The sequence below is a fragment of the Natator depressus genome, chromosome 25 (assembly GCF_965152275.1).
Source record: "Natator depressus isolate rNatDep1 chromosome 25, rNatDep2.hap1, whole genome shotgun sequence".
Classification (NCBI taxonomy): Eukaryota; Metazoa; Chordata; order Testudines; family Cheloniidae; genus Natator; species Natator depressus.
The window spans coordinates 8,477,234-8,618,672 of NC_134258.1; the positions used below are offsets into that span (position 1 = coordinate 8,477,234).

At 57.3% G+C, this 141,439-nt stretch overlaps 2 protein-coding genes across 2 annotated transcripts; both read right to left on the reverse strand.

Moving 5' to 3' along the window:
- Positions 1-9,462: 9,462 nt before the first annotated feature.
- LRG1 (leucine rich alpha-2-glycoprotein 1) lies at positions 9,463-10,710 on the reverse strand. The gene has a single exon (XM_074939387.1). The coding sequence runs from the start codon at positions 10,708-10,710 to the stop codon at positions 9,601-9,603; it is 1,110 nt and encodes a 369-aa protein (XP_074795488.1). The 3' UTR covers positions 9,463-9,600.
- Positions 10,711-32,796: 22,086 nt separating this feature from the next.
- SEMA6B (semaphorin 6B) lies at positions 32,797-114,526 on the reverse strand. The gene is made up of 17 exons (XM_074939371.1): positions 114,285-114,526; positions 63,204-63,337; positions 62,290-62,419; positions 55,037-55,097; positions 54,468-54,530; positions 51,116-51,217; positions 49,414-49,504; positions 48,264-48,383; positions 47,880-47,968; positions 46,381-46,598; positions 43,755-43,886; positions 42,849-42,998; positions 39,361-39,555; positions 37,715-37,855; positions 36,407-36,484; positions 34,990-35,048; positions 32,797-34,668 (listed from the first exon to the last, which is right to left on the reverse strand). The coding sequence occupies exons 2-17, from the start codon at positions 63,304-63,306 to the stop codon at positions 33,659-33,661; spliced, it is 2,742 nt and encodes a 913-aa protein (XP_074795472.1). The 5' UTR covers positions 63,307-63,337; positions 114,285-114,526; the 3' UTR covers positions 32,797-33,658.
- Between the last annotated feature and the right edge of the window lie 26,913 nt (positions 114,527-141,439).

The window sequence follows — 141,439 nt, forward strand, 5'->3', positions numbered from 1 at the left end:
AGGGGTCAGATTCAGGGTGCCTCAGCGTGTACAAATAAACCCACGCCATGAAGTTCAGATCTGAGCTTCCCCATCTGAGTGGGATGGTTTGGGTTCAGTGCTTTGCTTTGGGCCCCGTCTCGGATAGGGAAGTATATTGACACTGATGGGTGCAACAGGGTGTGAGGGGAAGGGTTTGTTGGTGACACATCAGAGGAACTGCACGTAGCACATGCATGGCCCTCCAGCCAGTCACGTGAAACTGAGTGACTACAGGAAAGTGAGGATTTCCTGTTTCACTAGAGAGAGAGAGAGAGAGTGTGTGTGTGTGTGTGTGAAAGAGAGAGTATGATGAAATGCCAGTTTAGATTTTAAAGCTGGAATCTAACAAGCTAAATTTGCCAATTTGATAAGTGCTATAACCAATATTGGGATGGAATTTAATTCGAAGAATCCCTTTTATTGAGTCCAGGGATTGCTAGCCTACTGATTTTAAGGCTGGGTTCTTTTCAGATCTTACCTTGGGGACCGTATTTCTCAGATCAGGACAGTTAGTTTTTCTTAACCAACCAAGAGTGTATTAATTCACCCAGCACCACATCAGTATATAACCCACAGTTCATTGATCCAGTGCAGGTACAACAAATGTTCTAGGCAGGTACTAAGCATAAACGACACATGAAGCCTGTAAGCAGTTACTGTAGACCAGTGTGGGGGCCATGCAGTGATATCAAGGAACTATGCAAACACCAGGATTTCATATTGCCGTTACTCATCACCAATTACCAATTCTTTAGTATCTCTAGCGCATTTATGACACTTCCAGTAATTCTCCGAGGAGTAAAGTTGCACTTTGACTTTCAATCGCTCTTATGCACATGTCGTTTGTAGAGTTTGGTTTGAAAGGGGCTAGTTTGAAACATCAAAGGCAATTGCTTGAAGCTCGAAGTGCTTTTAGGCCAATGTACTTGGACTGACGAAGGAGAAACATTCACATAATCATAAATATATAGCATGGCTTAGTTCAGCGTTTCTCAAAGTAGGGTCCCTGAAAGTACTCCAGGGGGTTCACAGGCCCTACTGATTAACTCCTCCTCCTCCCTCCCTCAACTCCTCCCCCTCCTTCCCAGTGCCTCCTGCATGCTAAAAGGCTGGTGGCGCAGTGGGGCTAAGGCAGGCTTCCTACATGCCCTGGCTCTGCGTTGCTCCTGGAAGCGTCTGGCATGTCCCTGCAGCCCCTGGGGGGGTCTCTGTGTGCTGCCTGTGCCCCGCGCCCTGAGCGCCAGCATTGGCCGGGAACTCCCCCTCGCCTAGGAGCTACGGCCAGAGCGATGTCGGTCACTTTTGGGAGTCGCCAGACGTAAGCACTGCCTGGCTGGAGCCCACATCCCCTCCTGCACCCCAGTCTCCTGCCCGAGCCTTGTGAAAGTGAGTGAAGATGGAGGAGAGGCAACCTAGTGACAGAGGATGTGGAAAAAGCTAATGTACTCAGTGCTTTTTTTGCCTCTGTCTTCACGAACTAGGTCAGCTCCCAGACTGCTGCACTGGGCAGCACAGCATGGGGAGGAGGTGGCCAGCCCTCTGTGGAGAAAGAAGTGGTTTGGGACTATTTAGAAAAGCTGGACGTGCACAAGTTCATGGGGCCGGATGCGTTGCATCCAAGAGTGCTAAAGGAGTTGGCGGATGTGATTGCAGAGCCACTGGCCATTACCTTTGAAAACTCATGGCGATCCGGGGAAGTCCCGGACGACTGGAAAAAGGCTAATGTAGTGCCCATCTTTAAAAAAGGGAAGAAGGAGGATCCTGGGAACTACAGGCCAGTCAGCCTCACCCAGTCCCTGGAAAAATCATGGATGAGGTCCTCAAGGAATCAATTCTGAAGCACTTAGATGAGAGGAAAATTATCAGGAACAGTCAGCATGGATTCACCAAGGGCAAGTCATGCCTGACTAATCTAATTGCCTTCTATGACGAGATAACTGGTTCTGTGGATGAAGGGAAAGCAGTGGACATGGTGTTCCTTGACTTTAGCAAAGCTTTTGACACTGTATCCCACAGTATTCTTGTCAGCAAGTTAAGGAAGTATGGGCTGGATGAATGGACTATAAGGTGGGTAGAAAATTGGCTAGATTGTCGGGCTCAACGGGTAGTGAACAATAGCTCCATGTCTAGTTGGCAGCCGGTATCAAGTGGAGTGCCCCAAGGGTTGGTCCTGGGGCCGGTTTTATTCAATATCTTCATTAATGATCTGGAGGATGGTGTGGATTGCACCCTCAGCAAGTTTGCAGATGACACTAAACTGGGAGGAGTGGTAGATACGCTGGAGGGTAGGGATAGGATACAGAGGGACCTAGACAAATTGGAGGATTGGGCCAAAAGAAATCTGATGAGGTTCAACAAGGACAAGTGCAGAGTCCTGCACTTAGGACGGAAGAATCCAATGCACCGCTACAGACTAGGGACCGAATGGCTAGGCAGCAGTTCTGCAGAAATGGACCTAGGGGTTACAGTGGACGAGAAGCTGGATATGAGTCAACAGTGTGCCCTTGTAGCCAAGAAGGCCAATGGCATTTTGGGATGTATAAGTAGGGGCATTGCCCGCAGATCGAGGGACGTGATCATTCCCCTCTATTCGACACTGGTGAGGCCTCATCTGGAGTACTGTGTCCAGTTTTGGGTCCCACACTACAAGAAGGATGTGGAAAAATTGGAAAGAGTCCAGCGGAGGGCAACAAAAATGATTAGGGGACTGGAACACATGACTTACGAGGAGAGGCTGAGGGAACTGGGATTGTTTAGTCTGTGGAAGAGAAGAACGAGGGGAGATTTGATAGCTGCTTTCAACTACCTGAAAGATGGTTCCAAAGAGGATGGATCTAGACTACTCTCAGTGGTAGCGGATGACAGGACAAGGAGTAATGGTCTCAAGTTGCAGTGGGGGAGATTTAGGTTGGATATTAGGAAAAACTTTTTCACTAGGAGGGTGGTGAAACACTGCAACGGGTTACCTAGGGAGGTGGTGGAATCTCCTTCCTTAGCAGTTTTTAAGGTCAGGCTTGACAAAGCCCTGGCTGGGATGATTTAATTGGGGACTGGTCCTGCTTTGAGCAGGGGGTTGGACTAGATGACCTCCTGAGGTCCCTTCCAACCCTGATATTCTATGATTCTATGATGCATCCGATGAAGTGAGCTGTAGCTCAGGAAAGCTTATGCTCATGTAAGCAGTGTCAGGATGAGCTCCACCCTGACATCTGGTGGTGAGATGTGGCAAGTTGTGGAAAAGAACTTCAGGGGCCGATCTCATTTGCATAGGCACACCCACCCTGCCTAGAATGAGGCCATAGCTGCCCAAATGGTCACTTTGGCTGCTGTAGGATCCCCAGTGTCTCTGTTATTGGGGCAGGAAGAATAAATTGTTATTACCCTGATTATGGGAACTGTGCTTGGAACTGTACTTGGCCTTTTGTTATGATGGAGGGTCTCACCATCAACTAAGTAGCACTCGCTAGGCAAGGGTCATGGGTTCCAAAACTCTGTAAATTGAGAGAGGTTGGGGACAAGTATTAATACTTGGTGGCATGGGCCCCTTGGTGAGGGCCTTACATGATAATTGCATTTCATCCTCTCTCTGCTGTGGAATATCAGAGCTAGTTTTGATTTCATTAGAAGTCTAGTTACAGGCTGCTGAGCTCACTTTGGGCTGATAGTGCACCAGCACTGAGACTCCCCTACAACAAGCTGAATTCACCGAGCATTGTGTTAAGTAGTGGGGGGAGCCTGAAGATATATTGTGGAGCAGTTTGTGGGATGGCTGGAGTGCCTTGTGGACAGGCTGGTGGAGCAATTCATAGGACGGCGGGAGCTGCTGGTGGGAGGTGGAGCAGTTCGTGGGACAGCGGGAGTTGCATGTGGGCCGCAGAGTGGAGCTGAGCGAAGCAGTTTGTGGGGTGGCTGGCGGAGCGGAGCGAAGCGAAGGCCTATGGAGCTGTGGGGCGGTCAGCTTCAGATCATGTAAGGTGCCTTTTACCTCCGCCCCCATCTCCACCCAGGATGGGAGGTAAAGCTCTGTAGATAAACTTTTTAACTCTGGGGCTGCCCTGACCAGGGACAGAGACTTTTGGGTCATTGGAATTTTGGGACTTTGGGTGATTTGGAGTTGCTGGACTCAAGAACCAAAGGGAAAGGGCATGCCCCAATTTGCTTGGGGTGGGTTTTTTGCTCATGGGTTGTGTTATGAATCCTGTTGGTGGTGTTTCCCCAACATTATGCCACATTGTTTCTCTCTGTTATTAAAAGGCTTTTTGCTACACTCAGACTATGTGCTTGCGAGAGGGAAAGTACTGCCTCTTGGAGGCGCCCAGCGGGGGTGGTATATATTTGTCCCAGGTCACTGGGTGGGAGCTCGAGCTGGTTTGCATTGTGTTATTGGAATGGATCCCCTAGATATTGAACCCGGCCCTTGTTGCTGCCAACTCTGACGGGCAGAAGGGTTACATTCAAATAAATGGGTTAGTCTCTAAGGTGCCACAAGTACTCCTGTTCTTTTTATGATTCTATGAGAGCGAGCGATGGGGGGGGTGGGGGGGGGAGTGAGCGGGGGCAGGGTCTTGGAGAAGGGGCGGGGCAGGGGCATGACCTTGGGGAAGGGGGCAGGGCAAGGGCTGAGCAGGGGAACTTGGGGTCCCTGAAAAATTATAAATCAAAATGGGAGTCCTTGCATTGCTAAAGTTTGAGAACCGCTGGCTTAGTTCCAAATTAAAATCCAAAATATGGTTTCTGGTATGTCAGTGGGGAGAGTGCGGACTGAAGGAGGGAACCGTCAGGTACTGATTTTAAAGAACACAAAGAGAAATACAATCGGTGAAATGAAATCACACTGCTTCCGTCCTGGTAACCCAGACAGGGGAGAGCTGTCTAGGAGGCTGGCCCAAGTGTCTGATAGCACTTCTGGACTCTGCAGCTTATTTGTGGATTCAGTCAACTCAGGGGTCCCAGGCGGTGTCCTCTTGGTTTATATGCTGGTTTCAGAACCGATTTGTATTAGACACTTGCCAAACAGCTTGTCTGCTGCTTCCGTCGCTAGCCAATAGACGGCGTTGTTGTATAACACATGACTTTGATCCCTTTCCTGCGGGTTCATATGTTCTATCCATTTGTTTCTCTTTTAGCCCCACTACCAATTGGCATTTCCCCTCTCTTTAAGCAAATTCTTTTAATATTTCAAAGATACACCCTGGTTAGTGCTTGTGTCCTTCAGTGTTGTGTTTCCTTCTTGTGCCAGCCCGTTCCTATTGCTTCTGCAGTTCTACAAACAAAAATCCTTCTAGTTCCTCTAAATTCGCTCGGCATAGTTTGCCCGTTCTTTGATTGCATCTAAGCATTTCATTCTTTAGGGCTTACAATACAAGAGACCTTACTTGGAAGGATATTCACATATGGAAAGACTCTCCCTTGGATTTCAGAGGCATGTACAGCTTCACAGTCGGGGGGAAAGCTGGTGGCTTTGGGTTCTTCTGGGGTATCAGGAAGTTTGGTCTCTGGAGCCTTTGATTTTTCTGGGTCCTGCAGTAAATTATTCCTTAAACAGCTTATGTGATTTATAATGCCTCCACTCCCTTGTGAAACTGAATGTAATTTCCAGGGACACAATGGCCATTTTGCATAGGAAAACAGGCAGTTAGTTTTTCTTGTCTGTCACCTGGTAGCAGTTCTCTTTAGCTAGACCAGGAGCAATGGGAGTTTTGTCCACAGATCAGTTATGGCGTCTTAGCTGGGAAAGACTCCTTGGGCAAGGGTTGAAGTTTTCCTTTCGCCTACGTCAACTTCAGCTTCATTCTGCTCTCCAGACAAGACGTCTCCCATGCTGAGATGGGTGTATAGATCCCATTGTCTGTAGCTGTCAGAGGAAGCTAACAGTTTGGAATATGCATGGGGATGATTAGTTGCCAGGAGAGGGGACAGTCTGCTGATTAAAAGGAGCAGAGAAGTAACTTCTAACCGACATATATCCAAGGCATATTTGACATCTAGACATTAAGCCTGCGTCCCAGGGCCCCATGGTGCTGCTGCTGACACTGGTGGGCGCTCGGTCAATGACTTCCACTACAAGGCCCTGAAATGCAGCTTCCCAGATGCAGCAGGGAGGGTGCCTAGGGCCGATACCAGCGGGGGGAGGGGGGCAGGAGATGGGACAGCTGTATCGCAGAGGAGACGAAGGAGGAGTTGGACCCACCGCAGGACAGTTTGGAGCTCTGCTGGTGTCCCAGCACCCCCTGGAGCAGGGAGCTCTGTGCTGGCGATAGAAGCCCCCCTACTTGAGCCACTGAAAACTGGACTGGCCCAAAGCTCAGAAAAGCGGGGTCAATCCTGCCCTCCTGCCCCACAGGTGGATGATCTAATAGGTCCCCCGTCCACGCCTCATTCCTCATTGTGCTGATGGGCTTGTGGGTGTAACCGACCTGGGACAGCTTTGACGCGGGGCCTAAGGTCCGAGCAGCGCCACGCTCTAGCGGGGACATGCTGCTCCCGGGGCAGAGACGGGGCAGTCACTGCTCTAGGAGACTGTGTATGGCCTGATGAAAGGCCTGATCCAAGACCCACTGAATCAACCCGAGTCTTTCCATTGATTTCAGTGGGCTTTGGGTCAGGCCCCCTAGGGCATCCCCTTCAATGGAGCTAGGAGGGTCTGCTCCTGTGTGCTTTGGGCCATCTCGCTATAGCCCCAGACACCCGCTCCAGTTCTGAGTGGCTCCTGCAGCCGCTCTGGCTGATGGTTGCTCTGTTCCCAACAGAAGCCAGGTGGAGGTGGAAAGAACAACAGAAGGCCAGCTCCCTGTGCGCTAGCCCTTGCCAGACCCTGCAGGCGTGTCACCCGGATGCACTGATGGTCCAGGGACAGAGTAAACCAGCACCTGGGGCTAGCCGGGGGTGGCTGCCTGGTGCTGAGACTTCAGTTTCTCTTATGTGCAGTGGAAATGGTGTGGACATTTCTGGGCTCGGGGGCATTGCTGGGGACTCCGTGAACGTGTGTTTCACTGGCCGGCTGGGTTAGGGAAAGGGCTGGTTTGCCAGTAATAATAACAGCACTAGTGCGTCTGGGGCCTGATCCTGCGAGGGACTGAATGCCCTCAACTCCCATTAGCTTCCCTGTGATGCTAGGGTGCCCGGCACCAGCATCTCTTTCCATGGACAAGCTCAAGCAGGGGTGGAACTCGGTCCAGCCACTGGCCCTGATTTGCCTTTTGCAACCCCCCTGAAGCCAGTGGAGTCACTGGGGTGTAAGAGTGGTGTAAGTGAGAGAGAATCAGGCCCCACGATCTCTACCCTCCCCCACTGCCCGGTGGCACAGGTGCCCAGCTACGGGCCCATTGGAATGTGCTGCCCTGTTGTTCTGTGACGGGCCACCGGCTTTGAAGCCCCTCGCGGGCTGGCTGCTGCACAGCCGGTGGCCCCTGCACGGATGCTGCCCTGTGAACTGTAGGTGGGACTGGGCCAACGGCAAATGCTTTTCACTCTCATTTGCTCCCCCTTCTTCTCTGCTCCCACAGCACCTATTACTGATCTCTAGCTTGGAAAGGGGGCCACGCACTGTGGGATTGTGGGAGGAAACCTGCCCCAAAGCCTGTCACTCGTGGCAATAAGAAGAGATATCAACTTGGCATTATGCAGCTGTAGATTTCTGAGTGTTTATACACATGCACAGACATTATCGCCCCTCATCTTACAGCAAGCCAGCCACCGGCCCTGGACCTGGAGGCTGGGGCAGAGAACCAGGAACAGAACCCAGGAGTTCTGACTCCCTTTTGGCAAGTAAGTGGAGATCTGGAGCTGACCTTGGCCACTGGGTCCATCTCTTTGGAAAGGGCTGAACTGATCCCCTTGAGTCAAGACCCCTGAACTCTGGGGAAGCTGGGGGTCCAGATGCAGGTGCTGAAGTTGCATCTCAGGATCATCTGAAGAACAAACCGGCTTCTAGGAGGCCCCCAGCCTGAGTTTGCAGACGATTAAAGTTCTGAGAAGGGTCCAGACTTTTGGAGGGCTTTCCAAGGCCACCAGTTGAACTTCACCCGCATCAGCCCTTGGCCTCCTCTCCCTTCCCCCATCGAATCAGGGACCCCTTAGTGTCCCCCGTGTTCACCTTGATTATTTTCAAGTTACGCCAACAACCAGCAGCCTCTCTTTATAATACAAAAGCCCAGGCACCCACTCTGGGGTCCAGAGGCACCACTCACTCCCGGTTTTTATTGGCGTGATAAATCAGGACAAATTGTGCAGCAGCTTTAAACAATTCAGTTTAATTTAAACCTTCCTTAGGACCCTAGTTCCGCCATAAATTTGCCAGCGAGACGTTAACGTGTTACATTCAGTGTTTTGTTTCCAATTAAAAAAACATAACGGCTGCAATCAACATATCACGAGGGCCAGAACATTCACAGGGACGGGGTGACATTGACCAGAGCAGCTGGATTTAGTCATGGCTTACGTTTCTCTCTCTAGAGAGCTATGCTTTCCTTTCAATGCCAAACTTCTCTGATCTTTGGGACCAGGATGGGATGCCCAGTCCTAAGACCTTTTAGGGGATAACAGAGGCCTGGGATGGGGGACCCATGTTCTTGGACCTTGTAGGGGGAGCATCTATCCAGCCTACAACTGCTTGCCTTTGCTTCTACAAGGAGATGCATCAAAGGCATGTGGCTGAGGTGAGCTGACTCCCCTTGATAGGCAGATCAGGTCAGTCCTATTAGATTGCACTTGGCAGAAAGGATCTCTTTCTGAAGAGGCCGGCCAAGGGAAAGGGCAGGAAAGGGAAACCCTGGCCATAGCCAGCTCAGAAGGGAGCTATGCGTATGTGTTGCTGATTGCAGAATGGTGGGATGTTTGGGATGGGGTGGGGACCTTACCCAAGGACAGGGACCCTGATCCAAGCCAACCCCTTGCAGAGCTAAACTCCAGCCCATGCTGTTTCCTATAAAACCAACTTCCCAGAGCCCCCCCAACCCCCACAATTTAGGCTCCTGGGTGCCTCCAAGGATACTCAGTGCCAGATTGCAGAGCTGGGCGTGGGATTTGGGTGCCAAGCTCGGAAGCTGGGGCCTGAATAAGGACAAATTCCAGGTGGACGACAGAATCCTAAGAGATGTCTGGGCTTTTTGCTGGGGAGGGGTTTCCTGGCGGGGGAAGAGGGGATCTGTTGGGTGCTGAGTGGAGACCATCCCACCCGAGCGTGTGGCTGCGTGAGAGAACTGGCTGGGGGGAGGCGCGTGGTAGCCCCTGTCTCTGAGGCATTGTAGGGGTGAGGGGCTGAAGGGGTCAAGGAGGAGGGCACGGAGGAGTGTGTGTGTGGGGGGTGGGGGAGGGGTGTTCTCCTCTTGCGGCCATGGTCCTTCCTGCTGCAGCTGGGCAGGTCTTTGATCAGTGACCTGGGGGGAGAGCTGGCTGCGGCAAATGGGGAAAGGCCTGATCTGGAAAGGCCAGTCCTATGGGAAAGGTGGTGGGCCCTGCTGGGATTCCCTGGTAAGGAAGGCACCAACATCATCATCATCATCATGATGCCATGGGGGCCCAGTGGCTGGTGGCGGGGGGGGGAGTTGAAGCTGGGAGTGCCCGCAGCTCTCACCACGTCTAGCTGGCAGGCTGCCCACTTGGAGCTGGGTGCTGCCACCTGGGCCAGCCACTCTCCGCTGGGGAAGCATGGCCCCGAGGGAGGCTGCAGGGGCTTGGGCGCTCTGCGGGTGCAGCCGAGCAGGAAGCAACGAGCGTGTCCTTGGCCGCGGCTGCCACTGTCCGGCCCTTGAGGTTCTCGGGGGTCCCGCAGAGGGTGTGCTGGAGGGTGTACAGGCTGACCGAGCGGCCCGCTGCCCACTGCATGAAGGCGAGCATGGCGCAGTCACACGCCCACGGGTTCCCGGACAGATCCAGCTCCAGCGTCAGGTTCTGCTCTGAAAAGCAGGGGGCCAGCGAGGTCAGGGTGTTGTTGGAGAGATCCAGGAGGGCCAGCTGGCCCAGCTTGCCGAACAGCTGTGCAGGCAGCAAGCTCAGGTTGTTTTGCTGGAGGAAGAGGAACTGGAGGTGCGGCACCAGGTCGAAGGTGTGCTCGACAATGGAGTGGAGCTGGTTGCCTTCCAGGTTTAACCTCTCCAGGCTGGGCAGGCCGGCCAGCAGCTCCGGGGCCAGCCTGTCCAGGTGGTTATGGGACAGGTCAAGGCTTTTCAGGCTGCTCAGATTCTGGAAGCAATTTGGAGGCAGGGCCTGCAGCTGGTTATTGGACACATCTAACCACTCCAGCTCCCGCAGCGTCTGGAACCACGCTGGCTCCAAGGTCCCCAGCCTGTTCCCATTCAGAACCAGGTGCTGCAGAGGGCTATGGGAGTCCACGATCTCTGGGGGCAGGTCTTCCAGGAGGTTGTTGGTGAGATCCAAGACCCGCAGCGCTGGCAGATCCCGGAAGAGGCTGCCGGGGAGGCTCCTCAGCTGATTGCTGGAGAGATGCAGCTCTTGGAGGTTGGGGAGCTTCTGCAGGGCGTCTGGGCCGATGCTGGAGAGGTTGGTGAACTCCACAGAGATCATCAGTGTCTCCTCAGGGAAGCCGGTTGGGAAGCTGCTGAGGGACGGGGAGGTGCAGACAAATTGTGTGATGTTGCTGGAGGTGGGCACGGGTGGGCAGGGGGCGCCCAGCCAGCAGGGAAGGGAGGACATGAGTGCAGCAAACAGGGCGATACCCAAACGGCCCATCCTGCAAGGAAAAACACACACTGGGCCATCACAGCTAGTCAGCGGTAAAGGGACCTGGGAAGCGGAGAGGCTGAGCGGGGAGGCTAGATTCAGGCAGGTGCTGAGCAAACTCCCTACTCCCTCTGCCCGCACAGGGCTCCTCAGTTGTGCCCCACTGCCCTAGGATCCTCCCCCCGCCCCACAATCCTGCCGATGCCCCTCCATCCCCACCCTCTGCCCCCTGCTGTTCCAGCCCTGGGCTCCCAACCATATTCAGAGTCTCACCTTTTTAATCTCTGCCCAAGGCCCACTGCTGAGGTTCCCCTCCTCCCCCAGCCGGGAGGACGCTCCGCTGGAGGGGAAGGGGAGATCCTTGCTGGCAGATCCCTCATGGGGCCAGATTTGGGCCCTGCTCCGGCACGGCAAAGCAGCTGCGAAGCTCCCTTGGTTGGCCACCTGGGGTTTCCCTTACAGTAAGGGAACCCCTGGGGGACACATAGGCTCTAGGCCACCCTTTCCCAGCCCCAGAACCTGGGGACATTACCTGGGGAAAGGGGGCATGGCCAGGGCACCTCTTTGCTTGGTCTATTCCAGAATGGCCCCTGGGGGCAGTGGGCAACTGGCTCTAACCTTACACGGGGGACCAGATCGTCCCCCTAACCCAACCTAACACTGATCCTTGCTGGGAATCGGGGCCTCCTGAATATTATCCTGGCTGGGGTGTGCCCCGACTCCCTCTGCCAGGGCCCTCCCCCCCTCAGCATGCTGCGTAGCTGGATTGCTCCGCAGTTAAAACTCTCCCAGCCGGAATCAATAGCTACGTACTTCGCGCTATCCCGGGGCCAGGCCTGGGGAAAGCCCCGAGTCCGAATCTACCTTTCCCTGATTGCGATTCCGCCTCGCTGAGCCTTGTCTCTGGCTGCTCCTCGCCGCCGGGAAACACTGTCCTGTGTGTGCCAGGGGCTGGCTCTTTATAGCGGTCCCGTTAGCCAGCCCATCAGCCCTGGGGCTGGGAGAGCAGGGAAGGGGCGGGAGCAGGGCGGCCATGGGTCTCCTTCTGGGAACTGCCCCCTCGCTCTGCCTGGTTGAGAAATCACCTCTTTGCGAAACCCGCAAGAGCGCCGGGCCCGCTCCTGAGCTGCTGGACAATGGCATCACTGAATTTGATGGCGCTGGGCCAATTTACACCTGCTGGGGCCAATTTACACCTGCTGAGGATTTGGCCCAACACCTATGATCACTTTTAGCCCTCCCTCCTCCCCCCCCCCACCTAATTTTGTTCCCCTGATGGGTAAGGGCTCCCCAGAGGGGCCGGGGTTTGTGCTGCCCCTTGCTCTGGTTCCCTGGGCCCAATTTCGCAGGGCCCTGGAGTCACCAACCGCAGGGCACAGCAGGGGCTGGGCATGGCCATCCCGAGTGGGCAGCATGCCATGCCCACTGTGCCCTGGGACAAATGACTGCCCTGATGGTAGGGCAGCGATGGAGAGGGCCCTGTATCACCAGGCGCTCTTCCCCCCACCTGGCAATGGCGTACTTAAACCAGTGAGCAAAGTGCAACTTGACAAACACATTCCCGAGCCCCCCCCCGAGCCCCCCTCCAATGCCCTCCCCAGTGTTTACCATGGCAGGGATTTTTGAATATGTTTATCTCTGATTGATGCAATTGCCAGGACAATGACAGCAGCTGTGCGGATTGAAAGGGCTTTTGTGGTTGATTTTCCCTGTGGTTTATTTAGCCAGCTCAGCTCCGCGCCTGGCTCTGGGTCTGGATTTGCTCAGGTTGGAACCTGGGGGGGAGAGGGGGAGGATGTTTTTCTGGGGTTTGCATGATTGTTTGCTCGCCCGTATCCCCATGTACGATTCGTCTGCAAACACAGCTCTGGACCCCTTGTCCTCCAGCTCTGGGGATCGGGCAGTTAAATCATTGAGCAAAGGGCAGCGAACGTCTGCTCTCCCAGTCCCTCCCCCCCACCCCACCCCGATCCCGCATTGTAACTACTGGCCATGTTTGCCAGGCGGCAGCCCCGGAATCTGAACTGTGGGCACAGACTGGCACGATTAACTCGCTGTGTGGCTGCTGGTGCAAAGAGTCAGGTCTGATGCCTGCAATTTATTTGGGGGGAGCAGACATGTGGGTGCTGTTTGCACCCACAAAATGGGAAACTGGGCATCAAGAATATCCCCCCTAAAGCCCCCGGAGGCAGGTGAGTCCAAGGACAGGGGAAGGGCCCTTCTTTCTGTGATAGCGGCACTGTGAGCCAGTGATGTTCCGAGCAGGGGGCCGCCAGTTGGGATCGGCCAGTGTTTGCAGGCGGGGGTGGGAGGGCTAAGTCCGCTCTTGTGGGGAGACCCATGGGGTGAGCGAACTCTGTCCCGGGGAGTGACAGCAGCTGGCCTCAAGCACAGTCCAGAGCCCAGTGCATGGGCTGCTCTGTACCCGGCCGAGCTCCCCGTCCCGTCCGAGCGCCAGCGTCAAATATGTTCTTGGTCATGGAGTTCTTCTCTGCTCTGAGATCGAGTCAGCTGGGCCCGTTTCTCTCTCGCTCTTTGCTGCCTGGTTTCCTCCCTTCCCCTCTCTCCAGGGGATCATTTCTCAGCTAGTCCCTCCCCTAATGGGATTCCCGGGCCAGTCACTCCCACGCCCCAAACCTGGGCCACTTCCAACCGGGCCACAGACGGCAGAAAGAGACAAACATCCTGCCCAGCGACTTTCTGGCAGGTGCCACCTTTGCCGTGACCAGCCGGTGGCAGCCTTGCTGCTCCGTTAAATCCCAGGTCTCTCCCAGCTACAATAAAGATGAAGAACCGGAATTCCTCACCCGGCTTCTTCTGTTCTCCGGGCCCCGTTGGGAGTCTGTGTTCCAGAACTCTTCCCATATGGCTTGCAGGCAGGGCGGCTGAAGGGACCCCTCCCTTAGCCCCCCCCCTGCCCCGCCAAGGGTGCGGGGAAAATGCAAGTTGAAAAACAATCCGTCCTGTTCCTTGTTAATATCAATAATTCACGGCTCTCCCAGAGCCCTGTGCCGACGTGGACAGATGGATCCGACTCCTCAGTGGGCAGGACAGGGGCCGAGAAGGCGTCATACCCATCCTGCGTGGCAGGCGGGAAGGTATTGCGGGTGACCCCTCTAGCCACAGAGCTATACCGCCAGCCACTTCCCTTCTGACCTTGGACGGCAGGATCTGGCCGCTGCTTGCGTTGTGCTGGAAAGGGGCAGCCCGCAGCGGGGACCATGGCTGGCAAGCAGGAGAGGGCTGCCGGTCTCTGCTCTAGGCCAAACCCCCTGGAGCTAGAGAGAGTTCGAGGGGTCTCCGAAGGGGCTTATATGGGGGTTGGCCTGTGGTCGCTGGGGAATGGGCTTGAGCCAGAGAGCCTGTCCTGTGGGGTGCATGGGCCTCTTCCCATGTGCAGTGGGCTGCTGATCCTCCCAGCGCTAGCCGCGGGCAGGAAATGTCTGGGAAGCCAGGCTCTGCCCAGCCCAGCTTGGAGTGAGAGGGGCCGTCCAGCCTACACCGCCATCGCCGTCTGTGCCCGTGAGTGCCAGCCCTTTGTGACGGGGAGGGGCCTCTCTAGTGGGCAGCAGGCTGAGACCCAGCAAACTCATTTCTTCCAGGCCACCACCAAAGTGCTGGCAGCTGGTTGGAGCCCATGGTCCCAACCGGCCCAAGATGGGCGTTGGACCAGTGGCAGGTACAGGTGGCTGGATACCACAGCAATGGTTTCCTTAAAGGAGACCATCTAGGAAGGGCCAGTGCCAGTGGGTCTTCCCCTCGCCTCCTTCTGATTGCCCAGTGGGGACCCCGCTCGCTTTGCGTGCCAGTCTCCTCCTGCCTGCTGGTGCCCTGCTGCAGCTCTTACACAGATGCCCTGAGGCAAAGCTTGGGCCAGGACAGACCGGGGAGGAGGGAGAGGAATGAACCAGTTCTGCCCCTCTCAAGTGTGTATCAATATCTCCATGCCACAGAGGGGGAAACTGAGGCATGGGGCGGCGTGGGCCTGATCTTCAGCCGCCCTGAGCACCCCTCGCTCCCACTGACTTCAGTGAGGGTTGTGGATGCCCCTGGAAACCAGGCCTGGCTGAGACACACCCACACTTGCCCAGCGGGTCGGCGGCACAGCTGGGAAGAGAACTCAGGAGTCCTGATTACCAGTCCTGGGCTCTGACCCAGTGGACCCCACTGCCCGTATCCCTGGAGGTCCTCGGTCCTCTGAAATCAGGGTGCTGAGCTGATTTGTGCCCGTTTCCAGCATCACTGGCATGTGAGCAGCACTAAGGGGGCGCGGGAGGCTGGCAAAGGGGGCATCACGTGCTGACGGCATCAGTGAGCCCTGGCCAAAGGCAGCATTGGTAGGCAAGGCAGCCCCAGCAAGGCGAGCGGCTCTCCCAGGTCCATCCCCCTCCCCCAAATGTCTGTGCCGCACGGCTCCTCTGTGAAGTTTTTCATCGTGTTACCGATATTGTTTTCCCTTTTATTACCTCCTGGGGAGCAATTGGCCTGTGGATTTACAGCAGGGCTAAAATCACCTCCCCGACTAAGTGAGTCATCCATACTTCCCGCTCGGTGGGGCCTGGCTCAGCTACGCACAGTCAATCTCACGCCGTGGGGAGTGAAGCCATGAATAGAGTCAGGTCTCGGCCCCGAGAGCCCCCCAGCTCTGCCCTGGGGTGGGGGCCCTGGCTGGGCCGCAGGGGGCTTGATTAGCAACAGCACAAGATACTTGGCATCTGTGTAGCACCTTCTGTTGTGTGTCATCCAGGCAGCCACCCTCCGCCCCCACCGCCTGCCCCTCCCCAGGGCTCAGGTCCCAATCCCCTGCCTCCCCTCTGCTCCCAATCCCCGACACCTCCCCTCCACCCCCCACGGACCCCCCCAACCTCTGCCACCTCCCCTCCCAACCCCCCACCTACCCCCAACCCCCTCCTATTCCCTGACACCTCCCCTCCCAACCCCCCCAACCCCCCCACCTATCCCTCAACCACCGACACCGCCCCTCCCAACCTCCCACCTATCCCCCAACCCCTGACACCTCCCCTCCCAACCCCCTAACTCTCTCCAGCTCCCCTTCCCATCCTCCAACCTCCCTTATTGTCCAGTCTCCACCATCTCCTCTCCCAGCCCCCCCAACAGGATCCCAGTCCCCCACCTTCCTGTGCTCCCCCTCGCCCCTCGCCTCCCCCAGCCTGCTCTCAGTCTGTCTGCGTGAGAGCCCTCTGAGCACCTCCAGCCCAGCCGAAGCCCCAGAGCCGCAGCTGCTTCAGTGGTGGATGCCCTGATCTCTCTCGTACTGAACTCCAGAGGCCTGAAATGTCTGTTAGCCAAGCTCCTGGAGACTCTCCCCTCCTGGGACCCCCCTGGCAAAGGGGTGCCCTTCGTGCTGGCTAGAAGGGGTGAGAGGCAGGCGGTGTGGGCAGGAGATGCCAGCCTGCTCCAGAGGGGAGGCCGGAGAACCGGGCAGAGGGGCTCAGCCAGCCTGCCGTAAGCCCGCCTGGGCCGGATCCCCGGCGTTGTCCAGGCTGCACCAGGTTTCAGAGTAGCAGCCGTGTTAGTCTATATTCGCAAAAAGAAAAGGAGGACTTGTGGCACCTTAGAGACTAACCAATTTATTTGAGCATAAGCTTTCGTGAGCTATAGCTCACTTCAGCGGATGCATACTGTGGAAAGTACAGAAGATCTTTTATACACACAAAGCATGAAAAAATACCTCCCCCCACCCCACTCTCCTGCTGGCAATAGCTTATCTAAAGTGATCACTCTCCTTACAATGTGTATGATAATCAAGTTGGGCCATTTCCAGCACAAATCCAGGTTTTCTCACCCCCCCCCCCCACACACACACAAACCCACTCTGCTCCCGTGCTCGGCTGAGAGGGTGCAGAGCCACCTTGGCAATTCCCAGCTTCTGCAGCTGCTCAGAGGCTCCAGAAGCAGCAAACGGCTAAGAGCACTTGGCCACCCCGGAGACCCCGGGAGAGGCGACTGGAGTCCAGCCAGGCCCCTGGCCTCTGGATGAGCAGCAGCTGGGGCTGTTCGACCATCCCACGCTTCAGATTCCCTAGGTCAGAGTCATCTTGGCTTCGTGTCCATGCCGGGGCTGGCTTCCCGGGGAGCAACAGCCATCTCCTAGCCAGTGCATCCCCTTCAAATTCCTCCTCTGCCCCAGCTCCTTGCACCCATCCTCTGCCTACGCGCACGGGAGTCACGGACTGGTTGGAGAACTGCAATTGGCACACGTTCAAAAAGTCAAGCCTGGCATGAATTCCATTAGTGCAAAACCAAGGAGGAAGCAGATTCAAAGGACATGCCGGCCCCCGCTGGTTGGCTTTGTTTGCACGCAGTGGGTGTGCGAGTGCGAGAAGGCGTGTCCGTGTGTCTGGCGATGAGGGTGTGTTGGTGTATCTCTGCCTATGGCTGGCCACATATGCGTGTGAGTGGTGAGCACACGTGTAAGCAAGTGTGCATTCTTGTGTGGGGCTGTATCTGAGTGTGTACGCGACTGTTAGTGTAAGTCTGGGCACATGGGTGGGTGTCTATCAGCACACTGGTGAGTGTGAGCGTGCACAACTGGGTGTGTTGACGAGTGTGCCTATGCACCTGAGTGTGCATGTTGGTGTGTCCGCATGTGCGTGTGCATGTGAGCAAGGATCGGAGTGAGCAGGTCTGCCTGGTAGCAGTTGTGAGCGTGTTGGCGAGTGTGTCTGCGTGCAATTGTACGCTAGTGTGTCTGTGCGGGCTAGCGAGTGCCTGGGCGTGCAATTGTGCTGTTAGCCATGGGGTCTGCGTGCACGTTGTGTGTGCGCGGCCCTGCTCTGCTCACACGTCCCCCGAGCTGCTGCTTCCCTTTAGGGTTTTACTCTGGGTTATTTATATCCCAGGTGCCTAAAGAATCCCAAGTACGTGGCTGGCATTATCCCCACCGCAGCGATGCAGGGAGAGTTACCGCTGTTGCGGTGGAATGGAGGGAGGGCTATGGGCACGGTGGGGCTGGGAGAGGGGCGCGGGGGCTTTGCTCTGCTGCAGGGCCATGGGGGAGGCTCAGTCCCCAGCCGGGGTTCGCTGCTGTGTCAGCTCAGCACTGCCCTGAACGGTGCCAGTCTCGCTGGGCTCAACCCCCGCGCTGGGACTGGGCTGGCAGCCCGGGCGCTGGCTAAGAGGGTGACATCGCCTGGAGCGTCTGTTTGCCCGGAAGGTGGCGGGGGAAGCCCGAGAGTGGCTGGCTGGCTCGTCCAGCAAGGCGGGGCCACCCAGCCGGGGCCTGGGCAACCTGGGAGGTGTGTGCGGAGGTGGAGGGACTCCTGGAGGGGACCAAGGCAGCGCCTGGCTGGGAAGTGGTTGGCTACATGCACGGAGAGCAGGCCCAGAGGGTGCTTGGGGGGTCAGGCCCAAATCCTGACGGGGGGAACAAGGACCCTCCCTTTGCTGGACTCAGGCCATTACAGAGAAGCAGGATCTGATCCCCAGGTAGCGTGTGTGGCTCCAGTGACGGCAGGGGACTACCGCAAGCTAGCCACGTTCTGCCTCCAGTCGGAGCTTTTCCATCAGGGGTTAGACCATGGGCGCCGACGCCATGGGTGCTCCGGGGCTGGAGCACCCATGGGGAAAAAACGAGCACCCACCGGCAGCCCCCCTATCAGCTCCTCCCCCTCCTCCCAGCGCCTCCCGCCCACCGCAGTCAGCTCTTTCGAGATGTGCAGGAGGCTCTGGGGAGGAATGAGGACATGGCGTGCTTGGGGGTGGGGGGTGGGGGCGGAACGGGGTGGAAAGAGGCGGGGGTGGGAAGAAGTGGGGCAGGGGTGGGGCATTGGGGGAAGGGGTGGCGGGCGTGGGGCCTGGGACAGAGCTGGGGGTCGAGTACCCCCCCCCCCGGCACATTGGAAAGTCAGCACCTGTGGGTTAGCCCCCATCGCTCCCCACTGCTGGGAGAAGCCTGAGGGGTGCAGCCCAGTCTTGCTTATTGTTATTGCAGCCGGAGCCTGCAGCCGAGGTCAGAGCCAGGAGCCGCACAGACCCATAACGAGATGGCCCCTGCCCCGAAGGGCTTGCCCTCTGAGCAGCCACCGGGGTGGGGGAATAGGAAACTGTATTACTGGGTAAATCACTGGGCGAGCGTCAGTGATCGAGACAGAGGTGGGAATTGAACCGACATCTCCTGTCAAGAGCCTTGGCCGCCGGACCAACCTTCTGCTCTGTCACTGTCCTATCGACCGTGTGCGAAACCCTGCCCTGTGGCCCTGTGCGTTCACCCCCCCACCCCCAGCAGCTGGTGGAAGGCCTCAAGCCTGGCCCCTTTGCCCGGGGCTCGGCTACAGGAGCTGGGCTGCTGGGCCACCCCCCCGCGGGCCCCTCAGCAGGGCCGTCAGCAGCTCCCAGGGCCCCTTTCCCGGAGCAGCGCCCCCGCCCCCAAGCGCGGACAAGCCGGGCACGCTATAAACACTAGCCCCGTGGAACCGGCTGCTTCAATGGAGTCCGTTACACGCAAGCGGCCGGGGTGAGCTGGAACAATGCAGACGTCAAGTTCTTCCTGGAAGCCTTGGCTAATGCACTCACAACAAGCAGCTGGGGCTATTCCAGCTGCTTGGGAACAGGTCATTACGCGGGCGCCCTGTGCACGCAGCATCGCAGGCTCTGAGCGGCTGCCAGTGCCAGGCGGGGCTCCCGGGGGACCTGGGAAAGCCGCAGCCGAGACGTACGGCCGCGCTGTGTGGCTGCTGGGGGAGATCGGCGGGCGGTTCTGGGGAGCGGAGGGTTAGACGAGGGGCCTGGTCTGGGCTGCCAGGTGCCGGCTGGGTCAGTGGCTGGCCCGGCTGCCGCCCAAGGGCAGCGATTCTGGGGCAGCGCAGGGCCCGATCCGGTGCGACATCCATGGACGTCGCCCGGCGCGGCCGAGTGTAACAGCGCCCCCTTGTGGGGAGCAGGAAAGCCAGGCCCAGTCCCAGCACCTTCCCCGTAGCTCAGACTCCCACGTCCCCTTCCCTGGGCGCCAGAAGTGGCTTCGGCAGGGCTTTCCCTGCAGGCCCTGGCCCTGTCCACTGCTTCTGTCCGAGGTGGAGAGGAGCCCAAGGCTGGGTTGCTTGCGGCCTGGAGGCAGTGATGATCTGCCAAAATCTTAACAACCGGTTCCTTCCTCACCCCACGAGGGGGTCATGGCCCACCCCTGCCCCCCGGGACTCCTGCCCCATCCAACCCCTGGCATTCCTTGACGCCCCCCCCGCCCCCTTCACCCCCCTCCCCTGTCCCCTGACTGCCCCTGGAACTGGGCAGGAGGGTCTCGTGGGCCACCGTACTGGGTGCCCACCGCGCCCCACCCCTAAGAGCCAGAGGGACCTTCTGGAGGGGCGAGGTGGGGAGTCCCGGCAGGGCTTACCTGGGCAGCTCCCTGGAAGCATCCAGCAGGTCCCTCTGGCTCCTAGGGACGGAGGAACGAAGCTAGGAGGAGAGCAACCGACTCCGTGGGTGCGCCAGGGCTGGAGCACCATGGGGAAAATTTGGTGGGTGCAGAGCACCCACCGGCAGCTCCCCACCCCGCCCCAGCTAACCTTCGTTCCACCTCCTCCCCTGAAAGCGCCGCCCTGCTCTGCTTCTCCGCCCCCGGCTTCCCGCGAATCAGCTGTTCGCACGGGAAGCAGGGGCAGTTCCTCTCTGCTCCGCCTCCGCGAGGGACAACCGGAGGTGAGCTGGGGCGGAGAACGGTTCCCCTGCGCACCCCCCCCCCCGGTTATCTGCTGCGGTGCGGGCGGCCCTCCTCGCGCTAGCTCCCCTTCGCTCCGCCTCGGCGAGGGACAACCGGTTCTAAACAACCGGCTCCAGGTCACCACTGCCTGGAGGTGGCGACAGAGCCACTGGGCAGCCTGGAGGCTCTGACTCTGTGTGTGTGTGTGTGTGTCGGGGGCTGGCTCCAGGGCCATAAGGGTCACTGACAGGCCTCATTGGAGGGGGCAAGGTGGCAGGCCTGGTGGGGGGGCGGGGGGGCTCTGAGATGCACTGGCATGGGCAGCGGCTCCCTCGGGGGTAACAGACCCAGAGGAAGAACTTACAGGCCCTGGGAACAGGACCACGAAATACCAGGCCCAGGCCCACTGGGAAGCTGGCTCAGGCTCACCCAAAATTTATTGTCAGGCAGCTGCTGCCGCAGGCCTGGCTGGAGCCTGGGGCCCCAGGCGCCTTTCGGGTGGATTCATGCGGCTCCTGCACGACCCCCAGTACTGAGGCACTGTGCCTGACCCCCAGAGCCCTGGTTAAAAGAAACCCAGAGGGTCCGTCCTTAGCACCCCCCCCCCGGCTTCGGAGCCTGCGGTGCATGTTTCTAGGCTGCACGCACATTTCACTCACGTCAAGCCTTGCCCCGGCTTGCTTGCGCCCTCGACGCCTCTTTCCCAGGAGGGGGCCGCGGCCTGTTTGCCAGCACCCAGACGCGTCCCTCTCCCTGGAAACGATCAGCAGGCAGGGCCAGGGCCAGTGGTGCGGCAACCGCTACCCCCGTGCCCCGTGGAGCATCGGGCCAGCCGAGCCAGGGGCGGGCCGAGCGCCTTCCCGCTCCCACCTGGGTTCTGCAGGTGAAGCCGGCTGCTTCCGGGGCCGCTGCTGTTGCAGGCACTAAAACCCGGGCCAGCGTCTCTGTTTTCTAATGAGTCGTGGCAGGCGGCGGCTGCAAATTGGACACTGAAGGAATTCATTACGCGAGCAAGAGGCGGGGAGCAGGCAGATTCCGAGAAGGTTTTTATTAAGCCCCAGCCTGCCGCGATGCATATATTAGGTTGTATTATTTCTCACCATCTGTTAGTGCAAGCTCAAAGCTGCCCTACTGGGTCATTTAGTGTCCCCCCCGCCCGCTCCCCGTTAAAGGAGCATGTGCGTATCTTTCTCCTCGTGCCTCGTTCCGTCTGCAACCCGCTAATTTGTTGCCTAAAAAACTCGAGACGCTTTTCTAATGCAAATGCAATCTGATAGGCTCGCGCTCGCTCCTGCGCTTGCCCTCCATCTATCGTCTCCCGCTCTTGCTAGCTGGTTCGCGTTCTCTGTATCCAGTTTCAGAGGAGCCGCCGTGTTAGTCTGTATCCGCAAAAAGAACAGGAGGACTTGTGGCACCTTAGAGACTAACCAATTTATTTGAGCACTTCATCGGATGCGTTCAGTGTATCCAGTGTCTCTCGCTCGCTCCTTTCGGCGCGCTCTCAGATCTCTTTCCTATCTGTCTGTCTAGCTATCGCTTTTCTGTAGCGCTCATTGCCAGCATGGCAAGTACAAAAATGAAGAGCTGATTACATTTGTCTCTAGAGTACGCTGCTGGCCACCGTTCACCCTAATCTCTTTTCGTCTCCCGCCCGGCATTGTCTGGCCATGGGAAATGGTTACAAGTAATCCTGTCGCCTTCACTGTTGGGGGAAGGGCTTTTCTGCCCCCCCGCCCCCCCCGGTCTCCTGCTGTCTCCCTTCCCACCATGTGTATGACCTTCCCTGTGCATGCCCTTATGTGCGATGTCACAGGGGCATGCAACCATCAGCAAAGACGCTAGCCCAGACACACTCGTACCCACCTACTCTCCTGGTGCTGCCCTGACCTACCTTCACCAGCAAGCACCCACTAAAACAAACACAACCCACTGCCCGTCAGAACAAAGGCAGCCCACTGTGCACGGCAGGCTCCCCCAGGCGGAGTGCCCCACGCATTCGCATGGCCCTCACATCGATCAAGGGAATTAGAAATGCAAAGGAAGCTCAGCTTTCCCTGGCATTCACAAAGGCCAATGGCTTTCAAATAAGCCTGGAGTCAGGCCCTTTCATCCAGTTTTAAGCACCTAAGTGTGCCTGTGAAAGTACCCAACTATGGAGCCAAAGGCCTAGTTTTAAATCTCCAAGCTTGGAAAGTTTAGTCTAAGTTCCGAGCCATTTTCCTTGGGAAGGTAGCCCTGAAAATGTAAACTGATCACTAGGATCGCAGGAGTTGTCAGACCACCAGTGAATTGAGTCCCTGGGTGTGAGGTGCCTCAGAGTCCCCACAAGGAATAATTACAGAGTAACCTACCCACCAGGGAAGTTCCTTCCTGACCCCTATCAGTGAGGGGTTGGGTTTTACCCTGAAGCATGAGGATTTATATCTCTTAATACGCCTTTTTAATCTTCCTTGCTATGACTGTGGATGCTCTCATTGCCCAGAAATACCTAATCCTTGATTGTATCATAATAAGCTCTTGGCCTTAGTGCGCTCTTGTGGCATGGAGTTCCACAGGTTATCTATGATTTGTGTAAAATAAATTGTATTCCCTTCTATCACCTATAAATGTATTGTGGTTCAGTTTAATTCTGTGAATGGATGTGAATGCACATGTGCATGCCCCCAATACAGCCAAAGGTAGCAAGGTGAGCATATGCAGGTTTGCAGTATCATGGTCAATTTCATGTCAATTACATTCAATAAACTTTACTGGCATAACAGGGGGCTACCAAAGCTCAGTCATGTCTGTTTGCAGGCGAGGCCTTTGCGCTTGCCGTGCTTTCCAGGCTATGCCCGTGTGGTATGAGTGTTCACTTCTAATCCGTTGGCTGGCTGCCCCGTCTCAGGAAGCTAATTCTGCCTCCACTTGCACATCTCCCAGACCCGTGCTGCCTCTGTCTTTCCAACTTTGGCATGGGAGAGCCCTTGGTTTGACAAATCATTCCTTACTGGGTTTCTGGTGGATCTTACATCTCCCAGGCTGACTTCCCAGCTTGCCTTCGCTGCCTCTGAGCTGGCTTCTGCCTTGCCTAATTCATGTCAGCAAGCCAATCTGCTGGAGCAAAGTGTCGGTGCAGGGATCTATCGCAATCTAGCCCCTCCCTGGGTTCAATCTGCTCTTCCCAGAGGCTGTGTTCTGGTTGCCGTTTTTAGGGCTCGGGTGGCGCGTTTGAACATTCTCCGTTTCTCCCTGGGACTGTTCGGGTCCTAGTGTCAGTGTTATTTAAGATGGGGAGCTACGTCGCATGCGAGCGAAGTGTGTTTTTCATGAATTTCTGCCTTTGATCTCCTCCTGCTTTGTGGTGGAAGGAGCATGTAGCGCTTATAAGATGAGTCTAGCAGCTCAGCGTCGCTTTGATGATATTGATTAGTAGAGAGAAATGCCCTCGTTCTGCTCTGCAGCCATGGGCAAGAAAGAATTTCTAGCTACTGTATGCATTGTGCTGCATCTGGGGCTTTGTCCCCTGTCTGCATTTAGGGCCTAATCCAGAGTGCCTACTTTTCCACTAATGGATCTCAAAGCACTTCACAAAGGAAGTCAGGGGCATTATACCCATTTTACAGATGGGGAAACTGAAGCACTAAGCAGCGAAATGACTTGCTCACGGTCACCCACAGGCCAGCAACAGAGCCAGGACTAGAACCCAGGTCTTCTGAGTACTAGGCTAGTGCTGTCTCCACTAGGCAATACTGCCAATTGACTTGGCTCAGGGGCCTTTTAATTGTGCCTAGAGTTTGCTCCTGTAAAATAGACTGGCAGAGAGAGAACGTGCCACTAGCACCTCTGTTCAATTCCCTCTGCCACAGGCTCCCTGTGTGACCTTGGGTGAGTCACTTACCTTTGTGAGGGTCAATACAGACTGAGCTACCCAGATGGTACAATGATGGGCTCCATATAAGTACCCAAGATAGGCAGGTGAGCTTGAAGGAGGAGGCTAATATAGATCTTACGGGGTCTGGGGGAGAGTGATCTAGACCACGTTCCCTTTAATTGGGCCTGATTCTGATCTCATTTACACCCCTTTCACCCTAGAGTCCATCCTTAGCCTGCCCTGAGTTACTCCTGGCTCCCAGCTGGAGCAATGGGAGCCAGATCAGATCCATTGGCTCTACAATACCAAGGTGGGCTTGATGGCTTTGCTGAAAAAGCCCCAGTTTTGTCTTTTCCCTGCTGATCCCCACGTCTGGCAGGAGGCCTCTGGCACGTGAGGCTCTTTGTAAGGCTGCCTTGCATGGCCGATCAGGGCGTCAGCCTAGAGAAGGCGTTTGATCATGGAGCCAGCCAGTGGCAAAGCTGACATCTGCCCCCAGGCCCGTGCTGGCGATGCCGGAAAGGCTGGGGCTGTGGTCACATCCCTACAAGCCCAGGTCTCCATTTGCATGTGGCTGGACTGCCCAGGCATTTAGGCTGAAGGGGGGCATATGTTTCCCCACCAGTTCTGTTTTCAGGCTCACCCTGGCTGCCAGATTGACTCAAACGCTTCGCTAAAGCCTCTCACGCAGGCAAATCACTTCCCCGGCTCTGTGCGTTTTACGTGTTTGTTCAGAAGGCAAGTCTGGGGGGGGGGGGGGGGGGAGATGTGGTCGGAAGGTGGAAACTAATGCGGCTTGTGGGTTATGTCGGCACCGGTCAGGTACAGGCTTGTTCTGTGGAGGTGAAATGACCCTGAGGGCCACAAGTACCATCTGCCACGCTGAGCCTTATTGTGTGGGACTGGTTCCTAGGCCTCCTGCCCCAGGGTCACCCTTACGGGGTAGGCTACAGACCCGTTTGCAGCTGCCAGTACAGATCCAGCCAGCGTTGGACTGAGCCACGGGGATCTGTACGTAGCCACACAATCGCACATGCATTCACACACAGGTATGCACGCAACCAAACACAAACACACACGCAAGTCACACATATGCATGCACCCACGTAAACACACATGTGGACACACACACATATGCACACGGACACACACACACACACACAGAGGCATTCATACCCACATATGCACACCCACAAACACCCACACCCACAGACACACACAGCCTCTTTGTCTAAGCTTAGGCTTCATTCAGGAACTACCCTGCTTACCTTCAAATGAGTCAGAACCCCTCTGGCTCTGTGCTCATCAGTCTTTCCCATACTAAGTAGGGTCAGGCCTGGCCAGCATTTAGCAGGCAGACCTCCGAGCATGCTGCAGGAGACGGTGGTGGGAATCTGGTAAGTAGTGTTGTACTCTCTGAATTAGCACTGAGCTAATGAGGCCAGGAGGCACTCTGCCGCTGGAAGTGTTGTCTCAGGGATGAGTCCTGCAAACCCAAGGTCCTGAACACCTGTGGTCATTAAAGATCCTCCAGCACCTCTTGTAACAGCAGGCACGTTAACCCCAATGTCTTGGACAAATTCCAGTGTCGGTAATTACAGCTTGCCTGCTGGTCCAGTTTGATCTCTCCTACCTCGGCTTGGAAGGCTGAGGTTTTTATCCGTAAATGGCAGTAAACATGGATTTCACAGGACACACACGCACCGACGAAAAAACAGCTCCCTGGATGATAATTGCAATGGAGAGCTGGGAAAATGGAGTTTGACACCTTACTGGGGTCCCACCTTTATGTGTATGAACCATGTTGTAATGCGGGCCAGAGGGGCTACTATTTAGGTAGCTTTAACTTTCTGGATCTGAATATCTACCGGCCTTAAAACAATTATTGCCCAACTCCCTCGCCCCTGATTTCCCACAACTGTGGACGTTTAAAGTGACGGAAAAAAAAATGCTTAAAACTCATAATTTTGCACAGCTGTGACCATTTAAATGGATAAAAACCCGCTTAAAAAGAAACGTCAATATTATCTGTCGCAATTAGAAAAAATCAACCACAAATGCTGCCAGGCCTGCACATGCCACCTCGCCTCCTGGGCTACGGCACTGCTGGGAGCTGCGCCAGGGCTGGTGCGCTCCACCGCAGAGGTGGCTGCATTTCAGAGGCAAGAAAAGCAAGGCCGGGGGGCACAGATGTTGAGAAAGCGATGGACAATGCATTTGTTTCATGTCATTGTGACGAAGCAGGTCTGTTCTTAATGTTTCCTCTGAATAGTGTGGGGGTGCCTCAGTTTCCCCTATGCAGTTCTTAAGTATCTAGGTGGTGGGGTAAGGGTGTATGATCATTGCAGAGCCCTAGAGGGCAGGTGTGTGCAGGGGTCTGGACACAGAGGATGGCCGACACCCTGTTTCCTGGCAACTGATGGCCTGGGCCCTTCCCCCCTGCAAGGTGAGAGCTAAAGGGTTGGAGAACAAAGGAATCAGGTGACCTCCTGGCCCGGGAAAGGGACAAAGCCCAGGGGAGGAGGGGCTGGAGGGAGTTTCAGTTTGGGGCTGGCTGGGGACATGGAGTGAAGGGCAGACGTGGTTGTCTGGCTCACTGCCCCCCAAAATGGATCCAGCTGAGGGGGTCTGGTTCTCTGCACCTACAAGCTCTGTGTTAGACCATGTTCCTGTCGTCTAATAAACCTCTGTTTTACTGGCTGGCTGAGAGTCACATCTGACTGCGGAGTTGGGGTGCAGGACCCTCTGGCTTTCCCAGGAGCCCCGCCTGGGCGAACTCGCTGGGGGAAGCGCACGGAGGGGCAGAGGATGCTGAATGCTCCGAGGTCAGACCCAGGAAGGGGTGAGCTGTGTGTCCTGCAGACAGGCTGCTCACAGAAAGGAGACTTCCCCAGATTCCTGACTGGCTTCATGGGGGGCAGTTCCAGAGCAGCGCCCGGGGTCTCTGTGACAGTCATGCCTTAGCAAACACAGCATGAGGCCCATAGTAAGCAAGAAGGGCCAGCTAGGGTGTGTATTCGCCAGCCATTATGTACACACCTCGGGTGTGCTGGCCACTAGCCACGTACTGGAGGCTAGTGTTTGCTATGTGTTGTATGACGGAGCTCCGAGAGGCCCCAGATGAGCTCAAGCCCCTGCTGTGCTAGGCACTGTACAGACCATAGCGAGAGCTGGTTCCTACTCCGAAGAGCTCGCAGTCTCACCAGCCAAGAGAGCCCGAGGGTGAGAAGCAAACGCACAGAGCGAGGAAGGGCCAGGGACAGCAGGTCAATGGCAGAGCCCGGCACCGGTGCCAAGGCTCCTAGCCTGGTGCTCTATCCACTAGCCTTCGCTGCCTCCTAGCGGCACCGCGCACGTGACCGCACGGCCAGAGCGCCTCCCTGTGCTTCTAAAACGGGCTCACTCTTTTTCAAACGAAAGGCTTCACTGGGAAGGGCGAAATAATCAACCTGCAGCCAGGTCTGCAGGTGAGTTAGGCCCGATAAAAAGGGGCTGTCCTTTCATTCAAACGCCTCACTAGCCCTCTCCTCTGCCTGTAGCTTAGCCGGAGCCCTTCCATTAGCAGGGTCTTGGGAAAGGCCGGCTTACCCGACCCGCTGGCCGGAAGGGCTGTGCGCTCCAGGCAGGGCAGCAGGCTGCACAGACTCGGCATCAGAAGCGACAGTGGCAGCCCCATTGTCAAAACTGCCCGGCTGCCACCACGAGGGCATTCGAAACAACCAGCCAAACGTGCGAGCTCAACCGCAAGCTACGGGCTGACTGCAGGGCTCACTAGGGAAGGTGCTCTGGCCTGTGCTCTGCAGGGGATCAGACGGGAGGCTCGTAAGGGTCCCACGGGGCCTGACTGCACTGGCATTACTTGGCAGCATTTGGTGCTTGGAGACTCGGCTCCTTAGCCTTTTGCTTTACCTGCTGCGCTCGTCTCCTGCCCTGCTTACCAACGGCACCAGGCAGGAGCACACAGGGCCTCAAAGCAGCCAGCTCCATTCACACGGCACCATGAGCTGGGCTGAGATTGTCCGTGCAGCCTAAGGGAGTTAGGTGGCACCTTAAAGACCAACAGATTTATTTGGGCATAAGCTTTCACGGGTAAAATGCCCCACTTCTTCAGATGTTGCATGGGAAGAAGTGGGTTTTTTACCCATGAAAGATTATGCCCAAATAAATCTGTTAGTCTTTAAGGTGCCACCGGACTCCTCGTTGTTTTTGTGGACACAGATAACATGGCTACCCCCTGATACTTAAGGGAGTTAGGCACCCAACTCCCACTGAGCTAAGTAAAGCAGGAGTCTTTGTGTCTAGGCTGTGCAGTGCTCAGGCAGCTGGTGAGCGGACGCACACAGACCCCGCTGAACACCATGGGGCTGGGAACACTGCAGCCAGCGAGGGTTGCAGGCTCCAGGCCATAGTTTTCAAGCTAGCTCAGCTGATACGACCGAGGCCATTCTACCCCGAAGGGAGAGGACTATGGTCATTCCTACCACTCAGCTCCAACCCAGACACTTGCCGGCCAGCCATTGCCAAGCCCTTGTGAGAGTCTCTATCCCTCTTTCACAGGCTCAGGGCCGGGATGGCCCAGATCCCCAAAGGGCTTACGCTGCCTAACTTCCGTTGGAGTTCTGGGCAGAAGTGACTTGGCCAAGGACCCGCAGCTGGTATGTGGCAGAGGCAGGACTGAAATCCACATCCTTCCCATGCCCGCAGCAACTGGGCACCTATCTGAAGCCAGTGCTAAGTGCACAGGGCTGGATGGGGCACGTCACCTCCAGGTTGCTGGCTCGCACCCCCTCTGGGCTAATAGCGAGCAAACCACCATCCAATATCGATGCCGTTCAGGGGCTTCCATGGACCGAGCCAGCTGCCCCGAGGCCAGCTGGTCGGGAGATTGTCCACCAGCACGGCTGGCTGCGCCTGGAGTAGCTGAGGCCTGAAGGAGACATGCTGCCCCCAGTGAAGGGGGTAGGGGAAAGCTGGCACTTGCTCTGCCCTGTGGGCGGGATGGTCCGTATGGATGGGGCATCACATCGGGGGTGGGGGGTGCAGGATCTTCCCCTGGCCCTGCATTCAGTGCTTTAGTCGCTGCTCTCAGCTGCTCCGCTGCAAACTCCCTTTAAGTCACGGCAGATCTCAGCCCCACTGGACATGGCAAAGTCAAGCTGGCACAGATGGCAAGGACGGGATACCAGGGGCATTTCCCACTGGATTAATCCCAGAACTGGATAAGCCACAACCTGGTTCTTTGTGGATTCCCCTCCTCCCACCCTTGGGGAACCCCCGGGGCCAACGAAAGCGAGAAAAGAAAGTGGGCGTGGGTGGGGGGCAGAGGGGTCCAGTCTTGTGAACAGAACTTTATTGGCAGGGGGAACTCCAGAGTTATACAGAGAAGAGTTTACTGCTGTAGCATGCATGGGCTGCGCGGGTTCAAAGGAGAAAGGTCACAGGGGGGTACAGGTCACAAGAGAACTTGCATCGTACTGACCACTCGCTTGGCAGTGGGGTGTCTCCTTGAGGGCTGCATGCCTCGCACACCTTATTTACAGTGGTGGGTAGCGGGCGGCCCGGCTTCCCCTGGGGGCAGTAAGAGACGCCCGCCCCTCTCCGCAGAGCCCATCACAGCTGTCTTGCCACCCTCCACGTTGCCACGGTCCCCTCCCCTCTTCCCCCAGGCCTGGTTCTGCTCCCTCGTCAAACTCCCCAGGGCGGGGATCCAGCCCCCCAGCCTCCCTGGGGAAAGCAGGGGCCCGGCTGGCGGGGCCCAGGATCTGCAGTGGGCCGGGGCAGAAGCCCTGCTGAGCAGTCTCCATCTTCCCAGAGCTTTGGCTGCCTTTTTAAGCTGGCCTGGGCAGCGTGTGGGCAGGATCCGTCCAGATGCAGGCTAACCGGGCTGGCAGCCCGGGCGTGGTACATGCCGCACCCACTGGGCTGCAGCCCGGGCGTGGTACATGCCACACCCACGAGGCTGCAGCCGGTGCGTGGTACAGGCCGCACGCACGGGGCTGCAGCCGGTGCGTGGTACACGCCGCACCCACGGGGCTGCAGCCGGTGCGTGGTACACGCCGCACCCACGGGGCTGCAACCCGAGCGTGGTACACGCCGCACCCACGGGGCTGCAGCCGGTGCGTGGTACACGCCGCACCCACGGGGCTGCAACCCGAGCGTGGTACACGCCGCACCCACGGGGCTGCAGCCTGAACGTGGTACACGCCGCACCCACGGGGCTGCAGCCTGAACGCGGTACATGCTGCACCCACGGGGCTGCAGCCGGTGCGTGGTACATGCCGCACGCACGGGGCTGCAGCCGGTGCGTGGTACAGGCCGCACGCACGGGGCTGCAACCCGAGCGTGGTACACGCCGTACCCATGGGGCTGCAGCCTGAACGTGGTACACGCTGCACCCACGGGGCTGCAGGCCCCTTTGGCTTGATTGTCACAAGAGCTCAGCTCCCATTCAGGCACCTAAAGGAAGTGGCTGAATTCGCACAAAGTGCCCAGCCCCCAGCAGCTCCCATTCGCCTGGAGCTCCAGCCCCAAGACGGTGCCAGGCGAGAGCTGTGCTTTGCCATCCCTGGTGGAGAAGGCCAAGTGTGTGTGGGTAGGGGGGCGGGCTGCAGACCAGCTCTAGGGAGGGGGGCAGCTGCTCCCACATTACCTCCCCCAACCCTGCGAGCACCTTTTGCTCCCTCTCCCCACTTCCCATCCAGCACCAAGGCGGTCACCACCTCCTTCAGGTGTCTTTCCTTGCCCTGGCCCCATACTGCCAGTCCTTCCCCTTCACTGGGGTGGGCAGAGGGTCCAGCCCCCAGGCAAAGCCTCTTCATTGGGGACCAGCAAGGCCACCCCCAGCAGCAGGATCTGACCCTGGACCCAATGCTCCAGCTAACAGGCCCGGAGAGGACAAGAACGCCCCTAGCCCAGACCCTGCGGCCCCAAGGGGGCTGGGGACCTCGTTTCAGTGGCTTTTGTGCTTGTGGCTGGACGTGCCAAAATGCAGCAGGGGAAGCCATCCCTGTCACCTCTGTGGTCTGAATGGGGTGCAGGGTACTTGGGGAGCAAGTGAATCCCCCCCCCCACTCTCCCCCTGGACTTTGCACCCCCAGAGAGGCTGGGAGAAGCAGCTGAGCATTGGGGCGACGGTCTGAACCAGCCCCATGCCCCGCAATCTTCACCGGTCCCCACCGCCTGGGGAGCTGCTCCACCGGCTTAGCGGCCACCAGGAGCGAGTGTAGACGAGAGCTGGCCCCACACCCCCAGCTCTGAGCTTCCCGCCAAAACCTTGGGGAAGATGAGAGCTGGAGGCGCCCCGGCAAGCTGCAGCTCAGGCCCCGAGAGGCTGGCTGCGTGCCCGCAGGGGGGGCAGGGCCAGGCACGCATACAGACACGCCGACGCATGCCCGTGTTATGGCCCGCTCCCCGGGCCCGCAAGCACCGCACCGCCTCCGGGATCGGTGCCAGCAGCTAGGCTCCAATCTGTGCTTTGGTGGGGGGAGGGGGGGGGAGGGGGGCAGGAGCCAGACTTCCCGGAGAGCCCCTTCCCTGCCTGGCCGCAGGTGGGCAGAGGTAGGCCCTGGGAGGGGACCAGCAGGGGCAACACCCCACCCGCTGCCCTGCCCCAGCCGGAGACACTCCTGACCCCTGGCCCGAGAGACACCTCCGCGCTGGAGGGATTGTGCAATTTGTGACAGAGGAAAGGAAAGAACAAGAAAGGCCACCTCCTCCCTCCCCCCCAATAAAATAAAAATACAGACAGGCCAAGATCCCACCCTGGAAGCCCTGGCGGAATCCGCGCCAAGCCAGAGCAAGCCACACTCCCGGGGCCCCTTCCCGCCTGGTGGTCAGTAGAAAACCAGCCCCTGAACGGGTTTAAAACAACAACAAAAAATTGTGCTTCCTATTATTCCAGAGACATACGCCCCCCCAGCTCCCCCCCCCAGCCCAGGGGACTCCACCATCCCTAAGGCTACGTTTGTGCCAATCCTCTGCCCCCCGCGCGAAGGGGTCCTGCCGGAATCGGGCGGCGTGTGACCGACTGCATCAAGGCACGGGGCCAAGGAGCCGCGGGGGAGGCAGCCGGGAACCGTTTCGTCAGCCAGTTCAGAGGGGCCTCGTGTGGGCTGCTTGGCCTTGCCTGGCAGCGTATGCCCCGCCTGCCCCGGCCGAGTGAGCTGTGCCCCCCGCCCCGCCAGGGACCAGTGCCCGCCCTGCACTCGGGAGTGCACGAAACGGGCCGTGGGGAGAACAGCCCAGCGGAGGGCCGGGCGGGGGGCAGTATCAGGAAATGCCGTGGGGAAGGAGGATGGGCGGTTCTGGGGAGCGCAGCGGTAACCCTGCTGCAGTGTCAGCCCAACGCCACCCGCTGGCATGAGCCCGGCAGGGCTTCCCGGGGTGACGGGTAAAGTGCTGGTCTCTCTGCAGAGCGGTAGCTGGACGGGCCATCGGGGAGCCAGGACAGATCGGCCCCAGCCAGGCGGAAAGGGAACATCCCCCCCACCCCACCCCCGGCCCCCTCTCTCTGCCGGTCCCCCAGAGGAGCGGCCACTGGCACCACGCCAGATCCCAGTCCTAGCTGGGCTGGCGGGGAAGCCAACAGGCCTGATTCACTGGAGGTCGCAGACCTTCCGGACCACGCAACAGAAGCCCTGTCCTGGGACAGACAGAGGGGGGGTCTTGCCCCCTGCCAGTGCAGGGCAGAGGGGGCACCGCACCCAGTGCCATCCCTGCCAGCAAGGGGCGGAAGGGGCGCTGCCCACCACAAGCATAGGAACGGGCCCAGCCCTTGCCAGGTGAGGCCAGAAGGGAAACCCAGGCCCTGTGCCCTCCCAGCAAGAGGCAGAGGGGGACTTTGGGGACTGGCAGGGACCTGGCAGTGTCAGACGGGGGGGACCAGAGGGGAACTCTGGCTTTGGCCCCTCCCAAAAGGAGAGCGGAGAGCTCTGAGATCCTGGGGAGGCCGCTCTGCGCCAGGGGTGTCAAGGAGCAAGTCACCCACTCATTAAAAGATCTCACACCCCCACCATTTACAGTACAAAAACGAGGAAGTGACGAGCCGGGTGGGGTGGGGGGAACCCCAGGTTCACTGGGGCCTTTTCCAGCCAGCTGCCTTCCATCCCCTCACGCTGCTTTGTTATATCTAGGGTGATGATGAAATCCTGCTTGGAGGGGCCCCAATCCTGCCTAGGTCCCACCGAAAAGAAGGAGCGAGTGGGCAGGTAAGGGGAGAAGAGTCCAGTGAGGAAGCACCAGCTGCCAGAGCAAACGCGGAGACCCCGCCCCGGCCCCACAACCGGCTCCTCTCCGGCGCCCCCTACAGTCATTTGCTGGAGACACCTGGGTCTCGGGCGTGTCTCCCTGGATGGGAGCGAGGCTCCCTATGCTCCGCCCCCTCCACTGAAACCCCGCCCCCAAGAGGAGGCTATAAAACCAAACCACACCCTCTCCCCGGCCGGCTCCTATTTGACGGAGGGAGTCCGCTCGATGCTGTACTTGAGGAGGTGGCTGAGGTCCGTGAGGGTGTGCTGGCTGCCCAGCGTGGGGGCCCGCGGGGGCCCGGCATGCCGGCCGTACACCCCTGGGTTCTCTGCGCTGTTGAACGTGTGGTTCCTCTTGAGGTGGGCGGCCGCCTTGCTGGCCGCATTGTTGCTGTTGAAGTTCAGCTTGTCGGGGTTCCAGTGGCTGCCGTCGGCGTAGTCCCCGGCCTGCCCGCTCGGCGCCGACACCACCCGGCGCCGGTCCGGGCTGCCGTGCGGCGTGACGGGGAACTCGCCGCACGAGCTCCTGCCCAAGCCGGGCCGGTGGGAGGGGGGCGGCTGCTGCTGGGCCCTCGGCCCCTCGCCGTGCTCCCGGCCCCCGCTCACCGGCAGGTAGTGCATGTCCGTGGAGGAGTCGCTCGCCTCGTCCTCCAGCTCTTGGTCCATGAGCCTGGAGTGGCAGATGGGGATGACGCGCCCGGCCCGGAGGTGGTGGGGCACCTGGGCGCGGCTGGAGTGCAGGAGGATGACGGAGGAGCCCGCGCAGGGCGGCTCGCGGATGGAGGCGTTGATGAGATTGTGGCTCTGCTCCCAGCTGCAGTTCTTGAGGTTGCCGGGGCAGCGCTTCTGCTGCAGGGGGGTCTGCTCGGGGGTGGGCAGCACCCCCGAGTCCAGGTCGTGCTGGCTGACCTTGATGAGCCCCTTGGGCCAGCCGTTCTGCATCAGCGGGGCCAGGAGGTTCTCGGGCTGGCCCCCGCGGGCGCGGCGCTCGCCCAGCCGGCTGACGCTCACCACCGACTCGCTGTGCGACAGGATGGTCTCCTTGTCCTTGCGGCGTGCCAGCTCCTTGCGGTCCCGGTGCCCGATGAACCAGCACACGCTGAAGCCGGAGATCACCGCCCCGATGACGAAGGCAGCCACGGAGGAGATCACCAGCAGATTCACGGAGACCAGCCCGTCTGGCTCCTCCATGAAGCTCTCGGTCACCAGCCCTAGGGGGAGGGAAGAGGGGGTGAGCGCATGGGGCGCGGGGCACAGGCCAGAGCCAGGCTGCCTGGCATGTTGGCACCGTGCGCTTGCCCTGTGCTTCCAGCAATCAGAGAGTCCAAAGGGCCACACCCGGACCACAGTGCCAGCTGGGATCTGGCAGCGTGAGCTTCCCCACAGCAGTGCCCTGCCCAGGCCAGCTGCTTGTCCTACCCCGTGAGTTCCCCCCGGCAGTCCCGCACCGATGCCAGCTGGGAGGCCAGCCATGCAGACTTCCCCACGGCAGCTCCACCCAACCCCGGCCCCCCGCGCCAGCGAGCCCTTACCCTCACACTCCCCGAGGTGCGAGATGCTGCCTCCGGCGATGTCCTGTTCGAACACAGCCCTGCGGGACGGCCACAAGGAAGGAAGGGATCAGTCAGAGGGAGGAAATGGGCCAAGGCTGCCGTGCTCCCTGGGACCTGAGCATGACTGCTGCCCGGGGGCGGGATGCCATGCTGAGGGGCCAGCTGCCACCTCATTGCTGGCTGTGTGCTTCCTGCCCCAGGAACCAAACGGGGCCTGGCTGGGGCCGCACTCGGGTGGGAGACAGCAAACCCGGAGCGCTAAGGGGCGGGCACGCTCCCATCTCAGCCAATGCAGGGCACAGTGCTGGGGGCGGGGGCTGGGAATAGGAGGGAGGCTGGCTGAATAGGGGGCACTTCACCCCTGCAGTCAGTGCAGACCCCAGGTTCGTGCCAGGGGGTGCTGTGCCGCAGGGGCCCCTGCAGTCGGTGGTGCTGGGGGCCCCGGGCTGGGCTGCTGGGGGCCTCATGGCAGCTGACACGTGGAACCGAGTCTGGTCATTACAGACCCTGGGGCATTCCTGCGCCAAGGCCAGGTGCCAGCCCTGGCCCGATTCCTGCAGGGGAGGGAATTCCTCCACCCTCCATCCCCCTAACCTGCCCCAGTGACGCCACATGGAAATGACACGCCCCTTGGGGTGGGGGTGCTCAGCACGGGCTGGGCCGGGGAACGCAGCAGCAGACGGTAGGATGGGAGCAAAGGGCTCCCAGGGGAAGGGAGATGCTCGGTGGATGGTCCCCCATCCGTGTTCTGGGTCTCAATAGGCCCCACTGGCAAATCCCTCCCCTCTCCGTAATCTGGGGCTTGGTCCAGCCCTATGTCCGTGGAGCACCCCGGGAGGGAGAGCTACTCCCCAGTACACCCCGAGGAGCTGCTGGCCTCTGAGCATCTCTCCTTTATCCCCAGACGCCTAGCACGGGGCAGGGACACGGGGTCTCCGGCAGGGCGAGGGCTGAGATGCTGCATGAGGAAGAAGATCCCGGGATTCTTTTGGCAGCAGAAGTCTGGGCAAAACCTCTCACCTGGGCACCGAATTCCCGCCCCGCCTGGTGGGGACCACGTGTCGTTACCGTCTGACGGGGCTTGGGTGTGAGATGAGTTTGCTGGTTCTCAGCCCAGCTGTTAGGAGGGTCGCAGCATAAACCCCACCTGCGTAATCAGTGGTGGCCCAGGCTGGCTGGCTCCGCAGAGAGGCCAAAGGCGCAGGGAGGTGGCCCCACCAGATCAGGGCGGAGGCAGAGTAGCAGGGCAGCGAGGCGGAGGCTCATCCCACAGCCTGGGTTGCCCCAGGTCTCCGGTCTTTAGGGCCATTAACCCAGCACCACCTGCAGCAGCCAACTCCCATCCAGACGGCTCCCCACCCCCAGCCCTGGAGGGGTCCTCGCTGGCCAGTATTACCTGGTGTTGGTTTCCAGGAAGATGCAGGAGCCCTCGGGGGTCCAGCCGCAGTAAGGGTCCCGGCTCCCGAGGCAGTTCCTGAAACCCGGCAGGCAAGGGGGCTGGTTAGAGAAGTCCACGTCCCGGCACGGTGGATCGCGGGCGCCTAGTCCATAGTCAGGGTGGGGCAGTTTACTGGGCCAAATCTATCCCTGGTGTAGGCCCCTTGGAGCCGGCAAGGTCACATGGCAAAGAAATTGGCTCATGGGGTCTTTGAGAACCTGGATGCGACTCGTGAAAATGCTGCATCCGGGGCGGCAACGAAGCCGTGTTGACTATTAAATAACGAAGGAACACAGGCTGGCATGTACGCAGGCAGCGTGGGCTGGTGGGTGGGGAGCTGGGCAGGGCCTCAGGACGCCTGGGTTCTCGTCCCAGCTCTGCTACTGGGGGAGCCCGGGGCAAGTCACTTCCTCTGTTTCCCTTCCCATCTTTTGTGTTGTCTGTGAGCAGGGACCGTCTCTCGCTCTATGCACAGCGCCTGGCACAATGGGGCCACATACAAATAATGACCTCCGAAAAGCTCCATTACGAAAACCTGGAGGTTACACAGTCCAGCACGGCCAAGGCAGGAAGCGGCCGCATTAATGCCCGTGTTACCTCAATCCAGCGCCCTAGTGCGTCTGCATTAGGGTCCCGGTTTTCATGGTCACGTGCTATTTTTAACACAGGGTCCCCTGCTTCATTCAGCTCTCGGTCGACTCTCAGCTCCAGGGGACGGAGGGCACGTCTGCTCAGGTGGGCAGCTGGCCTGTGGCCGAGCTGGAGCTGACGGCAGGGAAGGGGCCCAGAATGCCCCTGGAGACCCCCTCGAGCCCAGGAGCTGATGGACAAAGCAGTGGTTGTCCTGGAAAAATCACATGCTGCCCTCGGCTCAGTCCCTTCCCAGAAGCCAGAGCTTTAATTTGCCAGGAGCTTCCCGAAGGGGCCAGGTATTAAGCCGAGACGTTCTGAATAATTGTGTCTCGGGCTCTGATAATGAGGCTGGGGAATGTCGCGGGTGAGGACGTGGGCACCGGCCCTCGGGCCCCACCACGTGTGATAGATGGCATTACTTGCGGGGCAGCTTGGCTCCTCCAAGGGGAACTCGCCCCTCACCCCCCAGAACCACAGTCATGGGACAGCGGGGACGAGAGACAGGGGTTTCAATGCAAAACCAGGGAGAGGGTTGTGTGTTGCGGGGGAGGGGTGCTCTACGGACCCCAAACCCCACCCACAACCCCAAACCCCGCCCACTCACAACCCCCGAGCTGAGGACGAGAAACTCACTTCATGCAGCCCGAGTGCTGCTGGCATCGGGCAGTGGGCACCCTCACCACGCATGGGGGGAAGGCCAGCAGCAAGGACCCCGTGGCTTTGTCCAGCTCCATGCCCAAGAGCTTCCTTTCGTCCTCGTTGTCTCGGCCACACCTGCAGACAGACCCGGGGGAAATCTCAGTCCTCCCCATGTCCCAGAGGAGAGCCTGCCCGCACTGACCATGGGCTGCCACTGTGCGGGGTGGCCAGTGTGCAACTGGGACTGGTCCCCAGGAGGGCATGGGGCAAAGGGACCTTTGGCATCCCTCCCAACGGACAGAGAACAGAACCAAAGCCCCACGCTCCTCCCAACACCTCTGAGAAGGTGCCAAGTCAGGCAAGGAACCCGAGGTCCTTTTGTGCTGCAGGAGATGGGGAGGTCCCTCGATGGACCATGGGGCGGGATTCACTCTGCGTCACTGTCAGGGAGGCCTGACACCTGGGGACTGATCGCACCCTGCGTTGGGTGGACGTGGAGGGGCAGGGGCAGGCCTGTGCGGACACGGAACGTGAACTCAGAGTGCGTGTGGGAGCCACTGTGAATCTGACCCCCCCCCTCACAGAAGCCAACTTCTGCACCAGGGCCTGAGAATTACATGGGAGACCGTGACAGAGACGTGCCCAGGCTGGTCTAGTACCCGCGTCGCACCATCGTCTCACTCATTCACCATGGGGGGGTGGGGGGGTCATGCGGGGTCTCTGCTGCAAGCTAAGAACTAGCTGATCGTCATGGTCAGGGCGAGATGTTTGGAGACGAAGTCGTTGGAGAGAGACGTAACACGGAGGAGATTAGTTTTGAAGTGAAGCTTGTCCCCAGTGGTGAGGTGGCAGACTGAATCAGCCGCCCTGGGTTTACCGTCTAAGCTGCAGGCCTGAGGATTTACAAAGACACAAGTACCCCAAGAAAATAGGGGACCCCCTGGGCCAAGAGACAAGAGTCTGTAACTGTAGGAGAAGAGAGGGCCCAAGATTTTATCCATTATGGAGGAGACATGCTAGCTCCAGGTGGATCCCAGCTTTCTGGACTGGACAAGTGCTGCACGGACTCACCATTTGGTGAGAAATACCTTGTTAGACAGGAAGGCAGCTTGTTAATAAGTATAGGCTCTAGATTGGGTTGTACCTGTAACCTTACGTTTCCAAATCCTTGTACTTGCTGCTATTTGAGTCTCTCTCAAGATCTGTGAAATACACTTCGCTTTGGGTTTGCTACAGACATGTCCACATGCCTCATGCTAAGGAGAGGGCAGAACCACGATGAACCAGTACCCTGGGGTGCGCTGCGGGTGTCCAGACGCAAGGGACTGGGCACTCCCGTGCCACAAGAGTAGTAGCTGGGGAGTGTAACACTGGATAGTTGGGGAGAGTTTCCCCAGGTGGGCACAAACAACGCTCCCTGCTGCTGTGAGAAAGCCGTAGGGACTCACCTTAGTATCACAGAGACTCGGATCCATCCGTCCAGGTGCTTACACCATGCCCGCCCCCATGGCATTTCCCGTTCTCTGACTGGCATCTCTGTGTCCCCAAAGCTCACTGCATGTTCCCCAAACCCCGTCCATCCTGTTTAACTTCATTCCCAGCCCCTGGGTGCCACTGTTCCGAGAGCGCTAGCCGCCTACCTGCCGGGGTGGTAGGTCTCGAACTCCTCCAGGAGCAGGCTCTGGCTCCCAGCGCTGACGGCTGAGCGGCTGGCACTGATGTTGGGCTTGATCAGGAACTTGAGGATGGTGCCAGTGTTGGAGCCCAGGAAGACCACGGTGCAATTGCCCCAGGGCCCCGCTGCAGTGTCCACCACAATTTTACGGAGCTGATACCTGCAGAGTGGGGGGTGGAAGTGGGGTCTCTCGTTATTGTTCATGATGGCTGAGGTTCAGGAGAAGCCCCAGAGAAGAGGCGATGCCATCAGATGTGGGGGAGTGAGGCAGGAAGAAGGGGAGATGGGATAGTGTCCCAGGGTTAACACACCTAGCGTGGATCGGACTCTCTGTAGCTAGAAAAGAACTGCAGAGTTACCACTTACGGCCCTCCTGCTAGTGTGTATGGGAAATCTACGTCCCCACCCAAACCCAACCCACATCCCAACCAGAACCCACTCAGATCCCCATCAGAACCCACCCAGATCCCAAACTGAACTTGATCCAGATCCCAACCAGAACCCAACCCACATCCCAACCAGAACCCACCCAGATCCCCATCAGAACCCACCCAGATCCCAAACTGAACTTGATCCAGATTCTAACCAGAACCCAACCCAGATCCCCATCAGAACCCACCCAGATCCGCATCAGAACCCACCCAGATCCCAAACTGAATCTGAAGAAACAACAGTCCAAGAAGGTATACACACATGTACACACCCACACACACCTACACCCCCCCCACCCCCAGGCATCCATCCAGACTCCAGAAGCCCATGTACCATACCTCCAGAGCAGAAATGCACAGATTCTACTTGCATTCTGGACACAATCCCTCTCCACACAGGGACATCCCTGCTTCCATATGTTCACACACTTGCACGTCACGTGTGGGCACAGACACCCCTGCACCACTTCAGTGGTTTCCTTGCTATGCAACATACATCCACACAGCTCCAGACAGACAGACCCATGAACCCACAGACAGACAGACCCCCGAGAAAGGCCCCCAGAGGCCGAGGCAAGGCCAGGCAGAGGAGAGGAAGAGATTTTGGTGGGTATCTACAGAAAGCTGCAGCTAAACAAGAGCTCCTTGTCCCTTCCCACCCCCACCCCCCCCCAAAAGGGTCAATTAGAATAAGTTTTCTGTTGTCTCATTACAGCTGTAATTATCAGCACCAATGAACTCCGGCTGTTTTGCATTTTCGTAGTGCTGGTACCATGGGGTGAGGATTGGGAAGCATTGTGCTCCCCACCCCCTCCTGCTCCCTCCCGCCAGCGTGCCATCAGGGCCCGGCTGGCGACCGCATGCCCCCTGGCACGTGCACTGGTCCCCGTCCCCGTCCTCCCCGCTTCCCGCATATGCACCCCCCCACGTGCGGTGCAAGCTCCCCACCACACCCCGCTGCACTTCCCCTCTCAAAGCCTCGAATCCCAGCGAGTGATGCATCTGCCCATCAACAGGAGCCCCCAGAGCCTCTGGTTGGGAGCTTCTGGCTTGAGAGCCAGGGAGTGATGCTTGATTAATTCCACATAAAACAGCAATTAAGGCAGATTTAATTAGAATGAGGCAATCTCGGCAGCAAAGTTTAGAAGATTTATCAAGCCTCTTGGTGCCCTCAGTCCTCGCCCAGGCCCATGCGCGCACACACCCACACCCACAAGTGCACATGTAACACCAACCCCTTAAAAATGCACATTTACACACCGGTACACACATTTGCAAGAGCATGCATAGACACACAAGTGCATGTGTACACCCATGTGCATACAAGTATACATGTCCACACACTCACAACTGCACACATGCACACAAGTGCGCATGTACACACACACACACAAAGTGTGCAGGTCCACACACAACTGTAGACATCTACTCACAAGTGCACATGCACACACACAAGTGTAGACACACTCACAAGTTCACATGTATGCACACATGTCCACACTCAAAAGTGCACACATACACATGCACACACCCCCTCAGAAGGGCCCATGTGCACATACACACTCAATTGCACGCATTCACACACATGCACACACTTACACACTTGCAAGTGCACATGTTCACACACACCTGTGCACACACCCTTTGTATCGTTTATCTCCTTCTAAGGAAAATCATAGAATCATAGAAGATCAGGGTTGGAAGGGACCTCAGGAGGTCATTGAGTCCAACCCCCTGCTCAAAGCAGGACCAGTCCCCAACTAAATCATCCCAGCCAGGGCTTTGTCAAGCTGGGCCTTAAAAACCTCTAAGGATGGAGATTCCACCACCTCCCTAGGTAACCCATTCCAGTGCTTCACCACCCTCCTAGTGACAGAGTGTTTCCTAATATCCAACCTAGACCTCCCCCACTGCAACTTGAGACCATTGCTCCTTGTTCTGTCATCTACCACCACTGAGAACAGCCGAGCTCCATCCTCTTTGGAACCCCCCGTCAGGTAGCTGAAGGCTGCTATCAAATCCCCCCTCACTCTTCTCTTCTGCAGACTAAACAACCCCACTTCCCTCAGCCTCTCCTCGTAAGTCATGTGCCCCAACCCCCTGATCATTTCCATTGCCCTCTGCTGGACTCTCCAATTTGTCCACATCCCTTCTGTAGTGGGGGGCCCAAAACTGGACGCAGTACTCCAGGTGTGGCCTCACCAGTGTCGAATAGAGGGGAATGATCACATCCCTCGAGCTGCTGGCAATGCTCCTACTAATGCAGCCCAGTATGCCACTGGCCTTCTTGGCAACACGGGCACACTGCTGACTCATATCCAGCTTCTCGTCCACTGTAACCCCCAGGTCCTTTTCTGCAGAACTGCCTCTTAGCCAGTCGGTCCCCAGCCCATAGCAGTTCATGGGATTCTTCCGTCCTAAGTGCAGGACTCTGCACTTATCCTTGTTGAACCTCATCAGATTTCTTTTGGCCCCATCCTCCAATTTGTCTAGGTCACTCTGGACCCTATCCCTACCCTCCAGCGTATCTACCTCTCCCTGCAGCTTAGTGGCATCCGCGAACTTGCTGAGGGTGCAATCCATCCCATCCTCCAGATCATTAATGAAGATGTTGAACACAACCAGCCCCAGGACCAACCTAAATCTGCTCCAGGCAGCTGAGACAGGGGAACGAAGGGGGAATCCAGTCCTGTCTAACACTCACTCCACCCTCCCTAAACACCAGCCCGGCCACACCTGTTGGCTCTTTGCTCCTGGCTGGGAGCACCCAGGCCAGGCCTCCAGGGTGCCAGTGGCTCGAGGCGTGTGTTGCTCCTTGGCTTTCCCCCTGTTCCTGCGGGGTGGGGTGTGTGTGTCTCGTAGTTACATTTAGGAAGAGCTGACACATTGACCCGCTGGCTGCGCCCGGCCTGATCTCTCCTTCTGCCCGAGCCTGGCAGCCGGGCACCACCCTGAGCTCTGTGGCCTGGGCCCCCTGGGCGCCAGGGAGGGGGAAGCACGGCTGAGCGGGCGGGTTTCTCACCGAGTCATGCTGCGGATGATCCACGGGGCGTGGCCCAGGGAAGGCACCGACTCGTCCATCAGGGGATGCGTCTTCACGAAGTTGAGGATCTCGTCCGGGAAGGAGCTGGAGGAGTTATAGCGCATGCCGGGGGCTGCGCAGCACCCGGGCCTGGGGGCAGAGGGGGAGGCAAGGGCTGAGCGGCACATATCCCCCACTTCCTCTTGCCCGCAAACCTCGGCCCCTCCCACCCCTGTGTGTCCCTCCCGGAGGATGCAGCTGCTAGCACTGGCCCGGGGGAGCAGGAAGCCGGGGCAGGGGGGCGACCCCGCCTACCTGAGCAGGGGTGTGACCAACGGATCATGAATGGATCGTTCCCACTGTCGCCCCCCTAACCTCCATGCAGGGGCTGGTCCCGAACCCTCGATCTGACTGCATGGGCCACAGGTGACTCTTGAGTCAGAACTGGAGGTGGGGGCGGTGAGGGGGACACTCTAAGACTCAGGGCCCATGGTGGGGGATGGGGTGGGAACCCAGGACTTGGGAGGGGAGGGGTGACATCTCAGGACCCAGGGTCAGGGAGAGGATGGACACCCCAGGACATGGGGACCAGGGTGGGGGAAGGACACTCCAGGACAGAGGATGGGGAAGGGGAGGGACAACCCAGGACACAAGGACCAAGGTGGGCGAGTGGAAGGACCCCCAGGACGCAGGGGAGGGGAGGGACCCCCAGGACACAGGGTGGGAGAGGGTTGATAATTGGCCATGCTCTCTGCATGGGCATCGCTCCACATTCCCGCTCTCTGCTGGGCTAGCGCTCCTGGTCTGCCCACACAAAGCCCGGGCGCTCTGCCCTGGCAGCCAGCCCGCTGCGGGGTCCTGGCGATACACACGGGCCGTTGCCCAGGGTGCGTGCCATCCACTCACCGCGGCTTCGGCACCATCTCTTCTGGCACAGGAGTCCAGATGGACTCGGGGGATTTCTGCTCCCGGAAGCGCCCCTCAAAGACAGATGCCACCTGTGCCATGTCGAAGGCGCAGACCGCTGAGCCGGGGATGCTGCAGAGACACAAGGGCCATGAGAGCCATGTCACCGGCCCAGCCTCCCAGCACCCACTCCCACACTCCTCCCGCACAGCACGGTGCGAAGGTCACAGAGGACATTATGGGCCTGGGCTGAGCAGCTCGCTAAGGACTTGGGTGAATTTTTTTGGGTGTCCCAACAGGTTCTTGTCTGGGGCTGGGGCTGAATTCCGCTTTGACTCTGCGCTGATCCTTTGTCGGGTTCTGTTTGGGATCTAGTACTGCTTGGGATCTGGTTTGGTGTCTAGGCCCAGCTCTGTTTGGGATCCACTTGGGGTTGGGCTCTGTTTGGGATCTAGTTTGGTGTCTGGGCTTGATTCCATTCAGATTTGGTTTGGTTTCTGAGTCTGGTTTTGCGTGAGATCTGCTTACGGATCTGAGCCAGGTTCTGTATGGGATCCAGTTTCGGTTGAGCTCTGGATGGGATTTGTCTTGATGTAGATTTGTTTGGAATCCTGTCTGGAGCCTGGGCTGGGTTCTGTTTGGGATCCAGTCTGGGCCAGGTTCTGTCTGGGATCCAGTCTGGAGCCTGGACTGGGTTCTGTTTGGGATCGAGTCTGGGCCAGGTTCTGTCTGGGATCCAGTCTGGAGCCTGGACTGGGTTCTGTTTGGGATCGAGTCTGGGCCAGGTTCCGTCTGGGATCCAGTCTGGAGCCTGGGCTGGGTTCTGTTTGGGATCCAGATCCAGCCCGGGCCAGGTTCTCCGCACAGCAATCTGAAAGCAGCTACTTGGCTCCCAGTCACACAAAGCTGTGTCAGACCCACACCGCAGCATCCTCACACCTTGGGGGACCCCTGGCCTGTCCCCGTCCGTGCCTGGCACCTTAACCAATGTGGCGGCAGGAGATGGGGAGGTCTCTGCAGCTGGCATGGCTCAGGGTGCTAACACACACAGCTCTGCTGCCATCCCGGAGGGGGCCGAGCTGCCTGCCCCTCTTGGTGGCTACTGCCAAGGCTCGGGGTGGGGGGCGGGGAAGGGATAGACTGCGTGGCTCAGACAGGGGAGGGAGGCCTTCAGAGCAGCCAAAAGGCAGAGAAAAAAACCCTTTCTCTACCCACTGCCCACCCTGGGCGGCTCTCGCCATGGCAGACTTGTTACCAAAGCTACCGCCAGACCCGAAGAGCCGGGACCCCCCACTGTACAATCAGCCCTCGCCCCCTAGCCCTGGGCTCAACGGGCAGTGCATACCAATCGCCCGCAGCAGTCAGGGATGTTCCTGGGCCTGTGACGGGAGATGCCCTGGCCTCCCCGGAGAAGGGGCACGTCTGGATTTTTCTCCCCCGCCGCCCCCCGCGGGTTTGCACATAATCCCAGCCATGGAATGGACCCCCGCGGGTGAAACTGACGTCCCCGTGGGTTTCCATGGTGCCACGCGGCAGGAGGACCCCAGTGGGCTTGGCTAGGGAGTGGATAGGATTTCTATCCAGAGGAGGTAGCACCCACCGGCAGCCCCTCTATCAGCTGCCCCCCGTTCCCCCCCACCAGTGCCTCCCGCCCGCTGGCGGGCCCTGCCAATCAGTGCCGCCCCCTCCCTCCCGCCCGCTGCAATCCGCGGTTTCACGGCAGGCAGGAGGCTTGGGGGGGGGGGGAGCGAGGATGCAGTGTGCTGGGGGGAGAGGGTGGAATTGGGCAGGAAGAGGCAAGGTGGGGGTGGAGCGGGGTCAGGAAAAGACGGGGGGGCCTCGGGGGAAGGGGCAGAGTGGGGGCGGGACCTGGGATAGAGCTGGGAGTCGAGCCCCCCTGGTGTGAAATATGCACAATGACCCCCTAAATCACGCGAAGCCCGTTGCACGGCTGGTGGATGGGAGGGACAGTCTGAGCCCAAGTGCCAGGAGCAGCTCATGATGGGCCTGATCCAGGGCCAGGGCAAGGCAATGGGAGTCTTTGAGCTCCGGATCAGGCCCAAAGCCGGGCGTGCATGTGTTTTCCCTGAGGCGCAGCGGCCTCTCAGCGAGGCTGCGTGGAAAATCTGCAGGGCTGGGGGGACGACAGTGCGGGTGTCTGTGGCAGCCCTGATCCAAAGCCGAATGGAACGAATGCAGACTCCCACTGACTTCAGCTACCTGGATCTGGCCCTCAGGGCTCATGCAGGGTGTGTGCACAAGTGCACGTGTGCAGGCCCCCAGGCCCATGTGCGAGGGTGTGCATGTGTGTGTGTGTGCAGAGACTGCAAGTGGAATTTCAGAAGGGGGGACGGACTGATCCGTGCCCGATTTGGTCAGCACGTCGGGGTTCTCTGCAGACGTCCCGTGGGAGCCATCGGCCCAACGCTGAGATCCACTAGCCTGTGGGAGCTTTGCCGAGGCAGTCTGCAGGATCAGGTCCCCAAGCTGGCCGGGGCACACGCCTGCTCCTTTGGGAAGGGGGCGCGAACATCAGCTGGGGGCGAAATGAGCAGCGGGGAGAGACCCCCCCAGCTGGACACGGTGCCGGGGGCCCCTCCCTGCCCCGTGGCTGCCGAGGACTGACCTGTTGGAGGGCGTGGAGAAGACCGCCAGCACCACGGGCCGCCCGTCCAGGTACAGGATGTCCGTCACCGACTGGATGACGTTGAAGTAGAAGTGCGAGTCCCCCGGCACGGAGCAGTTCAGCCGGGCCTTGAGGAAGGACGTCCACTGCTTCTCCAGCACGCGCTGCGACCCGCCCATGTCGTTCTTACACACCCGGGCCACCCGGGACACCACCACCTGCCGCGGGGACGAGGGTGTCACGGGGAGGAGGCACCCACCCCTGCCGCCCTCCCAGCCCAGCCAATGAGCCGCCTTCCAACCCCGCTTGCCCACACCGGAGCTGCTGTGCCCCCTGCCCCCCCCGGCTAATCAGTGGCCCTTTCACTGCAGGATCGTGGAGGGGGGAAGAGAGGGATTGAGCTTTGGGGGGGTGTAGCGTGGCACACACTGTGGTTATCTCCCATGCAGCGGCCTCTGTGCCCCACCCCAGTTACAGCCTGGCCTGAAGATGCTTCTGTGGATGGATCTTCTGTCCGGCCCATCCCCAGGTCCCAGGCCAGTCAGTGCGAACGTGCCACCTTCCCAGGCTGCCGCCTCTCCTCCACCTCTGCCCAGAAACTGCCTCCGCAGACCCGCACTGGGTCCCAGGGCGGAGCAGGACATGGGACTGGGACTTAGGAGACTTGGGATCCATTCCCTGCTGTGCCACTGACCAGCTGGGTGACCGCGGACAAGTCACTTCCCCTCTCTGTGCCTCTCCCTCCCCTGCCACCCTTTGTCTGGCTCGCCCGCTTACACAGTATGTGCTTTGGGGCAGGAACTGTCTCCCCCCTGTATCTGTGCAGCGCCTTGCACGGTGGGGCCCTGATCTCAGCTGGGGCAGGGTCTGTCTCCCCCTGTGTCTGTGCAGCACCTTGTACAGTGGGGCCCTGATCTCAGCTGGGGCAGGGTCTGTCTCCCCCTGTGTCTGTGCAGCACCTTGTACAGTGGGGCCCTGATCTCAGCTGGGGCAGGGTCTGTCTCCTCCTGTGTCTGTGCAGCGCCTTCCACGGTGGGGCCCTGATCTCAGCTGGGGTAGGGTCTGTCTCCTCCTGTGTCTGTACAGCACCTTGCATGATGGGGCCCTGATCTCAGCTGGGGCAGGGTCTGTCTCCCCGTGTCTGTGCAGCGCCTTGCACAGCAGGGCCTGATCTCAGCTGGGGCAGGGTCTGTCTCCTGTGTCTGTGCAGCGCCTTGCACAATAGAACCCTGAGCCCAGCTGCAGCCTTCGTGCGCTGCTTTGAAACTAAGGCAATTCTCCCAGTACTTTGTCCTGTAAATCAGTATCGACGGGTCAGGAGCATCCACTGCCCACAGAACCATCGGTCCTCCATGTGCTCCCCAAGGCCTGTGATCTCCGTTCTCCACCCTAGCTTGTCCCCAAGACTTCACCTAGGGAAGTGAAGGAGCAGAGCAGACGCCGGCTGGGCGGCCCTGCCCCTGGAGAGCGCTGGCTGCAGCCCGGGAAGGGTGCCTCACCTTCTCCAGGTAGTTGAACTCCATGGCGATCTCCCGGAAGAAGAAATAGACGTGGCTCTTCCACTCCACCGCGTGGACAAAGTAGGGCTCTGATGGGAGAAGGGCGAATACAACGGGGTCAGGGCCTAGCTACAGGAAGCGGGGAGGGGGGGAACCTGATGAGAGTCAGCAGGGCGTGTTCCCTACGGGGGCACCCTCGCCCTGAGACAGGGCCTGGCGGGAGCGGTGTAGGGGGAGCTGCCCCAGGAGCCTCCAAGCTGAGAAACTTTCTAAGGCAGCAGGTAACGGAACCCCCACATCAGATCCAGCTTGGTCCCCAGCAGAGAATGTTCTCCCTCTCCCCGCACCCCACTGGGAATGGCCTCTGTGGGGACGGGAAACCACCTTTGAACCACTTGGAGTCATGCTTGACGGTGCGCAGAGTGGGGCTGTCCCCCAGGCTCCGGTAGATCACTGTGTCGATTGCCAGGAAATCTGTCACCGTGGCCGTGAACAGCATCCCGCCTGCCAGGGAGAGAGAGGAAATGAATAGATAGATAGATATTGGGGTGATAGATATTGGGGTGTGTGTATGGGGATAGGTAGATAGATATTGGAGTGATAGATAGATATTGGGGTGTGTATGGGGATAGATAGATAGATAGATAGATAGATAGATAGATAGATATTGGGGTGTGTATGTAGATAGATAGATATTGGGGTGATAGATATTGGGGTGTGTATGGGGATAGATAGATAGATATTGGAGTGATAGATAGATATTGGGGTGTGTATGGGGATAGATAGATAGATAGATAGATAGATAGATATTGGGGTGATAGATATTGGGGTGTGAATGGGGATACATAGATAGATGGGGTGGATGGGGATAGATAGATAGATATTGGGGTGTGTATGTAGATAATATTGGGGTGATAGATATTGGGGTGTGTATGGAGATAGATAGATGGGGTGGATGGGGATAGATAGATAGATATTGGAGTGATAGATAGATATTGGGGTGTGTATGTAGATAGACAGATAGAGGGGGTATATGGGGATAGATAGATAGATAGATAGAGAACGAGAGAGAAAAGGTGGGTGACGTGATATCTTTTATTGGACCAACTTCTGTTGGTGCAAGAGACGCTTCCGAGCTGCAGCAAGCTAAGACGAGCTCTGTGTAGCGCAAAAGCTCGTCTCTTTCGCGAACAGACGTTGGTCCAAGAAAAGATATGACCTCACCCACCTTGTCTCTCTCATATCCTGGGACCAACACGGCTACAACACCACTGCAAGACAGACAGACAGACAGACAGATAAATGGGTATTTATTGGAGTAGACGGACAAAGTGACAAAAGGAAGACAGCTAAAGCAAAAGAAAAAATGAACAAAAGAAAGAAGGAAGGAAAAAAATCAAAAAGCCAGTGACCCCCCGGATTTGGCCCCCCAAGCCAGGCGGGCTCCCAGCAGGGAGCTCATCACTCTGAGTCCAAGCAGAGACGCCCTCCCCCACCCTCCCGGAGAGCAGGGAGCAGGCCGGGTAGTACTGACCCGTGAAGAGGGCGACATTGGCATGTTTGGGGTCGTAGGGGCACCGGGCCATGCCGCTGATGCTGTCTCCAATGGGCTCCAGGGTGTCCATCTAAGGAGAGGGAGAGAGGTGGTAAGTTCGCACGGGGGCCTGACAGCTCCCAGTCTCCCCGCACTCGCCCACGAACAGCAAACTCAGGGACGGACTAAAGCAAGGCCCCCAAATCCACAACCAGGCACCTCATTAAATGACCGGCCTGTCGGGGTGCCGAGTGCTGCGACTCCTACTGGCTGCCGGGGAGCGCCACCATGCTGGGCGCTGGGCACACACACGATTCCGCCTCAAAGACCTTACAGTCTAAATGGGCAAGGGAGGGGAAACTGAGGCACAGCGAGGCAAAATGACTTGTCCAAGGTCACACCCCGGAGACGGCAGTAAAACCCATCTCTCCTGAGTCCCGGGCTGGGCCAGGCTGCCTCTCACACAGCCTGCACCCCCATCCCCTCGTGGATTCAGGAGGTTCCCCAGGCTCCTGCCCCATCAGCCCGGTGCCGTCAGATCCACGCCTGAGCTGGGGCCACTCTTTAATTTAGGTGCCACCCGTTTAGGATTGCCACCACGGACACCTCCTTGGCTTCTCCCTGGAACATGCTGCTCCCTGGCCCCTCTTGTCCCGCTCCGCTGTGCTAGGGTCAATGTCATCTGTTCCCCTCAATATTGGATACACTGCGGCTCTTTGCCTTGCTCCCTGCTTCACCGCTCCCTCCCAGGCTCTTGGTAGCCTGGCCTCCTTCGCACTGGGCTGGGACCTTTGCAGAGCTGGCACTGATCAGCTCTGCGCTCTGTCTGTCCCCTGGGGTCCGCTTGGCAACGGCTCGGAGGCAACCGGGGTTCAGCACAGGGAGCAGGGAGAGCCCCAGTGGGGGATGCAGAGATCCGGGCCTGAGGGGGGAATGTCCCCAGTGAGCCGTGCCCCTGGCTGCCCCTGCTGCCTTGTGCTGCCCCACTGACACCCTCCCGCCAGCTCTGCTCCATCCCAGAACCATGCCCCACGCAACACGAGCAGTTCCCCTGGGGCCGGGCCCTTGGGGCTGCCCCTTGCTCCCCAGCGCGAGGGGGGTGCCCTGTGTGCTCACGCCCTGCACTTTGCCCAGCCCCACTGCCAGCTGCCTTGCTCCCGGCGCTGTGAGGAGCGTAAGGAAAGCAGGCCTCGGGGGAACAGGGCGCTGCGTGCCCAGAGGGGAGAGTCCCCAGGCAGGGCAGGGGGGTCAGGGGAAGACACCCGCCCAGTCAGCGATCAAATGACACAGAGACCCACAAACGCTAGACAGGGGTCCACGCTACACATGTGAGACCCCACACAGGGGAACATACTATACATACATGTTACATGTCCATACGATTGACTACATGCTACACACAGGCACGCACTACATACACATCACACATGCAGGGCACATGCCACCCACCGGAACACGTATACGTACGGTACACAGAGGCTCCACTCCATGCTAAACACGTGGGCACGTGCCACATACACACGCTCGCTCCACACGTGGGACACACCCCACGTACCTGGGCGAGCGCCAGACACGGGCAGATGCTGCGCACAGAGAAGTCCCCCCCCGGCCCCCTACCCACACACACACGCGCCCCAGCCCGTTGGCAGACCCCGAAGGCCACGTTCTCCGTCCCCGGCGGGGTGGGGCGGGGGGGACTCACGCTGTAGTTGGCGCAGACGGGGTTGAAGGCGTTGGTCCCGCAGACGAAGAGCGTGCTCTCATTCCGCACCAGCAGCACCTTGACGAAGTTCCGGCACTCGGCCTGGAGAGGAGAGGGGGGGTCAGAGCCAGCGGCAGGGGCTGCTCGAGCAGCCCTGCTCACTGCGCTGGGATTACGTTGTCCAGGAGGGAGTTGGGAAACGTTGCTCTGGGCCAGCCTGGGACGACGGGCCCATCCCTGCTCTTAGAACTCATGGGTGTGGGGCAGGGGCCTGGTATTGGGGAGCAGCATTTGGCTTGATGCACCCAGATGGCCAAACTGTGGGCTGGTTCGGCCACCCTGGGCCCAGCACCGTGCCACGGGGCGAGGACCGCACCATGTGGCCATCTCAGTACATCAGGGAAAGCACAACCTTCAAAGGACATGGTCAGGGAGCCTCGCCCCACTTATGGCTCAGGTGAAGAAGTACATCTCTCTAAGTCACCGTGCACCCCCCTGTATCCATCCATCCTATCTACCCAGCCACCCATCTGATCTATCCATCCACCCATCTATCCACCCCATGCCTCTCCCTACATCTACCCCCATGCATTCCTACCTAGCTAGCTATCCATGCTCCTCTGTCTATCCATCTCTTTATCTATGCCTCCCTTCACTTGCATCCCCATCTACCCATCTCCTCTGTAAAATCCACCCATCTCTAAGCAAACCCCTCTATCTATCTAGTCATCTAGCTAGAAATATTTCCCCGTTGCTTTTGTTTTTAAATCTAGGTTAGAACAGTTTTCTGTTTCTATTTATAACGCCCTGGAGGGTTTGCACTGGGAACACTGCAGCGTGACTGGGCTAGTACCTGGGAACCCAGACATCCCACTAGTTAAAGGCTTCGTTTAGTTTCATTGTCCAGTCGGAGGGAAATGCCAAAAGGGGACAATATGCATGGACAGAGGCAACAAAGAGGTGTTAAAAATTCATCCAGCCTTAATTATCTTCGATGCCGTTGGCTGCCCAGGTGAGGGAATGATTTTGAATGCAGGATTTGTAACCTGACAGTGGCCCTTTTAACCTTGCACAGAGGCGTCAGTGGCTGGATACAGATGGGCTCCTCCAGCTGGCTCCAGGTGCCACTCCAGACGGCAGGGTGGACACAAACAGAAGGGCTGCACGTTTAGGGGCTGATGGCCACCTGCACACCCCACGGTTGGCCCTTGTGAACCAAAGCTCCAGGAACGAGGCCTTCAAAAGTGTGCAGGGGAGGAAAAAAAAAAAAGAATCCAACCAAGCACCTTAAAGCTCCTTTTTTCCAGGCCTGCTAGGAAACCATGGAAACACACATTCATGCGCTTTGATTGGGAAACAAAGAGAGGCCGAAACCCTGCAAAGCTGCCTGGGCAGAAAGACAAGACGTGAGCAAGGGCAGGGGTGGATGGAAACAGCTGGAAATGCTTCTGCAAAGCTCGGAGGTGCGGGAGAGGTGGGGGGGCCGGTATGTGCCCGTGCGAGGCTCAGGAACCTGCCAGGGGTTCGAGGTTACTGTGGATGAGGGTTCCCAAATGTGCAAGGAATAAAAACTGAGCCCAGTTTGGGGCTGGGGTGGGGGATGTGGAGGGCAACAGTCCTTTAAACCCTCACTAGTGCCCCAAGTCAGGCTTAAAAAATTAGAAACCCTCAGATCACAGAAATGGTTTATTAACCAAAAAAAAGCAGCAACCGTTAAAAAAATAAAGAAGTAAAATTTCCCCAGCAGCCTGGGAGCCCCAATCCCAGCTGCCTTGTAACCAGGGCTGGGCAGCTGAAAATGAAACTGACTAGGAAGAGCCCTGAAACTGACGAGCCTGTTTTCCTTCTTCCCAGGACCCACTTGGTTGTTCAAACCCTCTCTGTGTTTGGAGCTGGGACGTTATTTGTCACATGGATAAGACAAGGAGGGTGCTTATCAAAGGTAGAAAGGGAAGGTTAGGTGCCCTTCCCGCACTGAAAGTCTAGGGGAGTTGGGTGCTTAGCTCCCATTTATGCCTTTTGCAAACGCCTCCCCCAAGACGGGCAAAACGTCCACACCTGGGTGCCTACGGTTAGGTGCTTGAGGCTGGATTTTCAGACGGGACAGGGACCCTGAGATTACCATGTAAATAACAGTGCTGGATTCTCACACGCTCCCGTTGGATTGCGTTGGGGAGGGACGCATGAGTGAAGGGCAATATAGAGACTGGGAAGGGGGGGGTTGAAAGAGGACACACTGTAGGGAGAGGAGTGGGAAAGAAGAATGGGAACTGGGGGTTGGGGGGGGGCGGGAGATAGCGCGTGCTGATCAGCCACAACTTCCACTGCATGGATGCTGCAGGTATTCCGTACCACGGAAACTGAGGCCACTTGTACTGGGGTGTCTAGGTACGGATTTGCGGCTGCAGGCTAAGGGAACTGGGAACTCAAGTGCCACGGGAATTCCGTGGGAACTGGGTGCCAAATTCCATTCGGTACTCCTGAAAATCCCACTCTCAGACCCCCACGTCTGAAACCGTTGACCTCCCATGTTTTAGGAAGATTGTGGGTCAGATTCTCCCGTCCCTTACACTGATGTCGATCTGGAGTAATTCTTTGTGTGTGAAGAGATCCACTCTCGATTCAGACTGGTGTAAAGAAGCTCAGAGTCTGGCCCTCAGATGTTTAATGAGACAGCGCCCCATTCAGCTAAGGCTGATTTATTCTACTTCCTGGCTGTAATTGTGAGCCAGAGCTCCTGCTGTCCCGGGTTCTGATCCAGCGGGGCACCCGGTCTGCACTCCCTGGGGAGCCCGGTGCTCTGCCTTTTTCAGCCTGAAGAGGCATTAATGGAATCTGGAAATTGGATTTCTTACCGATTATGAGACGTGTCTGTTCTGATCAACAGACCAGAAATAATTAATTACAAAGCCAATTATTTTAGCATCTAATAAATCACATTTGACACAAATGTTTGCAGGGCATTAAAAGGCAGAGAATATGACACACACACAGCTCACGGTGGGGCCCATGCTGACCACCCCACAGCGAGCGGGAAGGCAATGGGAGGCACTGGCCAGAGAGCTAAGGCACCAAACAAGGCCAGTGTGCTCAGTGGATAGTTGTGGGAGTGGGTGTATTGGCACTAGTGAGCTGGGGTGTGGATCCTGGTGCACGCCCAAGCTGGGAGCGTGAATCCTGGCACCAGTGTGCATAGCATGGTGCCACTATTATGAGTAATGGCAAGCAACTTGGGAGTCCTAGCCTGAGAGGAGTTGGGGGGCAGAGAGCTGGGACAATGTGCAGGGGAAACACCACTCCCCCCCAGCCCCCGCCCCTGCAGGCCAGGCAGCAGGGCAGGCTGCACCCTTACCTCATGCTTCCCCTTCATCCGGCAGATGCTGATGTCGTGTGGGTTCGACCCCCAAGTCAATTTCTGGGTATAAAACCAACAAGGAACTCAAGTCAAACTCAGGTGAGTGAAAGGCCCAGATGTCCTGCAGCTGTAGCTGCAGCTGCTCCCCCTGCACCGAGTTAGCCCCATCCCACCGCAGCCGTCAGTGAGATGAGTTGGCTGGGTCTCAGCTCCCTGCATTTGGTGCATTGCTGGGAGCTGAATGAGCATCTCTATGCACAGAGGGAAGAGACCGGCCCAGGCATGCTGCCCCCTGTGTGCCAGTGGTGGCCTTAGGGGCTGGGCTGACATTTGTACCTCGGACACCTGCCCAGGGCTTCTAATTGCTAGGAGCCCCCAGGACTGTGTGACCTGCTCCTGGAGCTGCCTGGAGAGATCCTGCACTCAGGCTCCCACTTGAAGGCAGCGGCTTTGTTCTGAACCCATGAATAAGTGAGGCTGGTCCCTGGCGGAGGCACGGGGAGCTGGCCCTGGGGGTTAGCAGCCCCTGGGGGAGACCTGCAGCGCCGCCAAGGCCCGGCACTTACCCGCTGGTAGCGCATCTCGCTGGCTGTGGCAGGCTCCAGGCTCACCCGGTACAGGTTATCTCTGGGGGGAGAGAAGGGGGTCAGGCGCCTGAGGGAGTGCTAGGCCATTGGGGTGAATGTTATATACAGCTCTACACAACCTACACAAAACACTCCCCAACCCACACTGCCAGCTCCCCATCACACATCCCCAAAAACATCTTCAACGCCTCCCCATGGACCTACCCGCTCACAACACACATCCCTGAATCATGCCCCCAAGAAACACCCCCGTATGCACCCCAATTCATTCCCAACCCCTCCCTACGAACCTACCCACTCGCAACACACATCCCTGAATCACCCCCCCCATGAAACCTCCCCCGTATGCACCCCAATTCATTCCCAACCCCTCCCTACAAACCTACCCACTCACAACACACATCCCTGAATCACCCCCCCCCATTAAACCTCCCCCGTATGCACCCCAATTCATTCCCAACCCCTCCCTACAAACCTACCCACTCACAACACACAAGTAGCAAATAGGTCACCAGCAGTCACCCACTCATAACACACCTCTCAAACACAAATACCTCCCCAACACATGACAATCTCTAGGACTGTCCTAACACACAGACTCACACACACACACATTCCTAAACAACTCCAACTCCCCAAACAAAAATGCTCCCCACACACCACCCCTTCCTCCCCCACCCCCTGACACACACCCACACCCATGCATGAGTGTAAGAGCCAGGCCTGGTGGGTGGGGCAGGCTGGTTCCCTGGCGAGTTCAGGGTATTTTCCCCGTCTGACATGGGAAACTTTTCCCAAGCACTCCACTGGCCACTCCGTCCTGGAGTGACCGTTGGGCACGTGGTCTCTGTGACGGGAAAGGGGCAGCGGGATCTGGGGGAGCGCAGGGCCAGTTCCGCCAGCCCCAGCAGGTACTGTGTCCCAGACTCATGCCAGGGCAGCAGGAAGGGATGCTCACAGCTGCCAGAGCGGGCCAGCCAAGTGACCCACGCAGGCTCCAGGTGGTCAGCAGCAGAGCGGGGCACTAGCCCAGGGCTGAGGCAGGCCGGCAGGGCGCCGTGCGCCGCGCCCGATCAATGCCACGTCCCCACAGCCGGCGCTGTCCGTGCAGAGGGCAAAGAGAGGCAGGGGGGACCCAAGGCTAGGTGAGAGGAAGGTTCGCAGAGCAGGGCGGAGGGACATGGCTGCTGCTTCTTCTGTGCTGGCAGAGTGCCGGCCTCTGGAGGCTCCCCTGCCCCCCACCCGCCAGTGTGTTCTGACCGACAGGCGCCTGCCATTGAGGAGGGAGACATGACGCCCATCCGTCACCGTGACAATCCCCCCCCCCCAGCCCTCTCCCCCGCAGCTTGCTCTGCACTGGGCTCCTCTCCGGGGACAAGAGGGGGGATCCCCATGGGGACCGGGGGTCTTCACCAGGGAAGGGAGGAGGGGTCCCAGTGGGGTGGGGAGATGGGGAGCCCTGGGTTCCAAGCCTCCCTCGTGGAGCTAAGGATCGCAGCTGACGGCTATTTTAAAGAGATGCCTTCCTGGGACCTTTCCCCCCAGCTCCCTCCCCCTTTCCACCACCGGCTACTATACACTTCCCAAATGCCCCCACCCCACCACTGGTGCCCTTTGGCCCCTTTCCTGCCCTTTGGCCCCTGTCCCAGTCCTGCATGCCGGCCCCTTGCAGCACCCAGCCAGTCCCCATGCCCCTTCCACTCCTCCCGATCCCCCCCACAGCTGGTTCACAGTGCCCCCCCTCTTCCCCCACCTGCCTGGCTCCTGCATCAATTACAAGTGATGGTGCATTAATGAACCTCTGGGAAACCTCCCCCTAATTGCTGCCTCCCGGGGCTCTGGCAAAGACGCAGAGCCGCGTCCTCATTAGAGGCAGAGGCCCTGTGCGCCGCGGGGAGGAGATGCCCCGAGGTCACTCTGCTCAGCCCCATCAGGGATGTGGAGCCGGCAGCCGAAAATTCCTTCTCCGAGGAAGCTGCATCACCCCCTGCTCATCCTGCCTCCCGCCCCCCAGTGCCAGACAAGGAGCCTATGGAGAGAACAGGGGCAAGTCGCGCACACCCGCTTGGGGCCTCCTCGGAGATGGGGTCTGGGTGACAAATCAGGGCCTGGCCACTTACTGCTGCCGAGCCGGCTGCTGCAAGGGTGCATGCGACGGGGGGAAGGGACGGGCACAGAAGATGGGGGTGCGGGGGCTGGGAGGACACGCTGCTCTGTGCTGGCTGAGAGCCCTGGGGTGCTACTAACTCCAGCCCCCCGAGAGACAGGAGGCCCCTGCTGTTACCACAGCCCTGGATGGAGGCTCCTGTCCCCCTGACGCCGCCAGCCATTGTGCCCCTAACTCCCTGCACGGCACATCTGCACTCTGACGTTATTGGCAGGATCTGTAACCGTACAGATCACTGTTGCAACCACTGTTATATATTTGCCACAAATATTGTACAAAGGTTGCCCACACTACGCAGTCGCTCCCTGCTCTGTGCAACGTGGGACTGGCCCCACCCCATTAAGGCAGCTTAGCGCACACTGTGGGCCACCTACATCTGTCGAGAGGCTACAGTCACTGGCTGGCTACCTGTGACCTGCCACTGAGAGATGGTGGGGTGGTTGGGGGCTATTATAGCACCTGTGGAATCACTGGGGATGGGCAGACGCCCACCCACATCTAAAAGTCCTGCCCCCACGGCCTAAGCAGGGGAGCCACCAGACCCAGTAATCAAATCATTCCAGGGGACATGAAATGAAAAGGGTCGGGAGTGAAAGTGACAGGGACAGACGCAGGGATGCAGAGGGGGACACCGGTCAGCGCCCTCTGCTCCTCGAAGGTGGCCAGGGAGCCAGGGGACATGGCCCAGAGGAACTCCGCCCGGAGACGTGACTTGAGGGAAGATCCCTCCCCTCCCCCCAATCCAACTTTCTCCTCCTGGTAGGGTGGACGGCCACCTTGACCAGCACCTGGAGGAGGCTGACGAGGAGGTCTCGCGACTTCGTGGGGCCACGGACGGGGTGTGCATAAATTAGGAGGTGCAGGGAAAAGTGCAGCTAGAACCGGAAGAGAAGGAGGCTGTGGAGGAGCCGGAAGAAGGCCTGCAACCGGCGCCCTTGATGTAAATGCCCGCCAGGGTCTCCCTCTTGCAGCAGAAGGGGCAGGTGTCGGGGGAGGTGGGGAACCGTGCCAGGTACGCACCCGTGCTCACAGCTCTGCGAAGGAGCCACCAACTAATATCCCCAGCGGGCCGCGGGACCAGGGTGGAGCACGGGCTGGCCCACTGGGGCTCCCCACCCTACGTGGGTGGAAGTAGGTCCTGCCACTTGGTGTCAGGGTGGGACACAAGGGTGAGGACGTGAAGGCTGTGGAGTGATGGGATAAAGTGAATGACTCTTGGGCGGTGCATCCACAGTGTCCCAAGCGCGTGACAACTCCGTTGCTCCAGCCCCGCCTGACCCAGCTCTGGGGGAAATCACGCTGCTCTCGCTGGCAATTTGTTTCTCAATCTGGCTTTTTATGCTGATTTACGGGGCTGGTTTCCACCATAATCGGTGCAGTTAAGTGGCAGCCTTGGATGTGAAAAGTTCGCCTCTAAGTGCAGCTGCCGGCGTGTAAGGGCTGAGGCAAAATTATGATTCATGGAGCCGATCGGGGAGTGGGTAATTTATGCTCCGAGTGGCCAGCTCTGTTTTTATTCATCTCAATTAAACTGGGATGGCAAAAACTGATACTTTTGGGCTAATGAATGAACAAGTTAAATACGCATTTATATTCATTTGTGTTCCAATGCTCCTGGGCCCGGCCCAAAGCCCCCAGACAACAAAGTGCCTGGAAAGCATTCCCTTCTCGGCACCGGCCGGCAGGGGGGGCCCAAACGTTGCCCAGCCAAGGGATATGCTGGGCAGGGCCCAGGGCTGTCTACTTTAGTGGAACATGATGTAGCCCTCCTGTTTTAACACAGATGCAGCCTACAGACGCTACAGTTCCCAGCATGCATTGCTCAATCGGAGCAGAAAAGCCTCTCAGATCTATACGGAGCACTGCATGCTGGGACCTGCAGATTCTGGGGCTCACACCTCCTGCTTAGGTCTAGGTGGAGCATTGCATGCTGGGACCTGTCATTGCTGGGGCAGACACCACCCACTCAGGTCTAGGCGGAGCATTGCATGCTGGGACCTGTAGACTCTGGGGCTCACACTGCCCGCTCAGGTCTAGGCGGAGCATTGCATGCTGGGACCTGTAGACTCTGGGGCTCACACCGCCCGCTCAGGTCTAGGCGGAGCATTGCATGCTGGGACCTGTCATTGCTGGGGCACACACCGCCCGCTCAGGTCTAGGCGGAGCACTGCATGCTGGGACCTGTATACTCTGGGGCTCACATCGCCCGCTCAGGTCTAGGCGGAGCATTGCATGCTGGGACCTGTCATTGCTGGGGCACACACCGCCCACTCAGGTCTAGGCTGAGCATTGCATGCTGGGACCTGTATACTCTGGGGCTCAGACCGCCCGCTCAGGTCTAGGCGGAGCATTGCATGCTGGGACCTGTCATTGCTGGGGCACACACCACCCGCTCAGGTCTAGGCAGAGCATTGCATGCTGGGACCACGGGCTGCATTCTAGATCTCTGTAGGTTGTGTTTGCTGCAATGACTGAGTGCCCCGGCAACTAGATCTCTGTTTATCCAGCTTGGGTGCAGTCTGGGCGGCAGCAGGGCAAGATTCCCCTCAACTAACTGCCTGGCCACCATGCCACAACTCTGCCCTGGAGACATCAGCCTCCAGGGCCCAGTCAGTCCCACACCCCACTGCTGGCCAAGCTGACGGCTGCAGCGGCAGTTGTATGAGGCAGCCTCCTGATCAGGGCTCAGACTGGGCTGGGCTTGAAATTGCACTGGCCGCTGTGGCTCCCCAGGGCTGAAGGGTGAGCCTGGCTAGCAAAGGCCAGTCTTGAAACCAAGGCAGTGGGTCAATGGCCGTCCATGGATATGGTCTCTCTTTACACTGGGGATCTCAAACTCGAATCACCACGAGAGCCACATGAGAACTAGTACATTGGCCTGAGGGCCGCATCACTGACACCCGCCCACCCCCGGCTCCACCCCCACTTCACCCCTTCCATAAGGCCCCGCCCCTGCCCCGCCCCGCCCCCATTTCAACCCTTCCCCAAATCCCCGCCCCTGCCCCACCTCTTCTCTGACTCCTCCCCTGAGCACGCAGCTCCCCGCTCCTCCCCCTCCCTCCTGGAAAGCACAAAGCGCCGCCAAACAGCTGTTTGGTGGTGGGAAGTGCCTGCAGGTAGGCAGAGGAGCAGGGACACAGCACGCTGGGGGGGGAGGGGAGCGGGGGAGGGGAGCCCGGTGGGCCACAGGAAATAACTCTGGGGGTGCGGGCCGCCTCTTTTCCAAGCTGAAAAATCCCAGTTTTATTAATCCCTCCTCATACAGAAGCTGTTCCATCCCCCTAATCATTGTTGTTGCACTTCTCTGGACCTTTTCCAACTCCAAAATATCTTTTTGGGGATGGGGTGACCAGATCTGCACCCAGTATTCAAGGTGTGCACGTACCATGGATTTATATAGAGGCAATATGATATTTTCTGTCCTATTATCTATCCCTTTCTTAATGATTCCCAACATTCTGTTTGCTTTGGTGACTGCCGCTGCACATTGAATGGATATTTTCAGAGAACCACCCACAATGACTCCAACATCTCTTTCTTGAGTGGTAACAGCTAATTTAGACCCCATCATTTTGTATGTATAGTTGAGATTATGTTTTCCAACTTGCATTACTTTGCATTTAGCACCATTGAATTTCATCTGCCATTTTGTTGCCCAGTCTCCCAGTTTTGTGAGATCTCTTTGTAACTCTTTGCAGTCTGCTTTGGTCTTAACTACCCTGAGTAATTTTGTATCATCTGCAAATTTTGCCACCTCCCTGTTTACCCCTTTTTCCAGATCATTGATGAATATGTTGAACAGCACAGGGCCCAGGACAGACCCCTGGGGGACACCACCATTTACCTCTCTCCATTCTGAAACTGACCATTTATTCCTACCCTTTGTTTCCTGCCTTTAAACCAGTTACTGATCCATGAGAAGACTTTCCCTGTTATCCCATGACAGCTTACTGTGCTTAAGAGCCGTTGGTGAGGGACCTCGTCAAAGGCTTTCTGAAGATCAAAGTACACTATATCCACTGGATCACTCTTGTCCACATGCTTGTTGACCCCCTCAAAGAATTCTAGCAGATTGGTGAGGCATGATTTCCCTTTACAAAAACCATGTTGACTCTTCCCCAACAAATCGTGTTCATCTAGCCAACACACAAAGCCCAGAATTGCAGATCTGCCTCTGTGTTTACAAACAATAGTTGTGTGTTTCATTGACCAGCTACTGAGATGGAAAGCCCAGTTCAAAGTCATGATCGAGCCATAACAGATAAAGTTGTATACTCAGAACTGGCTTTCAGCCTTTACAAGGGAGGGGTCACAGAACAGTGAGCCACATATTGGGGTCCCCCTGTGAGGGGAGGAGAGTCACTTGGTGGGGTGTGCGAGATGCAGGTTTTGGGGTCCTCTCTGTGACGGGAGAAGACAGAGGACAGCAGGTCAGAACCAACAATCGGGGCACCCCTTCTTGGAGGTCCAGACAGCAGAGGCCCATTAATGACTCACGGGGGGGAGCATTAGTGTCAATGGAGCACTGCACCCCCATCTCCATTACCACATGGGGGGCTGGACCCCATCTCCGGGGGACCTCAGCCCATCCTCCATTCTCACCAGCATCCTCTCTCCCCCTCTCTTCCCGTAGGCTGCGGGTTGCTATGGCGATCTGGCAGGGTGCAGACTCACCCCCCGACCTGTCCCATGCCCTCCCCCCTGCCCCCACCTCCTGGTCCTCTGGGTCTCCCCCTACCCCTCCACCACATCAGCCTGCAGGAAAGGAGGAGGAGAAAGGACAGCTGGGAGCACAGAGATCTCTTCTTGCCCCCACTTCTCCCCCCAGCCCCCTAATGCCATCTGCACCCAAATCTTCTACTGCTCCCCTGACCCTCCCAATCCCCTTTCACACACACCCCCGATCCCTCTCCTCCTTCCTGTGCTGCTCCCCCATTTCTTGCCCTGGCTCCCCGGAACTCTTCTCTTTGCTCTGTCTTGTATCTTGGGGAGGGGGTGGCCAGAGATCTCTGGGGCGTGGGCCCCCGTCCGAGGGGGGTGCCCAGCCCGGAGTGGAGTGCGTTACCTGTCGCCGATGTACAGAGTCCTGTTGACCTTCAACATGCGCTGGATGTGGAGTCGCTCCGCCCCGCCGCCATCCAGGCTGGAGAAACGGCTCAGCCCGCTGCCCACAAACACCGAGTAGTGCTTCACATCTGCCAGGGGACAGCAGCGCCCGCTAGCTCCCCTCTTCAGCAGCACCCCCGCGCTGCCCTCCCCGCCCCTGGACCCACTGCGCCAATCCTGCCCAGATCAGGGGTGAGCTCTGTTTTGCAGCCCCAGCTGAGCCAGGGGTTCTCTCCCATCAAATCGGTTTGATTGACTGGTCAGGAGCGAGGCTCTGCCCCCCAGCTCCACCGATGCCCCTCAATCCCGACCTGAAGGCACCCCCATCTTTGGCTTGGAACAGCATCCCACCCACCCCTCGCTCTGCCAATGACCTGCAAAGCAACCCCCATTGGCATGCCAATGTATCTGCCATGCCACATGCCAAGTTGGATGCCCCTCTCCCACTCAGCTGGCGCAGTTCCTCCCTGCTCAGCAGGACTGGCCCCCTTGCATGCCAGTGCCCCACCCGTCCAGTACCAACACAGCCGCCCCACGCCAGGGCCACCTGCTCAATCGGACGCATCCTGCCTGAGCTCCAAGGCAGCTTCCCCCTGCGTCCCAGAGCAGCTGCCACCTGCACCCCGATGCAGCCCCCTGTCCTGTCAGCATCCTGCCGGGCAGCCCCCTGTGCTCCCCTGCATCTGCCCCAATATGGGACCCAATGTTCAACATGAAACCGGAGGGGTGGTGGCGGGGAGGAACCCGCACTGTAAAGTTGCACAGGATTGGCTGAGGGCCACTCTGGGCCAGCTTGGCACAAGACTGTGCCCCCCCACCCCACCCCAGCTCTTCCTTGCCCGGCCCCCCTCGCTTCCACAGTCCCTCACTTACAGTCTCCGGGGGCCAGGCTAATGGGCCCGGGCTCTTCTGGGAACACGGCCTCGGCCGCCCCCTCCAGCAGCAGCAGGATGAGCAGAGCACGGGGCGGCGTCATGGTCTCCAGGAGGGACGGGCGCCCTTCACACCTGCGGTGGCACAAGGAGAGAGACGGGGGCGTGAGAGGCAGGGGGCGCAGGGGTGGTCAGCAGCCAGCAGGGGGCAGGCAGAGAAAACCAACCCCCCCCCTTCTCCCCCCACCCGCCCTGTACACCCCGTCCCCACCCCCAAAAGGCGAGAAGGGGACCGGGAGGGAATGTCTGGCCGTTCCTGTTTCAAAGGCGCTAATGAAAGCAGCTGTTTGGCCCCATCACGGCCCGCCACGGGGGGTGGGGAGGGGGCACGGCTCGGGTTTCCCCCTGCCCAGGGGGCCAGTGAGGCGGGGGCTAGGGGGAGTCAGACAGACGCTCCCCACCCCCACTCGGCTCCATTACTGTTCGAGGGCCCCTTCTGCACTGAGCTCTCGGCTCCTGCCTGGGTCCCCAGGATAGGGGAAGGCGGCATGGGGCTGGGGACCCTGGGGTTCTAGCCCCAGCTCTGGCAGGGGAGTGATCTCGGGGTTAGAGCAAGGGGGCTTGGGTTCTAGTCCCAGTTCTGCCACTGACTCATGGTGCGACCCCAGGCAAGTCCCACCCCCTCCATGCCTCAGTTTCCCCCTCTGTGCCAAAATGGTGGTGACTGGGAACTGCCCCATTATCCCGGACTCCTGTGCTCCCAAAACACCGGCCCACTGCCGGGCACCCCTCTTGGCAGCAGCTGAGCAGCGTCCCATCCCTGGGGGAGCCTGAGGCTGGCTGCCAACCCTCCTCACTGAGGGTGGGGCATGGGGAGGCCTGGCTGGGAAACTCACTGCTCTTCCCAAGGGCCCTTGATCCCAGACCAGAGCACAGGCTCCCTGGCACACCGCGAGGGCTGGGTGAGGGGGCTTGGGGCAGAGGCTACTGGGCAGGGGGCCAAGAGCTGCTGTCTTTTTCCTATGGAGGAGGCCCTGGGTGGGAGGGGATTGTTTCTTTAAAGGGTGAAGGAAAATGGATCATTCCCAGACGAAAGAATCCCATATATGCTGGGAAACGCTGTTCTTTCCATGTCCCGCTCAGCCCCCTCCATCCATCCCCCATCCCTCGCTCTCCTTCCCTCTCTTCCACTTCCCCCTTCCCTCTCTCCCCCGCTCCTCTGTCATCCAACCCCCTGCTCTGCCCCCAGCCCTCTCCTCCGATCTCCCCATCCCTCTCTCTCAGGATTGATGGGCTCAGAGGAGGACCACAGGAAACAGGAGAATTTGATTTTGCAGAGACAGCATGGACCGGGCGGCCCTGGGGGCCTCCTCCCTGGCATCCTTCATCATGCAGCGCAGGCTGCTAGCCCCTCCAGGTTTGGCTAGCAGAAGCCTCCTCCCCTGAGCACCAGGCACCCCCATGTGCACAAGTGTGACCCTCACCCCCTGGGGCTGGATCAGAACTGAGCACAAGGAGTCCGGAGCCACTGGTCAGCCAGCACCAGGGAACGCGAACCCCGTGCAGGTGGCTCGAAAAGCCCCCCCTGCCTCCCCCTCCCTGTGTTCCCCAGTGTCGTGGGAGGGTCTCTCTGGGTTTGGGGGTTCAGGGGGAAGCTCTGGCTGGGTTGCCAAGGCCCCAGTGTTCTCCCACCCAGGCACTAAGCAGGGGTCATTTTAGATTTTGCTCAAACACTTCAATGGCATAAATCAACATGTAGGTGAGTGACAGAGACGGGCAGCGCACGGGGACAGCCACACAACCCCCCTCCCCCCCCCCAACACAACCCACTGCCGAGACCCCAACACAACGCCCCCTGTGACACAACCCACTGCCCAGACCCCAACACAACGCCCCCTGTGACACAACCCACTGCCCAGACCCCAACACAACGCCCCCTGTGACACAACCCACTGCCCAGACCCCAACACAACGCCCCCTGTGACACAACCCACTGCCCAGACCCCAACACAATGCCCCCTGTGACACAACCCACTGCCCAGACCCCAACACAACGCCCCCTGTGACACAACCCACTGCCCAGACCCCAACACAAGCCACTGCAAAGAGCCCAGCACAACGCCCCGTGACAACCCACTGCAGACCCCAGCATACGAACACTACACTACAGACACAACCCACTGCAGAGACACAACCCCTTGCTCTGACAGCAGCACAAACCACACGAGACACCCCAAACGCACAAAACGCACCCCGCTATGTCGACACACAAGCCCTCCCCCCACTCCTTTCTCAGTCACTGTGGCCCACACCGCCATCCTGCTGGTCGCTCAGGCCCATAACCGGCGTGCCATCTTGGATCCAGACCTCCCTCTAGGGCCTCCCACCCAGGCTGGGGAAGATTCTTTCCGGGGACCATCTCTGAGATCCGGCCTCTCTCATCCATCCCCGCAGCCGAACTGCTCATCCAGCCTCTCATCATCTCGCATCTCGATCGCTGCGCCATCCTGCCCTCTGCCCTTGACACACGCGATCTTGCCTCGCTCCGCTCCTTTCACAATGCGGCTGCGATGATCGTGGCTCTGACCAGGTCACCCCTCTCTTTGCATCCCCTTCGCATCAGACACAAGCTGCTTGTCTTCCCCCTTCACGGCTCTTCATCACCTGGCCCCACTGACCCATCGGCCCTTATTCACTGTCGAGATGTCAACTCCTGCCTCTGATCGGCCCACACGTTACATCTCCAGACAAGCCCCTTTGTCACTGGGCAGGCGTTCCCCGTAAACATCCACAAAATCCTTTCAGTCCCGCCACCAAACCTTCCTTTGCCCTGAGGCCTGCATGAAACTAGACAGCAGTTCGGCGGCTGGGACATCCGGCCATCTTGCTGACCCGTATCGTATCATTGGTTTCCTCGTTTGCCCATCTGTCTGTCTGTACCTGTTGTCTCTTGTCTTAGACTGGGGCAGGAGCTGTCTTTTTGTTCCACGTTTGTACAGGGCTGAGCGCAGTGGGATAATAAATAATAACTCGCATCATTCCAACGGAATATAGTGAAACACCCTCTTCACCCCCAACCTAAAGCAACACCCCCCGCAACCACCAAGATACACACCGACACTGCCCACACACAGCCACAACGCCAACCCAAGAGACACGCAGTGCACAAACACAACCCCTGCACGCTCCACTCCCGTACACACACACCGCAGACCACAGGCCAGATAGGTATGTAAGGGCACACACATACACACAGACACACACACACAAACACCAGGCAGATGCACTACTCCACAGGGACACCTTCGTCTGGGGCCGCATCCTGGCTGAGCGTAACTCCCCAGAGCTGCCCGGCGCGGGGGCCACGTTACAGATGAGGGCCCTGCCAGGGCACGGCCTCACGCGGGCCATCAGGCGCTTGGTTCTTGCTCCAGGGAGACAGAGGAAAGACGCGCAGTGCAGGCAGGCAGAAAGACAGAGGCAGCTGGGGAGGAAGAGGCTCTTGGGCATCCACTGGGCTGCGGATGGCACCTGGGCCGCGAGATCCTCTCCCCAACAGACAAAAGGCTCCTATGCTGCCCTGGTGCTCTGACTACGACGGGGAGAGCAGCCATGCGAGAAACTGGCGAGGTGTGACAAAGGACAGGCCGTGCTCTCCAGCGGTGACCCTTCCGCCACCGGCTTCGCAGCCTCCTGGGGCCCTGAGGGAGGGGTGATCGTGGGCCGTGGCAGTTCGGGTTGCTGCTTCCCCAGGCGATGGGGAAGAAGGACTGGGATGCAGGTGATGGGAGGCTGGAGAGATGAACTGGGTGAGGGAGGGAGAGGGAATGGAAGGGTCTAAGGGTCCCAACAGCACAGCATCCAGGCGGTGAAGCAGGGCGTGGGTTTGCCCCATGGCAAGCAGCTGGGGTGGGGTGATGGGAAAGTGAAATCTATACACCCGCTCCGCCCCTACACCTGCCCCCACTAACCCCCCCCTCCCCAGTCCCTCCATGTACACACACGGCCCACCGCAGGGAAACATACATCCGTCCCACTGGCTACCCATACAGACACAGACACTCCCCCCCAACTCCCTACACATGATCCACTCTTTCTATACACACAAACCCCACTCTCTACACAGAAACACACACGTGTGCCAGTCACATATACCGCCTCCTCTACACACACTACTCTCTGCACCCTTTACACAAACATCACCCTCTCAACACACACACACACACACACACACACAGGAACATGCCCTCAAGTTTTGTACATTCTCAGCTTTCCCCACCAGCCTCCTGCAGGGCCCATAAAACCCCGTCCCTTGCAATCGTGGCATGATGTAACGTCGAGGGACCCAAGCCGAAACCCTGCATCCCAACATGCTCGAAGCACAGCCGAAGACCCACACGTTTCGAACCCCTCTGGCCCCTAGGAAACACCACCCCTGCCTGAACACCTGCTTCTGACACTGATCGCCCGACCCACTAGAATTGCTCACCGCTTTCACCGCAGCACCCAGTTCCATTGCTCACTCTTACGGCATCATTTAGTAACTAATGCAGCTCAGAAATTAAGAGCTAATGTGGAGGATTAATAAAAACATACTTATGGAGAGTTAAAAAAAGGAGAAAAAATACAGGGAGGGATGGAGAGAGAGAGAGAGAGAGAGACAGCAGATAAAGAAGCAAGAATGAAGCCCCCACTTCCCATCACTCTGGCAGGGGCCCATCCCTGGAACTGCCCCTGCCCCAGAGGCTGGGTTGATTACAGGGCAAGCCATGCTGGCTTCCACTCCCCTCTCCCCAGTTCATTCCAGCATTCACTGGCATTCCAGATTAATTGCCAGCTGGTTCTGAGCTGCAGCTTAATGCCCACTGCAGGCGAAACTCATGCTACCCAATTTAGACGGACAAGAGCCATTAGCCTTTATGGGGAGACCTCTGATGGCTTTCCACAGAGAGGGCTTGGGTCATGTGGCCCCTGAACTAAGCATCTGATGGGATGAGCTCCCAACATAGCCCCAGGGTGCTTGAGTTCCTAATGAGCCCAGCCCCAAATCTGTCACAATTGAGTGTCACAACAGAGCACTATGGAGAATCCGGCCCTACGAAAAGGAGGCAGGAAGGGATACAGAGAAGCCAAGCCGTGTGTATCGAAGAAGCATCAGCTTGGATTTCCTGAACAAAATATTTTATTAAACCTAGACGAGAAGTTCCGAGGTGGCAAAGATCAAAGCAGCTTCCAAAAGCCGCTGCTCTCTTTTCTCACTTAAGGTGAGTAAATACAGGTGCAGGTTACACTGCTGGTTGCAACATTGTGCCTATCATCTTTTACCTTTTCCAGGGCCTTTTTAGCCAATGGGAAGACAGCAACGCACACAGGTACTCCACAACTGTGCGTGCTAAAGAGGAAAGGTTAAAAACACGGTGCGTGTTTAGTCTTGAGAACAGAAGACTGAGGAGGGACCTGATAACAGTCTTCAAATACGTTAAGGGCTGTTCTAGAGAGGACAGTGATCAATTGTTCTCCATGTAGGCAGGACAAGAAGCAATGGGCTTAATCTGCAGCAAGGGAGACGTTAGCAAAAACTTTCCAAATCTCAGGGGAGTGAAGCTCTGGACCAGGCTCCCAAGGGAGCTTGTGGAATCCCCGGCACTGGTGGTTTTTAAGAGCAGGTTGGACAAACCCCGTCCGTTTTAAGAGTCTATGAATTAACTCTTCCCTTGCTGGTGCAATGGAAAACCTCAAAAGTTCCTGATACATTTGGACAAACGTTGGCCGAGCTTCTCCACTGCGAATCTCCTGAAGATTCCCCACAGCCCTACCTGGTTTTGTTTATCGAAGGTATGTATCCGGCCCCATTACAGTAGTGTCCGAGCGCCTCGCAATCTTTAATGCTTTTATCCTTACAACACCCCTAGCCCTTTGTTACAGATGGGGAACAGAAGCACAGAGAGGCTAAGTGACTTGCCCAAAGTCACAGGGGAAGTTTGTGACAGAGCAGGGATTTGAAGCTGCGTCTCTAAATCCTCGACTAGTGTGCCAACCACTGGATCATCCTTCCTGCCTCATCCAGTAATCCTGCTGCCTTTCGGATCAGCGGGAGCAAGGAAGCCAGGGAGTGATATTTTCTCATTGTAACCCAAAGCTGCTTTGTGCTTGTTTCTTGTCTGAAATGCAATCAGATCGGGATGTACAGAGTGTTGGAAAAATCAATTGAAATACACTGGAGCCTACAACGGACGGCTTAACTCCCCCTCCCCCCGCCTTCATTCCCCTCTGCAAGAGCCGAACCTCCTCGGGGTGAAAGGCTCCCTCGGTGTCCCATCGGAGCCATTCAGCCAACTGGCTGCAGCTCTCTGGAAGCAAGAGCAAATTCACCAGGCAAGTCTGGGGGTGCCCCGAACTCAGGGTACGGGGGAAGCAGAAGGAACTGAACCCAGGGCCCTTGGCTGCTGTCCAGTTGCTGTAATTAACAAGTAAGCAACAATTTAATTGATTAGTCAATTTCATGTAACCAGCGAGCTGAGACTCCGGTTAAATCAAAACACCTTCTCCCCCCTGTGTCCTAGGCAGAAGAAGCCATCAAGGGTGAAATTGCACAACAGCCCCTGAAATACCATGCTGTGACCACCACCCCCAGCCCTTCCCTGGGGGGAAAAAGAGGATGCAGGAGTGCGGGGGGGAGGAGACGCACCTAGAAAGTTCTTGCAGCTCAAACTGCAATGGGGTATTGGCAGAGGGATTTTAGGGGTGGACAGATGCCCCCCCCCCTGCTCCCCCACCCTGTCTTTGGGGTTCCTCTAACACAGCAGGAGGCATTTGCTAAGACACAGGCTGCCTCCACACCGGGCGCTTCCCGCAGCGAGTCTGCCCGGGCGGGGCCCCTGGGGAAGCCAGGGGGGCCCTGCACCCCAACTCCGCCGTCAGACATGGCTCTCAGCCAGCTGGTAAAACAGAAGGTTTATTGTTCGACAGGAACACAGCGTAGAACAGAACTTGTTAGCACAGAAATCAATGACTTTCAGCCAAGTCCATCTTGGGGAGTCCTGGGCCAGGGCTGAGGTCTGATGACTCCCGCGGGAGGAAAGGGAAATGCTATATCCCAGCCCCTGGGAGTCTCCAGCCAGGAGACCCAAGTGCGTCCCGGGACCTCTGCTATATCCCAGCCCTTGCAACCTCCAGCACCCCAAGAGCTAATTCTGGCACCTTTGGTACTGCCCAGCGCCAGCATCCTTCCTCACGTCGAGATCTGGACGCAGGCCGCCATGCACTGCGCCCTGTCACCCGTGCACCTCCTCTGCTGTTAACAGCCGCCCTTCCCTTCACTCCCACCTCCCTGCCTTCCCTCCCCTTCATTGTCTTCCCGACTGTCCAACGCCCTCCTCCCAAGCCCTCCTCTCCTGCCATGCGGGGACGTTAAGGATATGGGCACCCGTGACAGGCAGCGAGAAGGAACTGGCGTAATTAGAAATTAAAGCTGCCTCTTCTCACAAAGGGGTCTCCAATACAGGGCTCCGGGCAATCAGCCAACTGAACGCGGAGTCGATATTTCACCCCCGTCGCGAGACGGGCGGGCTTCCCAGCTGGGATGTGCAAAGCAAAGCCAGCCCTGGCCGCTCACCTCCTGAAAACAGCCTGTCGGCTCCTAACAAGCAGCACGCGGGGCTACCAACCCTGCCGCCCCCAGGCGCTAGAAATGACCCGAGAGGGGAGGGACAGAAGGGCTGACTCTGAATATTACTTACGAGATCATTGTGATTAATAGAACATTTCGATCCCCTGCCCCCGTCGATTAGTCGGGTATCATTTGGGACAGTCACCGTATGGAATGATATCACAGAGGCACACACAACCACGCTAGCCAGGGCAGGACTGCTGCCTACGGTCTGGCTTATAGGAACTGCCAGACTGGGTCAGCCCCAGAGACCTTCTATTCCTGTATCCTGTGTCCAATATGAGCAGGAGCACCTGTTTCAGGGAAGGTGTGAGAACCCTGTAGCAGGCAGTTATGGGATAATCTAGGGGAAATTCTCCTTCTCCCATTAGTTAGAGGTTGGCATATGTCCTGGAGCAGAAAGGTTTATATCCTTTCAAATACACTTATTTATTCATTTACTCTCATAACTCTGGATGTTCTCATCACCTATATAAATGTTCAGTCCCACATTGGAATTCTGCTAAGGTCCTTGCTGGAATGGGATCTTGTGGCCATGAGTTCCACAGGCCAACTGTGTGCCGTGTTCAAAAAGACATTTTCGTCGATCACTCTAGGCCCAGCTTTTCCAGTGCTGCTCGTCTGACGTCAGATACTTCAAAGGAGGTTTTCAGAAAGCACTGAGCATCTGCACCTCTGAAAATCAGGCCCCTTTATGGGCTCTGAAGCTGGGCACCCAAAATCACTAGTCGCTTTTGAAAATCTTGAGCCCTTCTTTTTACTCTCCTGTGCAATGGGGTTCCCAGCCCTTCCCTTGGGGACATGAGCCTATAGCCTCCTTCAGTTCAGCATCAGGATGTTTTTCGTGTAATACTCACGGGAAGGGAAGGTGGTCCCGTGGTTAGGGCAGCTCTCCGGACTAGGGAGACCTGGGTTCAAGTCCCTGCTCTGCCCCAGACTGTCTCTGTGACCTTGGGCAAGTCACTCATGGTATGTCTACTCTGTGGGGTTTTAAATGCCTCCCCTGCCCATCCTCCACACTTGAAGCCCTTACGGCTGCATTGATTCAGAGCTGGCATGCTCCTCTAGGAATGGGTATGTTGAACTGTGACCTGTCCCCCCTACTCACCTATCCTGCATGGTGGAAGTAGCAAAGGCACTGGGTCCTGGCCTCAAGTCAATAGGCCCCCACTGTGCCTCAGTTTCCCTTGTGTAACATGGGGATAACAACACTGCTCTATGTCACACGATGAATACGTTATGAGGTGCTCAGATACTAGTCATCCCTAAGCACTCTAGAGCGTCAGATTCACTTCCCCCAGCCATGCTCAGGCTGCTAGGCTTTCGTTTCGGATTGCAGATCCTCTTTAATGTTTTACAAAGGGGGAATTATGAGCCGTCAGATGGAGGGTGACACAGTGCGGTATATTTTTACAGACCATTTTGATGTACCCAGGGCTGTAAAAGAAACTGAATTAATTCTCCAAAGCGTCCAGGGTTGACTTTAAACATAAAAACATGTGAACGAATCCCCGGTGGAATTCACAACGCAGCTCCCAGCGCCATAAAAACCATGGTGCTTCATTTGCATGCCAATTATTTCCCCCTTTGTTATCACGACTGCATCTCAAAGTTTAAGTAACAACTTAAAAAGAGATGGCCTGGCACGAGGTCTGACCTGCCTTGTTTTCATCTTCTGTCTCTTTGCAAAGTCTGTGCAATTCAGGATGTGAATTTCTCCCCCCCCTCCCCACCACAAAGACACAGTTTCAGCTGCTCTTTTTTTAAAAAAAATTTCCATTAAAAAAAACTAACTAAATGACAGGTGCCTGGACATCATAACAATTCTGCAATAACAATGCAGAGCCCCTCTGCTCTGTGCAGCCGGACAGTGGTAAACTAGGACTCAGAACACAGATTGTCCAAGCAACGGGATGCAGAGTGCAGCTGTCCTTGAGCTATTCTATACCAACACACCAGGACGCAGGGCCCAGAATTTAGGAGCAACCCTACCCGAACAAACCAGTAAAGTGGAAGAAGAAACAAACTGAGAATTGGGGAATACAAAGAGATTTCAGACTCATGTTTCCAAGGGGTTATTATTCTGAAGAGGATAAAAAAAAGGAGTGAAAACGTGGAGCTTTCTAATAGCGCGAGATGCTCCGATGGCAATGGTAGAAATACAAAAGCTGCCCCAGAAATAACTCCGTGCCAAACCGTTGAGCCCTTGCCAGCTCATGATTGTTTCCACGTGACGCTCAAATAGCCAACATCTGGAGCTGGGAAAATTTCAGCCTTTTCCCACTGCTTCTGGGGGCTTTTGTCTCTGGGTCACCAGTTCAAATGCACCTTGGGCATGAATGCCAGTGGCGTCTGGTGGCTGCTTGGAGCGTGTAGCTGTTCTCAGTCTGGTATCTAGCAGGCCCCATCAGCTTTTAACAGAATCACAGGACTGGAAGGGACCTCGAGAGGTCGCCTAGTCCAGTCCCCTGCGCTCATGGCAGGACTAAGTATTATCTAGACCATCCCTGACAGGTGTTTGTCTAACCTGCTCTTAAAAATCCCCAATGAGGGAGATTCCACAACCTCCCTAGGCAATTTATTCCAGTGCATAACCACCCTGACTGTTAGGAAGTTTTTCCTAATGTCCAATCTCAACCTCCCTTGCTGCAATTTAAGCCCATTGCTTCTTGTCCTCTCCTCAGAGGTTAAGAAGAACAATTTTTCTCCCTCCTCCTAGTAACAACCTTTTATGTACTTGAAAACTGTTCTCATGTCCCCTCTCGGTCTTCTCTTCTCCAGACGAAACAAACCCAGTTTTTCCAAAGCTTCCCTCACAGCTCATGTTTTCTAGACCTTTCATCATTTTTGTTGCTCTCCTCTGGACTTTCTCCAATTTGTCCACCTCTTTCCTGAAATGTGGTGCCCAGAACTGGACACAACACTCCAGTTGAGGCCTAATCAGCGCGGAGCAGAGCGGAAGAATTACTTCTCGCGTCTTGCTGACAACACTGCTGCTGATACATCCCAGAATGAGGTTCACTTTTTTTGCAACAGTGTTACACTGTTGACTCATCTTTAGCTTGTGGTCCGCTATGGTCTCTGTTTCTGTAGGGTACCCAGAAGCCTCTGCCACTGAGCGGTTGATGGGGCCTGTTAGCCGGGAGGCCAAGATCCGAATGAGCTGGAGAGGCTGAATTCCCCTCTCGTGCCCGGAACGGGGAGTTTCAGGGTTTAGAACTCAGGACCGCCTGGCGCCCGGCCCTCTGCTCAGATCACTGCCCCATCTGTGATTCTGGCTCTGCCCAGCCCGGGGGGCGTGAGCACAGAGGCTCCCTGATGGGGGATGCTTTGGGAGGCAGGGCAGCACCAGCCACAGTCGCAAGAACAGAGCAAGTGGGAGCTACGCCCTGCTGAAGCACCAGGGGCAGGAGCTCGGGGACAGTCTCCACAGGGGAAAGCACCTGCCGGTGGGTCAGAGCGAGCTGGAGCAGAGCTGCTGCCTGCTTGAAAGCCGATCTGACTCATTAAAGCAGCTATTGAAGCAGCACTGGTGTCAGACACACGCTCACACACTTACTTGCACGCACACTCACACACATGCACTCACACGCATGCATGTAGGCGCACACACACACATGCACATTCACTTTTCACATGCATGCACATAAACTCTCACTCACACACATTTGCACCCCCACATTCTCTCACACACTCGCCCATGGATACCTGCACTGACATGCATGTTCATGCACAAGCACTTTCTCGCAGACACACATTTGCACACATGCACACACTGTCACAGATGTGTACACACCCACGCGCACCTACAACTATGCACATTTCACACTCATGTGCACACACCTACATGCACCCCCCCACACTCCCACGCCTACATTCACACGCACAAACTCACACATTCTCATGCACACTCGCACACCCGCTCACAGGTGCACACAGCATGTGCACTCCTGCTCACATTCGCACATGGACCCCCTCCCCTCACACACATACAGCGTCTCACACACTCCTGGGAAACTGCAAAACTGCCCAGCCCCCTTTGAGCAGCCAAAGGGGGCAGGGAGGTCCATGAAAGCTCTGGGTCTGGGCACTAAAGGCTGGTGGCATCTCTTCCCCGTGTCTTTACCAGACTCCTTTCCCTGCATCACCCCTTTGAAATCGGCTTGGCAAACAGGCCGCGCAGTTCATTAGCGGCTGCGGTTCGGGAGGGAGGGAAGCGGATGGATTTCGAAGCACCCGGAGAAGAAAGGAGCTGAGGAGATGAAGGGAGCGTTGGCCCCAGGGCCCTGATCCTGTGTTCTCCCTGTGCAGTGGGGGAGGGGGCTTGGATCAGGCACAGCCAGCCCCTCCCCTGGCCGAGCACCTGCACTGGGGAGATGGGGTCACACACACCCAGGGGTGCATCACCACCCAGTGAGGGGTCTCGCCGGGGCAAACAGCCTTCTAGGGAACACAACCCCCACCCCAGGCCAACACACACAACGCAACACTCACCCCCTACCCACCTCAGCTCAACATGTTCACTCCACAACACCCAACCCGCCTACACACAACCTCCCCACCCCCAGCCCAACATACACACAACTCCCTCTCCACAACCCAATACACACAGCCCCCTAGAGTCCCACCCTGGCCCAATGTACACAACCCCCACTCCAGCCCAATATATATTCAACCTTCCCAACCCAATATACACAACCCTCCCACCTGCCATGCAAACACGCCCCACTCGATAAACCCACAAAAACATAACACAACGCCCATGCCTCACACACCACAAACACACTCCGTCCGAAACAACTCAAAACACCCCCACAAGACTTAATGCCTCCCACAACACAACACGCATGCCTTGTTTAGCCTCATGTAACACACACACACTCAATTCAAATGGACACTCAATTCATGCCTCACATAACACATCACACGCAAAACACTCCACACCTTCCACACAGCCCCCGCTGCCCCCTTACATAACACAACCCACTAGCAACGAGTCACTCCTTCTCCAGTTCCCTCTTCCCTCTCACGGTTGATCCACCCCCTTTAGTACCTGACAGGTAGTGCTGTCCTTTACACACACACACACACACACACACACACACACCCTCTAGTCTGGAATGTGAGCAGGCTGTACTGAGTGTGTGTGTGTGTGAAATTGACATTGCAATGGAAGGTTCCTGCAATGGAGGGAGGCCCCTGGAGAGGCGTGCAGAGAGAGGGGCCAGGTTCCTGTCCAAACCTGCCCTCCCCAGGGCGTACACACATGGATCTCTCTCAGCTGGGGCAACTGCTCTTGGCTCACCACGGCTTGGCCGTCCCTGGAGGCCCAGAGCCTGATCTGCCCAGGCAGGGCGCTTCTATAGGTGCAGGGGGCAGGATGGCTCTGGGTCACGGTGAGACAGCTTTTTGCCTCCAGGTCACTGGTGCCAGCCCAGCCCCAGGGGAACTCCGCTCCCCTCTGATGGCTGTCGGGTGACCTGTGGAAATGGAACTGAGCAGCTCTCAGGTGCCCCCAGCAGACACGCCACACAAAGCGCCCGGGCAGAGGGATTACAAGACACCCTGCTGCCAGCTTTCTCCGGGCGCGTGAGCAACACAGGTCGTGTGTGCGAGACGCCCACCCTGCTTAGAGCCTCCTCTCGTCTCCTCCGCCACGGGATCCGGACCGGCACCCCCACGGCATCTCCCCTCGCCCCAGACGAGCCCCTAGCCAAGATCAGGGCCCCACTGCCAGCTGCCGTGCACACACACAGGAGAGAGAAGGGCTCAGAGTCTGAGCAGACAAAGGAAGGATGGCTGGGCCCATGTTACAGATGGGAACTGACGTACAAGGAGGTTAAATGATTTGCCCAGGGTGACCCAGCAAATGAGTGGCTGAGCTAGGAATCAAACCCAGGTCGGCTGAGCTAGGAATCAAACCCAGGTCTCCTTAACCCCAAATCCCTCCTTTCTGCCTAGAGAGGTGCTCGGAGGCCGGAGCGGGGGAAGGTGTGACTGTGTGTGCGAGTGCATATGTGTAACTGCACACGCGCGCGCGTGTGTGTGTGTGAGAGAGAGAGAGACTGAATGACATGAGGCACATCCTCACTAGGGACTGGAATCTTATTGCGCAATGACTCCGCCCGCCCCCTACCACTGCATTAGGGCCAGCTGACTCACAGGGCAGAGCGCCCCCTACTGAGCCATCCACCCCACCGCCTGCAGCACAGCACCCTCCCTCGCGCTGAGATCAGCACGGATTCCCAGCGGGAGAGGTTTTGCTCAGAGGCCTCCAGACCCAAGGCCAGATGCCATCACCACCCTGCTTAGCACATGAGATCCAACCAGAAGAGAGGTTTCAGAGCAGCAGCCGTGTTAGTCTGTATTCGCAAAAAGAAAAGGAGGACTACTCCTTTTCTTGTAACCAGAAGACAGCCAGGCTCGGCACGTGTCCCGCTGAGCGAGGCTGGGCAGCGTGGAGCCAGGGATGGTAAACACGGGGTAGGTGTGTGAATAAACAGAACCAGCGCTGAGCTGGGGGCTTGCAATTGCCAGGCGCCAGGGAACGTAGCCATGAGCATGAAGGGCTGGGGGACAGAGCCGCCTCAGAATAGACACCTTGGCTTGAAAGTCACCCAAGCACTGGTCTCTTCGCTCTCCACCCCCTCTGCTTTTGGAAAGCCCGACAGGAACGCTACACTCTACACTCGGCTGCCTGCGGAATCAGAGACTGGCAGCTTGGTTAATTTCTAAATCAGAGGGATGGGGGATCTGAGAGGTGGAGGAAGTGGGGGGGGGGGTGTTGCATGTGTGGGGCGGTGGGGGTTCTGTTGACAGGGAAATCAGCCTTTAATTAATGAGCTCGTTAGAAGGGTGTGAAATGGCAGACAGATACCTCGCTGCTATTCAGTGATCTGTCAGGGAGTCCCATCAGCCATGAGGCAGCCAGTTCCTCCTCCAGGCTGATTAGATCTGCGAAGTGGAGGAGAAACTCTCTAACTGTCCTTATCAGGGGCAGGAGGAGATGGATGAAAGAGACTTGCCTGGGTCTGCAGCATCGATCCCGCCCATGCTTAGCTGACCAGCTGCTGAGAACAGGCCATGTGGGGAGCGGCTCCGCCTACACTCAGGGATTCTGATCTCACACTAGTTGAAAACGGGAATAACCTAGAAGTCATTAACTGACGGCTTGTCTACACAGGTCATTATCGTGTGGCAAGGCAGGGTATGAATCTACAGAGCACTAGCTTGCCATGGACCAACGCCCCGTGTGGACCCTGCTCCAGCGCACCGAAAGTCCCAGAGTGCACTTTGGTTAATGCTACCCGGCAAGTACTGTGAGTTACTCCGGATTTACACCAGTATAACTGAGATCAGCCAACCCACACGGCCTTGCGGTTTGTCTTTGCGTGTGTGGGCCTGTGATTTGTGGTGCTCGGGGTCATTTACACATACATATGCTCTGTGAGTGTGCAAGGGGTGGGTGCATTAGTGCACACTCCGACATTGGGGGGGCACATGTGTGTGTTCTGCGGCTACAGCTTGAAAGCACCATGTGCACACTCAGGGAACGTGTGGGTGTGCTCAATGCACGCTTGTGAGCTCAGTGAGCATATCTGGCAGGTTTTCGATGCACACTCATCGACTGTGTCAGTTTAATATTCTGTGCACGCTTGTGCACTCTGTGCGTGTGTTTTGTGCACCCACACGTGGCGTGTGCACTCTCTGGGTGGCTATGCCTAGTGGACACCTGGCTGTGTTGTGGGTACTTCCCAGGCAAACTTGTGCATTTGGTGGGCGTCTTGTGTGCGCAGGCATGCAACTGACATAGACGGTCTGTGTACGGGGGCACTTCATCGACATCTTCCACATACGAAAGTATTTCAGTGGTATCTGGCAGGGGCACTGCGTGCACTCCGGTGTACTTTGGTGGGTGTACTCCGGGTGCAGGTGCGTATTTTGGGGGTGGACGGTGAGTGTATTCCACGTGCACACGCATATTTGGGAGGGCAACGGCAGGTCTACTCTCCCTGCACGCATCCGTTTCTGTGGCTGTCGTGTAAGTCATGTCCCGCTCCAACACCTGGCCAAGTTGATCCCATCCCCAGTGATTTCCATGAGCACCGGAACCCAGTTTGTCAGCACCACGTCTGTGTAATGACCCAGCAAAGGAGAGGAACAGACAGGGCCGGGTTAGCCCATCATTGAGCCCTGGGCCAACACACACTTTGAGCCCTGGCCTTCTAATACAGAGGAGGAGAGATGGAAGGAAAGAAACCGAAAGAAGGGGGAAAATACCCGTCAGTGACGTTCCCTCCCCAACACGTCCCAGCAGTACATTCCCATCCCAAGCAGCAGGCCCTGCTCTGTCGGGGATGGCAAAGCGAGCCTCAGCCGGAGCTGATCTGCCCACGACCCGAGAGAACGGCACTCGCTGGGCGAGTGGCCTCGTGAGCCAGGTAGCAAGGCCGCTCAAATCTGGCTCGGCCGCCCCTCCGCCACAACCCCCCCCCCCCCCCGGGGTGGGCAGGGGCCAAGCAGCCCCCCGTTGGCCCATCCGTTCACTGCCCTCCCTCCCGTTTTCCCTGGCGTTCTCTGACTGTCTGGCGCATGATTTGCAGGGCACCCGCAGGGACCAGGGCAAGAGGGAGCCGCCCCCTCCACCAGTTCAGAGTGGGGCCCAGCAGTCTGGGAAAGACGCCAAACCTTTCGGAGCGGATAGAGATACGGCAACAGCAGGTGAGCTGAGCTTTCACAAACACACACACACACACACACACACACACACACAGCCTCTCTCTCACACTCAGACCCATTTATAGGCAACGCATTCACACAGACAACCTGGCCATTCTCAAACCAGTCACGCATCATCTATATCTTTCCACCCGCACAATCAGTGGTGGCGTTACCTGTCTTACCGTCACACCAAGAGGCCCTGCTCAAACTCGGGCGCTGCACAGACACCCAGCAAGGATCACCAATGAGCGGAAGGATTCTCAGCCCCATTGTAGCGGGGAACAGAGGCTAAGTGATGTGACCAAGGTCACCCAGGGAACTGGGAACTGAGCCCAGGTCTCCTGCCTCCTAGCCCAGGGCCATAACCACAAGGCGACCCTTCGCTGTTAGATGGCCAAGCCCCACCTCCGTGACCATGTCGCTGGCTTGTTACCCCCTGCGTGGTCCCTGTCTGTCCCTCTCTCCTGACTGCTTAGCTGCCGGGTGGCTTCTCTGGTTGCCCCCTGCTCAGCGGGTCCCTCCTGGCTCCCAGACGGACCCTGGGAGTGGCTACGGCTGGGAAAGAATTGGAGCTCCGGGCTGGTTCCCCGCAGCTCTGCCATGTCCAAGCCGGAGAGCCACCTGCTCCCCCAGGACCCCAGCCCGGAGACTAGTTCTTAGCCTGGGCCGTTTTTAAACAAAGCCAGTATCAACTTAATTGCAATAATTAAAGGCTCAGTGTCTCTCCCAGGGTGGCCATTCCCGGCCTTTGCCACCTGTGCTGAATTATTGGCCCCTCTCAATGGGCCCCCCAGGAGAAACTGCAGCCGTCTTTTCATTTACCTGCAGCCTTTTACTAGCTGCCTGAGACTTCTCGTTACCCAAACGAGAGCTTCTGCTCGGAATTAGTGCGCACTTAAATCTTCTCGTCTCCCCCCCTCCACGCTCCTTCCTTCCCAGCACCACTTCTCCCCCCATCCTTCCTTTCGTCTCTGGCCCCATTCTTCCGCTAGTCTTCATTTCCTGTCTGGCTTCAGGCAGCCTGGCAAGGTGCCGGGGGTGGGGGTGGGGGGTTGCACACGGAAAGGGCCGTGCCACGCGTGTGCAGGAACGTGTGCACCACAGACTCACACCATGCCTGCAAAACACAGGAGTGTGTGTGCAGGCCACACCCGCGAAGGGACGCAGAAGGCACCAGCTACGCGGACGCGTGTGCATGGGGGGCACCTCACAGAGCACTGCCCAAATGCACAAGAGCGCAGAGTGCCCGGGTGCAACACACGGCGCCGGCCAAACGCGGGGGGACGGGACGGGCGACAGGCCAGAAGAGCTCACCAACGTGTACGGAGTGCGGGTCGTGCACTGAACACACGGCCAAGTGGGAGGGTGCACACTTGGTAGCTGGCGCTGAACCAGCTGCCCCCCTTCATCCCGGGAGGCTCCCTGGGGGCACGCAGGGTCGGGAGGCACCTCGCTCCCCTGCGCCCTTAGCGCGAGGACGTCTTGTTTGTGCCCGCTGCGCCCCCCTGACTCCACCAGCCTCTGGCGACACCCGCACGGCCTCCCAGCCCCGCCTCTCTCTGTCCAGTCGCACCCCAAACCCCGAGCCCTCCGAGCGTCCCGTCCCGCCCACCGGACGCTCACCGAGCCCTCACACCCACCGCTCCCAAAGGACAGGACACGCCAGCGGACCCGGGATCACCACTCCGCTTCCCACCCGGCCCGCAGATCTATTTCGAGTGAAGACAAGAGTCCGTTTCTTCTCAACGACCAGAGATTCCAAGGAGGGAAAGTCACAATAGCGGGAACAAATGGTTACATAGAAAACAAAACCACAGCAGGCTTCTTAGAGCCTACATTTAACTCACAAGCCCTTCCCCGGTCTCCTACAGGATAGCTCCCCAAGGCCTTCTCCCAGCGTTTTCAGCCAGGATGGCTGACATCCCCCCGGCATAAGATCAAGCCCCTGGGCAGCCCGTCTTCACAGACGGAAGGATACAAGGGCGATCATATGCCCCCTCGATATACCAGATCTCTACCGGAAAACCAGGGATCCCCCTCATCACAGTTTACCTCTTCCTGTTCATTTCCTTCCTTCGCCTCTTCTCTTAAAGCACTAGGCAACGCTGCCTTTGGGAACACAGAAGCCTCCACACTGGCTCAGCCCATGGGTTCAGCATCCCACCTTCAGCACTTTCCCCCACTGATGCTTCCGAGGGAGATAGGCTCTTCCCTCCTCCCCATACAGCCCGCTGGCAATGCTGCAGGGGGGCAGACTGGAGAGCAGATTCCTTCCTGACCACTCCCCCACAGCGGCCTGCCTGAGCTCTGAAGCATGCGGTTTGATTCCCCTTCTCATTGCCTTGGCTCACACAGCCACAAAATGTTATTAACAGTCATAAAAATTACCCAGCCGGGTTTTAAAGCCCAACCGCCCGTCACCTCCCTCCTTCCTAATGCAGCTTCCAATGGCTGGCCAACCCCCATCCCACCGCCTCCTCCTCCTCCATGTTCAAGCCTGATCTTTATCCACTCACATGCTTCCCACCCTCTTGCACCGCAGCGATCCGGTGACCTTGCAAATAAGCCTTTTGTGTGCGTCTGTGTCGGCAGCTTCCTCCAGTCTGGGTAAATCATGTCCCCCTCCAACAACCCTGCATGTGCACAATGCTCCATGGGCTCTGCTTAATTAGATCGCTCCTACTCCCACCGTCGGAGCCGCCAGCCCAGCAAACCCCTGGGATTTTCTCCCAGCCCTTTATTAAACAGGGAACAGCGATGTCGAGGAGATTCAGTACCAGCCCTAACACGATTTCTTTTGATCCGGTTGTGAAGTCTGTGCGGTTTTATTTTTCCTTCTCTCTTCCAGCAAGCACAACCCCAAACCATTGCTTGTCTCCACCAGCAAAATGCTGCAAAATCAAAGGGCGACCCCACCATATTCACAGAGCAGCCTGCAGGGGCTAGCCCTTAGGAACAACCCTACCATAACAAACGAACATAAGCCTGTATCATCAATCAGGGTGCAGAGCAAAGCTCTCCTGGCAACCCTACCCATAACAGGCCAGCATGCGGTGCCCTGCCCTGCTGAGCAAACCCGTAACAATAACTCAGGTTGCAAGGCAAAGATCTTACCAGTGGTACGGGCAGCTTTACCCTCCCGGGGAATCCTACAATGTCAGACCGGACCAGACCTGGCTGCAAAGGCCTCCATGCAAACTGCCCAGAACTCAACACACTTAGCTCAGAAGAACCCAGGGCTCAGCTGGGATGGGAACCTGCAACCCACCGGGGAGCACGAGCTCTGCTAATGCGACACTGCCTTAAACCGCCGTCTCATCTAGCGCCCCCTAGCTGTGCTCTGGGGAGGGACCCGTGGGGAGTTCAGCGAGGACATGTGGTCTCATGTCCGTCCCTGGGAGCCACCGCAAATTTCAACCAGAACAACAGCCCAGAGCCTGGCGGGAGGGGCTGTAATGCCGTCTGGGCCTGGAAAAGCCCCCACGGCCCCCCAGGGGGTGTCCTGTGAAGCTCCTGCAATGGCTGGGCTGGGAATAAGGGCCCCACTTTAATGCAGGAGAATAGGACGGAGAGGGGTAACATGAGCCTCGAGCGAGACGTTAATGCCTCGGATTGTCTAGGCAAAGAAAGGAGAGAATGTGAAAAGGGGCCAGAGGGGAGGGGAAGGAAGAAGAGAAAGAGAGAGAGAAAAACGGAGAAGAGCTGAGAAAAAAGAGCCTGTGAATGGCCGAACCCATTTGGAGAGGGACCTATTCCCGGCTCGGTTGGGTCCCAAAGGCAACTGGGGAGAGATGGGGAGGGCTGGGGTTTGTTCATGGCAGCTGCGTGTCAGGGATGGCAAGCCAACGCAAGGAGCTCTCCCCGCTCCTCGGGGGTGCGTTCTGCAGGTCGCCCCAAGCGCTAGGGAGGCAGGCAGGGAATGGATGTGCTCCGACCTCCTCTAGCCCCCTCCATCCGAGGATCTCAAAGCACCTGGCAGGCAGCCACTAGTGAAGGGCCTGAATCCCACAAGGATAACAGGAATGAGGGGTGCACAGCACCCCACGGGACTGGCCCGAGAAGTGTCACGATACCCCACTCAAGGCAGGCAAGTATCATTAAACCCATGGTGCAGGTAGGTAAACTGAGGCAGGGCATGGGGAAATGACTTATCCGAGGTCAGCCAGTGAGTCAGCGACAGAGCAGCGAGCAATGCTCTCGCCGCTAGACCACGCTGTCTCTGCAGCCACCACACGCCTCTCTAGGAAGGAACGACAGAGGGCTCTGCCAGGGTTGGTGTTCCCTGGAGGGGCAACGTCTATGGGGGGAAAGCCTGCACTGGAAAGAGCACCAGGTGTCAGATACAGCCCCACTGACTCCCATGGCGATCCCGTGGGGAGGATCTAGCCTGGAGTCTCAACTCCAGTCACATCACCTGTCCCTCCAGGGCAGGCCCAGCCTCTGTCCATCTAGGTCTTCTACCACACCTTCTACCACTTCTATGAGCGCCCACCCGTGGGTGCAGTGCAAAGACAGTATGTTCTGTAGGGCAGTATGGTCTAGTGGACAGGGCACCAGGTGGAGACCTGGGTTCTATCCTCAGCTCTGCCACTGACCGGGGGGGGACCTTGGGCAAAAGACTTCCTTGCTGCGTGCCTCAGTTTCCCCCTCCTGCCCTTTGGCTGTTTAGGTAGAGCCAGTGCTGGACCGAGCCAGTGAATCGACACCACGAAGGAGCCGTTACCAAGGCGATTTGCAAAGCTGGCTAGAAATAATGGAACTTCCCGGGCTAATTCCCTAGGTGGCTTTGAAAATCGGGGTGTGTGTGTGTGTGTCTATAGCCCTGTGTGTATATAACTATGTGTCGTGTGTGCGCACGCATATACAGCTCTGTGTGTGTGTGTGTCTTTAGCCGTGTGTGCACATGGATGTCTCGATAACTGCATGCAAGGCTGTGTATGTGTGTCTGTAGCTTTGTGTGTTTGCAAGTGTGCGTGTCTCTCTCTAGCTGTGTGTGTGTCTCTCTCTCTAGCTGCGTGTGTGTCTCTCTCTCTATTTCTCAAGCTGTGTGTGTGTCTCTCTCTGTGCGTGTGTGTTCAGCAGCAGTGTGCTTGGGGTACTTTTGAGGGAGATGGGCCGCATAAGCAGGTACTCCAGAAACTGGCCCTGTTAAGCCTGATAGCTGCTCCCTTTGGCTCCTGCCATTTTCTGGCTGCTCAGCAAGAGATCTGGGGCGTGACGTTCCCAAGGAGTCAGACCCCAAAGCTGGGGGTGACGTTGGCGGGGCCGCACCTGGCACCTTTCAGGTGTCTCCGGTCAGGCGCCCAACAACCAAAGACCCCCAGAGCAGTAGCCATTTGGGTCAAACGTTTCACACACACCCCTGCCCCTGTAAGATCTGCACCACTGGGGGGACATCGGCACCCACATTTCAGCAGCTCCAATTCCACCCTGCCAAGGTCGCTGTGGCACAAACACCAGCAGAGGGGCAATCTTGGGGGGGGGCACAGAGACCCCTCTCCCCCATCAGCCCTGCTCAGCGCCATGATCTGCCCCCAGCCCTGCAGCTGGGAAGCCAGCTTTGCTGAGGCTAGCTAGCCCAGCGCCAAGTATCAATTAGCTGACACGGTGTTCACCAGTGACACTAATTAACTGCAGGGTGTTTAATGGGGGCTGCTTGGCTCACCCGCTCCTTATTGAGTTCCCATTGAATTCCGATCGGGAGCCGTGCCTGTTCTCCCCGTTAGCTGGCCACGGGCAGAGAGAGCTGGCGGCCTCGTTACCGCAAGCTTCCCCCCCTCTCCCCCCCTGCACACCCTTCTACGGGCCCTAGCAGGGAGGCATGGGGAGAGGAGGAAGTGGGGAGGGATGGGGGCGGGCGAGAGCGGGTGAGTGACTGAGCCCTGGGAGAAAGGTCATGGGGCTGGCCCTAGAGCAGAGGGACCCGTCACACCGCCCCATAGGCCACATCTGCCTGCACACCTGGTTTAAATGGGTAAATGACAGGAGCCCCCGGCGCCGCCTGCATGCCTTTCTTGGCAAACCCCCTCACAAGGTGGGATCCCAGCTTGGGGCTGGGGCCCCGGGAACTCCCTCCGGCCCTGGCCTCTGTTGTTTGGCTTTTGATCCCAACAGGATCCAGAGACTTGATACTACCAGCCCTACAGCAATTTCAGGGCAAACATCGCCTCTCCCTGGCAATGCACTTTTCACCCCCCAGGACCCCAAAATGCCTTTCAAACAGTGTACGTGAAGGAATCACTTCACCTCCATCAGTGGAATGCAGCCACCTCTGGGGTGGAGTACGGCAACTGCTTAACAGTGGCACAGCAGCCGTGTGCAGGGCTAATTCTCCCAACTACATACCCGGGGCCTGGGCCAGGCTCGTTCTACCAGGCCAGCATGGCTCTGTCCTCACCGCTACTGTTACCCACACTAGCTGGATTCAAGCTAGGTCAGGTGGGCTAGTCTGTGTATAGCTTTTGCTGCACAGAGATGGCCCGACTCAACACGCAACCTTGGCCAAGTCACTACCCTACTTCGTGCCTCAGTTTCCCCATCTGTGAAATGGGGATGGCAACCGTTCCTTGCCACAGGGTAGAGCCGGAAGCCTTGGTCCATCCCTGTCCGTAAAGTGCTTTGAGACCAGATCCTCACACAGAAACGGCTACCAGAGAAGGAAGTATTCTTCCTTATTTATACAATGCCTAGCACAATGGATCTGGGTCTAGGATTAGGGCCCCAGGCACTACTGGAAACTTTCTGGGACAGATCCTCTGGTGGTATAAATCAGTGCAAGCACTGTGCTAATTTGCATCATCTGAGGATCTGGCCCTGCTTCCAAACATCCTGTAACACCCATTGCTAGGAAGAAGAAATAAAAACCAGAGTAAATTGAACTTCCAAAATTGGGTCTATTTATTGCCATTTATCAGAGGATTCCCTCCCCCCCACCCATCCCAGACTCATGTATTTTTAACTGTCGCCTTTCACACAGGGAGTTGCCCATGTCCCTCCTTCACCCTTAAGCCATTAGGCAGCCAGAGTCCCTCTCCCTGGCTGGGCGATGTTCCGTCTCTGTCAAAACCTATTGAAAATCGATACCTAAAAAATCACCCCCTTCCAGTTCAGGGCCATGTCATCAGCGCGGCTGGCTCTGTGCATGCGTCAGAGGGTGCTGCAGCAGCCGGGCCCGGCAGACAGGAGACAGACTGGGGCTCCAGAAGCTGGGCCTGCTCCTGACTCTGGCACTAACTTGGCGCTTGCCCTTGGTCAAGTCATTTTTCCTCTCCCTGTGTCTCAATTTCTCCGTTTGTCGTATAGGGGATAATGATCTCTCCCGCCTTTGTAAAGCGCTTGGAGATCTCCGGGGGAAAGGAGCTAGGGGTTATTGATGGGGGACTATCAGCTGAGGAGCCCCTGCTTTTAGGAGGTACCCAGGCCAGCATGTGATGCAAGGGGGCCACGCCCCCTCCCGGGCGCCGTGTCCAGGGGGCAGGTGCTTCCATTAAGAGGCTGATTCACACACGGAAATTTCTTTGTCATCTGAGTCAAATGCGCCGGCTCCTTTAGCAGCTAGTCCCTCCTTTACCCCTGTCTACCGGCCAGTTGGGCCCAGCGTAGACTCTACCCACCCCGACACGAGGGGGTCTCCCCTCGCTGTAGTTATCCACCTCCCCAAGAGGCGGGAGCCAGGTGGATGGAAGAATTCTTCTGTCGACGCAGTGCTGCCTATCCGGGGACTTGAATTGGCTTAACTATGTCGCTCAGGGGGGTGGATTTTGCACAGCCCTGAGTGATGTCGCTGGGCCGATCTGATCTTCTCATGTAGACCAGCCCCGAGTCATCATTTCTCCAGAGCGGGCTGAAATGTCATGTGCCAGCTAAGGCTACTGTCACCTCTGGGCAAGACGCAGGGGCAGTGCCCAGTCCAGATCATGGCTAGCTGGACACTGGGCAAAGGGCAGGGCACTGCCCAGCCCAGAACCTGGCGATCACGCTGCTTCCTCTCTGCTCTTTGAACAAGAACCCTCCTCTCCCCGCCAGACGCAGGGGCACTCATACTCCCGGCTGGGCCAGGCGATCAGCCCAACCCTGGCAGCTTCCAAAGGCCCTGCCGCTTGCTGCTGTTCCTGTCTAGACCAGGGAATGTGTTTAGATTTAATATCAAGGCTAAGTGAGCGCCAGCCAGGAGATTTGATTCACGACTCCTTAAATCAACAAGGCAGCGTACCGCTCTCCCCACCTGAGCTCCGCGGGCTGCTCACGAGCGCCTTGTGGGCTGGCTTTATTGGGAAAGTTATTACTCTTCCCTGCAACGCCAGCCTTGGGAGGGGAGTGAGAGCTGGAGTCAGGACTCCTAGGTTCTATTCTTTGGAGGTAGGAGGGGAGTGTGGTCTAGTGGGTTAGCGACAGGAGGTGGCACGGTCCTGGATTTCACTGAATGGTCAGAGCAAGGGGGATGGGTATCAGAACTCCTGGCTCCCATTCCCAGGCCAGGGGCAAGGGGTAGCATTGTCTATTGGTTAGAGCAGGAGGGGGCGAAGGAATCAGGTGAGGTGCCCTCCTGCCTCCTAGTATGGCCTCCCCCCCATACTGATTCCCCTCCCAAGCGCTCATAGGAGGCAGCTCTTTCCCACAAAAGGCCAAGCTGTTTGCATGCCCAGAGAGGCAGGCGTGGGCTGCCTGGGGGGGGAGGGAAGACCCCTGGGGGAGGCCCCAGCTGATCAGCTGTCACTCGGTTCCAGCTGGAAAGGGAGCCAGGAGATGCGCCCGGGCCCCTCGCACCACGGCAGGTGGCAAGGTAGCGCTGATGTCACCGCGTAACCAGATCCGGCGCTAATGGCAGCTGTCAGCATTGCACAGAAACGGGTTTGATTTTTATTCCCGCGGTGACTTCGGAGGAATTTGCTTTCCATTGAGGAATAGGGTTACCACGGACCCTGTCCCACAGAGGCCCCTGGCCTGGGAGGGTCTAACAATGGGGGATTGAGAAAGCCGCCTCGCTCTAATGGGGCGTCCAGACAGGGAGGGTCCCTGGGGGCAGGTGACAGCAGGGAGCAGGAAGAAAATGACATCCACCCCTACGCACACTTGGTGTGAGCTCCCTGATTAAAAAAAATATAATGTTACGGGAGTGACCCCAGATCCCTGGGCTAGTGGACAGACCAGAGAGCTCTGAATCAGGACTCCTGGTGTCTATGCTCAGTTCTGGGTGGAGAGTAGGGCCTAGTGGTTACAGCAGGGGGGCTTGGGAGTCAGGACTCCTGGGCTCTATTCCTAGCTCTGGATAGGGAGTGGGGTCTAGTGGTTAGAGTCAGGACTCCTGAGTTCTGTTCTGATCTTTGGATGCTCCCTCTTCTAAAGCCCCTGCTCTTTATCACCCTTGCATCAGTAAAATCTTCCCTTCAGCACCCACGTCAGGCCGAAGTGCCCTCGCAGAGAACGGCCTGCCCGCCACCCATTTCAAACAGCTGCTATCCCCCCGGCACTGCCAGCCGCGTGTATAAACCCTGCGCGCCCACGACGGCTGCTGCCCGGTTCTCCGTCTCCACGTGGCGGCAGCTTGCACGGCAGCCGGGGGAACGCAGGCAGCAGCGAGGAAGCCCTCGACATTATTATAGACGCGTGCGCTGCCAACCTCCTCTCGCTCCTTTTAGAAGCTAAAATGCCCCCAGGGGACTGGCTCGGGAGAAACGGGACCACAGCCCAGGAGGGTAAACGATCCAGAGGGAGATGGGAGCAGCTCCATTGCTGAGCCGGAGATTTAGACGGCGATATGACCTGCAGGCCAAGCTGCAGCCGAGAGTGGCTTTTAAAAGCTTGGCTTTGCCTCTGACGGCTCATCACCCGTAACCTTTTTTAGCCATAGGCGCGTTGCGACCAGCAGTAACTTACCGCTGCTACTCGGCGGCGAACCGGCCGATGTGTCTATTTCCCTCCTGATCTACAGCCGCGATTAGAAGCCGGGCATGACGATGACTAAGCCTTGGCTAATTTTCTATCCGTTCTAGGGAGATGACATTTTTATCCACTCCGCCTCAAAATAGAAAAACCATGAAAAAAAGAAAAGGGAGAGAGAACACACGCAGGCGCACACACCCGAGCCTGAAGAGCATCTCGTTCCTTAAAACCCAACGTGCTCTGTAATCATGTGAAATCTTCCAGCCGCACCAAGAACAGACTTCAAAGCCATCCGCCAAAGATCCACTGGTTAGTTAGGAGCCATCCGACAGCAGACACACTATTCAAAACCATATCCGGGGGCTCTGACATATTATCTAAATATCTAAAGGACTTCTCTTTTCATACGGATTGTATTTGAGGATTAGGGTAACTTGCTTATTGGCATCTGATGAAGTGAGCTGTAGCTCACGAAAGCTTAGGCTCAAATAAATGTGTTAGTCTCTAAGGGGCCACAAGTCCTCCTGTTCTTTTTATTGGCATGAGTTACCTGGTAAAGAAATCAGCACAAATCACGACAGAGAGGCAGCAATTATGTATGCAAATGAGTCCCTTATAAGCACCAAAAGTAAATGTTCGCATAATGAATAGCTGAAAGTACACACTTACAGGAGCTGAAAGAGACACTGTACAGAAAAAGCGCGCACGAGAGAGTGGGTATGCACACAGCCAGCTAGGTGTCTGACAATAATGTCACTTCTGCAGCGTTGCTGTGCTCTGTTAAACAGCTGCTGCATTTCACCCCAGCAGTGGCTGCATTTCCAGAGCGGTGAAGGGATTTCTACACACTACCATCCGTAAATCATGCAGAGATCTTCCAGAGTGACAGGCCCTACGCAGCGCAAGCCTCCGATACTATTTATTGCACATGTAAAGATGCAGGAACGTCACCACAACTGTGCCAGGCAAAGCTCAGGGTGTGCGTAGCCCGCTAAGTCATTTCTGGGTTACGAAAGTGGCCGGGTGGTCGAATGAGGGGGAGAGACAGGAAGTCTGGGTTCTAGTCCTGGCTGTGCCATTGTTTCATTCTGTGACCTTGGGCAAGTCCCGTTAGCCTCCTGGTCTCCCAATTTGCATAACAGAGCTAATGACGGACTGAAGCTTAATTAAATAATGGCCATGCGGTGCTTTGAGATCCTTGGATGAAGGGGACTACACATGAGCAATGGGTGGTATGTTACTATAACCACCCCGCACTATATCAGGGTTTGTTTAGGGATGGTGCCGGGGCCGGGGGGGAGGGATTTGGGTCCAATAGCTCCCAATTTCCCTCAAGGGGCTAAATCTCCCCAGGGAAGAACCTGGGGGATTCTCTATGAAGGGAGCCTCATGGAGTCTCTATCATGGGAGCTTTCCAGTGGGGAGGGGACAACCAACCCCCCCTCCCAGTTAGACAAGGGAGCCGGCCATGGGGCCTCCCCCACCACAGCGATCCTGCCAGCCCCCCACAAGGTGCTAACAATCCTGAGGGGAGCCTTGGGCCCAGCTGCTGCTGTCACGGGAACTAGGTGCCCGGTTCAAGGCCCCGGCAGCAAAGGGAGGGAGGGTCGGGCTCAGAGGTTTCCGTTTCGCCCGGACTCGACCCTGCCGTCAAGGGACGGGTCAGATGGCAGGGCCAGGAAGCAGCTGCTCTCATGCTGGGAGGGTGGGAATGTCACCCCAACCAGCTGGCAGGGTGAGCCATACGACCTCCCCTCCAATCAAGCCTTACTGCTTTCTCCCCCCCCAAAACGGAGGGCTACGAACCCCAGGATGGCCGGGGTCCTAACAGACACAGAGTACCCCGATGCCAGGCAGGCTGGGATGCCCCTTCCCTAAACTGAAGGGGTCACGGCGGGCTCTGGGATCAGGCCTGGAGTGATGCTGCTCAGTGGCTCAGAGGAGCATCCCCCCAAAAGCAGGGAGACAGTGGTGGGGGGAGCCTAGATTAGTTGCTCCATGACTCAGAGAGCAGCTTCGCCCCACTCGGGCAGGGGGCTAGGAAGCATGACTCCCCGGAGCCGCCCTGCCGGGCTCCCGCCTCCCACCCGTGGCGGCCCATGGCCTGGGCAGCTCATTAACACCATGGGCTGTGTCCAAAAGGGGGCCAGCTCGGGCGGAGGGCCTGCAAACACAGCATGTAGCCAGTTCTCCTCTGACACTTCCCGGCTGGATCGAATGACCGGGCTCCCAGGCCAGACAGCCCCAGGAGCCAGGGACCCACGCATCCGATTACAGGATCCACTTACCGCTGCTGTTTATAGGACACCCCTCTGCAGTCCCTCCCCCCCCTACACTTGTCAGGCCTGGTATAAAACATTAATCACACCCCGCGGCCTGCCTTCCTCCACCAAGAATGAAGCTGGGATGGGGGGAAGGGGGGAACCCAGGTGTCCTGTCCAGCTCAGGTGATTCCCTTCTGGCACCCTTTGCCATGGTGTCTATTGGATATAGCCTTCTTCCTCACTTTCTGCGCTTGGCAGTTGTGAAGTGTTCCTGTGCCCTCCTCTGCCAGGCGCTGCCCCAGAGGTGGCTGCATTACAGTGGTAGGTGGACACCCCCACCCTCTCCAAACTCAGGCAAAGCCAGGGTCCCAGTCCCACCTCCCCAACTGGCGCCTCTCACCCATCGCCCTTGGGGACACTTGGGATTCAGGTCAGGGGTTGCTAGCATCACTCGATAGGGGCCCAGTGGGTTTGAAATGGCTCCCGGATGCTCTCTGGAATAGGGGGGCAAGGTGCCCCACCCCTTTCCAACAGAGCCCCCCCCAGCACCATTTCACCCCCACTACTGTAATACTAGAGTACTAGACTGTAACAGCCCCGCACGCTGCAGTAACTTTGCAACCAGGGTACAAGGGACATGAACAGAGAAGGGCCCCCTGATACGCCAATCTGCTACCCAGAGACCCCTGTGGCCCAGGGTTATTCCCCCAGGGCTGGATTAGCCCCCTTAGGTCCTCAGAGCAGCAGAAAGGAGCCAGGGCCTGCCCCAGGCCAGGGCCCCTGGTTACTAAGCCGGAGGCCGGCAAGCAGTAGGTTCGCTCTCCATGCCAGGGGCTGCCCAGTCCTTGCGGCACGGCGCGGAGGGAGGCCTTGGCGGCCTGCCAGAGCTGCATGCCAATTTGCATATTAAATACACATCAATCTGCATATTAAGGATCAATTTGCATGGAGGAAGCATCATGAACTTGCACCGAAGATAAACACAAAGCGGCCGTACGAGAAGCCCGTTCCCAGGTGGGTCTTTACGGGGCCATTACTGGGGGTGGGGTTTGGCTCCCCGGCGCCGCAGCCCTGCCCGCATGGTGGCCCTCCCACAGAACAAAGCACTGTGGGAAGTGGAGTCCCCTGCCCACATCGTCACCTGCCCACCAGCCCATGCTGCAGGGGATCCTGGCCCACAGCTGGTCCTGAGGAGGAGGGGGATGTCAAGGGGGGATCCCCACTGCACCAGGTCCTTGCTATCGGCCCAGCAGAAGGATGCACATCCGAGGTGCTGCCCCTTGCCCAGAGGACTGGCCGCTCATCACACCGATGACGCCCCAAGTGACTCCTCTGCACGCTGCTGGGCAGGGACAGGAGGGGGCTGGGCTGCAAACCTCCCGCCCAGTGCACGCTGCTCCTCCCAGGACACCTCTCCTCCCTTCCCCATGGCAAGAACCCTCCCCTCCGCTCTCTCTGCCCCAAGCCCAGGACATACCGCTCCCCCATTGCCCCTGGGCCCCCCGCCCGCCCATCGCCCACCAGCCCCGGTGCTGCCACGCTCAGCGGTCTATAATTCATGAGCCCGAGGCTGCGGTTCTAGCCCAGGCAGCAACAGGTCCTCAATCGGCTCCGTGGCAGGGCCCGTAAATAATTCAGGAGGCCGCTCGATCTCCCCACCTAGCAGCTCGCTGGATGCAGCCAGCTCCGTGGCTAATTAATTTTAATTACTGTCTTTCACTGTTGGGAAATTGGGCAGGTTTGCGGCGGGGGGGGGGGGGGGGGAGGGGGAGGACTGCGAATCCAACCACGGTGAGTTGCAATTAGGGGGAACAAAAAAATCCTTGCAGCGCTCAGGGAATGATTTCAAGGAAATTAAAGTGTCATTTAAACCGAGCGTACAATTAACAGGGCTGAGCGGGGGAAGGGGGCCCGAGCGGCTGGCTCGGGGAGGTGAGGGGTGGGCACGTGGGGGGAGCGGATGGCTTATAAACGCAGCCTGGCTTCCTTTCATATGAATGACGGAGACACCTGTAATGATGGGCTCAGCGGTCTACTTCTCCCAGGGATTATATGCTAGGCCTACTGGTTAGAGCAGGGGACTGGGAGCCAGGACTCCTGGGTTCTATTTCTAGCTCTCTCACTACAGGCATGAACAGGTTGCTTCACTTCTCCCTGCCTTAGATTTCCCACTCTGTAAAAGCACCGGCCCAGATTCCCTGCCACCATGCACCCTGCAGAGTCATCGCCCCCAGACATGGGGGACAGGACACTCCCGGGATGCTGTGGGAGCACTGCACACCCGCGTTGCACTGGCACCTACATCTGCCCAGCTAGAACTCCCGGTGTCATTCACAGCTCAGCTGCCCACTCCCTGGTGACATCACTCCACCCCTCAGTGCCTCAGTTTCCCCGAAATGAGGAGGATGGTTCTGACTCACTTCCTGGGGAGTGTCTGTAACACAGCCCGCAGTCCTGGCACCTGGCCCTTCCCCTCCCCACTCCTTCCTGGAGGGTTGGTTCTGAGGATCCACCGAGGTTCGGTCTGGGTCTTATTCCCCCTGTCTCATAGGGTGGGCGAAGAGATGGAAGGGGCTGGCGAACGCCAGAGCTGGCACAGGGAGCAGAGTGCCGGGCTCTGAAGAGAGGAGCTAGCCACTGAACAATGAATTAACGAGGTCCCCAAGGAGGGGAGGAGAACAAGGCGGCTGCTGCAGAGAAGGCGAGTGCACTGGGAAAGGGCCTGGGTAATGGGGTAGGGCTCCCCTCCCCAGTGGCGAGCTGCTCCAGGAGTCCTGCCATCCAGCATCTCCCCCGCTTCAAATCCCCAGGCCATGCTCCCGCTGGGGAGCGGAACCCAGGAGTCCGGACTCCCTAGCCGCTCCGCTTTAACCACTAGGCTACGCTCCTCGGCTGAGGCTGGGAGGAGGACCCAGGAGTCCTGATTTCCAACCTCTCTGCTCTGACCACTAGACTATACTCCTCCGCTAGGGACGGAACTAGAGCCCAGGAGTCCCGATTCCCAGCCCCCCTGCTCTGACCACCAGGACAGGCTCCTCCTTCTCTGAGGCCGGGGGAGAGAACACAGGGCTGGGCTGCATCCCCAGTATTTCTCTCCTTTAAGTACTCTTCTGGCTCCGTTGTGGAAGCATTTCCGTGTCTCGCCGCCTCGGGCCAGTCTGGCCTATGTGTTAATAAATATCCCTGCGTGGAAAGAAATTCCATTCAAATTCCTGCAGCATTAGCCCTCCCTTTGCTTAATTTCCACCCCGGTTCCTTCTGGATCCTGCATTTTCCATTAGACAAGTGGGAGCGAGCTGCTGGGAAAGCCACAGATGGGGGAAAGGTGGGTCCGTATGAGAACTCGCCTCCAATTTATTTTCCTGTCATACCCTGAGAAACCCTACAACAGAGCGACACGAGGGACCCCACGGCGGAGCGCAGCACTAAGGTAACAAGCAACGCTGTGCTCCCAAACAATTCCACTCTGGAACCCAGCTCCCAGGGAACCCTACAATAACAAACCAGCCGACCCAGCCCCAGCACTCGGGAACAACAAACCAGCCTGACAGCCCCAGTGCTGATAGCTGACCCTATGATAACAAAACCGTGCCCACGGCCCCAAGCACCCTACAATAACAAACCAGCCTACACAAATACAGAGCTAACAGGAAACTCTACAAGAGCGAACAAGCAACCAGAAACTTTAAGAAACCAATCCAAGGATGAGAAAGGTGGGGGGGAAAGCAGGCTGGGAGAGAGAACCAGAGACAATATGCTGCTCTTCATCCTTTTCACTATTTGAAGCCCTAATAACATTTATTTATTTAACAACAGACTAACATGGCTGCTACTCTGAAGCCTACCATTTATTTTGCTGTTGTTTTTATTTCTTCTTTAGTCTCCCCTGCACCAGGTCCTGCCTGGCTGCTGGGCTCTGGGTAGGAAAATGTCCCCTTTAATTCGACACTTCCAAAAAACTTATTCGTAGTTAAGTCAGATGAAGGATCCACCAGAGCTCTTGAAAACAGCCCGGGGCTGGGTGAAACAACGGAGACCCAAATGGGAGGGGAGCAAGGAGGGGAGCGAGGACAAAGGTGCTGTCGGCTTTGCTGGAGGAGCTCGAGAGGACCTCCCGTCACCTGCGCCAGGCCCCGAGCGCCAAGTCGCCTGATCCATCACCTCGACCGAGCAGCTGGAAGAATATTAAACAGCAGCAAAGCCCCCGGTGCAGCCCCTGCCTGGCGGGACGAGCGAGGCGGCTGGATCAGGGCACGCGGGGTTAAGGAGGGAGACAAACAGCTTTATGCTGGCGCCGGCAGGGCACTGTCCATCTATGGCCCCATCGCTGCGCCTCTGGGTGCCTCACAGTCTTCACTGGATTCCCCTTTAGGAGCTGGACAGGGCTATTCTACCCATTATACAGGTGGGGAAGCGAGACCCAGAGAGACAAGGGCAGGCCTGCCCTGCCAGCCGGAGGCGGAAATACTAGCTCAAGGGGACACACCTGTGCTAGCTCGCTTCGAGTCAGCGTGTCGAAAATAACAGGGTAGCACAGCATGTGTGTGTACGCACGCGCGCGTGCAAACCTGTCCCTAGCATGAAGCAGGCAGCACTCGGCACACAGCAGCATCCCCAGCCCCAAGGCCATCGCTCTAAACCGACTGGAAACCAGCCCTGCCCAAAACAACACAGATAACCAAGCAACTCACCAACCAAGCCAAGCGACTGGTATTGCCCTGCCAGGGCTTCCCCCATCCCATCCCCCTCCCCAGTTTTGTCCCAAACTGGCATCAAGAGACTGGAACGTACCTGGCAGCAGGGCACAATCAGCCGAGCGCTTGGCTACCAAATGCTGCTGCAGTTTGGATCCAGGCTGCCCCAGCTCAGCCCCCTCTTTAGTGGGTTAGGGCGACCAGGAAGCAAGTGGGACCAGGAAAAGCGACAGCTTAATGCCAGGTTGGCAGGTGACCACAGACTTCATCAGCCCAGCTCCTCTCTGAGATACCGGGACAACAAAGACCCCAGGACAAGAGCAGCAGGCTTGCCCAAAACACTGTCCCCTGTGGGCGGCCTGGCAGTTCCTGCCCCACACCCGAGATGGTTGCATTCCAGCAGCGTCATCCGTGCATGCATCGCTTGCAAAACACTGATATTATCTGATGAAAAGGTACGTGCCAATGTAAGACAGGCTTGTTAACTAGGTCGGGAGATGGTGGTTGTTATTCCGATGAGCTGGGGTGTATTAACAACGAGGAGTTCTCCGCGACGCCAGGCACCGCTAGTCCTTCCCACGCTGCAGCCCCGCCAGGCCAAGCCAGCCTCCCCCAGGAGCCAACGCTCTGAGGTCTCCGTTCCGGGGCACACCACAGATCTAGATCTATATTTCGCAGCCGCCACTTCAAAGGCTTTGAACTTGGCGTCTGCCCCGTGAGCTGTCAGATCCCATTCCATTACTGACTGGGGGAGCTCACGACAGGGGCTGCAGGGAAATCAAAGCCCCAGACGGGGACATCAGCCAATGAGGCACGCGATGCCCGGCTTTGTAATAACTGTGAATGACACTGAGACGAAGGAATCTCGAGAGCCAAGGTGGGAATGGGGAACCTGCAAATGATCTCCTGAGGCAATGGACCCCAGAGTCTTGCTCCTTACCCATGGCAAGTCCCGTGCCGTGCCCGCTAGACAGGAGAGCAGCTGGTGTTAATAAATATTATCTTAAGGATCCTGAAGTGCTTACAGAATTCTGTCCACAGTAATGTAATGCGCTGGCTACTGTACCACCCTCCAGTAGGATCTAGCACACTGCCCTCTGCTGGGTGCAATCTGAACTGTTCCACTGTGTGTCATACACCTTATATGGAGAATCTTCTTGAGCTCAAGTGGTCTAATCCCGGCTGTGTGACAGATGGTGAAGATCTCAAAGCAGCTGTGGATGTTTGAGGACACCCAGAAATCACGTCACCCATCACTGCAATGCAGCCACCTCTAGGGTGGAAGACAGCATATAACAGCGAGAGGAAGGGACAGAAGAACTGGGGACAATCCCCCTAACAGTGCCAGGGCCTCCTCATGTCTGCACAGAGTACAAGCTTGGACAAGGAGATTTTCAAAGGAACAAATAAAATTGGAGCAAGGAACTGGAATGCGCTCTGTAAAATCTCCTGCTTGGCTTTTGAAGTCTTCTATGAAAATCACCTATGCAGGGAACTGCCTCGAATGCAATGCATTGACCCAGGGGATAATATTGACCCTGCTGGGCCTTGAACCTGCCGCCCCAGGCGACTAGGTACTTCCATCCGGATGCGAGAAGGCGGATGTGCTCAGATGGCCCTGACAGCTCCGGGACAGGCCAGGTTGCTGGCTGCTAACGCCACATGGGAACAAAGGGATATTGTTCTCGGAATCCAACTGCATGAAGCTGCCTCCCGCCTACGGCTTTGCTCCTGTGCTGGAAAGTGAATTGTTTCCTTGCAGGCCTAGAAATAGTTCGTTGTTCTCTGCCAGGAGCTGGGAATCCAGTCTGGAAGGAGCCTTGAGCTGTCACCAACAGCAGTCATTCCCCAACTGCGGCTTTCATTAATGACCTCCCATTAGGAACGCCGTGCAACGGAGATGGCCACCATCACACAGAGATCAGGGCCCAAACCTGGGACATTCCACACCAAAAGCCGCCAGCCTTGAGCCCTAAGATAAAGGCGCAACTCAACCAGCGGGGAGTAAACAGGGGGCTGATGTAGTGGCTGGGGCAGTGTGCAAAGCTTTGCCCTCGGAGAGGCGCGCCAGTGCCAGGCAAGGGTCACGTTGCACAGCAAATTCGCTGCAGCCCCTGTCTGTACGGCTTTGCACCAGTATTCGTGCCACTGAGTCACATGCTGGAGTTTTCCCAGAAGCACTTGCCTACCCCTCCAATCAGAGAACAAAACTAATACCGTGTGACTCATCCAACCAATCCCATCACTCAATCCCTTGTTTGACCAATCCCAATATCTCCAATCTGAATATCAAGCCATGGTGTGGAAGAGAGATCTCAGTCCAATACATGCATAACTGTAAGACTCAGGGAAATCACACTCTCTGAAAGGCTAAATTAAGATGGAAATGGTAGAATTATCAACAACAAGGCAAAAAAGGCAGAGGAGTTCGATAAATATTGCTCTTCTGTATTTGGAGAAAAAACACAATACAGTCTCATCATGCGGTGAGGATAACACTCTTTCCATTCCACTAGAATCTCTAGGGGATGTTAAACGGAAGCTACTAAACTCAGATATTTTTAAATCAGCAGGTCCAAACAACTTGCATCCAAGAGTTATAAAAGAGCTGGCCGATGAGGTCACTGGACCATTAATGTTGATTTTCAATAAGTCTTGGAGCACTTGGGAAGTTCCAGAAGACTGGAAGAAAGCTCATGTTGGGCCAGTTTTTAAAAAGGTAAAAGGGATGACTGGGGTAATTATAAACCTTTCAGCCTGGCATTGATACCAGGCAAGATAATGGAGTGGCTAATACAGGACTTGATTAACAACAAATTAAAGGAGGATAACGTGACTAATGCAAATCAACATGGGTTTACGGAAAACAGATCCTGTCAAACTAATTTATCATCTTTTTTGGATGACATTACTAGTTTGGTTAATAAAGGTAATAGTGTTGCGATAACATATTTAGACTTCTCTCAGGCGTTGGATTTGGTGCCTCATAACATGTTGATAGAGTGATAGAAAATTAACAGGGCACACATTAAATGGATTAAAAACTGGCTAAATGATAGGAGGTCAGACTAGACGATCACCGTGCAATCTATGAAATCCTTTCCCAGAAATGATCCACTGGAATTTGCTCAGCCCTCTAGCTGCTAATCCCTTCACATCCGTACAGCGTCCTGCGAACAGAAACCACAGCCCTGCTCAGGCATTGCTGCAGAAGGGGAAGCAGATGCGCCCAGCGGAGAGGAGACTTGCCCAAGGCCACACACTGAGTCAGTGGCAGAGTTTGATAATCGAACCCAGGAGTCCTGGGTTCCACCCTCTGATTCTAACCACTCCTCTCTGCTGGGAGCATCATAATTTTTGTGGGGGGAAATTCCTGTTTTAATTAGCCCTTTGAACTCTCTTTATCATGCTCGCCTTGCTGGCTTTGAAGCAGCCGTAGGTTGGGGATGGGCATCAAGGCCCTGGGCAGAGAGGGCTGGGCATGAATTTGGGAGGGGGTGAAGGGGAGTTAGGGAGGGTGAAAGGTAGAGGGGGGGTGTCCACCAGGGGCCCTTGGCTGCCCTGTGAATTAATCCTTTAGTGCCCCGGGAACCAAGTGCTATTGTGTGCCAAAAGAGAGGCCCGCTGGGATGTTCTCCCTCTGCCCCAGCTGCTTTTTCTGCTTTTACCTGGAGTCCAGTCGTAAGTGGGGTCCAGTGGGGGGGGGCACTGGTGGGACATCTGTGAGCTCCCCACTCCTCTGAGTACACGGAGTCAGGGACAGCAGGGCTGGCGAGACCTCAAAGGAACCCAGCTGGGGGCAGGCTGGGGGGCTGCAAATCAGTTATAGATTCACACCCACACACCCCCCCCCCACACACACACAAACCCCATCCTCCCTTTGCACACTGATTCCCCCCCCCCTTTTCAGCTGCATGGACCATTCCCCGAGAACACTTCAGAGGCAAAGAGAGATCACAGATGCTAAGCTACCAGGTAAAAAAAAAAAATTTCAACGCCTTGCCTCTCTCGCCACTTGCCCCACAATTTGCTCTTCCTTATCTCCGCAGCGGGGGTCTCCCCCGCGCCGCCCCACCTTGGCCTGGCTTTGCGGAGGGCGGGGTCGCGAAGCGGATGCTCAGGGCTGGCCAAGTGTGTTGATCCAGGCCCCAGAAATGAGGGCAAAAGAATATTATTAATTCACGCTTGCGGGGGGGAGGAACGGTTCAAAGCCAGCGCGCCTTTGAGAAGGATTTCAAAGGGACTGGGAAAGCGCAGAGATGAGATCAGTGTGTGCGCACACGCGTGCTTCATCATCTGTGTGTACGCACGTCCCCAGAGGTCTTTGTGGGTCTGCAGTGTGACTGTTCGCAATCCGCGGGGGGTGGGGGGGGGTTGTGGGTGTGTACAGGATATGTGTGGATGCATATACCCGGGAGTCTTTGTGGGGGTGTGGTCTGCTGGGAGGTTGTGCACGCAAATATATGTGTGTTGCATGCGCACCATTGCGTGTAGAGTGTGTATTTGTGTGGCTTGCAAGGATATGTACCTGTGTCCTGCATGTGTCTGTGGATCGGTGTCCGGTTGCGCGCTTAGCCATGGGGCTTTGAGCCCGGGTAGCTTGTACGTCTGTGATTTACAGGGGTGGGGAGCGTCCAGGTGTGCTATAGCGAGGAGCTGCGTGGATTGCACACGGCTGCGTGTGGGAGAGATGGGTCACTCAGAATCAAGGCTTTATTCAATGACTTTCACCTCCGGCTCTGCCTGCGAACTGATCCCCGCGGGCCCGCATTTATTTGTCAGTCAAAATTAATCACACACTCATTCCGGGGCTGTGACTTTGCCAATCTGACCCGACGCGCAGGTCGCACGGCCTTGCCTTTCTGCCCCCGATGGGATGAGCGAAGCGCCTTGAATTGGGACGCAGGTGCAAACCTCTCGTGACCCGCTAACGATGACCTGTCTGCTAATAAAAGGCGCTCGCTCCACAATGGCTAGAAAGCGAACGCAGGGCTTTGGGGGCGGGGGCCGGGGAGAGGGAGCTTGTTACTGAAGTCAGATGGCTGCTCAGGGCCAATTTTGGCTGTATTCCCTCGGCCGCTGCGTGAGACACGTGTGTGGCGGTGTGCGCAGCGTGGGTGTGTGGTGTATACGAGCGTGGCTCTGGGTGTGTTGGGGGTCTGTATTGTTTGCGGGAGTCAGGTAAGTGGTGCGTGCCGTGGCGTCACTGTGTGTGGTATCCATGTGTTTGTGGTGTTGTACCGGGTGTGCCTGCAGGAGCACGGCTGTGTCTGTGTGTGTGTGGGAGGGGGCGGGGGATGCGTGCGTGTGCAGTTTGAGGGCATCTCTCTCTCTGGGGGCGGATGGGTGGACAAACGGGGCAGAAAAACAAGTCCATTACAGCAAATGAGAAGTGAGGGGTGGGAGAGAACCAGGGGAGCAGAGCATTCTGGGATAGCTCCTCATCTCCATGCACAGGGATTAAACGTGCAGCTCCCAGCACCTGGCGATGAGAACACACCCCCGGGCAAGGCAGGCCTTTGAGGATCTGACACACTCGGGAATGGCAATGCTGGGGATTGTCTAGGGACAGCCGGTAGTGGTGCTGGGGGACTGAGAAGTGGATGGACATATGGAGGGGGCTGGTTTGACTGGGTGGGGAGCAGACAGTGATGCAGGGGTGAGAGGGCAGATGGGGAGCTGGTTTGACATGGGGGAGTGGACAGTGTTGGGGGCTTTGACGTTCAAGCACATGCAGGTGGATGGATGGGGTTGATTTAGGGGGTGTGCTCTGGGATGGGGGTGGGATCTGGGGAGCTGGGGAGCCTGAGGACGATGCTGACAGGGGAGGACGCCCAGGGTAACCGTTGCCTGGAGGGCTGGGTCGTTCGGTGCCGACGGGGCACGCGGGGGCTGCTCCCCTGGCAGGCTGGGACCAGCAGGGCCCTGGGCGGTTACGTGTCTATTCGCAGCACTGACCTCATCCTTCCAAGTCCGAGCATTCCTCTTAAAGATGACACGATGGATATTACGCAGCCCTGCAGCAGGCGCTCCCATGCGGCAGGATAGGGGCCAGCCGGCCTGCCCGGTTTGGAGCGCACCCCTTCTGAACCACACTGATTAACCTGCTGCTTCTTTGGCCCTAGCCCCACCGGGTATAAATCTCCTTTGCCTCTGGGTGGAGCTGGGCTGATTTGCAGCACCTGGGGATCTGGCCCCAGACCAAAAAACAATCAAAAGAGCTGGGTCCCTGGGGCAAAGGTGTCTGCAACAAACAGACTCCCTGGGCTGAGCGCAGAGGGGACTTGAGGCAGGGTGCCCATGGAAGGGGGTCTCAGGGAGTCAGTTACACCTGCCAAGACTCCGCTCTGAATTTGGCCCGTGGAGCAAAGCGTGTGGTACCCAGGTCTGACGACACCACTTGGACCGAATTCACGGGTCGGGGTGGCTCTTTCCTCTTTCCAGGATTGGCTGCAGAGCTCGCTGGGGGCCTGGCGTTAGCAGCCCTAGGCTCGGCCTTGTGCTTTGAGCTCCCGTACCAGAGAGGCGCAGGCTCCATTGGAGCGCCGGAGAACGTCCTGGAGGAAGGAATCCTGCCCTGGTAGGGAGATGGAAAGGGAGAGCGAGCAGGGCTCCGCCATCACTGACCCGAGCTCCCAGCCTCCCACTCCAATCTACCAGGAAGAGAGACAAACCCATTCACAACCAACCGGCTTCTCCATCAACGAGCCTCAACCGGGGCCCGCAGGGACCGCCCCGGCAGAGAGAGGCGAGTTTGCCGGCTCACTCTTGGCCTGATTGCAATGGGGCCTGTGAGTGCCAAGGTGACTTTGGTGCGTCGCTGACACACCTCCCCCATGAACCTCTAGCCTCCTGTCCCACGGGTCGCTCCAGCCAGCGAGCACACCGGGTACCCAACAGTAACCACTCCTGAGAACTACCGGCCGGGAACGGATTGAAACCGGCCTCTGCCAGGCCAGCGGCTCAAGGCCAGGGGTGTAGGTACGTGCGCGTGTGCAGGATTTACGGTGCATCATGGGAAATGTAGTCTTTTTTAGGTCACGCCTACTCCCCGAACTGGAGAGGATCCCATTCCCCATTGTGCCTCACGACGCCATCCTCCGCCCTAAGGCAACCAGCACGGGACATCAAACACCTCTCAGGGATGGTCTAGAGAATACTTAGTCCTGCCTTGAGTGCAGGGGACTGGACTAGATGACCTCTCGAGGTCCCTTCCAGTCCTATGATCAATGCTGGGCGGACGCCCTCCTGGGTGCAAGAACAAAGGGTGCCAGGCCTGTGAGCAGCTACCAAAGGCATGGGCAGCGCCGGGGCATGGGAGCTGGGCACGGGGACCTAGTGGCTATTCCTGAGGGTGGAGGGGCAGTGTTTTCGTGGCTTGGCGGCCATGGGCTGGCCTGCCACATCCTTGTTCCCGGACCAGCTTTGCGAGAAGAAGGATTTCTAATCACCCCAGGCTCACAGCCTCCCAAATCGCCTTCTTAACACTTTCTAATTTACTGGCACTTTATCTCAATGTCCCTTGGCAGAGAGATGATGAATGGGGCGGATAATAAAAAAAGAGTTATGTTCCCACCGCTTGACACTGGAGCGGGATTTGCTGCTTCCTCCGACGCAGCCAGGCCGCTGGGGCGACACTGCCAATCCCCCTCCCCTGAAGGGCATGTCCTGCCTCCCTGGCCTCTGACAGTGTCCACCTCATCCTTACCCTGCCCTGGGAGACCATCCTGGCGAGCTAGGCAATGCTGAAGAGGAGCCAGCAGGGGGCGCTTCTGAGTGCAGGGTGCTCCCTGCCCAAAGGCAAAGGTCTCTCTCGCATTTGGATCCCTCCCTCCAACCCCAGCGTGGGATTCCCCTGCTGCCCATAAGCCGAGGACACGTCACTCCGTCCTCGGCGGCACTCGGAGGGAGAGCACCAGGGGCTGCGGGGGGTGGGAAATGCTCGTGGCAAGCGGAGACCGGACACAGAGATTTTAATGGAACTTTCCAAAACAATTTCCCTTCCCGACCCCCCACCCCGTCCTCATTTTCAGCATTGTCTTCTGGTCAGGGTGGGAGAGCGGGTGTCAAGAGACCCAGGTTCTATCCCCAGCTCTGCTCCTGAGTGACCTTGGGCCATGTGGCTTCGCTGCTCTGTGCCTCAGTTTCCCCATCTGTCACATGGGGTTAATGAGACCCGCCCGCCTTTGTAACACGTTCTGATGACACCTGATCGTGTCCCACTCAGTCCCTGTTTCCAGACTAAAGAGGCCGAGCTCACTCAAATGCAGCCAGCTGAGCCGGGTCAAGTTTGGCCACTGCTTATCGTACTAAGGCGAGCACTAGGTGCCCAATTCCCTTTGGAAAATCAGTGGGATTTGGGCACTTAACTCCTTTACGCCCTTGTAAAATCCCAGTTTAAGTCCCCTAGAGATGGGGGCCCTGCTATCCAACCCCCAGATGCAAATGCTGCTGAATAGAGGCAGAGAGGGAGCAATGTTTCGAGGACCTATCTGAATTCTTTGGAAACCACCTCTAGTTTCCTGCCAGGCTAGCGCGTCTGGGCAGTGCTGGGTAAATCCCCTTCCTCAGGTCCCAGGTGTCTGGGAAGGAGGCCTGGATACAGCCCCGTCCTCAGTCCCATCACCCAAAATGAGTTTCCCCACCCCGGCCCCAAAGGCAAAAATTATTTTCCAGCGGAGTTATAAACCCAGTGAAAGGACAAAGGAACAAGGGAAATAGGAGGGAAATAGACACCAAAGCCCGACAAGATCCAAGCTCCTCAGGAGCTGGGCCACAGAACAGCAGCCCACGGATTGCCATGCACCTGGCCTGCCAGGGCGAGCAATCCCCCCTGCCGGCTAGGAGCCCCGCTTCGCCCCCGTGATCGCACAGCTGTGCCTGGCGTCACCCATCCTGGGCACCTGCCTGGGACGCAACTCAAGGAAACGTCCATGCTGCGGCCCGGCTGAGGTCACCAGTGGGACCGTCGGGCCAGAGATTATCCACGTCGGTGCGTGGATTAGCCACGGCGCATCAAAATGCCGGCCCGGCTGCCTCCGTCTATGCCCAGGGCTCAAGGCTGCAGAGCGAGCGTGACCCACTCACGAAGGGTCCCATGCCCTCCTGACCCGGGTCACCTGGGCACAAGTCTGTCCTCTGAGAGCAAGGCCTGAGCCGTGCGGGGCTCGAGGAGCTGCTCGGGCTGCAGGCAGCCAGCGGGACAGAGCTGAAGCTGCACTCGGGCTGCTCTGCCAAAGAAGCGGCTAAACTAGCCTGGAGATCCTAGCTCTGGCGCTGGGGAGAGAAACGCCAGACCCGGGTCTGTGGAGCCTGTGTGGGAGAAGGAGGCAGTTGGGAAACACTTCGCACTCACAGGCCCAAGAAAACACCCTGAAAGCTGAGAGCGGCTGAGACGTGCCGGGGAGATGGAGCGGCTGGAGGAGGGATTGTACGGTGGGCATCTCTAATACTGGGGCTGCATCGCACCTCTACCCTGGCGGCAACCTGAGTCTACTGCTTAAGAGACGCCTGATCCGTCACAGTGACCAAGTTCCTGCCCCCCCATAAGGAGCCTGCCCAGCCTCCTTGGGCTTCTGGGACATGCAGCCTGGGTGCCGCGCTCTATCGGGAACCCTTGCCAGCTCCCACCGCTGCCACCAGCTCTCCAAGAAATGGGGGGGGGGGTGTCCTTGTTAGCATCCACCTCCCTTCAGCGGGCGAAGGCTCTGCCAGGCTCCCAGGGGCAGGCAGAGACATGCAGAAGGAGACAAGGGGGGTTTGTTTTGCTTTTTTAATTTTACAAAGTTATAATTAAATAGGCAGTGAAATCCTGTTAGCTCAATCCAGCCCCGCTGGGAGTTCATTCTACTTCAGACACGCTTCTTTCTCCCCCTCCCTTTACTAAGAGAATCAAAATTGTATTAACAATTTGCTGTGCTGCTGGCACATGCAGCATCTGTAAAGTTAGGGCTTGATCCAAAGCCCACTGAAGTCATTACCAGAACCAGCATGGGCTAGTGGAATGAGCACAGAGCTAACCCTCTAGAGACCTGGATTCTATCCCTGGCTCTGCCATGGAGCTGCTGGGTGACCATGGCCAAGTCATTTCCCCGCTCTGTGCCTCAGTTTCCCCCACTCACACTGTGTGCACTTTGGGGCAGGGACTGGCTCTTGCTGTGGGTGTACAGAGCCTAGCACACTGGGGCCCGGATCTCAGCTGGGCCATCTTGACACTACATACTATAATTAGGTCAATGGAAAGACGCGCAGGCAGGGCTGGGATCGGTCCCTGCGGCAGAACGCACACACGCAGTGGGGCAGGGTGAGCAGGGAGGTGGCCTCTCCAGGCAGGAAATGAACGAGTTAAATATCCTCGCTCAGCCATGCAGTGCGTCTGTAGTCTTTTTGATTCCTGCGTTTCTTTACTAGTGTTTATGTTGATGAATGCACGCCGTATGCTATGGAAGAGGCAGGAGACGCAGTGTGACTAAACTGAGACTCCCGGGAGAAGAGTTACTTTTGCCTTGCCAAACTCCAGAGAGTTGCAATTATGAGCAGTGTGCGCAGAGCTCAGGGCCCCTCTGTGCCCAGAGCGAGAGCCAGCCCCTGCCCTGAAGAGCTTACAATCTGAACAGATAACACAGAGGGTAGGAGAAAGGAAGTCAGGGGTAAGATTCCCATTGCCTTCCAGGAGTACAGAATTCCCTTCAGGGACTTGCCTGACGTCACGCCGGGGGGGGGGGGGGGGGGGGGCCTGCGACTGAACTGGGAACTGGATCCCGATCTCCTGAGTACAGCCCAGATGAACAGCTGCTCCATCAGGTTGCACAGTGTCGTGTCCGTGCAGATAAGTGGGTGCGTAAAGTGCCCGTGCAAACAGCAGAGGTGGGTTTCAAAACTTGCCTCTTAAAGTAGACTCAAAAAAAGACTTGAAGATACACTGCGGGGGGGGGGGGGGGGGGGGAAATCCTGCCCTGGCGTGGAGGAGGCACTAACTGACCTAGTTCTGTCCCTATCTCCTGCCTAGATATAGGCATCCGTATCCAGCGATTGCTAAATCAAATTTTATATACACCGGTATTATTAATTACACAAACCGCAAGGCCATCTGATAACATTAAGCCAAGGAACATCAGAGAATTTAGCACTAAGGCAGCAATTCTTTATTCGCTCTTCGGCAGTCTAGGCAAAGCTGGCACCCCCCCTGCAACTATAGCTCCCACAAGTCTCCGAGGGGCAGCACCTCGGCTGGCGTAAATGGACATAGCTCCATTAATCTCAACGAGGCCCCATTGTTCAGGAGTTTCCTTTCAGGCCCCGATTCAGGGCAGCACTTAAGCAGGAGCATAACTTTAGGGATGCGGCAGATTCCCCGGCGCTTGCAGCCTTTCGATCCAGCCCTGCTTGGCTTTCCAAAAGACAAGCTCTTGCTCAGCCCGAAGTTCTGGGCTTTGACTGATGCAGGAATCGCCAGGGGATGTTCTCTGGCCGGTGTGAACGCAGGCGGCTCGGGCTAGATCCACACAGTGGTCCCTTTTGGCCGGAAAAAATCTATGCTCTCCCATTGATTTCAATCCCCTGGGAATTCCAGGAGTGCATAAGCACTGCCCTGAACAGGGGCCTTAGATTGTGCAGGGATTGTCTCTTCTGTGTCTGTACAGCACCTTGCACAATCAGGGAATTTGGTCATGCCCATCAGATAAACATTCACAACTAGTAATAAAATTACCCCTCAGCACCTTAAACTGGATTGCAGTGGGAGCAGCCTTCCCCACGACCCCGACCAGGAAAGAATTTGTCGGCCATCGCTAGGGGTAACTCACGGATCCTGCCCCAAGAGAAAAGCACCACGCATCCCCTTTCCTGCATTACAGCAGGGCACACAAGCATGGAGTCATTCAGCCTTGCTTCTGAATTGCCTGCCTGCGGGAGGTGTGAGGCTTCGGGCTGGTTTACTTGCTCAGGGTTTGAATTCATTAATTTCCCATTGTTTATCTGAACGGCAGGGCGGAACGAAAACGTATTTACAAGCGGCTCCCTGGCTGACATGGGATCCACGCTCCAGGCAGCGTGGGTGTAGGAGAAAAGACCAGTCCTCTTTCCAGCTTCTAGGATGCAGCTCCTGTGGGCTCCGGGCAAGGCAACCGGGCCCATGGCAGCTTCCACCCAGATCCCAAGCCAGAGGAGCTGCAGCACCAGGGTAATAAACCGCTTCTTGGAGTTTAACAGCTAGGCCTTGAAAATACCTGGAGCAAATGAGAGCTTCCCCCTGTGAGGCCTGGCTCATGGGAGCAGCCCTTCCTCCCCCAAATTGACCCAGTTGCTTCAGTGAGGCCCTGGCTTGCAGGATCAGGCCCTGCAACCAAGCAGACAGCTTGTGCAACACTCCCCTGGGCACTCGGGAGGCGCACAATGAGCAGTCGATCCGGTTGTCCTTTCAAAAACAAGTTCCCCTGGGTTCTCCACCCACTCCCCTAAACAAAGTGGGGTGAAACTAGGACCTCTCCAGGCCAGCGAGTGCTGGGGGCAGCATCAGCAGGTCTCCCCACTTTGTGCTCCCCAGCCCGTCTGGCCAGATTTACAGCGACCTCCTGAGCAGGTGCCCTGGGGATAAAGGGGCTCCACGCACCCCCTTTGCCTCCCAAGGAGAGGTGATCATCGCTGGAGTAGCTGAATGCCTCCCCCCTCCAGCTCATCCATGCAGGGCCAGCCACGAGTGAGCGGGCAATCGATAGAGGAGACAGACACATGCTAGATTAGACCGAGGGGCAGGTATGGGGACGCAAGAGTGACAGAGTCAGAGGGGGAGGACAGAGACAGACCAGAGGGGCACGTGCCGGGAGGGTAGATGTGTGCAGCAAAATTCAACAGCCTCCAAGCGGAACGCTGGGAAGTTTCTCGGGTTTCTCTGAGAAACCAGCCCCGACCCCCCCTTTGGAAGGAAAGCCTCAGCATCAGATCCCCAAGCTCCCTTTCCAAGTAGATCGCGTCTGGCCGAGAAGCCTGCCAACTCTTGCAACACCGCATACTAAAGAGCCCCTCCCCACCCCTCCGGCCCCCATTCTGCGCACCACTCACACAAAGGCCAGAGCCACAGAAGGAACAAAGTGGCCAAACAACAGGAAGGTGGGCAGAGGTCTTCGATATTTCATTAATAAAATACTCCCCATGCTAGCTGCAGGGGACAGCCCCTCCAAGCAAGATCTTGCTCCTTTTCAGTGACCTCAACTCCCACGGCCCCCAGGGCGATCCTGGATTGTCCGAGCCACCTCTAGAGGGCGACAGAGTCTCACTGGAGGTTTGCTTATGGCAGCCGGTTGCAGTCAGTAATAAAGGGCCCTGTGCTGCCCAGCGACAAGGTCACAGGCTCTCTCCTCGAGCCCTCCCTTCCCCGAGGACCGACAGCCTCAGGGTGAAGGCGGAAGCAGGAGGCACGTGTTGATCACTAGTGACCCCCGGGCGCTGCCGATGGGGGGCAGGGGAGTTCAATCCTCCTGCCCAATAGTAGGAAACGGAGTTCGAGACCGACCCAGGTCAGCAGCCTGCTCAGCCCGGTTAGTCCCCGGTTAGTCTGGCTCAGAAGCAGCGTCCATAAGCCAGCGGGGTTGGGTCTAGGTTGGAATGGCGCACTCGAGGCTGGGTCCCCGCAAAGCGGCCAGCTTCTTTATGGCCAGAGCGGGTGAAAAATGGGTCTGAAAGCGCCATAAAACACACACACACACACACACACGGTGACCTTTCCAAACGGCCAGGAAAGCTGCAGGGATAAAACAACCCGTGCAGCCAGTCTGCAAACATTGCCGTTAAGGATCAGCCCAAACCGCAGCAGGCTATAAACCCTGCAACGACCCGCTCCCCAAAAGCCACTGACCCCAAACCCGGGCGAGATCCTGGTCACAGAACGGCACAAAGCCCAGTGGCACTACCCAAGGCGGGGTCTGCAGTGCCTGTGGTCGCAGCATACAAGCTTGAAACCATCTGCTCAGCTGGGAGCTGGTACCCTCGGTGCACCGAGCCAGGGCAAAGTTTCCCAGCTGCCTTCAGTAAAGCGCTGCCTTTGCAGGGGCGGGGCAGGGAAGGGGAGTCCATCCCTCCTTCCCCCCCCCCACATCTTTTCCCAGCCCCAAACCTCTATAAACACCGCCAGTTCTCCCCCTCTCTACAGCAACCCAATGAATACCGCCCCCTACCTCACGATGCCCCCCGAAATATTCCCCTCTATTTCCTCCTTTCCATAATCTCCCGCCCCCAGCCCCCATCTTCTCTCTTATGAGGCAGTCTTCCCCGTGGTGCTGCTACCCCACGGCACAGCCCTCCCGCCCTCCAGCACATGACTCGCCACCGCCCAGATGCCACCTGCACGCTGCAAAAGAATCCGGAGCGGCAGCTAAGGCAACTTGGGAGCCCCCTGGCTCTGACCCCTTGATCGATCGACCACTGGCAGAGCCCTGGGTTTGGCTATTCCAGGGGGATGGCATCCCACCCATCAGAATGGAGCGAAATTCGGGGGCAGGCTGTGGGCCAGCGTCCCTCTACAAAGGAGGACAACTGCATCCATGTTACATCCACACGGCCCTGCATCACTCAGCAAAGGGGCAGCCTGCCTCCCCCACGCGCCCCCGCACAGTACACGCTCCATAGGAAGGCCCGACCTGGCGGGCAGCTGCTGAGCACCCTCGCTGACGTCAACGGGGACAGAGAGCGCTCTGCACCTGGCAGGACTGGGCCCCTCATTCACAAACACAGCCCTGCCCGATTTCAAATTAAAAGCACAAAAGAAAAAACAAGCACACCAATGTTCTCAAGACCCACCCCCAGCCCCAATTGCATCCACTGCAGGTGAAGGGCCCATGTTTATCCTTTAAAGGGATAGCGCCAGCATCATGGCAGCGGCTGGGTGCTAAGCAGTTGAAAATCTGCCCCCTAGCGTCATGTAGTCCATGCCCTACATTTAGGTTCAAAATACTAGATGATGGGGCTGAGGGGTGCGTGAAAGAGATTTACATGGCACTGATTTTATTAGCATTAAACACTATTTATTCCGATGATCGTACCAATGAAGACTGAGTCTTGGGGCCCTGCGTTCCCCTTACAGCACGGGCAACTCCCAACGCCACAGGACAGGAACCAGAGGTGAAATGGACAATGGGTTAAGATTATTCATTATTATTCACAGGGCAGGCTACAGCGTGAGCTCTCAACAGCCAGCAGAGCACCCGTTTCACTCCATCTCCAGCAGCCGAAGGGTCTGGCCCAGAAAGTGAAACTAAGTGAAGACCTTGGAAAGGGGGACAGGCCAGCACCAAAGCCAGGCCTGTATTTGCTTGTATGATGTCCTCTCCAATCTCTCGGCAGAACTCTTACCAGTGATGCAGATCAGAAAAGTTTTATTCTGATGGAATTTTCACCCGGACAGCGTCCTTGCCAGCACTGTTATTCATCATCCGTTAATAACACTTTGCTGGACGAAAAGGGCCTCTGGAGGAGCAATCTCAAGGGGCTTTGGTATCATTAGCAGCTAGGTAAAGTGAGGCAGTGTGAGCTAGTGGACAGCCCATGGGGTGATGGCTCAGGAGACCTGGGCTCTCGGCTCTGTGACCTTGGGCAGTCGTCCCGTGCCTCAGTTTCCCCTCCTGCCCTTGTCCATTTAGACTGTACACTCACAGGTTCAGGGACTGTGTCTGTACAGAGCCTAGCACAAGAAGGGCCTGATCTCAGCAGAGACCCCTAGACGCTCCCATTATACCAAGAGCCCCATTCTACAGACAAGCAGACTGAGGTGCAGAGAAGGGACGTGACAGGGCCATAGTCATGCAGAGAGAACAATGACAGAGCTGGGAACAGAACCTAGGTCCCCCCACTTCCCTATTCGGGGCGCTGCACTGACCCACTGGGCCATGCTGCCTCCCGGCAAGCTCTGGGCTGTACGGCACTCTGGAGATCCTAAGTGCTAACGAACCTGCACAGAGATGAGCAATCACCTCCTTGCTCCAGGCCAGACTCCGCTTCCCGCTGCTATGATGGGCTCAGGGCACTGGCATGGAGCACCGGACGGCCTGCCTCACTTTTCCATCCCCAAGCCAACCGCTCCTGCTCCCTGGGAGACTGAAAGGGAGACGGGAGAGCCTTGTCTGCGAGGCAGAGCCAACGTGCTCCGTGCGAGCCCCAGACGGGAGGGTGGATGCACTGATAGGCCCTGCCGCTCCGATGCCCGGGGTGGCTCCAGATCCCACGGCTGTGTCTCTATAGATCCCCCATGACGTGGGAGGCTGGGTGCGCGTTTAGGGAAGGGGGAAGGCAGGCAGTCTCTGCACAGGGAGCTGGGATACTGCCCCAGGTGCTTAGCAGGCAAAGCCCTGTCCTCAGCCACATGCCAGGCGGCACTCAGGTCCCTGCCCCTGTCCCCCACCCCTGGCAGTGACTGTCCCCAAAGCAGGAGGGGCTCAACATTAGCACAGACGTCAGGCCAACTGGAAACCAGCCAGGAGGATCTCAGGGGGCCCAATCCTGCGCTGAGCACCTTCGTCTCTCAGAGCCCTTATCCAGCACTCTGCAGGATGGGCCCCCCGGCTAGGAGCAGGAACACAGGTGAGCTATCTTTAGCGTGACCAGCGTCAGGGGAACAGGGGTTTCACAGGACCGGGCCAGGGTGGTTGATGCCCAGCACGGAACCATGAAGTGCCTAGTGGAGTGACGTCTAGCAGGGCTCTCTCTCGAGCCGGGCTCCCCCCTGCTGAACCCCCACCCCTGGAAATCGCAGGGCCCAGCCCCCGCATTTAAAAGTATTAAACTCCCCTGGTGCCCTGCTGTTTTCTCCTTTCATGCCAATAATCTTATTCATCAAGCAGAAATGTCATAAACCAGGACCCACAGCCCGGCAGACACCTTCCCTGCAACTGCAGGGTCCAGAGGCCACCCAGCACCCGGAGGCAGAGGGAACCCACATGGGGGGGAAGGCTCCGTTCCCCAGCCTCCGCCCCTCATCCGAGGGCAGGGCCAACCTTTCCGGCAGTGGCAAACCTCAGATCCGGACAGAGCGGGCGCTCCCCTCGCACGGCTCCCCGGGGAGGGGTCAGTGTCACCCTTTCTGCCCCACCCCGTCTCTATGTTAGGGCCCCCGGCAGCCCTCCCCAGCACACCCGTGTGCTGGATTCTGGGCGGTTCAGCGCCCTGTGCCCGGTCCCCAGGTGGGGTCTGCGCCCTGCTCCACCCCAGACAGGTTCTGCCTGACAGTGGGGGCTGCACCCCAAGTGAAGGGCAGGTCCCATCCTGCCCCCTCGCCCCCCAGGCGGTTACCAAGGGGCTTGTGGCAGGACAAAACAAACCCAGGCAGCCACTCGGCTACCTCGTTCACCTTGCCCCCCATCCAGCCCCCTGTAGAACAGCTCCAGCTGGGGGGGGGGTCCTCGCCGCTCCTGCCCCTCCCCCTTTGTAACAGACCCCCCCCGGCGGTACCCACCAGCTGCTGGGAAATGCCAGCCCCCCGGGAGGGGGGGGGGGTAGAGCCAGTGACCCTTCAAGGTTCCCTTCGGCATTGGAGCCCGTAACAAAAGCTCGCTGCAGGCTCTTCTGTGTCCCCCCCCCCCGCCCCCCGGCTCGGATGGGGAAGGCAGGGGCTGCTCACCGACTACACAAAGGCACGTTGCTGCCCTGGCAGGGGATAACCTCCCCCCCACGACTGAAATCGACACCCCCCCGCCCCCGGCACCACCACCACGCGCCCCCTGCCCTGGGCTGCTCCCCCAGCCCCCCACAAGCGGACGATCGCCGGCCGAGAGCCGCAAAGTTTGCAGGGCTCCCAGGGGAAAAGCCCCCCCGCGGCCGAGGCAATGCCCCCCCCCTCCCCGGCAGCGCCCGGCGCCCTCACCTACCGTGCCGGCGGCTCCCCGGGAGCCAGGCTGGGGCTGTCTGCAGCGTGCAACTCCGAGCGGCTCTTTCCTTTAAGGGGCGGCGCTCCTCCTTCTCCCCCTCACACCTGTCCCTGCCTCGCACCCGCCTGGCATCCTGGCCACGCACCCAGCTCGGGAGCCAGGGCGCAGAGAGACACACACCAGGCAGGCGGGGAGGGACGGGGGGGTCCCCCCTGACAGTTCCCCCCCCCCGGTGCAATGCAGCTCCCCACCAGCTGTGTGCATGCAAACCCCGGCACCTTCTTCTCCAGCCCCCCCCCCCCGGCAGGGGAACAGCGCTGGGGGGCTGGGAACAGCTGCAGCCAGGGGCTCCTGCGAGAGGGGTGGGGGGGGGGCTAGCTCGCTGGACGGAGGAGGGCTCCTGCTACCTCCCCCCCCACCCCACCCCTCCCCTCCCTGCTGCCTTTGTCAGCCTGCTGGGGGGGGGAGGGCTAGCGGGGGGCGGAGAGCGGGTCTCGTCCCCCTTCTCTCCCGGCGCTGGCTCTATCTGCTGGCTCCGTCTCCTGCGTTATCAGGAGCGCGCACATTGCGGGCTGCATCTCCCCTCCGCCGCAGCTCCAGCCTGCACCCAGCCCGCCGGGCTCCCGGCAAGAGCAGGGCTGGATTCCGGCGCTTCCGGCAGGAGCCGGATCGCGAGGGGGACCCGCTTGGCGTGGGGGGAGGGGGGGCAGAGAGGCTCCGAGCGGGCGGGGGGAGGATTTGAAGGCCGGTTGCCGGGGGGAGGCTCGTTCCTGGCCAGCCCAGGGGTGGGTTGGTTTGAGGCCACAGAGGCGAGGTCTCCACTTGCCAGCCCAGCCCACCTTGGCCAAGCCACTGCCCCGCTCCGTGCCTCAGTTTCCCCCATCTGCAGCATCAGGAGCACTCTTTCTTTGCCCATCCCCGCCCCCTGGACTGTAAGCTCTTCGGGGCAGGGGCCGTCTCCGACTCTGTATGCACAATGGGGACACAATCGCAGCCCTCGGTACTTCTCCTAGGTCTTTGTAGTAGCCGGACGGGGCACTGTGTCTACATTGGAGCTAGTTATGAGATGGTAGTATTTGATTTATGATTGGTACTGGAGTGGCGCCAAGAGGTCCTGACCAAGGTGACGCTAGGCGCTGTACAAACACACAGCACGAGCCATTACTTGCCCCAAATCTCAGACAAGACAGACAAACCTGCTGTCCCCCTAAGTAGGGGCCAGGCCATGATCTTTAGGTAGGGCTCTGGGGATGCCACGTGCCCAGGGCCCCAGACTGCCTTCCTACAGCCCTGCTCACCCGGCACAGCTGGGAGCTGATCCCAGGCTGGCAATCCGGATATTATTATTGTTTGTATTACCGCAGCGCCGAGCAGCACCAGTCATGCCCCAGGCCCCCAGAGGTTCTCAAACTTTTGTACTGGTGACCCCTTTCACATAGCAAGCCACTGAGTGTGACCCCCCCCATAAATTAAAAACACGTTTTTTATATATTTAACACTATTATTAATGCTGGAGGCAAAGCAGGGTCTGGGGTGGAGGCTGACAACTCGCCACCCACCTATGTAATAACCTCGCGACCCCCTCAGGGGTCCCGACCCCCAGTTTGAGAACCCCTGTGCTAGGCACTGCACAAACACAGAACAGACGATCCCTTACGGCCCGTCTTTATTATTGAACGCACACGGCTATTACATACAGCAAACCACATGCAAAGGATGTGAAGGTTGCAAAATCAAGCACTCAAATGTTAGGAAGTGCCAGGATCAAGGTAGCTTTTGCATCCTTAACTCAGCTGTCTCGGGCACATGCATTGTGATCCAGTCTTTACTTACACCTACTGTCTATTTTCCCCCAGCCCCCTGCCTCGTTCAGTGCTCAGGATGGACGGTGCTCACTGAATGGGTCTCTCTTCAATATTCCTTTTTATCCTCATGCTTCAGTGCATGGCCCCAGGCATTATTCACTGCCCAGCAGCCAAGCCCTGAGCTGAATACAGAATTATTAAATTTCCCCGTGGACTTTTCCATGCTGCTCTCATTGGGGGATCTTAGTCCGTTACAGACATGAATGAATTTATTGGTGTGACACCCTGGGGTGGTGAGGTCACAGTATTATCCCCATTTCACACATGGGAAACTGAGCCATTAGAGCCAAAAATGCCAAGGAAGGTTGGAGGCCCAGTTTGACAAGTGTAGGATCTTTTGCAAAACATTGTGTAGCTCTTCATTATTCAGAGCACGGTGCCCGTTGACCTCAGTGGCAGCTGTGAGTACTCAGCACTTCTGCAAGGCAGACCCAAGGTGTCTCAGGTTGGGTACCCAGAAAATGGCTGCTGTGAAAAGTTTGCTTTAAGTGACTTGCCCAGCACCATCCAGGAACTCTGTGGCAGAGGCAGGGATGGAACCCGGTTGTCCAGGACGGCATTCCACTGCCTTCTTAGCCAGGAATCCTTTTCCCTTCCCGCAGTCCCCCACCTCATTCATTGCACACCTCCCAACTTCTGCAAAAACGAGGCAGGGCTCCAAGAGGCAGCTTCGGTGGACAGCCCCGAGTCATCCCCAGAGCAGGTCCAGCCCATGCACTGGCTGAGGCAGGGGGCCTGTGGGAAAAATCGCTGGCGATCATGTAATTAAAGACTGTATCATAACGGCCTGGTAAATGCACAAGAGGGCTGAATGAAGGTTGCACGGACAACCCGAATTCTGGTATTTCCTAACTCTGGAGTGCTCGATTCTGTGCAGAAGAGAAAGATGAGACACACTTTGCTAGTGGGCTTCCCCGCTATTTGCTGACAGCAGAGGAATGTTGACACTCAGGATTCCTGGGTTCATTCCATGTTCTATAGAGGAGTGTGCTTTGGTGCTTACAGACCCTTCTGTCCCATTTCCTCCAAATCACCTTCTGCTCCTATCCACCCCTTCCCCCACTCCTGTCCCCTCCTGCTGCTATTCCTCCCCTGACACCTGCCTGCCCCCCCTTTCTGTTCCCACCCATGTTCCCTCCTCGGTTCAGGCCCTTCTCCTATCATGATTATCCCTAGCCCCTTCTTGAGCCTATTCCCACTTTGGGTCTTCTGTCCCCCTCCGCTCCTGTTCCCTGCTTCTGCCCCGTCCCTCTGCCCTGCATCTCTCCCCCAGCCCCCGGTTCCTCACCCCTCTGCCTTTGAGTCAGGCAGATTCCTCCTCTCCTCCCCTGCACCACTGCCTGGGTTCCATGTGCCAGGGTGGGGCTGGGCCACTGAGCGCACAGGAGAGACGGCGTCCCATGGTCCGTGCCTGAATGTGATGCCATGGCAGCCTCTGGAAGTCATTGCAGGGAGAGTCCAGCTCAGCTCCTGCCACCCTGAGGATGGAGCACAGTCAGCCACCCTGCAGGGATGGCGCACGCCTGGAGGAGCTGGGTGGGGACAGAGCACGCTCATTGTAGACGGACTCCTCGGAGCATTTAGCTGCCTGACTCTAACTCTCTGAGCATGTGCAAACAGAGACTCTTCTAACTGGGCCAGATCTGGGTGGATTTTCACGGGGATAGCAAAAGGTGAGCTCCCTGCCAAATTTCCCGTCCCCGCTCCAAAGCATAGAGGTGCTTGAGCATCTCATGAAATAATTGGAAGAATTTTTTTTTAATAATGGGAAAACAAGGTATTTCCCCCCTAACCTCCTTCTTAGCAATAGCTGGCCTGTTTTAGCTGAAGCGTTACAAAAATCAATCAATCCATCAGCCTAAGGCAGACACTGGCCATGGAAAATTTCAGCCTGACCAGTTAAAGTTTAGCAAAGCTGTAAGCACTAAAAACAGGATCTTATCATGGCGAATGATGGGCGACCTTAACTATAGGTGGCATTACCTGCACTGCCTATAATATTACCTCTTGGTCCTGGATCTATTCCATCTATTTATTCACCTGCTTGCAGACCCTGGCTATGGAGCTCACGCTAGCTGAAAGCGTACGACCAAATGTAAATGTCGCTGCTGATTTGCAAACTCAGAAACAGTTTGCACAGACGTCAGCCAGTGACTAGTAGGTGAGTCACGGCCAATTCCAGGGAGATCTCTGGGCTTCCCCGCAGTCTGTAGGAGGCATGGAATAACCAGAGTGGAACAATATCTACTCAATGGGCCCAGTTCATGCAGCCAATGGGATTTGACCCCATATATTTGAGGACAACTATACCCCACAAAGTCTTGTCCAAAAGCTCATCGAATAGCTGATGATAATGCTTCCCAGCCCTCTCTCCTGTGAAAAATGCATCGCGTTTTACCGGGGGTGCTGCTCAGGGTCAGGACAGGCGAACAGCAGAGGAATCTTAGCGGCAGAATGGTTGGGTCTGGCTCAGACCCCCAGGGCTTCCCACCCTGACTCTCGTGGAAAGAGCCCGGAAATTCTCAGTGGCCATCGGTGGGCCAGACCTGGGTTTCACAGCTGGCTTTGAAAATGGCACTTCGGGCAGCACAGCGCCCCCTGGCACTGCTTGGGGGCATCAGATCAGCACTGACTTGGAGAGGGTATTTCTGGAAGGCCTCCCATGCCAACATGGCTTAGCGCGAGGGGTCGTATATCACCTGCATTCGGGCCAGGGGATCTAGCCCTGTCAGACTCCACCAGTGTCCAACCCCTAAAAACCACTGGGCAGAAAATTAATTTTTATATTATCTGTCTCAAGAATGACCTTTCATTTCCCGCCCCACCCCCAAGCCACCTTGAGCCACTTGTATCAGTGCAGCCGCCCCTACCACGCAGGGAGATGTTGAAAGGGTCCTGTCAGTTTATAGCACATCTCATTTTCTTCTCCTGCCGGCCAGGGCACTGTGCTGGGACTTGGGAGACCTAGGTTCTATTCCCAGCTCTGCCACCTACCTGCTGGATGACCTTGGGCAAGTCACTGCCCTGCTGTGCCTCAGTTTCTCTTCATCCCCTTTGTCTGGCCTGTCCATTTAGACTGCAAGCTCTTTGGGGCAGGGCCTGCCTCTCTCTATGTGTATGTGCACAATGGGGCCCTGATCTTAGTGGGTGGTACTGCTGTGGTCTTGAGGTGCCTTTAAGGGCTGAGCTTCCCAGACACAGAGACTGGGCGGAGCACTGTAAAGCTCATACAACGCACAGCCCATTGGAATGGAAGATGGAATAAATCAGGTCTCTAGCAAGGAGCTCAAGTGCTAAGTGATCACTGCAATATAAATAGATACTGTTGCACATTCTGCTGCTTTTAAATCCCTCTCTGCTGCCTGAAAATAAGACGTATTCCCACCCTGCCTCCTGGCTAACACTGATTCTCCTCTGCCCCCCTCTCCTGTACCTGTAAGAGCCGAGACACCAGCACGGGCACGGTGCCTGGCTGCTCACTTCTCTGTCTATGCCCTGAGCGCGACCAGGCGTCGGCAGGCAGGGAGGAGGCAAGGCAGGGGAAAGCTGCACCCCAGCAGGGGGTGCTCACGCACAATCTCTTTGGTCTCTCTTTGCCCCAGGTGATGACCTCCTTGCTTCTTCCATGTCCTAGCAATAACAAGGGGCTTTCTTTGCCTGGCGATGCTGGGAGACCTCTCAAAACTGAGCAGCAGGAAACCGGGCAATGTCTGTCTGAGGGTGAAATCCACTCCTGTGCAGAGGGCCCAGCTCCAGGGGCAGATTTCACTCTCAGTCAGTAATAAGCTAATGCCCCAACGTGGTGCTAGGGGGCGCTGGGCTGCTGGACGCACCATAGCTGGGACCAGCCCCCAAAAGTCCTAGGGGATTCTCATTTGGCCTGCCAGCTGGGTTGAATTCCCACTCAGGTGATGCCATCCTGCCTCCCCCAGATCCCTGTTTCAATGACAGCTGGCTAGGAGCGTTCTGCACTTCCTGGTCCTTAAGCATTACCGTGTGACTGGTGGACAGCTGTCGCACGCCGGCCCAGAGGTGGCTGCATTGCAGTGGTGTGCCAGACGTGTGGTAGCAGGGCTGTTGTGAGGCCGGGCTAACAAATGCTGACAAAGCCCGTCACGCTCCTTGGCTGGAAGGGGTGATGGAAACGCAGAGCATTCACATTAAACAGGGAGCTCTGAAGGAAACTGTGCGCTACACTGAAGCCATTTTTAGGGTCCGTTTCTTACCAACCTTCCAGGCAAACAGCTTGGCCGGGTCCCTCTCAGGCAGCCAGACAAGGCACAAAGCCAGCTCGGTTAGGAAGGGCCTCACAGTCTTTACGAAAAGCTGTATTTCCGCCCTGCGGCTTCCAGGCATGCTGGGCTCAAAATAGGGCCCTGCGGGAAGTGCTCACTCATCCCCTTCCTTCTGCCATTTCCTCTCCATCCTCGGTGGCTGGGTGAAACCAGCTGGAATGGCCCCACCCCTGCTGGGTTCACTCAGCTCTTTGGTCGTGGCTTGTATAGGCCCCAGCAGGGCAAGCGCTGTCTCACACCAGGGGCCAGCCCCACTCCCCACCCCAAATCCTCACATCGGGGACCCCATGGGCATTTGGGAAGATGACACCATCCAGACCTTGCTGGTAGCAGGACGGGGCTGTGGAAGGGATTCAGGCAGGAGTTTCCCACTGCCTCCCCCTCTGTCTGCTTTCTTTTGCAGTCCTGCATTTGGTTCCTATTCTCCCCAAGCCTGGCCCCTGCCTGCATCTCCCCTCAGACGTAAGGGAGCAGAGTGAGGCCTCCAGCCGAGGAGGAAGAAAGCTATCAGCTCCCTGCCACACTCTGCCTGAGCAGGGAACCTGGATGAGTCTCCACCTTAATTCAGATTAAGGTCCTGGGGCATGATGGTTGGAACACACACAGATCCCCCTACAGGCCACAGGCCGGCACTGCCACCTGGGGCAAGTCTCAACAGCCCACTAGAGACCAGCCTCACTGCCTCTCTCAGCCCTGAAGAAATTAACTCTTTGGAAACCGTGGGCGTATCTGTCAGCACAAGGGAAGGCCCAGCCAGTGGTTGAAGGGCTAGGCCTGGTCAGGGCTTGAATGGGAGATGGCCAAGGAAAACCCGGCTGCAGTAAGGAACTGTGTTGGTCCATGTGCTGAGCTCTTCTCTTTGAGTCATTGCTGAACTGATACCACAGTGGGGTGCTAGAGGGCGCTACAGAGCCCATTGCCCTTTTTCACATGGGGAGGGTTGTTAATAGCAGCGTCCTGGCCCAATTCCAACCCGGTTAATTACATTCCACTGACCTAAATTCCCCATTATTTCAACTGAATGAACTGTTCTTTGCTCCCTATCCTAAAACTGCAGCACACTGCAGCTAGGCGGCTGTTAGACAGCTGCCGCTTTGCACCCCAGAGGTGGCTGCATTAATGGTAGGTGAGTGATCCCTTTGCAGAACTGCTTGGTGGCTCTTAAACAGCTGCCACATTGCACCCCAGAGGTGGCTGCATTAATAGTAGGTGAGTGGCCCCTCTGCAGAACTGCTTGGTGGCTCTTAAACAGCTGCCACGTTGCACCCCAGAGGTGGCAGCATTTCAATACTGAGGCCAGGTCTACACTACACACTTGCTTTGGTATAACTACATCGCTCAAGGGTGTGAAATCCATCCTCCTGGGCGATGCAGGTATACTGACTGTAACCCCCTGCGTATGTCGGCGGGAGGTAGGCACCACCTCTCACGAAGTAACGAAGCTGACAGGAGAGCTCTCTCCCATTGGCTCAGAGCGTCTTCACCAGAAGTGCAGCAGAGGCGTAGCTGCATGCAGCCGATGCAAGTTTGTAGAGTAGACCTGCCCTGAGTGAATGACCCCTAAGCTGCATTGCCATGGGGCTTTCAGACAATAGCTTCACCCTTCCCCAGAGGTGGCTGCATTTCCTGGCTGAATGACTCCTCTGAGACGCAGCAGTGTGGCCGTTTAACAGCGTCTGCGTTCTGCCCCAGAAGTGGCTGCATTCCAGCCGTGGGTGAGATAGATGGTTACAAGCTGCCTCCTGCCTGGAGAGCCTTGGCTGAAAGGCGTTATATAAATGCAAAGTGGAATTGTGATGGTTATATAAATCCGCCCAAGTCTGAGTTTGGCTGGCAGTCTGGAAACTGCAGCATCGAGAGGGCTATTATTGTACACAGCCTGCACAGAGAGATTTATTCATGGCCTGTGGATTTTATTTGACCTTTTGGAAATATATATTGTGGGAGAGGAACTAATTGGCTTGCTCAAAATTCTCCCTGGGTGGCAGGGTAAACAGGTCTGAACTCCCAGCCTCTTCCAATGACTCGCCAACTCCCTCCGAACCTGAGCCACGGGAAGTGACAGCTCCTCCTCTGCAGGCCTGGCCTGGTCCCTTTGGTGCTTGAGCGCTCAGTGTTAGCTCTGCTTGGAGGCCTGATGCATGAATTCCACTGCTGGGACCTCACAGCTCCTACCCTGCCACCGAGTGCAGCCCTGAAAGGGAAATTTTCCAGTCAAGATCCATTGCTTCTAATCCAGGGGACGTTTGGCCGTGTCTGTCGGACGAGAGCTTGGCACAGGTTGGTTGGTCGGTCGCTGGCTGGCTTGAGCAAGGCAAGGACGGGATGCTTAGAGGAGGGAATGTGGACTGATGGGTGGAACGCTGGAGTGCAAGGGAGGAAGCTGCAGGTTGGAATCGAGGGGCACCAGCAGAGCTGGGGTGGGGGGAGCCCCCAACTGAAATGGCAGGGGAGCTGTGAGTTGGGATGGATGGGCATTTGCAGTTGTGCGAGCCCTGGACTGAAATAGCAGATAGGGCTATGGGTCGGGATGGAGGGGCACTAGCGGGGAGACCCTGGATTGATATGCCAGGGGACCTGTGGGTCAGGATGGAGGAACACCAATAAAAGCTGTATGTATGGGGAGCCCAGGACGGGGACAGTGGGGCTGCAGGCTGGGATTGAGGAGCACTGACAGAACGCTAGGGGCAGGGGTAGCCCCAGACTCAAATAGCGGGGGATTCAAAGACTGATGTTGATGGGCCGGGCTGGGGGGAGTTTGCACAGAAGGACGCTGGTCAGTATCTCCTGTTGCATGGGTGAAGGGCTTTGTCCAGGCAGCAACTCCGTCGGCGCTGTCCTGAGGATTGATGGCCCTGTTTACAATTAAAGCTGGCACGGGAGTGGGGCGCGCTCCTCTCCGCCTTTATGAGGCAGTCGTTATTTATGAGGAAAACATAAACAGAGGTGTAAATGGAAATTATATTTCAAAGCTGTAATAAGCTGCATCCATCAGGCACCCTGGAATCCATCCCACCCCCCGCCTCAGCCCTGCTGCTATCTCAGCGGCCTGGCTTAAGTTTCCTTCGGCTGGCCTGGCAATTGATGGAGGGATGATTTCAATCGGAGGCCCATGAAGCAGCAGTAGGGCCGGCATGGTGTCGGGTGGGGGCCGGGGATCCCCTCTCGGTGAACTGGGAGTGCCCAGATCACTGCTCTTCTTATTAGGGGTGCCCGGGGCATGGAGAAGGCCTCAAAGCCCATGGGAGCATTGGCCTTCTGGGGTGAACTTTCCCACACTAAAGGGGCAGCTGTTGGTTTAGAAAGGTGGAGGCAAGATAGCCTCGTATCTTTGCTATGGGCTTGATTGGCTGCTCAGAACAGGGAAAGGGCGTGCGAAGGCAGGAAGTGACTTATTAGGAATTGGAGCCCGTCAGAGCCTGGTAGTGGCCGGTACCACCGGTGCTAGGCTGTACCCCCCATTGGGTACCCAGCCTGCAGGGTTAAGACACACTTTAACCCCTTTGCTCATGTCAATTTCCTCCAGCTGGTAACTCGCCAGCGATTTTCAAATGGCTCCAGTGAAACCACACTTTTCTAGCAGAGAGGCGGCAAAGGGCAACTGGGAGTCTCAGGGTTCACCCAAGGGGGTGTGTGGCAGAACCGGGAATTGTACCCAGAGCACCCGAGGCCAATGCCGGCGCCTGACCCTCAAGGCAGACAGGAGGACGGGGGTTGGGAGGAGGGTGTGACCGGTGCGTTTTACACTCACAAAGCCCTTTGGGAAAGGAGTGCTAGGATTCTTGATGGGTTGGGTGAACGGGGCAGCCTAGGACCATCTGTTTGATGGTGTTATGGACACGTGGATTGTTACTCCCTTTGAACTGAGCAGCTAGACAAAAATCCAGGGTCCTGTGAGTGGTTCCAGCTGGGAGAAATCGAGGATGGAGTCAGGTGCCTTTGATGCAATCCTGTTTATCTACAAAGCCTGTGCAAAGTCCTGTTTCCCTGAACACGAGGGGACCAAACAACGGGAGATGGTTTTCTGTGCTCACAGCCCGAAAAGCCTCTTCCAGCCAGCACATCAGGTGCGTCTGCACCTTCCGTCTCTGGTTCTGTCTGCTTCTCTCCAGGGTCTGTCCGTGCTTCCAGAGCTTCTGCTGAGTCCCTTCCTGGGTGTGTAGCCCCTACACACACCCCTTTACCCAGACCAATGCCCTGCCCTGCCCTGCCCTGCCCTGCCCAGCCCTCTACCCACGTAGTTCTAATTCTTGGGCTGACTCACACAGGCCTTTGTTTTCGGTGGGGGTTGCTATAAAGGAGCTTAATTGTTTTTACAGCTGTCTTAAATGAAGGGCAGTGATTACACGCCACAGCTCCAAGGAGGTGGAACCAAATCTGTAACAGGAGATATTCACTAAGCAAAGACCTTGGCAGAGCCTCAGGCAGGGTGGGCTAGAGGATGGCGCACTGGGTTGGGATTCAGCAGACTTCAAAGCTAGTCCTAGTTCTGACCTGGGGGGTGATTTTAGGGCGGTCGTCTCCCCTCCCACCCTGGGCTTGTGTTGTCTATTTAACCTGTATTTGCTTTGAGGCAGGGACTGTCTCTCGTTGTGCAGCGCCTGGCACAACAGGGCCTCTCCTTGGTACCATAATATTAACACCAACAGCCTGCAGTGCTCAGATCCTGTGCTTGGTCTTCATCTTTCCTCTTTTTTTTTTTTTTTTTTTAAAAAAGCTTGCATCTGAGAAAATAAACTACACACAATTGCCAGCTAGGATTATAGGCAGCAGATGAGCCCATTGACTCATAAATTACCTTGTAAATTACCTCATTTCTATGCTTTCCCATTACAGGGGAGACAGACAGGGAGCAGAAAGAGAGAGAGAGAGAGAGAGGAGATGGTGACAGAGCAAAACTGACCAGCCCCAGGGACCTGGACCCTGCAAACCCAGGGAGGTGGAGTTGATGACAGGAGCAGGTGTGGGGAGGGAACCTTTGGTCTCAGTGTTACAAGAAAGGTGAGTTAACCCCTTTGCCAGTGATAGTTTGTCACAGTCCCAATGAATTTCTTTCTCGCCAGAGGCACGGATGAAAGGCAGGTACAGAGTGATCTGGGGAGGGATCATGGAAAGCAAAAGGAAATCAATAGATCAAAGCAAGGCAGAAAAGGTGGGTTAAGGACAAATAAGGGCTGGCGAGTGAGAGATAACACAGCAGCCGTGCGTGTCACCCCTCTGCCCCTCAGCCGCGGGTGGGACGGCAGGATGGGCATCCCCCAGTGCAGGGTGAAGATGTGCTGTGCGTTTCAAAGGTCGGGCCTTATCTGCAGTCTAATATCCGGTGACCTGCTGCCAATAAAGAGCCATTGAAGAGCATTCACTAGGATTGAAAAGAAAAGTGTTCCCAAGCCCTAATCGGGAAAGGATCAGCCTATGACTCACAGGGAGGGATTGGTCCCGTGAATAAAACAGGGTGGGGAGTTATCCCTGGGAGAGCAGCACCAGGCTGGACTGTTCAGACACTTGCTGGTATTTCCTGGGGCCTGTCCCCGGATAGTGCCCCATCCCCACGTTCCTTCCACCCTGGTCTTCCCGGGGCTCTAGCAATGAACCCCTGAACCAGCCCGCGAGAGGTCCCTGACCCCCACTCTCTTCGTCTATTACCTGATCTGCAGACGCTCCACTCTCCTGGGCCATTCGGGGCCAATGAAATGAAATCCAAGCTGTGCAAACAGCAGACATACACCAAAGCCAAATCCACCTCTGCCCAGCTCATCCGATCTCTGGGCCTGGCTGAAAAGCGGGACTGGGCTATATAGGACCCCATTAGAGAAGGGTTCAACACCCAGCAAATCCCACTGAGAACAGTGGAGAATCCCCCGCCTGCAACAGCCCCACAGAGAACAACAAAGATCCCTCCCCACCCCGCGTTGCAAATGAGACCAACCCCCCAGCACCGAGATGGGTGGCAGCTGCTGGGTGCTGACAAGCTGGCCCCATGCTCCCACCCGGACCCCAGCAGCTACTCTCTGCCTGGCTCAGCCTCGGGACCCGCAGGCCCCCGTGGGAGGGGATGCAAAGACACGGAGCCTGCAAGAGGCAACTGTGCGGGGATGCGGCATGAGATGCCCCCCCCCCTCCCCCTGCCAGGGACCCACCAAGGGGAAGTCGTTCAGAGCCTGCCCGTCCTCGCTTGGGTGGATTCCAGGGGGTCCTGCTCCTCCCAGCTGGCCTCTAGGTTTTGGAGCAGAGCAAGAGGCCAACAGGTTTGCAGGGCGACCGGTCTGCCAGCAGAAACCAGTGGAGGCCAGGGACGGGCTCTGTTGGCATCTCTCTGTGGGTAACAGGTATTGCTCAGCCTCTGGGCTGGGATCTCCATAGGGACCGACTCGCACTGGATTTCCATGGGGACCTGGGAACCTAACGCCCGTCTGCCCCTTAGGCAAGCCCAGCCTAGCGTCCCAGCTCTGCAGGGCGGCCCTGTGTTGTCGGCTGTGCCTCCAACTTGCACAGGCCACTTGAAAATAGGGGGAAGGGGAGGTTCCCCCCCATCACCCTCTGTGATGCCCCTTGCCCTCAAGTGCACACCTATGCCCAGCAGAGGGTGGGGCAGCCCTTCTCGGCCTCACCGGGGCTGCTCCCACAAGTGACCACGGTGCATGGATGCTAGAAGCAGGGAGAACAGCTGCCACGGTACCCTTGCAGCCCCAGAGGGTCAAATTAGAGAATCCTGCCCCCCCAATTCGGGAGGGGAGCTGAATCCTGAGCCCCTTGGGTCTGCAAAGCTGGTTTGGAAGTGCTGTGAGAGGGGACTCGGGGATGCCGGGGAGCACCATGGCATTGCTGCAGGACGGCAGTCTGGCCCAGTCGGACCCTGGCAGAACGAGTGGGTCAGGTTCTCCCCAGCTCCCAGCGTGGTGGGGTGGCTCAGGCCAGCACGCGGGCCCTGCACAGCTGCTCCCGGCTGGGACAGGAGGCAGCAGCGAGATACAGTTTTGAGGAAGGGAATCGATAGCATTGATCGGCAATCTGCATGCAGTAATTGGAGAGGGAGGGAGCAGGGCCTGGGGAAATCGCCCGGGGGCCCTGGATGGCTCTTGGGTCACCAAGCCGGAGCAGCTTTCGATGCTCATAAGCTCTCAATCACATTGGCAGGCCCTGTCCTGCATGCGTATGCAACTGTACCCGTGTCCCTACACACACGCTACACGCATCAAGTCACATGTACATTCACGTGTGGCCTGCTCTGCACACTAACATCCCCACCCGTGCCACCTGGGGGAAGACCCTTCCTGTGTGCATATCCATACATCATGTACAATAAAGTGCTACATGGGGATGTAGGTGTGCAAAGCGTGTAACAAGCATAGATTCACCCCTGCATGTATGAACTCACACACATACTACCTGCAATGCCCATATGTACATCCCCACAGACGTGACACACGCATAGTCCCAATCACATCACCTATGTTGAGTGTATTCTAACACAGGCCCCACTGCACAGGCCATGGCCATACACCCACATGTATGGAGAAGCACGTAAAACCCATGTTCTTTTTCACCTACTGCTCACTATCCCCTGGGAACACACACCTCCCTGCTCACCCCAGCTATTCCTGCACCAGCCAGGACCCGGACCATGGCTTGGCCAGTGTGTTCCAAAGCTCCAGTTCTAATTTGGGGGTAGGGAGCAAAGCTGTAGAGACGCCCCCTAACCCCTTGGGCCTGTCTCAGATGAGGCAGCAGCATGACCCAGTGGGTAGGGGATTGGACAAGGACACGAGGCACCTGGAGTGAAATTTTAGCCCCATTTAAATCACAGGGAGTTTTGCCACTGTCATCAATGGGGCCAGGATCTCAGCCTTGGGTTCTGTTCCCGGCTCTGCCGCTGACTGCCTAGATGTCCCTGGGCAAGTCACTTCCTCACTTTGTGCCTCAGTTTCCCCTCCTGTGTCTGTCTTTTCCGTTTAGACTGTGGAGGTCTTTGGGGGTAGGGCCCATCGCTCACTCTGTGTCTGTGAAGCGCCTGGCACCGTGGCACCCGAGCCTCTTGGTTCTACCGTGGCATACATGATAACAATCCAGCGGTGGCTCCTGGGGGACGGGGAAAGGACCCTCTAGGTCTTTCCCAGCTCAGATTTCCAGCCTCCTGTGATTCTCATGCTGGAGGATCCAGAGCCAGGAGCCCTCAGGGTGCTGGCTGCATGGAGCCAAGCCTCAAGGAACGATCGCCGTGTGGATTGGTATTTTTTTCACCTTCTCTATCAGTCTGAGTAGAGAATGAGATTCCTCCTGGCCCCCTGCCGACGAGGCCCTCCTTCAGAACACAAGGCCCTGGGAAGCGTCACAGCCCGATTACCTTCCCTGCAAGACGGGGTTGCTGGGGGGCCTGGTGGTGTTGATCTGGGGCTCAGGTGCTCTGTCCCTGGGCAACAGAGGTTGATGGCCCAGCATCCAGGAGGTTCAGCAGCAAACTCATCTCTGTCATGGACTCCACACACAGCGCGGCCGATCCTGACCCACAGCCTCCTCTGCCCTTCCATTTCTGGGGTCCCCACAGCTCCGCTGCTGCCCCTCGGTCCTGACCTGCGGCTCTCTTCTTAGACTAGCTCTGCCCTGCCCACTCACCCAGCGCACCTCAAACCTGCACAGACCTGGCAGCCGCCAGCCCACCCACACGAGCAGAGGGGGACACCCCCCGTCTCCTGCCAAACCCCACCTCGGGCAGCCGGTGCTGCCTGGCTCCATGGAGCCTCCTTGCCAAGGTACAGATCTGATAGGACAGTCGCCCTAGGCTGGGTGGATCACAGGCAGCCTTCACCCCGGGCCACGTTCCCGTCCTGCTCTGTTCAGGCAGGAAGGCGCAGGCCCAGCCGGTGGGGGGGCAGGAGAAGGGGCTGGGCCAGGCTGGGAATTAGGGCCCGATCCAATTGGGAAGATTTGGATCCGCAAAGTGCTTTGGCCTTTGCTTGCGGCCCCTCCAGGTCCATAGCAGAGCCATCAGTTTACCCCCTGCTGAGCCTACACCTTCACCATCCTCCTGGGCATGGGGCAGTCACCCCCTGCCTCCGCCCCAGCTGTGCACTTAACACCCTGCTGGAGAAGCCTCCCGCTCCCCGGGCCCCGCTAATTGCTTCCTTCCTAAGTAGCTGCTGATGGCTCCCTCCCTGGGAGCAGATGTCTGCCAGTGGATCCTGCGCACCCAATTAAGCATCGGCTGGTCGCTCCTCTAGGGAGGCATTTTTACCTCTTTTCTGCAGCAGTTGCTCCTGCCCTGCTCCCTACAGCGCCTCCTGCTGGGAGAGGCCAGGACCGGAGTAGCCAGGAGCTGCCCCCCACATCCAGCGCTCCTGCCCCGCTCCCTACAGTGCCCCCTGCTGCAACAGGCTAGGACCTGAGTAGCCAAGAGCTCCCCCCAGAGCCCATGTTCCCTGCAGCACACCCTGCTGGCAGAGGCCAGGACTGGAGTAGCCAGGGGACCTCCTCCCGCAGCAAGCACTCCTGCCCTGCCCCTGACAAGTGCCCCCTGCTGGGAGAGGCCAGTACTGGAGTAGCCAGGGGACCTCCTCCCGCAGCAAGCACTCCTGCCCTGCCCCTGACAAGCGCCCCCTGCTGGCATTGGCTAGGGCTCCCGCAGTCAGGGGCTCCCGCTCAGCCAGCCCACCCCCACCACCATTCCCGCAGCGCCCCCTGCTGGGCGAGGCTGGAGCCTTTCAATACCTCCACCCACTCCACTGGTACGGGAGGTGGCTTTGCCCTGGGAAATGGAGATGGCGCTTGTTGGCCAGGTGAGCAGGGGAGATGCATTTCCCTGGGAGCTGGCGCCTTCCCGCAAAGGTCTCCGAGGTGCTCGAGGGCGTGGGAGGGAAGGGGAAATAAATAAACCCCTGAGTGAAAACTGGGAAAAAAATCAAGATAATTCCAAACAAGTTGTTCCATTATCCAGCCCCCTCCCGAGGGAGCTAGGAGGCAGAGGCTGCAGCTAATTAGGATCTGATCCCAGCCAGGATCTCCTCACGCTGGCTGACCCTCTCTTTGCATTTGGAACTCGGAGCAGCATCTGGACAGCGAGCTCGGGAGCAGGGATTCCGCGAGCCCAGGGAGCAGGGCCTTGGCCCAGCTCTGTTAACACTCTGGCTGGAAAACACAGCAGCATCCCTTCCGTCTTCCAGCCCGGCAGGAGGAAGAACAGAGCATGCACCCAGCCGTGACCCAGGCATGGTGGCCAGGGCACCCCCGTTAGATTAATTCATTGTATCATAGTTGTGCCTACAGGGCTCTGGCTGAGATCGGGGCTTCATTGTGCTCGGTGCTGTACGTACCCAGAGCAAGACACTCCCTGCCTCAAACCTAAATAGCCAAGGAAGGCTAAGGGTGCGGGGAGGAAGGATTATTAGCCCTGTTTTCATAGAATATCAGGGTTGGAAGGGACCTCAGGAGGTCGTCTAGTCCAACCCCCTGCTCAAAGAAGGACCAATCCCCAACATTGTAGGTGTGGAAACTGAGGCATGGCGCAACCACGTGGCTTTCCCAATGGCACACAGGGAGTCCGTGGATTGAGATCTCTTGGGTCCCTCACTCACAAGGCCAGCCTTTCTCTGGACTCCTTGTCCTGCTGGATAAAGCCATCCTGTCTCCCAGCATTGGACACTGGTGCTCCTGTGTAACAAGCTGCTGTATTAACCGGCAGCATGGTCCCTCCAATATGGGCCAGCCTGCGATAGCCAAGCCTGGACTCAGTGACCCAGCAGGTCCCCTCCAGTCCTATAGGTAGCGTCAGTGGGACACTGCCAGGGCACCATATCGTGCCCTGGGGGGATGCTGCCATATGCCATTGCATCCCTCTGCATTGTCACCACGTTGCATTGTGACACAACGCAGCATCACTGCGTGTCATCACGCCATCACCATGTCACGCCGTCTCTGATTTCACCTTCTCACTTGTCCCGAAACTGACACCCCACCCTCTCACCCTGGGGGGGCACCAGGGGGGCCCAATACTGTCGCTTGGTGGCACGTTGCCAGGCAACATGGAGACGCCATGCGGTCCTTGCGGGTGTTTCTTGTCTTGCGGGCTCCCCCTGGAGGAAGGAGGATCGCCCCAGAGAACGGGGAGGGGGATAAGTACATGTACAGAGCAGATACAGATTTGCGGCATGGACTATCCTTGTGTTCCGGGTTTGTACAGTGCCTAGCACAATGGGGTCCTGGCCTCATTAGCTCTTGGCTGGCTACTTGGGGCAGAGGAGGCTTCCTCTGTTGGCCAGGAGGCCTCTTCTGTTTAGGGATGCTGACAGAGAAAACATCCTTCAGCCAAAGCCAGGCCCCCTTTTGGAGTGATGCCTCGTGAACCGTGCTTGGGTTTCATCTTCCCCAGCTCCCTCTTGCTGGATCTGCAGAAGCAGCCAGACTACCTCTCTTCCCTAATTACATGGGCTACTCCCCACTCACACACCTCCTCTGATCAAAGGCTCTAAGGGACTGGCCTGAGCCGCTTCTCCCTCACCCCGACGTGGGGCACTGTACATCAGACTGCTAACCCCCTACGGGCCCAATCCTGCAGGGTTCCAGGTGTCCCCAGCACGGTGCTGAGCTCCCTTAACTCCTACTGGTCTCCTTCCATCCAGGCAGAGGCAGAAGGGAAACCCAGGTTTAGTCTGGCACAGTCAGGTCTGCAGTTCTTGGCTTCACCTGTTGGGGGCAGCGCATGTCCCGAGGGGGCCCCGGCTCCCTGAGCTAGATGCACACCAGGACTTCCCCGCACTACCTGGCCTGTATTTCACGGGGCCCAATGCTCTGAACTTGGCCCATGGAGAGCTGCTGGTAGCGAATCTCCACCCTGACCTCCTTGCTCAGGGAAAACCAATGTCCGAAATGGAGACGGTTTGGACTGATGCAAAACAAGAGTCCTGGTGGCCAGCAGCGGGGAGGCAAGGCGCCGTGGTGAGGGGCCCGCTGTAGGTGCCTGGTAGAGGTGTCCCTGAAGAAGCTCTCTGCTTGCTCCTCTCCCCCTGTAGGAGCTGAGGACAACTGAGGTCTCTCCACCAGATACATGCAGCGTCCTCCCCGCCCTTGCGGTTCGGTCCCCGGGGCCCCGTCTCTCAGAGGTGGGTAATGTTCTCAGACTTGTATCCCTTTGCCTTTCCCACCGGCAGTGCACACTCCCTTCCCCCCGCTCTTCTCCCCATTGGCTCCTGTGAACACTACAGGACTCCTTTACAGTACCGTTGCTTGTGTCAATCCCCCGAGCCTGCTTGTGTCAATCCCCCGAGCCTCCCACAGGGACCCGCCCAGGACTCCCCTCTCCTGTAATGCAGCCAGCAAATGGGGCTGGTGGGCCATGCCTGTTTTTGTTGATTGGCAGGGCAATAAACTCTCCCACTCCAGGGCTTACGCCACCCCCTAGCTAGCATGGGCCAGGAGGTTGCTCTCTGGGGGTGGTTTGCCCCTCAGCTGCCTTGAGGAGCTTACAATCTACATCTACCTAGGGTAGAAAAGAGAAGGGAAGTGACTTGCCCAAGGTCACCCAGCAGGTCAGTGACAGAGCCGGGGATAGAACCCACAGTTGCAGCACCCCAGTGCACGAGACTGGATGGACCATGGCACCGATTTAGGGAAATCTAGATTAGATGTTAGCACAAATTTTTAAACTCTCAGGGTAGTTAAGCTCTGGAACAGGGAGGTTTTGGGATCCCCATCACTGGAGGTTTTTAAGGACAGGCTGGACAAACCCCTGTCAGGGATGGTCTACGTTTACTTGGTCCCATCCTAGTGCACCCCAATCCTGGCTCACAGCCCCTGCTATCCCAGCCCTGGGCTCCCCACACATCCCTGCCAGTGCACCCCAATCCTAAACCATAACCTCCCTGGTATCCCAGCCCTGGGCTCCCCACACAGCTCTGCTAATGCATCCCAGCCTGACCTGCAGCAGCCCCCGCTGGATCTGTCCTGCCCCAGCTCCTCCCAGCTCACCACCTCGGCTCCCTGCTGCTGTTCATTCTGCACGGAGCGATGCTCCGAGGACGCAGGCAGGTCCCCACTCGTAGTGTCAGTTCACTAGCAGGACGGGTGCTGTACAAAGTCAGGCCTTTGGGGGTGCCAGCCTCGCGCACTAAGGACGGCTCCATCTACAGCTCCCAGCATGGGAAACCACCAGATCTCTGGATGGGGGATATGCAACCTACAGAGCTGAATCCCGAGGTGCTAGGCACCTGCTCAGCACCTACAACTCCCACTGAGCTCCAACCAGCATGGAAGCTGGGGGAGGGTGGCCCACCCACTTGCATAGGAATTGAAGCACCAGTGGGGATCTGGTCCTGGATTAGGCCCAAGAACTGGCTTGATCCCCTAGGAAAAGGTCCCTGCAGTCCTGCGACCTGCCAGCCATCGTGGGCTGAAAAGAGAGAGGCTCCCCATGAAAGAGAAGGCACAAAGGCAGGCTCGCTGCTCCAGCGGGTCACTCAGGGCATCTTTCCCCATCCTTCCAGCCAGCCCCAGGGCGGTGAGCCCCTAGCCAGGGCACAGACCTGCAGGGAGCAGCAGACGCCAGAGCTGCGCTAGGCAGAGATAATTCCAGCAGATAGGGGAAGTGGCCTCCCCCTCTGCCTCCATGCGGATTGCCTCGACACACCTTGCTGGGTCACTGCCCTGCCCTACTGTGGTGTATCTCCTACATGGTGGCTCCCGTTAGCATCCCTCTGCTCGAGACCCCACTCCCAGGCTTCGATTAGTAGAGTCTCCTAGACTTTTAAGGCCAGACGCAGCATCGTGATCACTAGTCTGACCTGCACGTCGCAGGCCAGACCCTCGCCCCCCCCCCCGCAACACACCCCTAACCTCTGGCTGAGTTATTGCCATCCTCAAAACAGGATTTAAAGACCTCCAGTTACAGAGAATCCAGAGTCATTACATGCATTCTCCAATGAGGCCTGAGGGTCAGGGCCGGCCCTAGAGGAGCTCCCCAGCTAAGCAGCATTGGGCCTGGTCGAGCCTGGGAGGGAAAAGTGGGGCCCTCTGAGCCAGTACCGAACCCCCATGTGGTCCTAGGGGGGCGTGGTGCTGCCGCCTTTCCCACGAGGGACTCAGGGTCAGTAAAGATCCCATCACACTTCCTGACAGACAGGAGGGCCGAGATCCTGAGTTTCAGCTTGGGGGGGGGCGGAGGAGGAGGGGTCTGTGGGTGTCCAAGCTGTTCCAGGTGGGGGGCAATATGGGACAGGATCCCATGCATCACACCTCATGTCCTGGGCACATTCTAATTGGGTTAACTCCACTCTGCCTCCCCTAGGGCATCATCGGGACAAAGCTGTCCCTGCAGGTAGTCTGGGGATGAATAGACCAAAGAGTACGTGTCAGGATGGACAGAGAAAGTCCTCTGGATCTACTGCTCTCCCACGGTGTATCAGTGGATTTCTTCTACTCCCTGGCTGCTGGATGGTAGCCCACCCTCCTCTCCTGCCTGCCTGGCATTTTCCTGTGCGTCCTTCCAAAGAAACCCAATGTAGCTTAACTGCTGAGGTCAGGATTTCTCTCCACCTCCTCCCAGCTTGCGAGGCTAATGGCCCGTGCTGCGCTATGGGGGGACAGCACTGAGGCACCGGCCGGGAGGCGTGCACGCCGGCTTGGCTTTCAGTCATGCTGCGAGGCAAAGCTGGTGCTGAGAGGAGCCAGAACCTCTCAAACTGAGTAGCCTCCGAGTCCCAGGCTCCAGGGCCGGACAGGCAGCGCCTGCCTGCCATCCGCAGCTCCCTAATCTCCAGCTTCTTAAAGAGCCTCCTGCCAAAAGTCCTCCCCTCTGGGGGTGCCATCCTCTCTGGTTTGGTCACTAGAGGCTTGCCAGCCTTATCCTCCCGTTGGCAGAGGAAGGCAGTGGGCAGTTTAATGGGCTCCCTCCTTGCAGCTGCAGACCCGGCATTAGATGCATCAAGGTGACACACCAGGCTCTCTGCTCAGGCCAGACAAACCTTCCCCCGCCACATCCCCCCTTCTTCCTGCCTGGCGTGGGGGGGAGCAGGTGCTTGCATCCCATGGGGCTGGGTGCAGGCATATGGATTACAGAGGAGCCTGGCGCGAAAGGCCCTGGATTCAAGCAGCCCTCAATTGTGGGGAGCTGGAAATCCACATCCAAATGCTGGGGCATGAGCCTGCCCCGAGGCTGCTTGGGCGCTCCCCTCTGTGAGATTTGGGATCGTACACGTGAAACACCCACATGTCATCTGCATGCAGTTTGTTGTGCGTGCCCAGACGGCCAGGGCAGCAGCTTGCTCTGGCTCACAAAGTGCACGTCAGAGACTCGTGTCTGCAGGGGCGTTGTTATTAGCACTAGGATTTATTCTCCAGTAGCCCCTGTAGGCTCCAAGATGCTACACAGACACATGGTGAGAGACGGCCCCAGCCCCCCCAAGAGCTTGCAGTGTAAGCAGACAAAGGGGTGAGATGGAAGCAAAGGGGGAAGGGACTTGCCCAAAGTCACCCAGGAGACCAATGGCAGATTTGGGACAGTCTCAGTCCCGCAAAGGGATCTCAGCACCTAACTCCCCTGGAAGGCCACAGCAGCCAGGTGGCCCAAACAGACCTGCAGGAAGGACCCAGTACAGAGGAGTTCAGGAAAAAACAAACATTAATCACCTACAGACAAAAGAACAGCAAAGGATATTGTTCCATAAGGTAACATCAGTCCATTCACTCATCCACCATGCCCCAGCTGCCTCACACCAGATCCCAGCAACCTGCCTCATCAACCTCACAGCTCCAATGCCCCCGCAAGCCAGAAGCCAGGGGTTTTATAGAGAGCTTCCCTACCCAGAACCCTTTGCAGAGAAGGAAAGTCCCGCCCTTGTCTTGCTGGATGATTGACAGTTTGTCTAGCCAATCAGTTCTTTTCCCATCACTCCTGGTTCCATAAGGGCTTTGCCCCATTGACGCAGATCTGGGACAGATGCTAGGGTTCACTTGGGTGCCCAAGTCCCATTGATTTCATTGGGAGTTAGGAGCCCATGTACCTTTGAGGATCTCCGCCTCCCGAAGCCCAACCCAATGCCCTGACTTAGGAACCACACAGTGTTGAGCCAGACGCATGAAAGCAGAGGCCTGGTCTGTCAGCCCATGGAGCGAGGGGCAGCTGGAGTGGGCTCTGTGTTTGGACAAGGGTTGGGTGACCCTGTGGGGGTTTTCTGACCGTCGCCAATTCTCGTTTGTGTTCACAAAGCCCGTGTGAATTCATCAGCCTTTCCTCAAGACCACAATACAAATAATACACGCCCATGATAACACAGGGCTGCAAGACAGCAGTGGGGCTGGCAGAAGGGGACACAGGGGAGGAGCGTCGTCTAGTGGTTAGAGCCGGGCGTGAGCCATTTCGGGTCCTGTGACTTGCTCATCTCCCTGCTCTGTTGCCTCGGTCCCCCCAGGGAAAAGAAGGATAACGACACTTCCCTATTGCCAGGTCGCCGCATTCATGGCTGCTTGTGAAGTGCTTCGAGATCCTTGAATTGCAGGGGCTAGAGGAGGGTGAAGGAACCCACCCGCGGTGCCAGGCTGGGGGCTGGGACACCGGCCCATTAGCTGGGATTTCTTAATTTTCATTCTTAATTCTTTAATTTATGCTCAAATAAATTGGTTAGTCTCTAAGGTGCCACTAGTCCTCCTTTTCTTTTTGCAAATACAGATTAACACGGCTGCTACTCTGAAACCTGGGATTTCTTGTGGCTCAGCCCCGCTATGTCTCTGTGCTGATTAATTTTCACGCTGAGCATCCCTCGCCTCCCTCGTCTCCCCAGAGGCTGCCAGAGCCGCTCTCCTTTCTAGTTCCCCATCTCCAAAGCCCAGCTGTCAGGGAAGCCTCCCTAACGAAATGGCAGAGCATGGCTCAGCCGAGGAGAGAAGCAGCTACCTTTAATCTCCATGGTGAAGCGCAGCAGGGTGACAGGGTCTGTAAAGCAGTGGGGGAGGCCCGGGGGGGAGCCGCTAATATCAGTGGTTGCTGCCACAGCTGGGAAGAGGGAAGAGAAGCTGGGAAAAAACGAGGTCCCCTGGCACCGTCGTGGGAAACTCAGCTTGGCCCTGGCACGCAGCCCCTTTCCCCATCGCTGGTGGCACTCCGCTGCCCGCATCCAAGGCAGATCAGCCAAAGGGGGCCGGGCTGGCATCTGCGAGTGTGAATTTGTGTGTGTGTGAGTCAGGCCTGCCTTTCATCTCAGCCTCCCCGGGCTCGGTGCCTTTCATCCTGGGACGGCTGTGCCAGAGCCTTCCACCTGGGGCTCAGCCCTGGGCAGGGAACCAGCCCGCTCACTTCAAACGCCGAGGCAGGCTGGGTGGCACAAAGGGTCCCTGCTGGCACACATGGCACCCTGGGGCTGCTCTGGAGGGGGGGCGGGGCAGTGCATGGCATGTGTATGCAGAGGGTATGTGTATGTCGGGGAGTGCATATGTGTGTGTGCGCGCGTGCACCTGGGAGTGTCTGGGAGTGCATGTGTGTGCAGGGCGGAGTGTGTGTGTGCGTGTGCACTTGGGAGTTCCCGTGTGTGTGTGTGTGTGCAGAGTGGAATGTGCGTGGGCATGCATGCTTGGGCGTGCCGGTGTGTGCATGCGTGCACACGGGAGTGCCTGTGTGCATCCCTTTGGGGTTGTGCACTTGTGCATTGTTTTCAGTATGTGCCAGTGTGTGTCTGGGGGGCACAGCGCGAGTGTGTCGCAGGTGGCTGTGTACGCCGGGGGATGTCAGTGTGTGATATGGAAGTGGGCGTACCTGTGTGCAGGCGTGAGGCTGAAGGTGCCAGCGGGTTAGCACACCTGGGTGGGTGGGTGTGTTCCCATGAAGCCATGGATTCAAAGCCCAGAAAGGATCATTAAATCATCAGGTCGGACCCCATGTGGACCGTGGTGTTTGAACGGGGGTCTGCATGTGTTTGATTGGGTGGGGGAGCCTGGCCCAGAGAGGAGGAAGGTGTCTCTTCAGCGGGCAGATAAAGATACCATCAGCTCTGGCCCCACAACTCGAACTAGGGGAGGGAACAGAGCCCAGCCAGGGTAAGGTGAGGCTGGGACAAAGTGTCTACAGGGGGAGGTGTCGGGCAGGGGAGAGAGAGCCTGGGGCAGGCTGGGGATATCTAGGGGGAGCTCGCAAGGTGCCCCCTCCAGCTTCTTCCCCTTTCCAGCTCCGCTCTTCCACCGCATGGCTGCCAAAATCGTTGTGCATTACAGCTGAGCGGCTGGAGGGGAACCGGGCTTCACGCTGGATCGAGATGCTGTGCCGGGGGCAGCAGGGGGTGTCAGCCGGGGGAAGGTTGGGTGCAGTCCTTGGTGCCCAGCCTCCCCCCTAGTGCATCGGCCTGGTGACTCACAGTCTAATGCCAAGCCCAGGGGTGGATGGAGATGAAATGGGGCCGGGATCTGTCCAAGTGCAGGGAGCAGCGCCCGCGAGAGGCTCCCACACTCCGCTACCCCCCTCCCCATCTCCCAGCTTCGCTCCTAATTAGTTCCTGTGGCTGAAGCCAGGCTGTGACGGGAGACATCTCCATGGCGCAAGGCCCGGGGCGGGGGGGCACGCCGCGGGCTCAGCTGCCATGCAGCGCAGAGGGGAGATATCCAGGCGGGGTCGGGCAGGGAGCAGGGCTCTGGCTGGTTTGTGCATGAGGAGGGGAGGACAGCATTGCCAACCCCAAATGTTCAGAAATCAGGAATCAGGCTCACCTAAAATCATGAGATTTTCTAAAAATACTAGCCGTGGTGTTCTTTTTATTGGCCTCCTGCTTTTGGGGGCCTTTCCAGTTCACATTTTGATGCTTTCTGCACAGCCACGAGGGTTAGAAACTTACTTTTTCTTTGAGAACGAAGGCTGAAAGCATCACAGATTCACCTGACTCCTGGAGCTGGGGCTTTAAGGAAAACAGTAATTATCATGAGAGTTGGCAACACTGTGATGATCAAATTAGCAGAGTAAATGTGTTTGAACCCCTATTCGGTGTGGGGGGGAGGCACAGGGAAGGAGCCCGTCTCACTCCTTCTTGGGGTTCCTGATGTTATATAGGGCTCAGCTCTGCTGCCATTAAAAGATGGGGAGTGTGGGCTAGTGGCCAGAGCATGGGAGTGGCAATCAAGACTCCTGGGTTCCATCCCCAGCACTAGTAGGGAGTGTGGTCTAGTAATCAGAGCATGGAGCTAGGAGTCAGGACTCTTGGGTTCAGTCCCCAACTCTGCCACTGAGTCTCTGTAGATCCTTGGTCGTTGCCTTGCTCTGTGCCTCAGTTTCCCCATCTATAAAATGGGGATAATAATAAGAGTGACCTACCAATCCAAGGCCTGAGTCTTCAGAAGGCCCCTTACCCTTAATACCAAGGCTCAGAAAGGCTGGACAAATCCAGCATTCAAATCTCTTCCCCTTTCTGAGTCTGAAATGTGGGGAACAGCTTTGGAAGGAGCTGGGCCATCTCCAGAGCATCAGGTGTCATCATCTCCCTCTCCGCCCCCCTTCTCCTCCTGAGCTGGCCCCGGGCTCTGCCGCCCTCACTCCTGCTCCTCTTCTAGCTGGAAACAACTGGTGCAGCTGGAAGGCTGGGCTGGCTGCTTCCTTTCCAGAGCACCTGGCCCAGCCAGGTACCTCCACCCCCATGCTCCCTTTGGAGCCTTGACATGGCTGATTGCAAAGGCTCATGGGAGGCACCAGTGTCTGGGAGATGGGGAGGGGAAAGGGTGAGAGGGAGATTTTTAAATGCCGGGGGGAATTTCTTCTCCTGGCCTGATCCTTGGTCACCCCGGCCCTGCACTTGCATGGGGGACGGGGATGCAGGGAGGTGGCTTGAAGGCAGCTCCCCATATCCTGGGGTGGCACAAGGAGCTACCCAGCTCCTGCTGCACAAGCTGCCTCTCTTGTGCCTACGGTCCCCCACAGACCCTGGGGATGTAGCAAATAGCCACAGTACAGTGCAATCGGGACACCCCCCTCATGCTCACAACACTGGGGCTGGGAGCAGGGGCAGAGGAGACCCTTGCATTAGCTGGGAGGTTCAGGGATTCTCAGGGGAGAGTTCCCCCCACTCCCAGAGCTCAGCATAGCTGGATTACATCTTTCAGAGTAGCAGCCGTGTTAGTCTGTATTCGCAAAAAGAAAAGGAGGACTTGTGGCACCTTAGAGACTAACCAATTTATTACATCGCGGCTGCTCGCTACCCTACACCAGGGGGTTATTCCCTGCCCCACGCCACCTCTCTTCTCCCCCACCGTCAGGCGCTGGTCCTCCCAGGAGCTGCAGTACAGATTCTCCCTCTCACGCACCAAACGCACAGGCCCCAACCAGCTGAGGTGCAGGAGAATCGCCACCCCGGCATCGCAGTACAGGGGCTGAGACACATGCTCCTTCAATTCCCATTCCGTGCAGCGGAGGGCACGCTAGCTGTTTGTTGCAATGGGTTAATAACATTAAAGGAGACACCTGCCCGCTCGAGATGCCGTGGGGAGCCCCTTTCCATAGCTGCGCTTTGGAGGGCTGGGAGAAATGGTGGTAATTAAGTTAATTTGCACATGCAAATCAGGCTCAGTTTGAATCTGTTAATTTTTTAATTGGCTGTTTAATGTACATTTCTGCTGTGTTTTCCTAGACATCAGGCCTATGGTTCCCGGGCATTAATGAATGGAAAAGGCATTCACAGGCGTATGCAAAGGACCTGGCATTTGCATAGACACACTCATTTCATTTGCACTGAATGATTAACAGATTAATAGGCCACTAATAAACGGCGCCATTCCTCTACAGCTGTTACCCCGCACTGCCGTCAGGCGAAGGTATCTGCCCAGGCAAACTGCAACCACAAAGCCAGTCCCTCCTGCAATTCCCGGGCCGTCAGATTCAAAGCTGCCCTCTCTACAATTATGGGGTCTGGATTAGAGCTGGTAGGGGGCTGCTTTCCTGAGCCAGGCAACAAGATATACAAGGATGGGACAATATATGGACTGCCAGTAGGTTGCTAGGTAGATAGACAGAAAGATAGATACCTCGGTACGTATGGGGATACAT

Coding starts and splice junctions, on each gene's coding strand:
- LRG1 (XM_074939387.1), bottom strand. CDS start 10,710: ATGGGCCGTTTGGGTATCGCCCTGTTTGCTGCACTCATGTCCTCCCTT.
- SEMA6B (XM_074939371.1), bottom strand. CDS start 63,306: ATGACGCCGCCCCGTGCTCTGCTCATCCTGCTGCTGCTGGAGGGGGCG. Junction 48,384..49,413: donor CAATGTCGCCCTCTTCACGG/GTCAGTACTACC, acceptor TCTCCCTGGCAG/GCGGGATGCTGTTCACGGCC. Junction 43,887..46,380: donor TTCTCCACGCCCTCCAACAG/GTCAGTCCTCGG, acceptor GTGTCTCTGCAG/CATCCCCGGCTCAGCGGTCT.